This window comes from Ascaphus truei, chromosome 7, assembly GCF_040206685.1.
Source record: "Ascaphus truei isolate aAscTru1 chromosome 7, aAscTru1.hap1, whole genome shotgun sequence".
NCBI lineage: Eukaryota > Metazoa > Chordata > Amphibia > Anura > Ascaphidae > Ascaphus > Ascaphus truei.
This window is the reverse complement of record NC_134489.1, coordinates 90,327,129-90,471,307: the sequence shown is the minus strand read 5'-3', so window position 1 is coordinate 90,471,307 and position 144,179 is coordinate 90,327,129. Positions and strand designations below refer to the sequence as shown.

General features: G+C 41.5%; 1 protein-coding gene across 1 annotated transcript; it reads right to left on the bottom strand.

Annotated features, from left to right (window-relative positions):
- Nucleotides 1-40,313: 40,313 nt before the first annotated feature.
- On the bottom strand, nucleotides 40,314-136,876 carry LOC142500009 (uncharacterized). The gene is made up of 4 exons (XM_075610064.1): nucleotides 136,774-136,876; nucleotides 41,383-41,460; nucleotides 40,370-41,022; nucleotides 40,314-40,325 (listed from the first exon to the last, which is right to left on the bottom strand). The coding sequence occupies exons 1-4, from the start codon at nucleotides 136,874-136,876 to the stop codon at nucleotides 40,314-40,316; spliced, it is 846 nt and encodes a 281-aa protein (XP_075466179.1).
- Between the last annotated feature and the right edge of the window lie 7,303 nt (nucleotides 136,877-144,179).

The following is a 144,179-nucleotide window of genomic DNA, read 5'->3' as shown; positions in this document are numbered from 1 at the left end:
TACTGACGAGTAAATTTTTCCGTTAAGTGGATATATAGTAATTAAATAGTCTTAGCATAGCACTTTTCACTAAAGAAAATTAACTAATTCATTATAGCTTATAATTTGCTGAGGCATTGCTGCCATATTTGTAAAATCAGCAGGTTCTGAAAAAAAAAAGTCTTCAAATGAATGTTCATTTTCATTTTTCTAAATTCATTGAAATTACGATTACTTAGCTCCCTCTAGTGCTGTATACAAAAATAACCCTAATTGAAAAAGCAATACATCAATAAAACTAGTACGGTATATATGTAACCACTAGCAGTTAAAAAAAGAAACAATAATTGACAACTAAGAAAATGGGGGGAAATATTAATAATGTTGTGCCTAACTCCTACGTGTTCCATAGAAAGCTTTGCAGGTAACAGAATGGGTTTAACTAAATAACCAAGAAAATATTATTATTAAAGTATTTAACTTTATACTTATTACTATATATGTTTTGTCAATTGGATGTAGCATTGGGCACCCCTGTCTTTTGTTGTATACATTTGCCACCTCAATAGCACACACACACATTATATATATATATATATATATATGATGTGATGGGTGTTGGGGTTTGAGCTTGCTGGGGATGTGTGTGTTAATCAATTTCTAACAGTTGTTTGGAGGTAGGTGGCCCCTCCTCCCAGAGCTCACCCCTTCTCACCTTTTTAACTTGGGAGGTTTTTTTCTTTCATTTTGCTGAGTGGACAGGACTCACTGTGGTTGTTGCCCCTCATACAGAGGGAAAAGGGAAGGTTCACAGTGTAGTGTTAGGACCTGAATATTTGGTTATGCCTTGACGTTGGCATGCAGGCTCATGACGCTTTGGCAAAAGGGTTTAACTAAATAACCAAGAAAATATTATAATTGAAGTATTTAACTTATGTTTATTACCATATGTTTTGTCAAATGGATGTAGCATTGGGCTCCACTGTCTTTTGAGGGAACATAATTAACATACACCTAAGCCTAACAATTCTACAAAATAAAAAATACATTATTTCAATTAATGTATGTTTATCTATATTTATATAGCACCCACAGTTTACTCAGCCCTTTACAAAAGAGGCAATACAGTTCAGGCAATTATAATACAATAAGTGCAACAAAGTCAGACAGTAGGAAAGGAAATACTTGCCCTGGAGAGCTTACAATCGATGTGGTTTATTATTTTCAAAACAGTGCCGATTTAATCTGGTATATGATACAATTAACCATTAAAAACGTATTCATCATAAAGTCATAAAGTCATAGCAGACAAGATCAGAGACCCCCAAATCAGTAAATGTTTGTGGTTTTGGACAAAAAGTTTCAATTTAGTGGAAATATTATGCTTTGAAACAAAAGAGTGAGACTCATTTAAGGCTAAGGCCACTGATACTAGTATAGAGCACGACTGACTCCTGATGGAGGACTCATTCCAAATGAGTTAGACTTGACAGGTCTGCAAATTCATTCTCTATTTATAGTTCACTCTTTTTCTCATTTTGAGCTACTGCGGTTATGAATTACAATGATGATCTGGAATTTACTACTGAAGCTTTCGTAATTTGAAAGAGCATTTCAGTGATATATACATTTTATATTAATAAATCAAGGGGTACACATGGGGAAATGCAAAAATAAATTTAGATAATATAAATAATGTATAAATAGGGGATAAAAGACAATGGATGCAGGAAATCAGAAGAGGGCAGAAAATTGCGAAGGGTAAAATAATGTATTCATCTACATTTTTATTTTCTTTATAAATAACATAACTTATTTCTAATGTTCTCATCTTTCTTAATCAACCACAATACATCAACACTGATTAGAATGATTACTTGATTTGCACTACAGTATTCTGGGTCCTCCCTGTCCCTTAGTCACTGACATTTTATGATCTTGGGAATCCTGTTGAAATAATAAGACTTCCATGATTGTTTTTATTCACATGCTGACATTGCTACATTGCTGTTATTAGGATGCTATAATATCTGTCATATCTTTTCATATGAGTCCAATATATCTGAAGCTGACACTCTTGCTAAATACAGAGCTGAATCAAGATGTTTAGTATGCAATATAAGTTTGGACAGTTGTTTGATATATTTACAATGTCTGATATAAATGGATCAGTTGTACATGTTCCATATACTGTATTTCCTAATCAGAATTTGTGGTATAGTGTATCCACTTTTTTTTGGGGGGGGGGGGACACTTAAAACAACTTAAAAATAAATTAAAAGCATGATTTTACCTTTATAGTACTTATTAGAAATCAAAATATACAGCCCACCATATTGTACCTTCTATTGTCTCGCTCCAGCTGACTATTGTTCACGTTTAAAATGACAGCAACGCAAAGTGAATAAGACTGTACTGTATAAAAGAAAGTATTTCTTTGGAAAGTGGTAAGACGTTTTCCCACCTACAAGTAGATTACTTTGGAGTGATATTGCATCGAAACAAATCATTGCAGAAAGCAGGAAAGTACAGCAAGAGATAGAAGTGGGACGGCCTATTTAAGCAGAACGCCATTTCTTTAGATAGTATTGTATTGTATTGTATTGTATGTATTTATTTATATAGCGCCATTAATGTACATAGCGCTTCACAGCAGTAATACACGTGGTAATCAAATAAATAACAGATGATATAAATAACAGATCATGGGAATAAGTGCTTTAGACATAAAAGTAACATTTCGGAAGAGGAGTCCCTGCCCCGAGGAGATTACAGTCTAATTGGTAGATAGGATCCTTTACAACAGGGGTGCGCAAACCTCTTGCCTTGCACCCCCTCTGCCGGCTTTCCCACCCTGCTTGTGCCCTCTTTACCTGCTCTGAATCGTCAAATAACGCCGCTGAGTCCTGTGATGTCCCGTCCCCGGCATTTAATTTAAATGCCTTAGGGAAGAGCGCTGGGCTTCTGCAACAGCCGCGCCCCACCAAAAAAATCTCGTGCCCCCCAGTTTGCACAGCCTTGCTTTAAAGGAGCGTTCATAGACATTAGCTTCAGATGAATATACTGTGAAGTAGGCTTCCTCTTGCTCGGGAAAATGTAAGCTTTATTCCAATCTTCCTACATAAAAGGAAGACTATGTAACGCACTTTCCCCCACTCCCTGGGAGATGTGTGGTTGCGTTGTGTGTGATGCGATACCTGTGGCTCACAGGAAACCTGAGCCTCTGCTGCTGGGAAGCTGGGGTGTACCTGAGTTGGTGCTCGGTAGCGCCTCCACCTGTAATGGGATTCTACTATGTGGAATGACCCCGTTAAAGGACAACAAAGAATACACACGTGTAAAGCATCAGTTTACTATACACCTCATAGAACCAATAATAAAGCTAAGATTTCCCACTCACCGTGTCCACACCCCAGTGGGGTTTACCCCAATGTACTTAGGCACAACACCGTCCCAGTGTCCACAGGATCAATCACCCACCCAAGTGTGTGAGACAGCGCTGCCCCACTAGCCCATGTATAATTGGTGCATTTGGTGAGATGAGGTACCTGCTGGGTGTGTCCACACCGGGCACTCAGTGATGCTGATGGGATCCACGGATCCAGTGATGGTAATCGCGAAGCCTCCGCCTCTATGTTGGGTGGGTCCCGCAGGTATTGTACCACCATATGCAATGTTTCTTTATTGCAGATGTCTGGTCCCAAAACACCTGAGGTCAGGATGCAGCCGTGTCCTAGCTGTGTCCCTCACTCTGGTACTACAGGGCAGTGTCCCTATCTATGGGCCTGTCCCTGCAGCAACCACAAACTGAGGGGAGTCAGGGCCTAGCTGGGGCCTAATGGGGGTCTCTGGCCTAGTGCAGGTGCCACAGACACCTGCACACATACACCCTACCCTGATGGCATCCCAGCTCCGACTAACGTGGCTGCAGCAAGCAAAATGTATCTATATTCCCCTTGCAGGGAAAGCTGCAGCCCTATTCCCTGATACACACCATGTGACTTGTCCCTGAGGCTCATGGAATATGTAGTCCCAACTCGGAGCCTCTTCCTATTGGCCGCCATTCGCACGCTTGTCCTGCTCATGCGCAGTATCTCGCGCATGCGCAATGGCCTCTAAGATGGTGGCGTCCTGCAAAGGGAGCCGCCGGCGACGCGATTGCCATCACAACCTTCCCGGCACTTCAGCTCCCGCCTGCAGCCCTCCCCAACATCTGCTGTTGGTCGCAGCTGCGGCGGCAGGTAAGGGAATGAAGGGAAACCCGGGAGAAAGCAACGGGACCAAGGGGAGCCCAGAGGGAGACCCATGCTATAACTACTTGAAAGTATATTCAACAGGTACCTTTGAATGCCACACATGAACTAATTAGTGCTGTTGTGAAGCTGCAGCCCTGTCCTAGAGAAGATTTAGCCCCATTCATATGAATGGAAGTGAACTATTCTCCAGTACTGTGAAGCATCTTCACATCATCTTTGGTTGTGGGCTCTAGAGTCCATCTTACATAAAATGCTCGGTCTTATTTGAACTTATTCAGCATATCCCTGTACACATTTAATTCTAAAAAGATATCCAATCAAGAGACATGCTCTGAGTGAGTGGTACAGTGAGTAAAGACACTGACTCTGATCAACAACTAACACTGAGTTTGAAGCAGGCGAGCCTGGTTCAAATCCTGGTACCAGTGCCTTGTGAACTTGGCACGTCACTCTACCTCCCTGTGCCTCAGGAACCAAAAAATAGATTGAAGGTTCTCTGGGGCAGGAACTCGGGCCTGCAAAAATTCTATGCACAGTGCTGTGCACATTGTCAGTGGTATACAAGAGAGAGAAAAAAACATATCTACTCTATTTGTTGTACCTGGCTTCAATGTAGTAATTACCATGATACTTTTACAGCCATTGGGGCGAAACGTTTCCTGTCTGTTCCTTTTACTGATCTAATATGTTTGTAAATAATAGTATGCTCCCCTAGACACCACATTTCCACACAGAAAAATCACGAGGAAAGACTATGCTGATTATTTCGGACCTTCCGATAATTCCTTTGACATCTGTATCCAGTGGTAATTCCCCAAATATGGCTGCGTGTTTTGTCTTTGAATATATTTTCCCAACTATTTTGCTAGGATCTAGTGTTACTTGTATGATAGAAATAACAAGTCTATCATGTACATTCAGTAGGTCCTGTTACATTTAGCAAAAACGCAATTGGTAAGAATGGAAACATGCTGGGGATTTAATACATCGAATCTAATTATTTACTGACATTGTAATCAGAGATTGACCTGACAACAATTGTTGTAGTTATTCACATGAGAATGCCTTCAATCTCAAGGTAAGGAAGAGATTGCTCTAAAACAGGGCTGGCCAACTCCAGTCCTCAAGAGCCACCAACAGGTCAGGTTTTCAGGATATCCCTGCTTCCGCACAGGTGGCTCAATCAGTGGCTCAGTCTAGCTCAGACTGCACCACCTGTGCTGAGGCAGGGATAGCAATAGGGGAGCCCCTGCTTCTGCCACTGACAAGTAAATGGAGAACGGTGCTTTGGGTATATGCACAGAAGAAGGAGGGGTAGAGATAGAACCCAAATAGAGCACTCAAGTTCACACTCTGGTGATGTGCTTTGGGTATATGCACAGAAGAAGGTGGGTAGAGATAGAACCCAAATATAGCACTCAAGTTCACACTCTGGTGATGTGCTTTGGGTATATACACAGAAGAAGGTGGGGTAGAGATAGAACCCAAATATAGCACTCAAGTTCACACTCTGGTGATGTTTGCTTTGGGTATATGCACAGAAGAAGGTGGGGTAGAGATAGAACCCAAATATAGCACTCAAGTTCACACTCTGGTGATGTTTGCTTTGGGTATATGCACAGAAGAAGGTGGGGTAGAGATAGAACCCAAATATAGCACTCAAGTTCACACTCTGTGCCCCGATGGACATTTTGAGCCTCGTTGATAAGATCTGATACAGACAAATTGTTGCTCTATATATGGTTTTAGTACTTAGTTTAGTTTGGTTCCCCTGCTGTATTGCAACTCTTTGAAGTTGCGCTGGATATTGCTGTTACCCAGGGATCTCCCTGACAGCAGTCCAGGGGTTACTTCACTTTACCATATACTCCACTGTACTCAGCCTCCTTGTCTGAGACCTACCCGTGTGTCGGGATTCCTCTGAGAAGGACTATCACAATCCTGTGTTAGTCTATGACACAATATACATTGTCCTCAACATCTGGGTATACTTACCCTGTCACTGCAAACTAAATCAGGTCACTTTAGGTTAACCTGACACAGCACTGTATATACTATACATATCACAGAAAGAATGAGCTGAGAGCTTACTATACGCAGGAATCATTATTGGCTCCCTTATACCTCATGTACCAGTCCTACTATCTCTACACATACAGTATACTGTATATATATATATTCACGATTTGGTTCAGATAGTCTCAGCTATAAGTGACTGTTCATACAACCTCTTCATCCGTGAATTCACCTGAGAAAGAGTTTCACTATTCCGTGTCAGTTTGCCAAACTGAGCAAACAGCCTTTAAACTGCTGCTACAAAGGTTATTAGAGGGTATACTCACCCCATCACTGCAAACCGAATTAGGTTACTTCAGGTCAACCTGACACAGCACAGTATATACCATACTTACCACAAAAGAATTAAGCTGAGACTTACTGCACGCTGGAATTATTCTGGCTTCTTTCAAACCTCAATGTACCAGTCATTATAAGCCCTATTACGTATATATATATATTTTTACTATTTGGTTCAATCAGTTTTTGCCATTAGTGATTTGCAGCTATCAGTACTTACCTAAGAGCACACCCTGTAAGATTTGTTCCTTACCTCAGATCCTTATAAGGACTGTTGTTTAGTGTGTTACTTGAATCTCATAGAACACACTACTACTCTAGACCCTGAACCTATACGGTTCCAGTATTGAAGGTCAGTACACCTTCAGGTCGTTGTTTTTAATACCCAATATTTTACATACTTGTCGCAGTTAATAAAGTTATGTTTTAAACCATTCATTCATCACCAGAGTGTGAACTTGAGTGCTATATTTGGGTTCTATCTCTACCCCACCTTCTTCTGAGGCAGGGATATCCTGAACACCTGACCTGTTGGTGGCCCTTGAAGACTGGAGTTGGCCAGCCCTGCTCTAAAAGCTAACAGGATTATTCTGCATCGTTAAATCAAAAGGTGGAGCATTTGTGTCTACTGACTGACTGCTGAATTTGTGACATCTATCATAACCTTTATGCCCCAAAGCCAACCTGTTAAGTCTTACACAGTATTAGTGATTGTCAATAAAGTCAGGAACTTAAGTTTTATATAACACAGTTAACAACCCAATCAACCATAATACACAAATTCACAAGAAATCAAGCTTCATTAGTGTTTGTTTGCCTCAAGGAACGACATGTTTGTCCCTTGCAATTATAAGTCCCTTCTACATACTGTATCTCACATAAAAAGGGTATTAAGTAAGGCATGTCAGTCTATTGCATATAGTATTGTTATTTAAATAGAATTATTTTATTTGAAACACAATGCACATTGCATTAGTCAAGGTTAAGTAGTATATTACTTTACGCCATTTCAACATTCTGCGTATAAAGATTGCTTACTGGAAAGAGAGTTAACTATCTGCTTGATTAATTGATTTAGTCCCATTTTAAAAACTTTTGCTTTGTATCCCATTAAAAGTAGCACTAATGAGCAATGGTAGTGACCTTGAATGAGAGAGCCACATGTGCCACAACCCTTCAGTATTTACCACCCGAATGTAATCTTTATAATGGACACCTTAAAAGGCATCTCATAGGAAAGAACTAAAAGCTGCTCCAAAACTGAAACACTTAGGAAGCTTTTGATTAATGACGCAATGATTAATCAATTGATTAATATAGTTTTCAATACAGATGTGAGGACACTGTCTACTTTAATCAACCACTTTGGGAAAACGGAAAGATAGACGCTCAGTTTTTCTTTCAATATTTCTCAAAAAAAAGCTCTTCTTAGTTGTCACGTTAACCGTATTTTAGACCTTAAAATCTCTCTGCTGTCTCTTGTTTTGATACTTTAAACATTTCAACATTCAATTAGATAAAAGAAATTTTACGCTCTTGGCAATTATATGTAAAAAAAAGGATTCATACATCTAACTACCAACATATTCTGTTTTATCTGAGAAATGTATTTACGGTTATTCAATAATTCATGAATGAAACCCCTTTTTGTTATGGCATTTTGTAATTTGTGACTATATTGCTATTATATTCACACTGGATTTTTTTTTTTTCATCCAAAAATAATCACCCCATAATTACAGTGACAAACTGCATTTGCTGTATTATTGCAGCGATTTTAACTAATGATATTGTCTGAGAATTTTTTGCATTACAATTTAAATGGAAAACACAATTAAGTGTATTAGTTTGTCTGAGCATTTATAACATCACATATCCATCAGGTTTCAGGTTTAATAAAATAGCCCATAAATCACTGCCAATTGCAGTTGGTGTAATGAAAATGTGCCATTATAAATTGAATCATATAATCTTGTCCTAAAGTAGACCGATATCAAAGTGTACTAGAAATATTAAGAAAAAAATAATCTTTTTATATATATTTTATATATATTATATATATATATATATATATATATATATATATATATATATATATATATATAAAAAAATATATATATATATACAGGCATACCCCGCATTAACATACGCAATGGGACCGGAGCATGTATGTAAAGCGAAAATGTACTTAAAGTGAAGCACTACCTTTTCCCCACTTATCGATGCATGTACTGTACTGCAATCGTCCTATACGTGCATAACTGATGTAAATAACGCATGTGTAACAGGCTCTATAGTCTCCCTGCTTGCGCACAGCTTCGGTACAGGTAGGGAGCCGGTATTGCTGTTCAGGACGTTATGACAGGCGCATGCGTGAGCTGCAGTTTGCCTATTGGGCGATATGTACTTACTCGCGAGTGTACTTAAAGTGAGTGTACTTAAAGCGGGGTATACCTGTATATATATATTTATATATATATATATATATATATATATATATATATATATATATATATATATATATTCAAATCATTTACGCCTAAATACAGCTCTTACTTTTACTGCTTAATAAAGTAGAAACGACATCAAGTTTTGAGTTATATACATTGTACGATAAAACAGGGCTGTGCAGGGTCTTATATCCAACCGTACCTCATTAACCAGAGTAAACAGTTTTTGGGTTATTTTAGATTAAAGTAAAATATCTCTGGCCAATGTTTGAGTGAAAATGAACTTCTCAGCAGAAGAAGTTGGTTGCCCAAGGTCTTCAAAAGATACAAAATCTCAGAGATTGCAGCATGGCTTTTTTAATGAGTTGTTTTGCAATGGCAGACAGGCACTTTGCCAAATGTGTTCACGGGATTTATAATCCGAGTGATGATTCCAAGTCATGTACTGAAAATAATTCAGTGCCACATTCCCATTTTAGGCTATGGTTGACACCATTTGAGACAATCTGTGACTCTGGCAAGTGTGTCTCCAGTAGAGGTCATCCACCAAGACACCTTGACAAAGCAAAAGACCTAACACTGCAAGAATAACATAATGATGAAAGAGGTAACAATCATGTCTAACACATCTTTCTTAGGCCTCGGCCATGTTACTTGCTTGCTGGCGGAAGCGCGCTGAGGCGCGCTCCCGCTCAGCACTGAGCCCCTACAGCCGCAATTAGAGCGGCTTTAGTAGGGGCTCACCTGCGCTTACGCGCGCTTGCGGAAGCGCAGGTCTTGGGGGAATTTAAAATTCCCCCGCTTGCCGGCGAGACAGGCCGGTCACGTGAGCGGTTCGCCCAATGAGGGCGAACCAGCTCCGTGACGTCACTGGCCCGCCCCCGGCCAGTGACGCGCCCGCCCCCGGACCGCCCCCTGACGGCTGCTGAGAGCGCTTGCGGTAAGCAACCGCAAGGCCAGGGAAAGCACCCGCTTTCCCTGCGCCTCAGCGCGCCTCAGCACGCCAGCAGGGACCGTGGACTCGGCCTTAGTCTTTTTTTAAGATTATAACTACTATGGATGGATATGGCACAACACTGTAAATATGGTCTTTCATTATTTGTAGTTATTTCTTGAAAGGCTGTGGGTTTAGGGGTAAATTATTTATACCTTATATATAAACATTTAAAAATGGAAATATACTGTATACTTTATATGTTTTGTCAATTGGATGTAGCATTGGGCACCCCTGTATTTTGTTTGTGTGTGTGTATATATATAGATATATATATATATAGAATATATATATATATATATATATATATATATATATATATGTAACGGGTATTCCACCCCACGCAATCGGAACTTAGTGTTACCAGGTGTGGTGCTTTACCTGTTAGGCTCACACGAGGGCTGAGCTTCCGCCACGGAGAGCCTGGGGCAATTATATTAGGAGTAACCCTGTACTCGGTGCAGCGCCTCCACCTGCGATGGTTCCCAGCAAAGCGGGAATTGGTCCTCGCAGGACACATACAAATAACCAGCACACCGTATGTAAACAATCAATGACTTTACTTGTGCACATGGAACGTACTTGCATTTAATAACCATAAGCAGATGCACGTATATCAACAGGTGTCCCTCCCTAGAGGAGACACTAACAACCGCGTCACGCAGGATGCTACCTTCCCTCACAAACCCCACCAGATGATCCCACCCAGTGTCCAGTAGCCCCGCACAGTATTACCCCCACCCTTCAAGTGACATGTGTATGTGTGACTGCGCAGCCACTAGGTCCCGTGGGAATGTGAGAGAACTTGTTGGTGCACTTGTGGATTACCTGCCAAGGGACTTCACAAAGGATCTGAAGGCTGATGTCGGCTGAATGCAGGAGCTACCGTCCGGGGCGATCCCACCCGGATGGCTACTGCAACGACAGCGATGGTCTGAGCCCAAACCTCTGGATGGACGCGCAGCTTCTGCTGTGTCCCTAACTGGCTCTAGAAAGTAAGTGGCAGGGTCTCTAACCTGAGGGCTGTCCCTGATACAACTCACACCACTGGGTGTCTCAGGGCTAGCTGGGGCCTTGGGGGCTGCTGGCCTAGTGCAGGGAGTCACTGACTCCTGCACCTTACCTCCTTCCCTTGGCTGCTCCTGGCTCTGACTAACTAGCGTGGGCTCAGCACGCAAAATGTATCTCTTCTCTCCCTCTAGGGAGATCCTAGGCCCTATTGGCTCCCTGGCATCACGTGGGGTGTGCAGAGGCTCATGGGACTCGTAGTCCCTGCTCAGAGCCTTCCCTGGTAGGCTAGGGTTTCTCGGGCTCCTACCTGCACATGCGCAAGCTATCTGGAGTCCTTCCAGTGCCTGGCTCTCACTGCGCATGCGCGACACAGGACCCTGACCGCCCTCACACTTGCGATCGGCTGGCGGGGCCGCCATTGGACTCGGCGGCACCCGCGATTGTCAGCAAGGTGAGGGAGGGGCTGACAGGCAGGGGGGACCTGGCTATATATATATATATATATATATATATAATGGAAATATTACTGTATGCTCATTTGCATGCTTTAGACAGGTCTGCAACCCTGTCTTTCACCATTATCACCCAGCACACAGTGCTTCGCTTCCACTGCAGCAAGGGATTCTGGGAAATTACATGCAAATGAGCACACAGTGCCACCTTTTGCTTCATTGTGGCCCATACAGTGTTTATTGCACAGTTCTATGCTATAAGACAGAGTTTACTCAACTCCAGTCCTGAAGACCTCCAAAAGATCAGGTTTAAAGTATATCCCAGCTTCAGCACAGGTGGCTCAATCAGTGGTTCAGTCTTCGCCTGAGCCACTGATTGAGCCATCTGTGCTAAAGCTGGGATGTCCTTAAAAACATACCTGTTGAGGGTTTTTTTGGACTGGAGTTGAGCATCACTGCTATAAGATACCTTGCTGTACTCGAATGGGTCAGAAGGTGCCATGGCATAGCACTGCTTGGCTGATATGGCGCGGTAGGCCATTAAACTAAGAAGGAAAGAACACAATCATAGTAATCAATAATGATTGATGTGGTAATAGTAAAGAATAATAATGAAAATAAGATAAAACACAATTCACTTGAAACATGGTCTTTGATGCTTTAGGAATATTTTGTAAGGACTTATTTGAAGAGGTCTACATTTTATTATGACCAGCTTCACCTATAGTATTGTACTATTCCTCAGTAAGTGCCCTCAGGCTTTCTATTCAGTTTTACGCACTTATATTAAGCCACAGAACATGCACATTATTATCTCACATATTCTCACTTGCCCCTTTCACCTTCATTCGCACAGAAACAATTTGATTGAACTTGATATGAAAGTTCAGTGTTTTGCTTGATCCAATGTAGTAGCGAGGGAGATAAATATTACACAGTGATTGTTTAAATATTAATGTTGAAGTATAAATTAGAAGGACACCAACCCATCAGTAAAGGCTGTGCCAGGAGATTAGTCCCAGGTTATTAAAAGCCTCACTTGGTCAACTCATTTTGGTGTCTAAAGGAAAGCATAACAAGTATTGTAGCATATTGTATTAGGGTAATTAGATTACATCAACACAAAACATTGAGCATATCACAGCATGACACTGAAACTAACTGGGCACATGCTTCCATCATTAGAATTTCTGTTTTAAGTTAGTTCTATCCAAAAAAAAGAGTATTCAGGAAGCCAAACATTTAGTAGGTTTTACACTGATCGCTACTTTTCATTCTACAAGCATTAGTTGAAGACTGAGAAAGACAGATCAGTAGCCTAAGGCATGTCATTCTCTGCACTACACCACCTGATACCAAAACATACTCACCATCATCCATATTCCAAAAGCCTAAGGTAAAGTAATAGCAGTTCCTAATGCCTTATTCAGTGGTCATCTCTCAATGCAATAGAAGAGAGATCAAGCCGAGTAAATGTCAATGACAATACTGAACATCAGCACATACTAAGACTGTCCTGTCAGCCTGAATTTATTCTTAATACTGATGATCGTATAGATTTTTTTTCTTTTTCCATGTTTTCTGGATCTCGCTATTAAATAATATAACAACACACATTTCACAAAGAAGGAACTGGAGTAAATGGACCACAGCATTTGCATTTTCTACAACAAAGCCCTAATGTGGACTTGTTTTCTCGACTGGAGAGCCATGAGCGATCAGGCCGCTATAATTTAGATGGACCATACATTTCAATAGTTATTTTTTACCTGAATCTTATATTGCATGTGCACAAGCAAGAAATACATACATGGAAAACAAAATACAAATATCATAATTAAATTGGAGATATTCAGTGAACATGATGTTTATTTGGTAATATCCTCTGAGATGAAAATAGTTTTTCCTTAAGTAACGAATACACTAAGGCTCATTTTTTTTACAGTATGCTCCTTACATTAACTAAACCGGCAGTAGTTGAAGAATTCAAGCAAACAAATGTGCTTGTAATACGTGTTACTTTTATACTTTTTTCTCATAAAGCTCTCCGCTCATTTTTGGGTTATTTTTTCCCCCTTGCGTGATTTATTCTCCATTTTGATTTCCATGCACTTGATGTGACAGAAAAACAATGCATATTAAAGCAATCCAATGGCTTGATTAGCTGAGCACCTCTTTGCTGGCCCCCCATGAGCATGACATTAAGATATCAGAAACAGAATGGGGATGCTACAGGGCTAATCTGACATTAGATGTCTGATGGACAATTCAATCAGTTCTAGTGAGACCTTTATGCTGTGACAAAGTTAAGACAGTGAACTGATGTAAAAGATTAACATAAGCGTGTTCCAGTAATAATAAATATCTACCTTATATCTTTGCTACAGGAATTAAAATGTGTTCCATGGCTTGCAATCAATTTTTTGTTTTAAGGAACATTACATATTGCTACCATAGCCACCAACAGATGTAGCAGACTAGTCAAATATGCTTATATTTTAGTTCCAAAACCTACAGTATATGCCATAAAATTTAACAAAGCCAAATTAGAGCTACACTGGGACAAAGAAAGCCATGAAATGCCCACATTTCGAGATGGTCACCTCTAGAGATTGCCGAAAACATTTTTTGTGGATCTGCCTCAGATTGGTTGGTTGTTTTGGTCCACGGATTTTCACGGATCAGTTTCAAAAAGGGTGATCCGCCTTTTCAGAATGTTTTTCGATCACTGATAATCCACAATGGTAGATTAATAATCCATGGATTGTTAAAAATCCGCACTCAAATTAAATCTGTGGGGGGAGAAAGAGAGAGAGAGCAGATTTTTAACAATCAGAGTGCGGATTCTTAAAAATTCACCCGGATTGTATCCAATGGCAGATTCAGATGAATCCGCTCTTATGTTTTACGCAGATGGATTTTGGTACGGAAAGGCAGATTTGGTCTAAAAAACGTGAAATTTTGGGAAACGGATTTGAATTGGTTCGCCCATCCCTAGTCAAATCCCCATAAAACCTGAATAATGCTACTGGACAAAACGGGGAGTGAAACCTGTCACAGCTTTATTAACATTGCCTACAATACCTTTAACACATCTGACATGAACAAAATCCAGGGGACCCACCATCTTGCTCCACCCTATTTTAACACAAGAGCCCACAGAAAACCTGAGAGTCAAAACCCATATTGCACCAGAAAAAATACCCGCTCCGCTACAGATGTTTGAATGTGACAAAAAGTTCCCACTGACAATGCGCGGGTACACCAAATTTTCTTTTCTTTTAAGGCCAGACCCTGAAAAGGGGATTTTGCTGAAGAGTGAGAAAGAGGGAGTGGGAAAGAAAAATGGAGAGAAGGAGGTAGAAAGAGAAAGGGGGAGAGATGGGGAGGGGTATGGACAGAAAGAGAGAGAAGGACTAGTAGAGAGAGAAAGAGAGAGAGAGAGCCCTATTTAGTAGAGTCAATGGGCTCCCTCTTAAATTATCCCTCTCACCTTTACTCCAAAAGTCCTATCTCAGGGTCTGAATGAAAAAGGTTTGGTGAATTGCTTGCAAAGTCTGACAAAAAAAAGAGTTAATCTCTACTCTTCCTAGACATAACTACCCCCAATTTAACCCCTAAATACTAGGAGAGGGCCCTTGGCATGTGGTCATGTGGCGCCTTTCCTAGTCAGTCCAGGATTTGACTACCCAAGTCCACACCACAAAACCTAAATAAATACGTAGCACATGAACAAATATAAACAGATAACAAGAACATAAAGAAACACTAGGCCATCCTACTGCACGAAGGCCTAATACAATTCGTAAGGGGGGCTGCCTGCAGACCACCTACCCTTATTCTTTATGATCTTGACACCCAGGTCCAACCGCACCATTTCAGATGCTGCCACAATCTGAAACAAATGAGAGTTGATCTTCAACCCCTTTAAACTTAGACACTGCACACAATGACCTAACCCCCTTATAAACTGAAGCCTCAGCAAAACCAAAATGTCCAGATGGACCAAGAAAGGGTCTGAGACCCGCAGCCGGACATGTAAGGAGTCCTTGACCAGTTTAACTGGGCAGATCAAACTCCCCTCCAGATCACCGCGCGAGACCAACTTGCCCTTATTGGTCCAATTTGACTGAAAGCGTCTAATTAAAAAAAAGCTCATTCCGGACTAAAATTCCTTTATTTTCACCATTTTGAAAAAGGATGTATGTGTCAAAATCTGATACACATGGTTCAATTTGCGACCTCTAACCCCCCCAAAAAAGCTTACCAATATGGTAAACACCTGCAACCAGTACCCCAAAACCTGCCACTCCTTCCTCTTTATTTCCCCATCACTTCCATTTCTATTCAGATTTCAATGACTCCTTAATTATAACCTGAAAATATTCATGCACTCACCCTTCCAGTAGCACTCTTTAACTGCTACTGAAAGTTGCAGCCCCAGGAGGCTGGCTACACAAAAATATGCACCCCCACATCCTCAAACACACTCAGCATATCTAGGCAGACTGGACCAGCACTCTCTGGATTCACAGCCTCTGTGTGACCAGTTAAGTGGCTGCCTTACACCTGCTCTGGATGTGAGGCAATTTCCTGGTGAGACGAATAGAACATCCTTGCTCTCCACCCTAACTCCACTCTTTCCCCAACTTTCCATGGAGGGACTGACACCACCCTGATCAGACTCTCCACAAACCACAAACCCCTACCACTAGTCAAAATCCCCACATCATTTCTAACTTTCTCCCCTCCTTTGGTCCCCTATCGAAACACTCTGGCCCAGATGTCCTCCTCACTTCTCCATGGCTCCAAGGCCAGGCTCCTTCCCGTCCCTCCAGTGCAGCTCCTCTGGGCAGACAACTGTTTTTCCCAGGTCCCTTGCTCATCAGATGGGTCTCTATTTTGAGTGCGAGGGACTGCACCCCACATAACCGCGCTTCCATTCAGAGCCAGGAGCTGCATCCATCCTGGTGCCTCAACCTGCAGCATACTATAAACGATGAAGTTTTGACTAATGCCACATCTACACTCCCCTAGTGAGTCTGGGGCTCTCTTTTTCATCTTCATATTACACCTCTGTGCATCAATGTACTGTATTAAGGTACAGCTCAACCCCCTTATAACACTGTGCTTGGGATCCAAAGAATCACATTGCGTTATAAGCGGATCGCGTTAGAAATAATGTACAATTGTATGCATTGTACAATAAAGTATTTAAGATACCAATAATCGTGTTGTAAATATTCATAAATACGAAAATTGGGAGTCACGCTTACATCGCGATATAAGCGGATTCGCGTTGTAACGGTTCGCGTTATAACGGGGTTGAGCTGTACGTGGCTCCAACTGCATAAATGACCCTATAGTTCCAGTACTTTTCATAGTAGGTACAGTTTCAAGATTGCTTTATCTTGGACATTCAGCACTTTGTCTGTAGTCCTAATAGTCAGAAGTGTCTTACCCAATCAGTCTTCATTAATCAAATAGATTTTCTAAGTAAACTTCCTCATAACTTAATGACTTTATCTCTTAAAGGATTTGTGGATACTTGTGAGCTGACCTTCCCTGTTCAAATGCAGAACAAGATTAAGGCACACTATGCCACTGCATTTAAATGTATTTGCAGTATACTTGGCTGGAGCTTGATTAGCAATGCACTCAAATCAGAGCGTCCATGTAAGAGCAGCAGAAAGAGTTTTGACTACATTACTTGGGCTCTACACTTTAATCATTAAGGTACTTCAAATTAATTGAGAACTGAGGGGGGGAAAAAGTACATAGTTTATTTTTTATTTTTATGCATTTGTAATATTCACAAAAGACAAGAAGCCCAGTGCCAAACCATGCATTGGTAGCCCCTCTTTTGCAAGTCCTAGCATTATCTGAAAATGTTTTCTTCACCTCTCTGAGGGTGAAAGAATTCTTAAAAGACGGGTCATTCACAGGTGCACCACAAGACCTGCCATTTAAAAGTGGTCTAGGGGAGCTTAAAACCAGGGATGAGGGGTCACAAACCTCCAAACAATTGTTACCAATTGACATTTACAAAACACACACAGCCGCTGAAAGCTCAGAACACAAACCCACCACGCCATACATATTTGTGTCAAAAGGACTGCTCCTGGGATTGTGATCTCATGTACAGATGCAGCGGCCGTTATCCGAACATTTCACAGAGCCGTTTTCGTGAACTCTGCTGTATTCCACGCGGCATTCGCTCGTTATTCTTCCGTGAACGCTGCCGTGAATGCGCACCGGCACTAGTAAAAACACTAGCAAACACCCGTCTTAATGCTGGAAAGTTTGAAGAAATCATGCAGCACGACCTCGGTATGCCCAGGAATACAAATCGTGAAATGTTCGGATAACGGCCGCTGCATCTGTACTGTATATAACAAAAGACGAGAATCCCCTGTGTTGCATCCAATATGACAAATTATATAGTTAAATATTAATATTCACTGCAGACAATATGAATCAAATAATCTCAATGTACGGGATCTTTGATTAAATAAGAAGGAACTCTATGCATTTCTACAAATAAAGGTTAATTACACAAGATCAGTGGAACATACGTCTATATTGGAGGCCACTGCTACTTTACATCATGAATTAGTGAGTTGTAAACACTTGTGAAAGCATATACAAAGTATATTGATTGAATTAATGGGATCATCCATTATTATATAAATTCACTTGCATTACAAGTCCCCAACGACCTCAGATAAATCAAGAATAGAATAGCGAATGATCCCATTGTGTCATTAAATAACATGAGCAGATTTTTTCATCACCTTTCCCTTTAATTGTATGATAATGTTCTATTAGGGTAATATATTTTTGGAATATGATTTGTGCATATTGTTAGCTGCATTTCTCTGAGTGGTGTATGGATAATATACAGTATAGAGTAATAGGGTATGTAGTGTAATATAATTTATACTGTAATAGAACGTATAGTGCAATAGAATATATTGTGTAATAGAATGTATAGTGTAATAGAAATAGTGCAGTAGGCGTTGAACAAATGAAACGCACAATACTTGTTTTCAACCACCTATATTCAAGTAGTTATTTAACAACTTAACCTTTCCAATGCCAGAGGCATCATTATTGTACTTACAGTATATTGATCCAGAGGAAAGCAAACACAAAAAACCCAGTGAAATATCATCTAATGATATCTCATAAGGGGAAAAATAAATTTCTTCCTGACTCCAAATATTGGCAATCAGATTACTCCCTGGATCAACAACCTTCTCATGTTTACTTATTTGGTATATCCCTGTATACCTTTCCTTTCTAAAAATATGTCCAACCTTTTTTTGAACATATCTATTGTATCTGCCATCACAGTCTCCATGGGTAATGAATTCCACATTTTAACTGTCCTTACTGTAAAGAACCCTTTCCTTTGTTGCTGGTGAACTTTCCTTTCCACCAACCTTAAGGGATGACCCTGTGGCATTTGTATTGCCCATGGGACGAATAGTTCTTTTGAAAGCTCCTTGTGTTGTCCCCAAATATATTTGTATAGTTATCACATTCCCTCTTAGACATCTCTTTTCTAATGTAAATACATCTAATTTAGCTAGCCTCTCCTCATATGTCAAATTATCTATCCCCTTTATTAAATTGGTGGCTCTTCTCTGCACTTTCTCTAGTTCCATAATGTCTTTTCTTAGGAGTGGTGCCCAGAATCTCTACTCCATATTTAAGGCGTGGTCTTACTAATGCTTAATTAAGGGGCATAATTATGTTTGCTTCATTTCCATTCATTCCCCGTTTAATACAAGATAAGATCTTGTTTGCATTTGCAGCTTTGACTTTGGGAACTATTGCTAAGCCTGCTGTCTACAAGCACTCCTAAATCCTTCTCCATCAAGGATTCTCCTAATTTATCCCCATTTAATGTGTAAGTTGCCTGTTTATTCTTGTTTCCCAAAAGCATAACCTTACATGTATCTGTGTTAAACCTCACCTGCCATTTACCTGCCCAAGTTTCCAGTCTATCCAAGTCCTTCTAAAGAGAAATTACATCCTGCTCTGATTCTACTGCCTTCACAATTTTGTATCTTCAGAAAATATGGAGACTTTGCTTTCTATGCCAACCTCAAGATCCTTAATAAACAAGTTAAAAAGCAGGGGTCCAGTACCGATCCTTGAGGTACTCCATTCACAACTTTAGCCCAACCTGAAAAAGTTCCATTTATTACAACTCTCTATTGTCTATCCTTCAACCAGTTTTCAATCCAGGTGCAAATATTTTTACAGAGACCAATTTTCTTTATTTTGTACACTAACCTCGTGTGTGAAACCGTATCAAAAGCCTTCTCAGGTACAGGGTCGTGCCTTGGACGTGGAGCAGGGCAGACGCAGGTCTGGTGAGCTACGTCAAGGCAGAGGATCGGAAGGGCTATCCTACCCCCTAGACGCCCGGGCGCCAACGGGGAAGAGCGGCGGCACCTCTCCCCCCAACCATCCGAAGGGAGAGGACGAGGAGAATGGGCGGTTTGCGGCTGTGTTGGAGGCTATGCCGCCAGGAGACATCGAGCGGCGGACATCTTGGTTTTTGCCACCGAGTCCTCCCGGAGCGCTGGGGATCCAGACCAGATCCATGTCTTTACAAGCACCCCACTATTGGCTCTGTACTACAGTATGCACATGGGATGACATTTCTAAAGATGAGAGAATTTCCACGTTCTCATCCCCACTAAGATGTGTTTTTAGTTTTAAAATGTTTTTATATTTTGTCTTTGTCTCAAGTCCATTGAGTTTGTTTTTTGATTCTGATTTTGGATTATGAGGAATTTTATGAAAAAAAAACAATAACATCATATAATCTGGAGCAGTTTTTTTGCTTCCTATGTAAGTATTTATCCCATTTGCAAACCAGTTAGCAAAATTATTTGGTACTTTATACTGTATTAATGATATAATATAATAATAATAATAATAATAGCATGTTCTTGTATAGCGCTGTTAGTTTTACATAGCGCTTTACAGAGACATTTTGCAGTCCCTGCCCCGTGGAGCTTACAATCTATGTTTTTGGTGCCTGTGGTTTATGTCTGTTTCCAAGTCTGGCAAAGAATAGGATGATGTAAACATAGACAGTACAAAACTAGTTAGAAGGATGAGACCATTTAAAAAGACTATGACAGAGTGGATGAAGAATGTGCTTTCCAAGACAGGACAAAACTATTAGTGGTAGATGGAGAATTTTAGAAAGACCATTCAAAAAATCAAGTTACAGATGTAGCAGATTTCATTGCTCCTGCTGATAACACAACACATCCTGTTATAACACAAAATATCACAGTTTCCATAGTATTAATTGGCAGTTATAATAATGCAGACTATCTCAAAATATCCCACATAACACACGAGAGGGAGCAATAAAGACTGCTACATCTGTATGTTGGAGATGGTGTGCATGAAGGATGCTCTTTCCAAGACAGAGCAAGACTACCAGTTAGAGATGATTAGAAAGACAATTCAATTGAATCAAGTATGTTACTGTATGTTTGAATACAAAGTGCATTAAAGATTCTGTTTCCATCTGATTGACTGGTATATTACTGGTAGAGAGTAGAGTTTAAATAATAACAATCAAGTAATCAAACCTAACTGCAATTGAGAACCTGAGACAGGTCAGATGATGGTGGTATGTCTCTACCTAATACTTATACTTGTAGTATATATTATTTATAAATATATAATACGGCATATAGAAGCTCAATGAGAAGTGCACTCATGTAGACTTAGCTACAACTGCGTGAGTGCCCAGCTACGGAAGGTCATTATAGGATACCAAGAGTCTGGAGCGACCTCACTGTGATTCAATGACAACCCAGCTTCTGTACTACTTAATACTCTTTCAGCTAGATTGCACTAGTCGAGAGGACGAATTCACACCACACTTGAGGGAGACTGAAGGTGATTAATGTAAGCAGTTGTGGGGACCTCACATTCAGGTCGCTAGTGTCAGCAGAAGCCTTCTGCTTCAAGCCTTCTCCTTCTGTGTCCATATGTAGTTTCTTTTTGGGACTGAAATGGAGTGCTGGCTACCCATCCCATTGCCCATTAAACCCATGCCAGGATCGGCGGGTTTCCACAGCTTTTTTCTGTTTACTTTTTATACAGATGCTAGTGATAGTAGGGGCCTGTGTTTCTTTATTTCCAACAAAATGTAGAACTCATGCTTGTAAGAATTTGGCATATTATATAGACTAAGCATGCTAAGCCAATAAGGAACATCACTTCATTTTTGTATTACATGCTTCAATACCATGTTTTTTCTTGTTGCCCTACTTTGCAGCATTTTTGTAGCAGAGGTATAAATATGCAACAAGGAATTTGTTTCTATATGTGTAGTGTGCAGGATATTTATTGACATTGGAGGTAGCTATGTTTTATTTTGGGTATGATTTTGTACCATAGAGTTGTCCAATGCTGCTTGTATATGCAACTTTGTACCCACACCTGATAGTAAAATCCTGTATCTTTGAATAAAATGCTGACATTGTGTGCTTGAACTTTTCTTTCGTAGCCTCTTTTACTTGGGATAGACTTGCTTGTTACATTTTCACATCTAGTTGTAGTTCACTTTCATGTGATTCCTCCACTTGTCATGTTTGCAATGTAGAAAAGAGTGCAGCGCACCGCGATCCAAATGAAGAACAGGTCTGGCAAAAGGTGTCTTTAATGAGGAATCATAAAAGCAATGGATGCAACGCGTAGAAGGGTTGCATCCCTTGCTTTTATGATTCCTCATTAAAGACACCTTTTGCCAGACCTGTTCTTCATTTGGATCGCGGTGCGCTGCACTCTTTTCTACATTGCTGGACCCCATTTCATTTCAGCAGCACGCGGTGGAGGGGAGACTCTGGTGACCAGTCAATACTGTGAGTATCTAGGGCCAAACCCAATGAGGTGGGGGGTGGGCTGTCTCTGGACTGCCTACCCCAACCTTCAGGGTATCTGGCGCCCCATTGCTCTATACTCAGTGTCACATTAATCAATGTTTTATTACCCAGAGTGTATCTCCCCTCCTTCCTATGCATAGTACACTTTAAGAGCACCTTATTTCACCAAACCACGTTTGTCATGTTTGCAACCTGTTTCCTGGCAACAGCTAACCGTATCTAGAGAAAGGTCCCAAGGAGGGAACAGATTTTTGAAATAAAACTTGTTCAAGCATCCTGTGAGTGCCGACCTCCTGGTATATATTTACTAGAAATGAGCGAGTCCAGAGTCTTAGAAAATGACACACCCGAACCTCAGGAATCCAAGCAAATCTTTGCCTAAGGCTTGAATCTCCGTGCTGAGCCCGAGGAGAAATTGGGCCAAACCCTCATTCGGTCTCCCACTCACCTTATATTTTACCGTATTTAATCCCCCTTAATCCCACTTCCCATAACACCATTTGGTAGCGGCATCGGCAAGGAAGGGAATGTGGGAGATGGAGAGAGGAATAAAATAAATAATAATAATTTATGATTTTATATAATTTGATTTTTTAAACAACTTAGACTGATGGCGGCTGAGAGTTTCAGGTAAATTGTTCCAGTTGTGGGGTGCACGGTAAGAGAAAGAGGAGTGGACGGATACTTTGTTGAACCTTGGGACCATGAACAGTCTTTTGGTGTCAGATCTCAGATGATAAGTGCTCATGTGGTAGGGGAGATTGTGCAGATAGACGGGTAGCTTGCCCAGAAAGTATTTGAAGGCAAGACATGAAAGACATAACTTTGCGCCTAGACTCGAGTGATGACCAATCTACTTCTTTGAGCATTTCGCAGTGATGTGTGTTGTAGTTGCATTGGAGGACAAAGCGGCATAGTGAGTTATAGAGGGAATCAAGGTTGCATATGTGCGTTTGGGGTGCTATCCCATATACTATCAGACCATCAGACTTAGGGAAGATTTGTTCTCATATAGTACACCTAGTTTGGCATTGGCTTTGGATATCAGGGTATCAATGTGCACTTACCCTCAGTAGGCAGTAATGCTGGAGATATTTATACATATTCACACAAGTGTTCAAGCAGTTATTCTCTTACTCACTCCACTTAAGGGAAGGAAGGTACATATAGATATTTGCATTAAGAGACGTCATTATACAAGTGCAACTTTTTAGTTGCAATCCCCACCCGCATTAGTATAAGATTATCTGAGGATTTACCGGACACAAGACCAAGTATTACTTTTCTCTGAAGCACTGAGGAGTGACTGCGGTATCACATTTATTTATATGTTACCCATATTCCAAAACCTTTTGATGAGTTTTGGCAAAACCAAACCCAAAATCTGATTTATTGTGTGTACTACAGTATGTGTTCGTCATCACACAAGTGAGAGAGTCATTGTACTCGAAGGAACTTTGGTACTGTTTGCTACAAACTTCAGCTACAGTGTTTCATTGCCATCGTTTGCTGGTTCGTCTCCCCCTCCGGCTGTGGGCCACTGTTTCTACACCATAGATCCTTGCACTGGGTGCTTGGAGGATATCGGGGCTGTTCCAACTGTATGTGAGCACACCGTGAGAGGACCGTAAACTGCTACACATCGTGAGATTTACAGTATCTCCCAAATGCGCAAATCCTCACTATGTTTGTGTGTATCTTTATAAGAGGTTTTTATTACCACATTAAATTGTACGGAATTACGCTATATGGCACGCGCTTCTCTCTCTCTCTCTCTTCTACTTCTACACCTTGGATGTGGTTCATCCTTTTTAGAAGCTGCAGAATCTGCCACTATTTTTCATCATATTGAAATCACCAGTATTCATGGACCCTCTCATTACATGGACTTTATCATTGGTTTGATGCATTTTTAGTTTACTTCTTTATTTGCACTTATTTACTTGATTCATTATTATTTGCCAACATTCTATTTTGGTTTATAACTTTGTATGTTTCACTTCACTTTATATTGATTTACATTCATCCATTTATATGTAGGGATACCTGAATAGCGCTATTCTTCTCCTTGCACATACTGTATATGGACTGTATGTGTATGTATATATATATATATACTATAATTTTAAGTTGGATTCCGTTTTCCGTTTGTTTGTATGTCCAAAGCAAATGATATCTCACAAACGGCACCACATAGCACAACGAAACTTGGACTGGACATTCTGTGGCGGATTTGTAGGTCAACGCAACTATTTTGAGGTTCCAATGTGACTCACCTCCCAAATTATGGACATTCTAAGTTTCCCTCGACTAATATTAGAGCAGGAGCGGGGGGCGTGGCTACTAAGGGAGGGGGCGTGTCCTTGCCTAGATCGGGGCTGTGTGTGTGTGCAAATGTGAGATGTGTGGGGGAGATGTGCTAGCGGGGGGGAAGGAGGGGAGATGTGCCAGCTAGCGGGGGGAGATGTACCAGCGGGGGGGGAGATGTGCCAGCTAGCGGGGGGGAAAGCGGCGCGGGGGGGACATGTGCAGCGAGGGGAGATGTACCAACGGAGGGCGGGGAGATGTGCCAGCAGCGAGGGGACATGCCACAGCGGCGCGGGGAGATGTGACGCCAGTGGGGGGTGGGGGGGCAAAGACATGTTCCAGCAGCGGGGGGAGACACACACTCAGACACAGAGACACACACACATATACTGACACACAGACAGACAGACACAGACAGAGAAAAATCTCACCCCACACTACATCCAGCAGCGGGGGGGGGAGGCGGGGAGATGTAATAAATATTACATTCCACGGGCGAAGCCGGGCACAAAAGCTAGTGTATATATATATATATATATATATATATATATATATATATATACCAGAATCCCTTGCTGCAGTGGGAGCACTGTATGCGAGGTGATAATGGTTGAAAGGCAGGTTGCAGACCTGTCTAAGACATGTGAATGTGCTCACAAGTGATATTCTTTATTGGCTATATTCTAACGGTGGAGGTTTTCTGTGCCTTTTTCACCCACCATAACTTTAAATTTATGGTAAACCTACCCAGCCTAGAAATATTTCAAAGCAAATATAAACCAACCTCACACTGATGATGGAGAAAAGAAGGGGAAGCACAGGTTGAGAAACTCTACTATGGTGTATATGACCTCTAATAGATGGTGGTGAGTGTAATAATAAATATATAAAAACACTTACACGGCCTTGTGTAAATGCTATCACAGCAAGGTATCTTTGCGGTTTTCTTTTCTTTGTCTCTGCTGGAATGATTTTTTCTCTCCTCAGGTCCAGATCTCTTCTTAGATTCGCCGACAGCTCTCAGTTGGAATATCCCCCTCAGAGCAAATAGACATAAAAACAAATATGTAAGGGGAAATACACGTAATACTGATGAATCTCAGACTGTGGTAAATAAAAAGCAGCAAAAGCTGCAGTCACTCACACGGGCAAGTGTGAGTGCAATCTTGGGGGAATGTATCTTGCCTTGCTTATAGGATCTCAATGTTTTAGTGACATGGGGGTAATATATAAAATATAAATGGGTGTACAGGGTAATACTCACACGGCCTCGTGTGAGCAAGCACACATAAAAATGTCCTTTTGTTCTTTTTAGGTTTTCAGTGCTAACTTCCCAGTATGGGAAGTATAGCTGATAGCCCCTCCTTGATCGTGGTGTGGAAATGAAAAAAGTCTGATTTGGAACAGACTACAGGTTATTTTATTCGACCGTTTGTAACACTAAAATACACTTGATACAAAATACATATAAAAACAATGAAAAAAAAAAAAAAAGTACAGCCAGTCTTTAGGATATAGATTGTGAGTCCGTGGGGTGCAGTTAACTGGGTCCGCAAAATCTATGACAGTAATGGGCCTGGAACACATTTCTCCTTGTGCTCTAGGGGATGATCGGTTTAAGATCTTGTGCCGACTGGAAACTTTTTGGATCCACCAGTTGGGGACTTTAACCACTGGTGTACTCAATGAGTGTCTGGATGTTAGTACACTGCTTTGATTTCTTTTTTCTTGGACTCTCCATGCTCTACTGTAGGGTAGTAATTTCCTCAGTCCCCATCCCCCTTCCCCTTCCATTCCTTCCCTTTTCCACCTCAACAGGTTTTCCCCCTTCCCCTTTTCCCCTCCCTCCCCTTCCCCTTTCTCCCTTCCCTCCCCCTTTTTCTCCCCCTCCCCTTTCCCATCCCCGGTTCCCCTTCCCTATTCCCTTAACCATCTTTCCCCCTCCCCCTTTTTCCTTCCCATTAGAATTTCAGTTCACATTTATCAATTTTATTATTATTAAATATATATATATATTTTCATTTACTTCCTTAATTAACAATTCTTATTTCATATATATTCCCATTCTCCAGATTTATTTAATAGTCATAGTCCTTGGTTCAATTGCTTCTCTTTTTCTCTCTCTTTCTCTTGTTTTAGGCCTCTTTGATATATTGTACCTATTAGGGGTACTTTTTACATTTTTACCTATGTATTTAATTTTTCTAATTAATTTTTCTGATTGAATTGTCTAGGATTATATGTATGCATATGTATGAGTGTATATGCGTGCACATTTCAGGTCATTATATTTTTATACATATTTTTGTTTTTTTATATATATACAAAAATGTTTTATTTTTATTTTTACTTTTATTTTTATCTCCATTCTAAATGTATATATATATATTATATATATTTTTTATTTTTAAATTAATTTTTAAAAATATGAATAGTGATGTGTGCGCGTGTATGCGGTATATGTGTGTATTCATGTGACTCATGAGAATTAATTGGTTGTTAGGTTTGAATATTGTTTGCCATATGATTAGTTATTCATTCATTTTTTATGGGTTCATTTGAGGATTATATGCAGTGTCCTATTTGTATATATGTGGTTATATTCATCTCATATAATTATTTCTTTTTTATATATATGGTATTCCTTATGACTTATTATTTGTAAATTAATACTAGGTATTTGCATTGATTGGTTCAAATGTTATTATATACCCTGAAAATGTTTCCTTATTACATATCTCTATATGTCTGATGACATAGGTATTATCAGTCATGTTTATTGATGGTCCTATTTTTATCAGTTCTAGTGTTTTTCTTATTTTTATTTTTATTTCTATGGCCCTTTTAAGGTTGTATGTTTATGATTATTTTTTTCCCTATGTGCTCCCCTTTTCCTAACCTTATTGTTCATTTCCTCATCTTTATTGTTTATTTCTGTGCCAGTTAATATCATTTAAATCTATTTCCTTATGGGACTTCCTGTCTTGTTTAGCAATTAACAGGTTAAAACATTTATGTCAATCCTATCACGGGTTGCTAAGCAACAACTAGCTATAAATACGAGGAGCTCTGTACATTCAGTATCAGCCCTTTGAGAAAGTCGCCCTCTGGTGACGAAACTCGTCAGGGAATCCTATTGCACAATTGCATCATTACGATGTTGCGCACGCGCACGAGGCAGCATGGAAGCGCGAGATTCACTCTGTAGACATCCAAGTGGAAGAGGCGATCCACGGAATCATAAGGACTGCAATTCTCGGCGAATTACACCACTGGCCTCCTGTGAACATTACCATCTCCACGCAGCCCTGAGGGAGCAAAGATCTGTGGACATTTGCAGTGTAAAGACTGGATGTTGGTGAATTATTCACACAATGTTTTAATTGAATTTTACTCTTGTGAGTGTATTTCTTCCCCCCCCCCCCTTTCCTTCCCCTTTTAATATTAAATCAACAGTATTATACTATGGGGCGTGCGCTCTTCTTTCTTTTTTCTAGGTATCTTGAATGTGGTTCATCCAATTTGAGAGCAGCCGAAGACCCCCACACCAGCATCAATTATCTACAATTGTTCATGGACTGACTTTAAAAGGACTGGTTGGACTATTTTCCTTTTCTTTTTACACTTTTTTGCACTTTTTCACATCTTTTTTATATATATTCTGTGGTATATTGTGTTATGTATTTTTGTTGACAATTTATATATATATATATATATATCTTTTAGAAATAGTTACACCTGCACTTATTACACAGCTCAGTTTATTCAATTAATTAACACTTTAGTCACTATTAAGTTTATCACTATCAATACTTTGGCGCTACATTCTTTGTTTATATATATATATTGTGACAAACGCCCCTCTTTTGTAGCGCTGACGTCTGTCTGGGTTCTTCCCGACACAGTCTTCTAGGGTTATTTATACAAAAAAACAGGATCGTGCAAAGTATTACATTGCTAAACTCAGGCTTCTGCCTGCTTTATTTTCATCCCGGTAAGGGACTGCAGCTTTAACATGTGTAGGTTAGGGGCACTCAGATATTTTCATTCACCGGTTTACTCATATCAGTGTTACTGCACCGACACACTTTATTCGAGCAAATACCCAGTATGTACCTGGCAGATACCTGGAATGCGCCGCTCCTCACCTCTGACAAGCCCCGTTGCGTTTGCCTTCCCAGCCTGGGTTCATGCCTGGCTGACGGGCGGCTGATCTGTTAAATGATAATGATTAGGATTTAATAGGCTGCAATGCTTGGCGTGTCTACCAGATGGCATAAATTCATGAATTGTAATGCAGTATATATATATATACTGTGCAGTATTGCAGCCAGCGGGAATAAAATGCTTCAATCCCTGCCTGGAAAATAACCCAATGCACTCGGGCAGAAAACAGTCACAAACCTCAATACACCCGGGTATACCCGAATTCGTGGGACTAGCCGAGCTCGAATAAAGTGTGTCGCCAGTGTATAACATTTCACACAGTGTCACTTTAAGAAATAAAACCAAATCATATAAAGAAATCCTATCCCTTTCAGGGATCTAACTACACATCAGAATCAGCCTCTCTAACTGCTGCTGGGCCAACTAACCTGGTTCCCCAGCTTAAAACAATGCCCTCTCATTTAGGGTCACTAGATACAGCATAGTCTTTTAGCAACAGCAATAAACATTTGTTTTGTCTTATCTGTTCGTGGTGGGAACTCGGTCCCAAGTGTCCAGGCAAATTCTCTGGTACTGTGATACTTGGAGGGGCCGTCCACCCCGAAACTGGATGCAGGGGAGCAGCGATACCCCCAGCCTCCAGGCTCTAAAGAGAGAGACTGAAAAGCAAACATCTCTGCTCTAAATACCTGTTCTAGTGATTAGGAGAGCAGGTGAGGGAGAACTAGACACATTGTAAACTGTGGTCTGGATTTTCCATCCACCAGCCTGAGTAAATGTGAAGCTGTGGAATGAATCATTAACTATTCCTACACTTTCTGACCTAAACAATGGGGCAGAAAGCTGCCTAACATCTTTGGACTATGTCACAATATATATATTGTATGCCAATCTGTTCTGCGCAAAACTTGAAAGTGACTTTCTGTCCACCTGTCACTTGAAACCCCTTACATACCTTCGCTACATCGATGACATCCTCCTGATTTGGACCTCTGGCGAACAGGACCTCCTACAGTTCTATGACAACTTCAATACTTTCCACCCGACCATCAACCTCAAACTCACCCATTCCCCGGATGAAGTACATTTCCTAGACACCACCATTACTATAAAGAACAACCAACTACAGACCTCTGTATACCGCAAACCTACAGACAGAGCCAGCTATTTGAGGGACAACAGCTTCCACCCGACACACACCAAACATGCAACCATCTACAGTCAAGCCATACGATACAACCGGATATGCTCCGACACAGCAGACAGAGACCAGCAGATTAAAGCCTTGAGATCAGACTTTATAAACCGTGGATATAACCACAGAATTGTAGACCAGCAAATTCACAAAGCCACCAGAATACCAAGAAGTGATCTCCTTGAATACAAACAGAAGGAGACAAGCGACAGGGTACCTTTGGTGGTCACATATAACCCATACCTAGGAGCCCTACGCAAGATCGCCAGGAAACTACAACCCATCCTCCAGGAAGATACAAGACTGCAACAGGTCTTCCCTGAAGCACCCTTATTATCATACAGACAACCCCATAATCTCAAGAATATTATGGTGAGGAGTAAAGTATTCAGCAGTACAACTGAATGCGGGACAAAACCATGCCAGGACCCAAGATGCAAAACCTGCGCAATGCTCTACACAGCGGACACAATTCAAATACCACACAGGAATCGGGAAAACAAAATCAGAGGAAGGTTCACCTGTTCTTCCAGCAATGTCGTGTACCTCATCATGTGCATGAAATGCCCAGGGGACTGCTACTACATAGGTGAGACAGGGCAGGGGCTAAACAAGAGAATGAACCTGCATCGCCACAGCATCACACGCGGTACAAGAGACAGTCCTGTTGGCGAACATTTCTCTGACTCTGGCCATAAGATGAACGATCTGAGGGTTGCCATACTCAAAGTTAATCTTAAAACCCCGAAAGAGAAACGGTTGCATGAATACAAATTTATGCAACTGTTCGGGACACTTAGCAGTGGCCTAAACAGAGATCGAAATTTTATGAATCATTACTGACAGTAGTGAACTCTCGTCCCATGGGCCTCATGCAGTAAGCGTTGATAAGGGAATTATCACCATTTTATAGCCAAAATTGGGTTTGAGATTCAGTAAGCGCCGATAAGTGCTTGATTTCGCCAGGTTTCGGAGCCGATTATTTTGTTATGGCCAGTCGGCTGCCGATAAGCCTGTTTTCGCCACTGATCGCCATTTTTTTAAATCGGCTGGATTCAACAAAAAAAAACAGCTTATCGGGGCTGATCGGCACTACGAAATTGAGATGTTATGGCCGATTTCTCCCGCCAACTAAAGTTGGCAGTTTGGACGGGAGAACGATCGCTAAGGCTGCCGGAACGGCACTTAGAAAAAAAAAATCTTCTGTACATCAATGGAGTCAATGGAGCGGGGACGTATAACAGTATAGTACTGTTTACGTTTCATTGCTCACAATACAAAGGGGATTTGCATTACAGTGTGGGGGCATTCCCTGCATTGTGTCACAGCTGACGTGTATTATTTGCATAACATTATACTTTTACATGTTTTCAGCATTTGCGGGTCACATTACTCATCATGTGATGATGTGTCAAGGGAAAATACTATACTCAACTCTTAAAGGAGAACCTCACATCATAGCACACATTTTACTGAATTGAGCGACAATTGTTTACATGATGTCACACATGTCACACATACACCGTATATTCATGTTCCTTAACATTACACAATGCTTGTAATGTGTGACGCATCTTTAAACGTTCATGTACATCTTTATGCTCATGTTTACATCTAGGTTTGGTCCTCCCTATTTTCATGATGTCACTTATTGGACGCGCAATCACATTGCATGTTTACATTATAACCGTTGAATTACAAGCACTTCAACCTAACTTATACACACATCTACAGTAATTCATCATTGGGACACCTTGTAAACTCATTCTATAGCAACTATCCTCATTACAGAAATGCATGCATATGCACACGACTATTCATTGTTGGCAACATGTCACAATAACATGGCTAATTACACATGTTACACAAAACTTTTCCCACATCAATCTCAGCCTTTTTGTCTCATTACATGACTGACTCTTGCGTTCAGAAGTTTTACATGCATTGCACATGCAACTATTTATTTGCAAGCAATGTTTGTACAAAGCATCACGTCACATCATTGGCAAATATCATCATTCCCTGCAGAATACACACAACAAATACTTATAACAACAACTGCACACAGCTTGCCACACAAGTACTTTATTATGTTAATGTAACACCTTGCATTTTACTATGTCACCTGACATCATCACATACCTATTTAAAGGACGCCCATTACCTGCTCATTCACAGCTACTCATTTCAAAATGTTGAGATTGTTTAGGAGACGGAGGAACATTCTTTTCTATGACATGCTTGCTGATGAAGAGAATGACTTAGGGCAAGGGAGGGACACACCGAGGGACAGTGACAGGGACAGTCACGCGGATACGACAGGGACAGGGAGAGGGACAGGCCGAGGGACAGGAGATCAGAGGAGAAGACAGAGGAGACAAGTTGTGCCTCGTCCGCGTCTGTACAGGGAGAGAACCCTGTTAGATGGGATGAGTGAGGAGGAGATTGTAAGTCGCTATCGTTTGAGTTCAGCAGCAATCTTATCTCTTTATCAGGATATAAGGGGAGATTTAGATTTTTTCACAGCCAGAGGTCGTGCAGTCCCTGGGCTTGTTAAAATGCTGTGCTCATTACATTATCTTGCTTCCGCGTCATACCAGACAACTGTGGGTATAGTGGGCGGGGTCTCGCAATCTACATTCTCGCGGGCCTTGACCCAGTTTCTCTAGGCACTCAATAGACGCGCTAGGAATTATATTCATTTTCCTACAGAGGCGACAGAGTGGCTGGAAGTCAGGACTGGCTTTTATAATATAGCAGGGATACCATGTGTGCTGGGTGCAATCGATTGCACACATGTTGCTTTGATTGCACCTAGTCAGAGTGAGCATGTGTACCGCAATCGTAAGCACTACCATTCACTCAATGTACAGGTGGTATGTGATGCGACGATGAGGATAATGCATGTGGTACCCAAATTCCCTGGTTCCAGTCACGATTCCTCTATCCTGAGGAACTCTTCAGTCTTCCATGCGTTCGAAGAGGGACATTTTGAACATGGTTGGCTGCTGGGTGAGTACACATTTACATGTTATAACACAAAACACATTTTTATTTAGGAATGTTGGCATTGTACAATTTGATCACTAATGTCAGCTTATGTGTGCTCCATTCATTATAGGTGACTCAGGATACGGAATTAGGCCGTGGCTCTTGACTCCGGTGCTAAACCCTCAAACTGAAGCAGAGGAGAGGTACAATGCAGCCCATATATCTACAAGATCTGTTATAGAGAGGACATTTGGCCTACTCAAGACCAGATTTAGGTGTCTGGACAGAACTGGTGGGGCTCTTCTATACAAGCCTCAAAAAGTGTCTGATATTATCCTTGCCTGTTGCATTTTGCACAATGTTGCACTCAGGCACAATGTACAATCAGACCTAGCTGAGCCTTTGGTAGACGAGCATCCCACCCATGTAGCTGCTGAAAATGAACAAACAGCCAGTGGTGGCCAGACACGCCAGAATCTCATCAATTCATTTTTTTCTTGTAAGTAAAAACTGATATGTTCCAAGTTCTACTTTTATATTTTTATTATGTTATATTAACATTAATGTTTTTTTATATAACCTTCTGTTAGGACACAGATGAATATGGGTTGCACACCTTTCTTTTCTCTGCTGTGTGCACAAAGGGATGTGGCACCGGTATGTTATTGTTGCACAGGTTATATAATCCCTCTTCAATTGTACTTTAGTTGTGTGTATGTGAATACAACTGGGGTAACAAAGCACTAATATTTTAGCATTGTGTTGTTCCTTATGCTAACACAATACACATATTATGCCCATACTCATTCATGCTTCTAGTATGCTTACATACAATGTTATTGGTTCAGTGTAACATGTACATCCATATGATGTGTACACCAGGCTCATTTACATTTTGAATGTCATTAAATATACATGGTGTTGCACATTTAACACCAAATACACACTTTGCTGTGTTGTTTACGGTACTGAAGATGGCATGTCAATGTTTGCAATTTATATATTGTTCCTTTGCATTATAGGTATATCTCCAGTATGACTGATCATGGTATGTATATTTGCTGACATCTCTCATAAGATGTGCCTACCTCAATCTTCCTATAATTATTTTAAGTAAAAACCCAACATATTGGTTTAAAGACAAATGTAACATACATGTACTTTCTGTATCATGTGTATGCATTTAGCTACTCTTGAGCTTTCATGTGCATTGTATTAGAAAATGATTACTCCCATTTCATCACATTTTATGTATGTTTCATTATAAATTCCATTCATGTAATATAGAGGTGTTTGGAGAAAAGGGGATAACTGTACTTATTTGTTTACTTACGGGAGCTCATTCATCACGGATGAAATTGACTGATCATAACACTCCATGCATGAATGCCTGTAATCACAACAATGCGTACTACATCTTATATTTAGCAAAGTTGGTGTTTTTTTAATGCTAGGAATTAATAGTCAACATTAATTAAAATTTGTGACATGTGTATGTATAAGTCACACGTGTGTGGATGTGTCCTACATGTACCAAGTGTAAAACTGTTAACAGAAAACACAATTTTGTTGCAAATGTTACTGTCATTTAGCATTTCTAATTTACCTATATGACAATGTTGGTAATATTTTTGCAATATAAATCACGTCACTTCATCATTATCATGATGATAATTATCAAGTATTCTCACAATTGTAACGTCAATCACGTGCACATTAGCATAGACACACTTTTTAAGACAACTGTTTGTGTCTGTATCAATTTGTGTAGGATCCATGTATAACACCGACAAATGATAACACCAGCTTTATTATGGTAGCTTATATCATCATATTGACTATACGATGTATTTTTAGAAAGTTTAATAAACACAGTAAACTATAGTTAGTTATGTTAATGAAATATACACAGAAACGTACTTCATTACATGATGTTGATGTCATATTCAGAACATCATGCATTGTAGGGGACCACAACATCTGGCCAATAACATTAATTGCTACAGTCCCAAACCATTTTATCAACATACCCATGTAACAAGAGATTTTTAACAATAAAGGGCTAGTTGGTTATAAGTGTCCTTTACATTGGGAGAAGGAGTGGCTCAGTGAGTAAAGACACACACTGGCACTGAGAGTTTGAAGCAGGGGAGTCTGGTTCAATTCCCGGTGTCGGCTCCTTGTGATCTTGGCCAAAGCACTTTATCTCCCTGTGCCTCAGGCGGCCAAAAATAAATTGTAAGTTCCACGGGCCAGGGACCTGAGCCTGAAAAATGTGTCTGTAAAGCGCTGTGTACAACTAGCAGCGCTATACATGAACATGCTCATATTATTATTATTATTATTCTTATTATTATTCTTATTATTATTGTTACATAGTTTCGACAGTCATACGTTCCATTACACAATAGAATACACAAATGTGTTAGCAGAGTGGGAATGGTTGTTATATATAAAACACACCATGCCATAAAATGATAGTAGTCATTAAAGAACACTCAATAAAAATTCATGAGGCACTATTTTGCAACATCATTATGTTAATTAAGTGCTTATGCAATATAGGCATAAGTGTATCACATTTTTAATTGTTTGTTAATAAGCGCTGCAAGCAATATAAAATTAGTTCCATATGTAGTATAGTAGTCGGTGGCTCCTCCTCACAATCATCTCATATAAAGGTAGACTCTTCAGAAATCATACATTGATCTGATTGTATCTTCCCCGACATCTCTGAAATACAGCAAACACATGATGGTCAAAGATGGCACCTTACTATATATGTATCCATGACAACGCGTTACACACCTCTATATGATTGTGTACATACACACGTCACTCACTTATATGTTAGAAGTACAAGTGTACATCAGTATGTAATGTTTCTTTAAATTTGTAGCAGGCATAACTATGTATATGATGTGAACGTTGCCTGTATACTGAAAAATGTGCGCGCACATCTTAGTGTGCGCACGCACTTCACGCTTGGCTGCACTAACTGTTTGCACATGCGCAAAACAAAGCGTACGTTGTGCGTTCAATACAGCTTGAAAATATGATTAAACATAAAATCTTTATTTCAAATACAATGAATACGAAACTACATTCGTTCTAAACGAGGATGGCCGATAACACAATGCGCAAATGCAATACGTGTGACGTCATGTTAAACCAGCGTGAAACGCACGCTAACACTCCTCCCACTCAATTAACATTCGGCTAACGCCCAGTTGACGCCTACAAACACTGAGCCGCACACATGACACACTGCAGTTACCGTTACTATAACAAAACATGACAGCCAATAGGCTTTGAGGCGCGCACGTCGCTTGGGGGCGGGACTTACATCCGTAATCCTTTTTAAGGACGCCTTGGGCCATGACAAGGGTCCCACGTCATACGTGGTGGACCCACTTTTAAATGTTGTAGATGTAGCATGATAACAAAACAGGTATGTGTTAGAGTTATGGTAAAATGTTGCTAATATGTTTAAAGTGATAGGAAAGTACGTATATTTATTCCGTCAGCAATGTGTACTACTCTTTCAGGTTCTACTATATTGTATTCGGAAACAATTTGTTTGTGATCGCTACATGTTATGCAGTCTGCTATGTTACGCTGTATCCACGCATTGAAAGGGAAAATGGTGGTTAGAAAAAAAAAAAAAATTTAAACGCAGAGTCAACTCATAACGGTTGTTATATTTACCATTCTTCTAGAATTAACTCTTCGTCTGGCTGCAACTGGTCGCTCCAGAAATGCAAGGCTTTTTCATCCACGCTTGACCCACCCGCTGAATCCAGTATGACACTGTAAGGAATCCACTACTGGCTTTGACTTTTGCCTTGCAGACCTGTGCAGTTGCAGGCTTCCTCTGGCAATCTATGGCACAGGTGCTGCCTCTCATTGCAGCTTCTGCCCTGTGCTACTTCATTGGAGGAATTCTCACACACCCTCCTCCTGTGATTGGATCTCCGCCCTTTATATTCTAGGCGTTGGCTCTGAACCAGCGCCGAGCATAACTATTCCTACCTCTATGTTACTGTCTCTGCCACAAACCACCCCAGGCCTCTCTCCTAGCGTTCTTACCTTCCAAGTTCCTGAGTATCCAGAGGCCTGGTCCTGGACGTCTGTGCTGAAGCGTTGATGCCAGCACTGGTACTGCTGCATTCCCTCCTAGCAGTAGCTACCCTTCCTGTCCTGTGGCCTGCCGCTATTCTCCTGTAGTGGCCTATCCTGGACGTCTGTGCTGAAGCGTTGATGCCAGCACTGGTACAGCTGCATTCCCTCCTAGCAGTGGCTACCCTTCCTTTCCTGCGGCCTGCTGCTATCTCCTTGCAGTGGCCTGCCCTGGACGTCTGTGCTGAAGCGTTGATGCCAGCACTGGCCTGCTGCTATTCTCCTGCAGTGGCCTACCCGGGACGTCTGTGCTGAAGCGTGTTGCCAGCACCGGTACCTGCTGCATTCCCTCCTAGCAGTGGCTACCCTTCCTTTCCTGCGGCTTGCTGCGATCCTCTTGCAGTGACCTGCCTTGGACTTCTGCGCTGAAGCGTTGGTTCTACCCGACGCTGCCCTGCGGTGAACTTCGGCCAGCCTGCTGTCTCCTCCTGCTGAGATCGGCGTCATGGGCCGAGGCCGCTCCTCGCGCAGAAGCCACCCCCGCGCTCACGCTCCTAAGCTGAAGCGGGGAAATCCTGACTACCTGTTGCCGAACTCCTGCTTCCATAACGACGATGCTGCCTTCTCCAATCCTGACCCTGCGATGTACGACTACGAACTGCGCACTCCGGATCAGTCTGCGTGGACTCAGGTCAGTGATTATATAACCCCACCTCAGCCCCGCGGTCCGGTCCCGGTTTGTGGCGAGCATCGGCGTAACAGACACACATCTCCTCCATGAAGCGCTCATAGGAATCGCCACTGCTTTCTTCAAACAATTGGTCGGGAGGTATGTTCATTTCTTCGGGTACCCATTCCAATGCATTTTCAGCTGAAAGGCTTGGTACATAATCATAGTAGTTATGTTCTTGTACAATGTGGGTTTCAGGAATGGAGGGTGCAGATATTGCAGCAGGTATCGATTCACACGGAACAGTAGTAGCGGATCCATTGCTATTGGCATTAGGAATAAATATGCCTTTAACCACAATATATGTGCCTTCTTTCACGGTGAAATGTTTTTCTTTGGCAATCTTCCAGAAACCATAGTTGTGTTCTAGCTTATCCTGCACACGTTCAAAAAAGTCATTAGTTGATAAAGTGAATCTTATTGAGGAATTAAAATTGCGCGCATGCCGACGGTTTTGGTAATAAGGATATTTTGCTCGAATCAAATCATAGATTTGGCGTGTGCTTGCTTGGTGTCCGCAAGTTGATAAAATTGCTTCTGATACCATGTATTTATAACCTAAATTCGGATTCATAATTTTCACCAATTCATCAGCCATTGCAGAGTAGCACAAAAGATGTGTGCAGGTATCTGTTGTTCTTTGCTCATCAAAATGAAACTGCTCAATGGCTAACAAATTGCTGTGTTTCCTTTTCAAGGTCAACAAAAGTATAAACTGTAACTCCTTATTTCAAACGCCAATTGGATTTCTAGTTTTAATTGCTTGAACATTTGTGGTTTGTGATAGCCGCATGTGGGACAAACATGTATCCTTTTTTTATCTCGTTTCTGAAAACATTACTACACTTTTCATTCAGTAACATTGAGTTTTCTTGCAAAATAACAAAGAGCACTGTGTGAAAATAGTGCTTAGACAGCCATATCAGTAAATACACACACCTGCAAAATGAAATGTTTTTTTCCCACATACATTTCTGTGTGTATTTGAAAGTCTGGTTAACTCCCTGTCTGCATGAGTTTAAATACGTGTGTATCTATATATATAAATATATCTCTCTCATAAATATATATATATATATATATAAAGTGTATATTGTACTATATGTATATTGTGTGTATGTGTATGTGTATGTGTATGTGTATATATATATATATATATATATTATATATAAAAAAAAAATTTTTTTTTTTTTTATATATATATATATTATATATATATATAAAAAATAATTTTTTTTTTTTTTTTTTTAAATATTGCTGGAGTACACACAACATATTGATGGCAGTAAGTAGGCCTTGTATGAAACCTATTTAAATGGTGATAAACATGAGTGAATTAAGTAATAAACATTTGTTTGCGCCCAATAATGTTAGCGGCTCACACTTAGTATAGTTCTCAAACATTAGCCCTGTATTATTTAAATACTGTGTTTTCACAAGGAAGCATGAAGTGTATGTTTTTTGTAAATACATCTATACCAGTTTAGATAGTACTATATATACATACACACACACACACACACACAGTGTGTGTGTGTGTGTGCATATATGCATACATACTACATATATATTAGTATAAATTCAGAGATGTTCTTGAAACAAGAACACATAAATGATTAAAGGACAACATTACAATGGGCAGCAAAGGTAAGTAATATTTAACACAAAATCCTGCTGTACACGTACAAGAAAGATGTTTGCAGTTAAATAGGTACTTTTATAATTGCATGTGAATAATATGCAGATGCAATGATTACATCAAGTAACACACCCAAATGCAATGTTTTGCTGCAAAGTCAATGGCAGCTTCTCTAAACTTAGCAACTGGCTCCTGGTGGACCATTACTGAACAGACGATTAAAACATAATTATTTATAACACTATTCATTAATTAGGAGTGTTAACATTTCCAAAACTTCACGTGTACAAGAACATATTTGAAAGTTTGGAAACAACACACTCTTCAGCATACATACAATATTAATTAGATAATCTGAAGTCAACAAAACAAGGCCAAAGACATATTTTGTGAATTAGAACATTTATTTTTTTTGTTCCTTTTGAGACCGAGTAACAGGCCTGCTTGTTGTCTCTTGAATTTTCCTTTTTCGTTTGCCACCAACTTTAGCTACAACAGAGCCACTTTGAGTGGCCTCTGGCACTTCTCGGGCAGGGCTTGTGGCCAGTGATTCACCTACAGGGCTTGTGGCCAGTGACTCACCTACAGGGCTTTTGGGCAGTGATTCACCTACAGGGATTTTGGGCAGTGATTCACCTACAGGGCTTTTGGGCAGTGATTCACCTACAGGGCTTTTGGGCAGTGATTCCCCTACAGGGCTTTTGGGCAGTGATTCACCTACAGGGCTTGTGGCCAGTGACTCACCGACAGGGCTTGTGCCCACTGACACATGTGAGCAAGTTGGTAGACACTGCACAAGTGATGGTTGGTCTGTTTCATGTGTGTCTTTTGTTGTTTTTGACCAAAAACTGGTCAGTAGTAACTGCTTGTATTTTGTTTTTGTGGGCTCCTTTGTAGGTGTCAGCTGCTGATTTTGTACAGATGGCAGCGGTAGTATGTCGTCAGGAACCTGCACAGCAATGTCTGCTACTTGACCGGTAACATTTGGACCTGGTGAATGAAGATCAGAAGCATGTGGTGAAAACTGACCAGCATGAACAGATCCTGCCTGTGAGCTGTTCAAGTTGAATTGTGCTACATTCGTCATTCTCAAGTAATTAGCTTGTGTTTGCTGAACTACTAATGCTTCGAATGAGGTGTTGATTTTTTGCAACTGTTTCGGCACTTCAATGAAGACTCTGTGGAGATGTGCCAATTGTGAAACTGTTTCTTCCTGCAGTGCAATCATCCTTTCCAGCACTGTCATGAGGTCAGAATGGCGACGATTTTCTGCTTCCACAATTTTTCCCTCAGAAGCTACAATTGCATCGTATGTCGTATTTGCTGGACGATTTGGCGGTAAAACAGTTTCAATTGGAACGTCTTCATGGTCACTTGCTTCTATTTGTGTGTCTATGGCGGTGGCGTCATCATCATCATCATCATCATCATAATCCTCTTCATCATGTTCTACAAATAAATGTACACATTATTAAATGTAATGTTAATCTCTGCTGTGTTACTATGTAATTCTACTGTGTCATAAGTAACAACTAACATGTTTCCATAAGTTTTATAACCTCACATTAAAAACTACCTTGACTTAAGAATAATGTTTGGACTCAGTATGAAATATGAATGAATGAAAACTTGCTCTAAACTCTCAACTCCTACACGATAGTTAACATCAGTAACACATGTTGCCTTACACTTCATTTTCACATACACTAAGAAATCCTATTTAAAGAAGATGTGCTAAACAAATAATGAACATGACAACATAACATATAGAAGAGCACATATTATATGGCCACCAACTGATACACTCACCTTCTAGGTGTGTTGAGCTGGCTGACCCAGGTGAAGACACTTGTTCCGTCTCAGGTGACACATGTCCTCCAGGGGCAACTATATTTAACAATAACATTAGTTTTACAATTACATGTGTAAATATTGAACAAACACTTATTGTATGTTCTGTATTTATGAGTACCTAACAGCATCAGTTCCTTTACCCAAAATGTGTGTGTGAAAGTGAACATAAATAGTTGTAATAACAATGTACATGCCTGTGTAGTTAGAAGTTTTGAGTTCCCTAACATACAACATACTATGTTTCTGCAGTAATGCGTGAGGATAAATAGATTAAATTTGTACATAAAAATCATATGTTGTGTAGTGATATCAGTATCATAATGTACATAACTATCATGAGATGACCATTCACAATGGTTATCATGAAGGTGGTCATATTGGAAAAAGTTTTGTTTTTGGTAGAGGATATGTGTGGTACATTAATATAAGATGTGGCACACCTGAATGTGGCTGTGACTCAACAAGACAAGACATGCAGTGTGTGATAATGTGTCGTTGATAGTAGTTCAACTATAGATATGAGTGAACTAATGTGGGACGTACGCTTTGATAAGTAATGAGTTGTTGGGGCATTTAGTAGCTAAAGTGAAGCTTTCAAATGAGTGTGATTAACTTCAGTTGTGCTAGTCAGGTTGTAAGAACGGTATTCCCTTCCCCAAAAAGCCTAATCAGCCACACCTTTCAATTACTTGAAACAGGTGAAAATGGTGTGAACTAAGTTGACCCTAAAATGAGGCTGTAATTAGTGTGTGTGCTGAACCCCACCCCCTCTGTTGAAGTGTATGCTGTGATGAGATATTAATTGCAGCTGCTTTAACACAATGGTAGATGAGCTAAATAGTCGTGTGCAGTTTTTAAGTTATGAAAACAATGACATAACATATGATACGTGTGCCTCATTATGCTGTCTGTATATGACTTAAATCAAAAATGGACCTTTTCATTAACAACTATAGATGTGTTAGTGCAAGTGATGTTTGTAGGCCGTTGCATGCAATATATTTGATGCATGCTTAAAATAGGCAGTAATGTCATGTTTGTCGGAGTAAAATAAATAAAATACACAATAATATTCTACATATTACTGTAGCTAGTAATAATTTCTCATTAACATGTGTTACACATGTGTACTACCCTGTTGTTCCCCATCTTCGCCCACCATCAATTGCTTCCACTGCAGCAATGCATTTTGGGAATTCACATGTAAATGAGCACGCAATGGCACGTGCTATATTAGTTACTGCTTTTAGTAGGACTACAACATATATGTCTATTTAGATATATATATATATACAGAATCAGACATATACATATATAGATGCAGGTATGCTTATATTGTGAAGACAGTATAAAAAGCAGTGTAAATATCAAAATAACTGTAAGCAACGACACGCCTAGTACATTAATATTTCTCACCTGGTGGAAATTGTGAGGGATAAATTCCAATATCACGGTCACCAGGTAAGCCTTCCACGACGACGGGAAGTAATTTTGCCCGAAGCAGCTCCTCCAATGGACTTAATATGAGACGTTGTGGTGTGGGCCCACCTCCAGTGCCAGTAGCATGCACGCGTTGGTGTTGTATTTTCTTTTTCAATTTGGACCTAATATCATCAAATCTCTTGTGACAACTCCGCTTGTCCCTCACATGATTCCCACACGCATTGACACCAATGACTATTGTGTCCCACATTTCTTTTCTGCTTGCTGAACTTGTCCGCCCTTGAAAAACATATAAAATATATGAGGTAAATTAATAATAATAGAAGCACCAGTTTCCTACACTGCTAGCTGTTCCAAGAGATAGCAAACATGCTGTTTTAGGTGTAATATGTGAAGCACATGAGCATTCACTACTAAACCTATACATGTAAGCAAGCTTGCATTCATATTGTATGCAGTTATGGCAAATTGACCACCTGTGTTTAGTTGTCCTTGTAACGCATGATAAAAAGCTGTGTTTCCACACTAATTAACATAGAAAGATATTGTGAACCCATATTTGCATATGAACAAAACTCAGATGACCTAGGATCACATGTATTTGAATAATAAATGTAAAGGTACACTTACCTAGTAAATGTCCATATATACTGTCATAGTGCTCCAGAATGCCAGTGACAAGAGCTGTATTTTCCTGGTCATTGAAGCGAGGATTACGTGGCTTCTCCACACGTTTCTTCCGAGCAGGTTTAGGGTCAGAGCTTGGCTGGTGCTGACTGGACTCTCCTTCTTCCAATGGAAGAGCCTCCAAAAGCTGCCCACCAGCAAGCACGCCACCACCATCCACCCCATCAGCAACTGCGCCACCAGCAGCACTCCCAGCACCAGCACTCCCACTCCTAGCACCAGCACTCCCACTCCTAGCACCAGCACTCCCACTCCTAGAACAGCACTCACACTCCTAGCACCAGCACTCACACTCCTAGCACCAGCACTCCCAGCACCAGCACTCCCACTCCCAGCAACAGCACTCCCACTCCCAGCAACAGCACTCCCACTCCCAGCAACAGCACTCCCACTCCCAGCAACAGCACTCCCACTCCCAGCAACACCACTCGCAGCACCAGCACTCCCACTCCCTGCAACACCACTCTCACTCTCAGCAACATCACTCCCCTGAACAGTACGTTCACTCCGACGCGTACTCGCACGAGTAGCACTCCCACTCCCACCAGCATCACTCTTCCCACGCTTTGCGGGCATACTTCCAGCACTCACAAAAAACAGACAAGAAATGTACAGCCAATCACACGAAACACTTCCACATATAAAACAAGACAAAGATGTAAACAAAACAACAATGGACAAAGCTCACCCAATACACAACAAGTCTCTCAGTCAATATGCAAATGTTCAAACAGCCAGCTCTGTGCGTCTCTCTCTCTCTCACTCCCAACAACACAGAGAATGATTAGCAGTACACGTTGCCTTTAAATATGGCGCGCAATCCAAAACATGCTTGTTTCGCCTGATTCAGCAAGATTTGTGATTGGGCAACCTAACAGCACCGCGCCACGCACGCCGATACACCTGTGTGTGATCGGCTAATCATCGTGAGAGTGGGCGGATTTGTTTTCGGCTTGATTTTGAATGTATTCGGCACTTACTGCATACGGAGAGGAAAAATCGCCAATAACATGACTAATCGGTAAGATTGCCGATTTCACATAATCGACGCGTACTGCATGAGGCCCCATGAGCGCTAAAGGCCATGTCTGTACAAACTGTGCTATATGTATGGACACACAGCTGTCTCTCACACATACTATTAATCCTTGTTTTTCCATTCCTATACACCAATAGGGACCACTTAGTATCCACACACACTTTTAGTTGTGCTACAAACTCTCACATTTCCACACCCACCCACACCATTTATATCCACTCCCACTCCACACACACCTTGTGTAAAGCACTGTATATACTGTGGGCTCTCCATTCATTTTTATTCACACTGATACACATACACACTCTTTTTTCACTTGCTTTCACAGTAACCTTTTGACACCTCTAGCCATAAAACACATCCACACCGGGGGAAGGAACAGCACAGATAACATTCCAAGAGACACTGTTTTTAAGTATACCTTTTGCTTCATTCATTGTAACATCGCCGGAAGAAGAGATCAGTGTATCTCGAAAGCTCGCACAAATAAAAGCATTTCGTTAGCCACAGAACGGTATCATCTATTTATTTTTTGATTATTGAAGCTCGGCTAACACGGTACTGATACCTCTACATATATATATATATATATATATATATATATATATATATATATATATATATATATATATATATAGTAGCGCTAGTGAGTGATTGATAAGTGATATAGTGAGTGTTCAAATAAGTGAATGAATAGTGTATAGATGAAATGCTAGTGTTAGCATAGGAACAGTCTATACGGACTAGGCAAATCTTCTATATGGTCCAGCCTGACCAATAGCTTAAACCAAAAACAAAACAGAAAGAAGCGCCATTTCCGTATATAAAATGTAGAGTGGATTTTATTATTTAATAACTAGAGTAGTCTTAAAGACTAATGTTAGACCGGTGTGATTAAAAAGCAATCAATATGCAGTATAAATAATCATCAGCAGCATTAAGCAATTGACATATATAAATCTGTGGAACAGATAGAGCGAGGAAACGAAATAGAGGATAAACACTGAGTATAATAATGGTTGGTGCCAGTCCATATGGCTAATAACAGCTGGGAATCAAAAAGTCCCCAATTATAGAGCAATTCTTGTCAGATGTATAATCTATGCAATATTGACAGCCCTAGTGGAGCACGGGATAGTTCTCCCCAACGTGCGGTCTGATTCCGCTGTGAAACAATATTCAATGGAAGAAACAAAGTCCCTCCTATAGCATAAACATACCTGACTGTATACCAAACCTCATGAAGAGGTGATGTCTCCCTCTATATCAGACCTCGCTCAGGTACCGAGTGTGTGTCTCCAAAGTATGCTTGTATCCCCGGATCCAGACTAGCGATCTGTACTCAGTGATCCTCCGTGTTAAACCTCGTTTGGGCACCTCGCTTGGGCGTTTGGGCAATTGCGTGTTTCCAACGCTTCCCTCTGTACCCGGATATGGAGCAGCAATCTGTATTCGATGTTCCTCAGAATGCGTAACCGCGTCACTGCGTAGCTGCGTGATGATGTAACGACGTTCCAACGCGTTTCGTCACTGAAAGTGACTTTCTCAAGGATAAAATTGTAGTTGCTGAACTGACTTATTATAGCTGCAGTAATTGCCTCTAATGGTAGAAACAGCTGAATACAATATTTGTCGTGGCTGACATATATATAAAGTTAATGAATACATAATGAAACTAAGATGAATATGATGAAATCAACATGTGAAGACACCAAACTCTCTGTACTATTCCATCAAACCAAAAAGGAATTTTTAAAAACCTTAAAAACCTTTATAAAATTTGTAAATAATTAAAATATTAAATCAGTTTTTAAAAAATATGCTTAGGAGATGAGCTCCCGACACCCTCCCCACGAAGAGACATAGCAGCACACCCCAAACACCGCAGAGACCCCCCAAAAGTGTCCAGAACCCCCCCAAAACCTCAGGCATGGCGGGGAAACAGCAGAAGAAGGCTCAGAATCCCGTGTCTAAATTTTTCCAACCAAACCCGCGCCCGCTGGATCCATCCTTGGACTCACAAGATGGCGCCGAGGAGCAGGAACATGCCGCGGAGGCCGCAACTCTGGGCCAAGCGGCCCCGGCCCCCCAGGAATTCAGCAAGGAGTTCTTTGAGGAGCTGCTCCAGCGCATGTGACGGGGGTTCATAGAGGACCTAGAGAAAGTCCTGAGGGACATACGGGCGGACCTGAGCACCCTCGCCACGAGGACAGATGCAGTGGAGGCCCAAATCACCACCATCTCAGACGCTCATTCCAACATGGAAGACGACATGGCCCAAATGGGGCACGAGATTGCTGCTCTTAAAAGCTCTATTGAAGACCAGGAAAATAGAGACCGGAGGCAGAACCTACGTTTCAGGGGGATTCCAGAGTCAGTCACACCAGAATCCCTCAAGCCCTATCTGAAGAGTCTCTTTCTGAGCCTGGTCCCTGACCTACAGTAACAGAGCATGAGCTTCAGCTCGACAGAGCACATAGAGCCCTGGGCCTGAAATCCCCCGATCCCAAACGCCCCCGAGACGTGATCGTTCGGTATCACGTATATTCGACCAAAGAAAAGCTTGCGGCGGCAGCGAGAAACGCGAGAAATCTTAAAATGGCCGACCACGCTGTCCAAGTCTACAGTGACTTATCCCGGTCTACGGTCCTGAAACGCATGGACATGAAACCCCTTACAGCCCTCCTCCGTGATCAAGGGATCTCCTACCGATGAGGATTCCCTTTTAAACTTATCGTAACGAGAAACGGACCTTTCTACACCATTTCGGATCCCGCTGATACGAACGACTTCCTTAAAGTCATCGGCATCTCCCCCCCACGAGGAGAAGAGAGGGCCCCCCGAGGAACAAGACCTGGCCCCTCCGAGACTCCCCGGGCATCCGAAAGACTCGCCAACCAACGGATCCAGTGAACCGGAGCCTGAGACTTGAAAGACCAGCTGGCCTCACCAAATACCCAACTCACCTACGCTATCTCCCTTCTGCCTCAAACCTCTGACCATCTAAGAGGCAACGCAGCTGCCCGTATCCTGCTTCCCCCTCCCTCTATCGCCCCCCTCACCACCCTCCCCCCCTCCCTCACCCCCCCACACCCCCCTCTCACCTTCCCCCTCTCCCCTTCCCTCTGCCTCCCCCCTCCACAACCCCCCCCCTCCATACCCAATTGGTCTCCCCCTCCACACGCATCCCTCCCTCCCCTCCTTACCTCCCCCTTCTCCCCTCTCCACGCTGGACGACACCGCGATCCAGACGACGTCCACCCATCACCGCTGATGAGCCGCTCCCGAGGATCTGTTACAAGATGGCGCCGAGAGCTGATCGATCCATCCACAGAACCGCACCAGCAGGGATAGCGGGCGCTGCCCATACGACCCGCGTGATTCGACAGCGAAGACCTTAAAGTCCCAAAGCTGAGGAAAAACTCTCAACAAGGCCAAACGCCCCCACTTTGAGGAAAAGTCCAGGACCTTACAAAAAACTTCCCAGGCCCCCCCCCCTCTCCCTGGACCCCCAATGGCGGACCCTCAGACAACCCAAGACCCTGGACTCCTGGGCACGGACAATGGACGCTCTTCCGCTGGTAACCATGGAAATCAGGTCATATGCGCGGAGCCCCCCCCTACATACCCCTCCCCCCCGTCAGGTAGATATGGGCGACAGATGCCCCCCGGCCTCTCCCATTGGGTACTCTCTCCCTCCAGCAAACCCCTGCCATCCTAGGGGAACAAGACTGTGCCCCATGATGTCCCTTCCCCATCCCCCTCCCCCCTCCACCCCAACCACCCCTCCCCCCCCAGCCATCCTTCCCCTACACCCCCCCACCCTCTCCCTCCCCCTCCCCCCCCATCTTCCCCCCCCCACTCTGATGGCAATCAGCTCCCTGAGTCTGCCAAAGCGATAGAAACAGTAGCACTACCCGTTGGCTAACCCGGCACAACCAAGAGGGAGAAGTATCCTCCCCCCCCCACCCCCACCCCATCTCTTCCCCCCCCCCACTCCCCTCCTCCCCTCCCCCCCCACCCACCTCCCCCCCTCCCTCGTCCACCCTCCCCCCTACCCCCCCCCCGAAAGCCCCCTGTCCCTGACTAATCTGAAAATGACTCAGGGATAAGGTGTCGAAGCCGAGTGACCACAGCCTCTTGACTTAAAAGCGTGAGGGCTTTGCTGAAAAGGATGACAAGGGATAAAGGGGCACTGTGCATAACCACAGGGTCATAAGTAGTATTGACCTCATGACCTAAACATGAGATGCTACAGGGGTGACAGAAAAGCACAGCCTGATGCTCAGCAACTCTCACCCTGCTGTCAGTCCCCCAGGAGGCCTCCCCCCCCTCTCCCCCCCTCTCCCTCAATACTGGTGAAGTCATCGCGCCATGCGGATCGTGTGTAATCCAGGAAGCAAGGCATGCAGGAGCACTGAATCGGATCCCCCGGCAGCAGAGACCACCACAGCACCAGGCGAACGGCGATATCAACAGCAAAGACCATAAAACCAAGTGCTTATTTCCTATTCACTTCTGGTGAGTAGGATTTCAATTTTAGACCAGACGGAGCAAAGAAGAAGAATTGTTGGACCAAGCACCGTAGTGCAAGAGAGTGCTAAGGCACATGTCCACCATCTAATTAGTTTAATTTGCATTTTATATGTATTTTATATGTATGTTTATTAATTGTCACCCATGGTTATTTTAACCTTGTCATTTTAATGTAATAAATTGCTCCTTCATTGCATAATCCTGTCATCCCTTGGGTAATACACCATTGCAGGTTCCCTGCATGTTTTGTCTTTTTTCTCTCCTTTTCCTGAGGTCACTGCTCAACAGAAGAGATTGCAAGTACATTCTTCAAACACCTCACCTCAGCGCCAGAAAAGATAATTTCCAGCCAGCAATATGTAGATGTTGATAATTGGTTTAGCTTCACTTATGCAAACGTGAAGCTCATGAAGTTGTAGACCACATAACCAAATAAGAAGGGTCACAACCCCTGCCCCCCAGCTCAACTGCACGGGGAGGGTGTCGGACCTCCCATCCTGGAATTGCCCCGCGATTGGCACTCCAGACGGACCTCCAGGGGACGTATTCCCCAACTCCCTGACACAAAGGTGCCAAGGAGAACAACAATTGGGCTCTTCAAAAGCCCACCTCTTTCTTTCCCTATGTGTGTGGCCTACCCCCCCCCCCCCACCCGGTCCTTCCCATCCCCCTCCCACCCCACCCCTCTCTCGCTCCCCACAGCACCCTGCTTCATAGATCAGCCAACATACCTACCAACCCCTCCCAGAACAAAAAAACAATCCTCCCCCATCATGGGAATAATACGGGACCCAGGCCCCACAACCCTGGGAAAAACATCCCCCCATAATGCCGTCAATTAAAATTATCTCCCTCAATGTTAAGGGCCTCAACTCAGTCAGGAAACGCAAGCTAGCGCTACAAGAACTCAAAAAAACCAAGACCGATATAGTCTGTATACAAGAGACTCACTTTAATTCCAATGACCCTCCTAACACATTTAAACAAACCTTCCCTCAGGCCTTCTACGCCTCGTCCCCCGTAAAGAAAAGGAGTAGCCATTCTAATTAAAAATAACGTTCCATTTGTTCCCACCAATATATCCCGAGATCCAGAGGGACGTTACCTACTCCTACAAGGAGCCCTGTCGGGAAACCCCCTTTCCATACTAAATATCTACGCACCCAACGAAAATCAAGCACAATTTCTTCAGGGCCTTTTAGAACCCCTGGATCAAACAGTGCTCACCTCGCTATTGGTAGTCGGGGACTTTAATATGGTACTGTCGCCAGAGCAGCACAAATCCTCCTTGCCCTCTGCCCAAAACACATCCCAGAACCAGCAAAAGGCGAAAAGGTTCAGGGAAATCCTGCAGAATTTTTCCCTTACGGATATTTGGAGGGCTCAGCACGTGGGCCAGAGGGACTACACGTTCTTCTCGCACCTCATCAGTCTTACTCGCGGATCGATTACTTACAAGGTTCCATGAATGTTCTCCAGGCGTCCTCCCAGTCCAATATAGGGCCAATAACATGGTCGGACCATGCCCCGGTCGATTTGACCCTCTCTCTCCCTTTTGTAAAGAACACCTTCTACAATTGGAAATTGAATGACTCCCTACTTAACGACCTGCAAATTGTAGATACATTTCGGCACAAATTAACCTCATTTTTTGCATCAAATAAAGAGTCAGTCTCCGCAGCGTCAACGCTGTGGGAAGCCCACAAGGCAACGATCAGAGGCGACCTAATCTCATTGGCATCCTATAAGAAAAAATCTAAACTAAAAGCACAAAAAGAGCAGACTGACAAAATAATTTCCCTCGAACAACAACACAAAAAACACTCAGAACGCTTGACAAAGCAAGAACTGAGCTTAAGCACTCCCAACTAGAAGAAGTGGAGAGAGCGCTCAAATGGACCAATCAGAGGTTCTATGACAAAGGTAATAAGGCCGACAAACTACTAGCATCAAAACTACGAGGCATAAAAGCAAGAGCCCAAATCACACGAATCCGTACTAAGGAGGGTCGCACTACATATATAGATAATGAAATTGCCCAAGAATTCGCAAATTACTATACGGAGCTGTATAACCTCCACCCCCACAACCAAGCCCCAGCAGAGGTGGATTCGGCCTCACGATTCCTAGAGAAGTGCAAGCTCCCCTCTCTTACCGATGAGGAACTCAATGCCCTGAACGCTACAATCACCCAGGAAGAACTGGCGCAAGCCATAAGCACCCTTAAGATTGCCAAAACTCCTGGCCCCAACGGCTTTTCAAACGTCTATTATAAAAAATTTAGATTGTCACTCTCCCCATATCTCCTGGATATGTTCAACTCCTTTCTAGAAGGAGCCCCAATCCCAGGCACAATTTCGGCTGCCAATTTAGCTATCATTCATAAGGAAGGAAGGGACCCGCTGCAATGCGGTAACTACAGACCAATCTCCCTGCTCAATACAGATCTGAAACTCTATAGCAAGATCCTCGCAAACAGGTTAAACCCTATTCTCCCCCGACTAATTCATATAGACCAAGTGGGTTTTGTGTCAGGAAGACAGGCCTCTGACAACACCCGCAAAATTATCAACATCATTGACCACGTGCATCTCAATAAACTCCAGGCCATGATTCTGAGCCTAGACGCCGAAAAGGCCTTTGACCGTATCAAATGGTCCTTCCTTGATCGAACAATGATCAAATTCGGTTTCTCAGGGCCTTTCCTAGAGGGGGTTCTGGCACTATACCAGAACCCCACTGCGTATCTAAAGCTGCCAGGAGGACAAACCAGCCCGATTCACATACGAAACGGAACCAGACAGGGTTGCCCCTTATCTCCACTGCTTTTCGCACTCTCAATAGAACCACTGGCGGCACAAGTCAGAGCGAACCCAGATATCTCAGGCATAACCATAGCCGACAAAGACTATAAAGTATCCCTTTTCGCGGACGATGTTATTCTGACCTTAGCTAACCCACATATCTCCCTTCCCAATCTACAAAAGCTGCTCGATCAGTTTAGTCTCGCTTCAGACTACAAAATAAACATGGACAAATCTGAAGCACTAAATATATCCCTCCCCGAGCCCACATGGAAACTCCTCCAAGCGAACCACAAATATAAAAGGAATTCCTCTCACATAAAATACCTAGGAATAAAAATTACTAGAATGTATTCCTCGCTATATAAAACTAACTATCCTCCCCATTTTAGCCAGATCAACAAAGATCTAGAAGCTTGGAATACATACCAGATATCCTGGTTTGGCAGAATCATCTCCGCTAAAATGAATATTCTCCCCCGACTCCTGTACTACTTCCAGACCATCCCAGTACCAATCCCTCTAGCTGACCTTAGGAATATACAGACGCAAATTATATGCTTTATTTGGAAACAACGAAAACCCAGAGTCCCGCGGTCGGTACTCATGGCTGCAAGATCAAGAGGTGGACTGGGAGTGCCGGACGTGATCAGGTACTACCACGCAGCCCATCTTAGACAGGCGGTAGTGTGGAACTGCCCCCCGGACTCCGCCTGCTGGCTGGAAATAGAGACCAGTCATGTTGCCCCTGTCCCTCTCCCCGTATTGCTTTGGTCCCTGGACCGCAAGGAAAAACTCCCCCAGAGGCTTGGACTGGGGGCGATGAAATGCACGTGGTCTACTTGGTCCAAAAACCGAGGGAAATACGGCCTAACTTCACCCCCCTCTCAACTCACCCCCATACTTGGGAACCCTGCCTTCCCTCCGGGGTGCTCCCAAGTTCAGATCGGTCAACTCCAGGACCTAGACATTAGCATGGTTGCGGATCTGTTAGAGGATGATGAAGCTCTGTCCTTCCAGGAGCTCAAAATCAAACTATCAGCCCCCCACCTCCCCATTTTCACATTTCTACAAATAAGGCATTTCCATGGAGCTCTATCCCCGACCTCAAAATTCCCCCCCCCCTGACCAAATTTGAGTCCCTCTGTCGTGTGAGAGAATACCAGAAAGGACTAATCACAGTAATTTATAACATATTGGAGAACTCCCTTCCCACACCCACTCATACTTATATGCAAAAATGGTGCACAGATCTCGGCATACCGCTAGACCTCGAGGACTGGGAGGACATCTGGGACGCAGCCCCTAAAACCTCAATTTGCTCGGTTACAAAAGAAAATATATACAAAATACTATTTCAATGGTACCTGACCCCGAGTAGACTGAGCCAGATCTTCCCCGGCGCAACAGACCTGTGCTGGAGAGGATGTGGATAAAAGGGCGACATGTCTCACATATGGTGGACATGTCCCGAGATTCAGCGGTTCTGGACCAGAGTTCAAGGGCTGCTGGATGAAACCCTGGGCCTGGAGGTGCCCCTGGACCCTCTGACATACGTGCTGGGTAAACCAATAGAGGATCTCCCAGCCCCCGCGGCCAGGCTGACATCCGCCATACTTACAGCGGCAAGATGCTCGGTGGCGGCGGCCTGGAAGCAAATAAAAGCACCCTCAAGAAGGACTCTGGTCAATAGAATAAATGTAGTAATGAATATGGAAAAGCTGACAGCCATGTTAAAACAGAAAATGCCACAATTCTATAATACCTGGGAGCCCTGGACTGGCTCCGGATTCCTACCCCCCGGCTAAGTCCTAACGCCAAAGAGCCTACACGATAGGGAAGCGAAAAGAGAGAGAGAGAGGGGTTAACCTGCCCCCACCCCCTCCCCCTTCTTCCCCCTCTCCTGTCGTTCCCATCTATCACCCCCCCTCAGACTCCCCCCCCCCTGCTTTCCGTACCAAAAAATCAACAAAACACTTTATTGAGACTATACGCTCACCTCACAATCTAAGAACCATTATCCCATGACTGTTATGTATCCCATTGATTGTACCCTCTGTATGTAATTTCTGTATGCATCTCCAATAAAGGAAAAAAGATTTAAAAAAAAAAATGTGCTTATAAATATATATATATATATATGCAGACCTGCCTAAGACATGCAGATGAGCATACAGTTGTATTTGCATATATATATATATATATATATATATATATATATATATATATATATATATAATAGATATAGATTAAATGAATCCAATGGAAAAGCAGGGGGTGTGGTGAGGCAGGGTGAAAACAATTAATAAAAATAATTACTTAGATAAATGATAATAGTAATAAAAAACGGCTGATGAATAATATCTAAAGGTGAAGATGTATCAAATAAACCTACATCAATGTAACTAATAGACAGATGCAGAAAGATACTAAGTCTAAATGCGGCATGAAAGAGAACAGAGACACTAGAAGGAAAATATATAGTGTAATCAAAACAGATTTTAAAGTATATACTGTACATAAATACATATAGATGCATGCTCTATGCAAAAATGTGCATCAGAAATGTATATTAATATATGTATGTGCAGTGTACACAGAAATATATACCTAGAAAAAACCTGGTTCAAAATAATAAGATAAATGAGGAAGGAACGGATCAGTAACTGAAATTGTGATGAAAAAAGAGGAAAGAGGTGAGGTACATTGGAAGGGGGGGGGGGTGCAGAGGATGTTGGACAATGATACTAGTATCAATGCATTCAAAAACATACTGTACACCTAACAAGCTCCTATTGAACCCCCAAAATAACCACAACATATATATAAGCATATGAGTGTCACAGAGGAGTGCTACTGAGCATGGCAATATATATTTAAAACCAGAGACAGAACATAAAACACAGACAGAGCTCAGTGCACATCCAGTGAAAATCATACACGGTACAGTGCCTAAATATATATGTATACATATCTATTAAATAAAATGGTCTTTTAGTTTAACATTTTTGGCCACAATTGTTAAGCTAAAGACCATTTTATTTAATAGATATGTATACATATATATTTAGGCACTGTACCGTGTATGATTTTCACTGGATGTGCACTGAGCTCTGTCTGTGTTTTATGTTCTGTCTCTGGTTTTAAATATATATTGCCATGCTCAGTAGCACTCCTCTGTGACACTCATATGCTTATATATATGTTGTGGTTATTTTGGGGGTTCAATAGGAGCTTGTTAGGTGTACAGTATGTTTTACAATTCTTGTTCAGCTAGTCTTAGCTGATTGGAGGGTGGCAACCTCCTACCTAATTGAAGCTTACCCCCTCCCACATTTAAATGGTTAAAAGCTCACTCCATAGCATCTCCCAATCAGGGGAACTTGCTTGCTTGCAGTATGGTTAACAAATCGAATACAGAGTGCTTTTCCTGGTAATGTACAGGTTATTAAAAGCTTCAATCAGACTTAGAACTTTGCAACTAATATTGACAGATTTATTATAAATCATTCTTCCTGGTATTGCACAGGTTATTAAGAATTTATATTAGTGTTAGGGACCCCTGAAATTGTGGTCTGCCGTGCAGTGGCTCAGGGGCTTACAACAATTTTGGCCAAAAATGTTAAACTAAAAGACCATTTTATTTAATAGATATGTATACATATATATTTAGGCACTGTACCGTGTATGATTTTCACTGGATGTGCACTGAGCTCTGTCTGTGTTTTATGTTCTGTCTCTGGTTTTAAATATCAATGCATTCAAACAGAGCTCTACAGAGCACGAGGAGCAGAGGACAGAGGGTTTGCTCATTTTCATTAACTGTTTGATATCTGATATCTGCATATGTACTTTGTCCTATTTACAACTCATGATTGATAGATTTTGTTAGCATAGTGTGGGATTATCTGACAGTGGGGAGGGAAGGCTTAGGGAAGTACCTCTGGGACCCTTTGGGACCAGGGGGAATGGGCCAGATGAAGAGGTCACCCATCGAAACGTCGCCCCCCTAGTTTGCTTTCCTTTTTCCATATTGTGTTTTTTTCCTTTTGTTTCATGTGTTTTTTTCCCCCTTCTCCTTCTTCCCCTCTACCCCCTATACTTTGACCTTTCCCATGGTGATATTAATTTTCACATTGGCTATTGTTGCTATAATTTCAGTTTATTGCTAGTGCCTTTAAAATTTTTCATTTTCACTACACTGGTATTCTTCCGTATCTTTAGCTGTGAGACAGAGTGCTGGTACTGCCTTTGGTTAATTAAAATAATTGCACACACCTGCAGTGATGACATCATGTGTTGACCATACTTATGTAACCCTTCTATGGTACCCCACCCGACATGAGATTGGGGGGTACACTCCTTCTGGTCACTCTGAGTGGTCTGGGTGCTGTGACCTGCTGGTAAACAGGAGGGCTGAGGGCTCCGCGGTGTTGTGGGGAGAACCAGGACAGGAGGTGGTGTGGGACAGGGTACCTTGCTCTCTCTGGGTGGTGCAGTGCCTCCAGCCAGTAGGGATCCCCTGGGGTCTCCAGAGGAGAGACCCCCACTGACACTCCATTCTCCTCACACCAGGAACAGTGATACACACACACAGCAGCTTCTTTCTGTGGTTCTTTATTCAGAGCAGCATACACAGCATACAGCAGAACATCATAGGCCTGATCTTGCTCTCTGCATTTCTGCTCATGGCAGCTTAACTTCCCCTCCCTCCTCACCCAGGTGGGGCAGGAGGGAGAGAACTCTTCTTGGCTTGCTCTCTCTCTGAAGACTCCTGATCACCAACTGAATTTGGGAATATGTCTCAATTTGAATATCCTCAGGGAGTGTTTCTAGCTTTGAATCATTACAACTCAAAGCTGGATACCGATTGGCTCACACACACATCAGGGGGTGTTCCAACCCATATCCACCCTTTGGATTAACATGCTCACAGGTTGCTTAGGCCCGCCTCTGAATATTGCTACAATACTTCAGAGCTGAAACTCACAAACAGGCCAACTGAAGGAATTAACCTTTCCACTGCCTGTTCTAACAGGACTGACAGAGGAAAGGCCCAGAATTAGCAATAGCTGCCGAAGGCCAGGCTATACTTACATAAGGCCCCTCCCTGTTGCCTACATCATCAAACACCCTGCTGTGTGTGGTGTCCATGACAACCACACTGTTGCAAATCATGCAAGAACAGCTAACAAGTACCTGGAGGGGTCAGAATATATACAGTATAGACATAAGGGAACTGTTCTAAACCAATATGGTCCTAGAAACAGCGGCCTCTGCAATAAAGAAAATAAAATAAAGGAGTACTGATAAGTAACAGAGTGCCAGCTATATGAGACCACTATAAGAATAGTAGGCAGTCCTATCATGCAAACTGACATCCATTCTGCTAAAGGCCAAAGGAGCAGACAATAGGGGTCACATGACTACATAACAAAAGGAACCACAAAGAAAATGCATAACTGTGGCCCCAAATGATGTCCACAAATAACTCGGGACATCACGCAACTTGATGCACAGCATTCCAAGGGCACTCAGCAATATATCCCAATGTCCATATGGCCCACCAGAACATATTGCTTTACCAGACCTTGGAACGGTAACGTGTATATATATATATATATATATATATATATATATATATATATATGCTCTTTCTGATCCAATAAGGGATGAAGGCCTCCTCAATAATCTTCCAGGTACTGCAATTACTCCAACACATGACGACCATCTTACTTTTTGTCATCATTTTGATATCACTTGGATTCCAGTCGAGTACCATCTTTATGCAATGATGGTCATGTCTTGTGATGTGTCCGACCCACTGCGATTTTAGGTTCTTCACCTTTGTGATGAAGTCACAGACTTTTGTTTACTTTCAAACCCATTCATTCTGTTTCCTGTCCCATATTTCTTTGAGTCTGAAGCTTCTGAATTGTCTTTTTAAAGTTTCACATCCATACATGGGCACACGCAGAATACACTGGTCAAAAATATTCTTCTTGAGGCACAGTGGAAGGTTCCCTTAAATATTGTCTTGTTTCTTCCAAATGTGCTCCATCCATCTTCAGTCTCCTATTGGTTTCATTTAAAGGTTCCCATCCAAAGGTTGCCAGCCAAAGTAGACATAGTTTTATTACATTTATTTTGATCTTAGCAGAATTGACACATTTGTTGAACATCCCTTTGGTCTTGCTGAGATTCATATGGAGACCCACTTTCTTACTTACTTTAGCAAGTTCTCTGGTTTGTTGCTGGAAATCTTCTGGATTTGTTTAAAAAAATAACAATGTCATCTGCAAATTGCAGATGACTCAAGTATTCCCTATTGATTTTGATTCCTTTTTCTTCCCAATGCAATGTCATGAATACTTGTTCAAGTTGTTGCTGTAAAAAAGGTTTGGTGACTTGGTGTCTCCATTTCGCACTCCTTTGCTGTTCCTATCTTGCTTGCTTGCTTGCTTGCATGTAAGCTAATAGGTGATGTGGCATTCTCTTAAACGTTCTTTATGATATCAATGTACGCTTATACAGATGTAGCAGCTGTTATTGCTCCCGCTGGTGCATTGCAGTGGGACGGACTCACGACAAGCCAGTGGGAGCAACTACCATTATAAATGCATTGGTTGCGTGTAAAAAAGAGGGGTGGGTCTAGCGTGCCAGCAAGTGCAATAATGCCTGCTACATCTGTATATACTGTACATAGAAAAAACTGTTCAAAATGTTAAATGCAAGATATCTATAACGTGAAAGACCCCATGAATATGGCTGAATAGATCTGCTAAAGTGTCTCTCATAAAACTATTTTAAATACATCATCTGAAAATCTTGACAACCATGAACTGCAGTTATAAATAATCTAGGAAGAAATATCCATTACAATTGTTCTTTGGGAACATTAAATAATTAACTGCACGTAAACCCAAGCTTCCTATACAATTTACTGTGTTAACCAATTCTTTCCTGTCAACAAGCAATTTTTTGCAGATCCCTTCTGCATGATTCATGAAGGACCAGTAAAAGGCTAATTGTTCAAATTAATTTGCGTAAATGACTAAGCAAGAGATAACAAAATTACATCTGCCCTTGTTTGGCAAAGATTCAATAGCAACGGCCCTGTACTGCCAGCTGCTTCCAGACAACACACTTGCAAAAATTAAAAGCTACAAATATTAATTAATACACTTTTTTGGTACGTTAATTTGCACTGAAAGGTTCTGGAGTGCAAAACTGCAGAGAAGATGAACCATGATAATTAGAATTAATGGGATTGATGCATGTTTTTCCAGCTGAAGTTTTAAAAACCCATGAATGGAACTGGGAACATGAAACTGACATTCTCATAAATCTCTATGATAATGTAGCTATTAGTATTAGAAGGATTAAGTACTATGGCTCCAGTGTTATCCATCACATGATACATTGTATCCCATCTGTCATTGCAGTAGCTAAGACATGATGGCTGTCCTTGTGGAATCCATATGAAAAGCTTTGGGAATTTAAGGAATCATAGTGATGACTGTCAGCAGCAAAAATAAATGGTTCAAACCTCTGGCTTCCAAACAGAAGTAATAGCTGGTACTCTATACTTGTCAGCTTAGGTCTTGGATAATGGTAGATAGCAGTTAAATACAATCCCTTAAAGAGAATTAATGTATGTGTACGTAGTAAAAAGCAAATAAATTGAATTGGTTTGGCTTCTCTCATATCTCATTTCCATCGATACAATTATTCTAAGAGAAAATAGACTACGGTGAGAGAGGACCATTCAATGAAAGGGAGAAGCGAGGAAGGATAAAGAAGATGTACATAAACACGTGGGTGGTAAGGTGTACACTTCATTGCAATCTATGAAATTGTGTGGAGATATAACACCAGACAACACACAGAACCCCAGCAAGCTCTTTTTGGGAACCCCTGAGCCCCACATAATATATATTTACATGTGTCAAAAAGGAGAGCTATTGAGCGTGGCAATTGTACACAACAAGCGACAGAGAAGCCCAATGCAACATCCAATATGACAAAAATACACAGTAAAATACTTATATATTCTCTTGAAAAAGGGTCATTTAATTTAACCCTTTGGCCAAAGCATTGTAAGCCTGCGAGCCACGACAAGGCAGACCCTGCTCACAAGTCCTAACACTACCAGATAAAATACTAATATACCTCTATTAGGATTAAATTCTTATTTACCTCTATAAGGTGGGAGAAAGACAAACATTGGATCTATATCCAGTAAAATTAAAGGAACCTGCTGACTGGGGAAGTGGGGAGGGGTGGGCTTGAGACAGCTGAAAATAAGTTAACATAACATATTTGATGTAGCATTGGGCTTCTCTGTCGCTTGAAATATAACACCACTAAGAAATCTCAGCTTCATATAACTGCTAGAATGTCAGATTTTGTTGTCTCTGTCACATGAAATTGTGAGTTGCTAGTTTATTTTTCACTTGTGTATACAGATGATTTACTTTAAGAGTTAGGCCACGTCCCCAGTGGCTGCACAAAGCGCAATGATGGGAACGCTGGCAGGGAAGACAAGAATTTTGTCTTCCGTGCTACAACGCGATCACGTGGTCGGCAGGCAGCCAATAGAAGGGCTGATATGCCCCATCATGGCTGCTCCCACCGTCATGCTCCCCCTCTCCCCATGCATCACACCGCTCCCTGACAGACTGCAGATTGTGGCTTTTATCTGTGCATGCACCACCAGGTTGCCAGGCGCACGTGCAGCAGTAAATACGGGCCGTAGCCTAAGGATGCGTTTATAGTACTGGCTACAGAGACTGTGACATTGCAAGTACATGCAGTCCGTGGCGGGTGTCCATAGGGCATATGACCCGCCGTGTCATTTGACATGCATTGCCTAGGCGATGCGTGTCATCACATGACCCCGTTGCGTCATTTGACGCTGTGGTGCCAAGGTGACACGTCGCCGAAGAACTGCAGAGAGTAGGTAAGTGAGTTACAGAGGCCTCACGCCTCCCCTGGCATTTAATTTAAATGCTTTGGTTATGAGCACGTGGCCTCTGTAACCCTCTGCACCCCCCCTACAAATTCTCATGCCCCCCCATTTGCGCACCGCTGGCTTATGGTACTTCACTGCAAAGGAAAGACAAATAAACTCTCAAACATGAGCCACGGCCATCGTGTAGGGAGGGAGTGCTACCAGGCTACTATTCCTATATTGTGGGCCATGTGCTTACTATCAATGTGTTGTTATGCTTTTCGAAAATATGAGTGTTGTGATGTGCATTGGCTCATGTTGGAGATTTTATGTGCCTTTCCTCTGCAGGGAAGTACCATAAGTTATTTGTTTGTGAGCACAGCCCAGAAGAAGGCCCACACACGCTCAAAAACGTTTGCCCCCTGAACTATATTCAGAGGAATTCTCATAGAAACATTTTTTGGATATTCCCTTTTCTGAACAACTATATAGATAAGAAACTAATAAGAGTAAATACCTTATGTGCTCGGTGGACCAGATAATGGGATGTATATGTTTTATTTCCAATCACCTACACTAAGAATTGTATTACAACCAATAACTATCCTATACTGTATATGCAGCTCTGTACTTGGTATATAGTGTATGTCTGCTCTAGGCGTAGGCTTCTTGTTTCTAGTCACTGTTACCAGGGGACATACAGTATACAACTGTTAGTCACTCAGCAATTGCATTGAATGTACAGTACCATACATAGTGCACATACTAAATACCTACCCCTATATATGTTTTCTTTACATATGGTTTTCTTTGCATTATCTACATATATAGGATTTGTTTTCCCAGACTCATATGGAATGTGATCCATACTGGGGATAAGTTTGCATTGCATGTGACACTGTGTTACACTAAATATACAACCTGATCCGAAGTTAAAAAGACCATGATAAAGGTGACATGACATGATCAGTGCAAGGAAGTCATATCACATTATAGCAATTATAAAAGAACCTGATTGGAAGGAAGGCTTCAGGATATGGAAGAGGGTACTACTGCAAGCAAATCCAACCCTTAGAGTATTTATCACTGAAAGCATCATTTTAAGGTAAGAAAAAACCTGGGCTTTTTCAGTGAAGCATAACAGTAGTAATACCATTTCACTATGTTCTTCCTACTGTGTATTATTTCATGAAATCTGTCCACATAAAAAATGTCTTATGTCTCACTCGATCAGCTTTTATATTTTCGATGTTAAGAAAATCCTAATTTTATTGCTATGGCTATTTTCCTAACCTGGCGTTGTCATGTAACACTTGTGTGTCATTCACCCTCATAGTGGCTAGTCAACCAATTTGACAATAACCTCTTCTGATTGTATTCATTTCAGGTGATAACTTCAAGGGGCCTTTTGTAAACAGTGTCACTAAAGGCATTGTTGGACATGTCTGATGTCTTTCGTTGACCTACTTATTACCCTGTTATTTTGTCAGCCAATACCAAAGACACTGATTTAATCAAATGTATGTCAGTCAATGCTGTACAACTTGTCTGTTCAAATATACATATATATATATATATATATATATATATATATATATATATATATATATATATATATACATACAACATTGATAATACTGGGTGCATACCATCCAAATGGGTAAAGGAAAAAGCAAAAAGGGCAGGCACTCCAAAGTAAAAAAAAAAAGGGTGATATTTGTTGACTCACATTTCGGCTCATGCAAGCTTGAGAAAGGCTCTTGTATGAGCCGAAACGTTGAGTCAACAGTTTGCTAATAGGAGCAACAGGGAAAATGTGGTGTTAATTTGTTATGAAATACACTAGGTAGTGAAAGCTTTCTATATATATCCAACATAAAAAAAATATGTCAATGCATTATCGAATTTCGCATTTCACCAAGAGTTACCAAATTGCAAACTCTTGAAAAAACATAAATGATAAATAATGTTTTATAACAGTTGGGAAAATACCTGCAATCCTAGTGGTGAAATTGCAGGTGGGGGGGGGGGGGAATTTTATGTATCCATTCTTGGGGGATTCTATATAATTTGGACAATATAGAATAAGGCTCATAAGCCTTTAAGTAAGATTTTGGCATGTGTTTATTCTTAGAGAAGTTTGACATTTAGTTTCACCTACAGTACCTCTCTTTACTACCAAATTATGTTAAACCCAGTGAATAGAAACTGTCCAATATTACCTGATGAACAACCATTGGGAAAATTATAGATTATAGATTAAGGGGCCTATGCAGAGAGCAGCGAATTTTAAAATTGGCGAGTTTAATAAAAAGTAGCTTTTTTGGAGAGTTTTATTCTCCATATGCAGAAATGTGCGAATTCTGCTATGTTTAACATGAATGCGTGTGGCGAGTTTAAATTGGCGAGATGCGCGCTGCAGAAATGTGTTAAAAAAAAATTGCGCCTTTTTTTTTCCTTTCCTATGGCCGCGAGCGGCAGCTTCTTGCCAACTTTTCCTGGCGAGGCAAAAAGGAGACAATCGCGCCATTTTATTGGCGCGAACAGCCGCTAGATGCCGTTCGCGCCTCTCTGCATTAGGATATTTTGAAAACTGGCGAGATGGAGGTTCTCGCCAGCCGCGAGGCGAGTTTTAGAAATAAAAAAAAAAAATTGGCGCGTTTTTCGTAACTCGCCATTTTCTGCTGTTTTCTGCGTGAATTTCTCCAAAAAATGGTGAGTTTTGAAATAGCGCTGCTCTCTGCATAGGCCCCTAAAGGTGAAGCCATGGGACTTCCGGTATGGCTAGTGTGACCAGATTTACAAAAGTAAAAACCGGGACACATAAAAAAAAAAAAAATATATATATATATATATAAAACAAATGACATCACCAACTGCGCCCCTTCTCCTTTATGTCTCACCCCCCCTCTCTGTCCCCCCTTCTCTCACACACCCCATTCTCTCCCTCCCCATGTCTCCATTCTCTCTCCCCCCCATTTTTTCCCCCATCTCTCCATTCTCTCACCCCCGCATTCTTTCCCTCCCCCCCCCATTCTTTCCCTGCCCCATCCCTCCATTCTCTCTCCCCCCATCCCTCCATTCTCTCTTCCCATCCTTCCATTCTCTCTCTCCCCCATCCCTCCAATCTCTCTCTCCCCCCATCCCTCCATTCTCTCTCTCCCCCACATCCCTCATTCTCTCTCTCCCCCATTCCTCCAATCTCTCTCTCCCCATCCCTCCATTCTCTCTCTCCCCATCCCTCCATTCTCTCTCCCCCATCCCTCCATTCTCCCCCCTCATCCCTACATTCTCGTTCTACCCTTCCCATTCTGTCTCTCTCCCCGTTCTCTGTGTCTCTCTCCCCATTCTCTGTCTCTCTCCCCCATTATCTGTGTGTGTCTCTCTCTCTCCCCCCATTCTCTGTGTGTGTCTCTCCCCCCATTCTCTGTATGTCTCTCTCTCCCCCATTCTCTGTGTTTCTCTCTCCCCCATTCTCTGTGTGTCTCTCTCCCCCCCCCCATTCTCTGTGTGTCTCTAACCCCCGATTCTCTGTGTCTATCTCTCTCCCCCCCCCCATTCTCTGTCTCTCTCTCCCCCCGTTCTCTGTCTCTCTCCCCATTCTCTGTGTCTCTCTCCCCATTCTCTGTGTCTCTTTCCCCATTCTCTATGTTTCTCTTCCCCATTCTCTCTCTCTCTTCCATTCTCTGTCTCTCTCTCCCCCATTCTCTGTCTCTCTCCCTCCTCCAATTCTCTGTGTCTCTCTCTCCCACCCCCATTCTCTGTGTGTCTCTCTCTCCTCATTCTGTGTCTCTCTCCTCATTCTGTGTCTCGCTCTCTCTCCCCCCCCCATTCTGTGTATGTGTCTCTCTCTCCCCCCCCCCCCCATTCTGTCTGTCTCCCTATAGAGATAGAGAGAGAGTGTGTGAGTGTGTGTGTGTGTGTGTTTTCTCTCTCCCCATTCTTCACCCTACTTGTCACTGTGGTGGAGCATGTGTGAGGGGGGGAAGCCATCTTGAGCCCTGGCAGCAGACACGGACTCACTTCCGGGTCTCAATGCTGGGGCTCCACGCTCTCCTCCTGCTCTCCTCCCTGTATTCTTTGCTCTCTGCTGCCCCTTCCCCCCGCTCTCCTCCCAGCATTCTCTGCTCTCTGCTGCCCCTCCCCCCCTGCTCTCCTCCCTACATTCTCTGCTCTGCTGACCCCCCCGCTCTCCTCTCTGCCAGCATTCTCTGCTCTCTGCTGCCCCTCCCCCCCTGCTCTCCTCCCTGCATTCTCTGCTCTGCTGCCCCCCCCCGCTCTCCCCTCTACCAGCATTATTTGCTCTCTGCTGCCCCCCCCTCCCTGCTCTCCTCTCTGCCAGCATTCTCTGCTCTCTGCTGCCTCCCTGCTCTCCTCCTGCTCTCCTCAATGCCGTCTCTGCTCTCTGCTGCCCCCCCCCCCCACCCCCCTCTCTGATGGTCAATACAGCCACAAAAAAACGGGACATTTTAATGAATGTCGGGCAGCCGGGACAGACCTTAAAAAAACAGCTAAACTGGGACATCACTGTAGGTATGGCACCAGACAGAGCAGCAGCAGAAGACTGAGCTCTGTGAAGGCTCCACCAGATCGCAGCCAAAAAGGCAATAATCTGCACACTAAAAAAAAAAAAGCACCAGAGGAGTAGGGAAGCTAGAGGAGAGGTTCCTTAGCATTTTAAAGTCAGATTATCCCCCAAAAATCGAGGGGGGTTCTGTTTTGGTGCTAAGCAAAGTGACAGCAGAGTGCTGAGCTCTGCAGAAACGGAGATCACCCAAAACAGCACTAACCTGAACAAAAAGTGCCAGACAAGGAGAGAGCAAAGGGTCCCAAGTGAGCTGGATGATAAAATATCTCTCAAAAAAATCCATGAAGACTCCAAAGCAGAAGCAATGTCCTGAGAAGGCAGAGAATATAAAGGAACAATCCAAGATGGCTGCTGACCTCATGGAGCAGCATGCAGAGAATCAGCAGGATGTCTGTGACCCACAGGGAGCAGAGAGAGCATGTTGAGATGGCCAGAGCTGTGGGAAGGGAAATCATGCCAACTCTGACAAAAAGCTTTGAAAAGCTGCAGTGAGCCATAGAGGATCTTATAGGGGAACTCACCTCCCAGAGCACCAGAATAGGGTAGGCTGAAAATAGAGTGAGTGACCTGGAGGAAAACTCTGCAGAACTGCAATTAGAAATGCAGACTTTAAAAAGAAAGAATCAGTCCTAGAGGAAAAAATGGATGATCTGGAAAATAGATCACAGAGAAATAGTGTGCACATTTTGGGATCCCTGAGTCTGTGAAACCAATACAATTAATGGACTTTTGCTCCAAATGGATACCAGAGACACTGGGAATTAGTCATGGTGGAGCCCAGTTCAAGATGGAGAGGGCCCACAGACTATGTCAGATCAGACCACAGCAAAAAAACAGACCCAGGGCAGTAATTGCAAGAGTCCTAGATTTTCCAGAAAAAGTGAACATGCTAAGGGCATATACATGTGCTGGCGCCTGGCACCCTAATATTTGAGGGACATAGGATGCGGTTATTCCAAGACTATTCAGCAGCGGTGTCAGCTAAAAGGAGAGAATTTAGCAAGGTGTGCAGCGCTCTCTTTAAGGGCAACAAAAAATTACACTAAGCTACCCTGCCATGCTGAGAGTCTTCACAGAGTCAGGAACAAGAGTGTTCAACACAGCAGAGAAAGCTGAAAAGTTCTTACAGAGACCTGAAGCAAAGGCACAAGATAAAGGCTCTAGGGATCGAATCAAGGAGCAAAGGAAGAAACGACGAAAGCCCCAAAAGGAGCGAGGCCAGCAAGAGAGCAAAACAACGCAGAGGAAGAGAGCGCCGGGACTTTAAAAGTATCTTGAGAACTTGGAATGGTGCAAAGGACTAAAAGTACTTCTTGGTGAATCATGAGATAAAAGATTGAAAGAGGGACAAAGTTTGTGGTGTAGAGGGGAATAGAAGAATTGCCTTGTTAATAGTTATTGGGGAAGACCGAAGTTCAAGGCCAAGCTAGGTGCGTTAAGTAACTAAGTAGTTAAAAAAAAAGTTATGCTTCTACAAGCAGCAGTTAAATATATTTATATAAGGAAGCGGTAAGGGGTATAACAGGTTAATAAGGCCTAACAAGTAGTTAGAAAAGCCAAAAGCTTATACGTCTGGCATAAATTGAAGGATATTTATTATATGGCGGAGCACGAGGAGTGAAGTATCACAATAGTATGGGAGGCAGGAGCTGCACCTGGAAAAAAGGAGCCAATACAAGTGATGTTTATGTTAATGTTTTTTTCTTTTTCAGTCTTATGTTATAGTATTGTCACATGTGTTTCAGTTCATGGAATTAAGGTGATCAGCAGCAAAAGTAATTACAGGACTGCATGCATGGGGTGCTGTAGAAGAGGGAGTAAGATCCCCACAAAGGAAACAGGAGAACCGCAAGTATATACTCACAAACACACAGTAAAATGTACATGAAAATAGTCTCTTGGAACCTAAAGGGCATAAATGCTCCAATAAAAAGAACCACAATTCTTAGACACCTGAAAAAATTAAGGACAGATATTGCACTAGTTCAGGAAACCCACCTGAATGAAGACGAAAGTAAAAAACTTCAGCGGGACTGGGTGGGAGAATGTATTTATTCCCCAGCAGTGGGGAAAAAAGGGAGGTGTCGCAATTCTAATTAATAAAGCACTGCCCCTGGAAATAATAACTTCCTCTGGGGAACTGGTGCAATGCAGAGTAACAATACACAAAACAGAATAAAACATTTACAGTATAATCTATATGGCCCCAATGAGAATAGCCAGAGTTTCTTCCAGAGCACGGTGGAAACAATATTGAAAGACAAAAGTATCAATACTATAGTGGGCGGAGATTTTAATGTAGCTCAAGATGCATTGTTAGACAAATCAGGGCAAAATATACAACAGAGGGGACTAAATCCAGGACAGAAGAGTATTAAGACTGTGGGAAGCGCTAGGGGTGACGGACTGCTGGAGGTTACTAAATCCCATAGAGAGGGAGTACTCCTTTTACTCCCGTCCTCATAATACCGTCTCAAGAATCGATTATTTTTCAATAAGTGACCATCTAATCCCTAACCTGGGTATGGCTTCCTTTGAAAACATCTTGATTTCTGACCATGCTCCAGTATGGATAGGGCTAAATATTGGGCAGAAAGAGCACAAAGATAGGATATGGAGGTTCCCTTCACACTTATAGCACAATGAGGAGTTTAAAGCCTTCTTACTAAACAAATGGTACTAATTCAAGGACAATAACAATGCACACAAAAAAGAAGGAAAATTGTATTGGAAAACAGCAAAGTTGGTGCTAAGGGGGAGATATAATGGCCTTTTCAAATACAAAAAGGAAGGAAATAGACACGGAATTCAGGAAAGCTAGTGACGAGCTGAGGGAAGTGTACAGGAGCTTTAAACTAAAACCATCTTTGGCCACAAAAAAAGAATATTTTTTTAAAAAAAGGACATATGCGAGATATGGCTGCAGAGAAAGGAAGTAAAAAAATGCAATATAGAGACTTTAATCTATATATATATATGGGAATAAAGCTGGCAAACTAATGGGGAATTTAGTCAGGAACTACACATCATCTAAACATATAACGAAAATGCAGAAAGCTAATGGGGAAATCTCAACTGAACCCAAAGAAATATCTTTAGCATTTCAAGAATACTATCAAAAATGATGAAGAATGAGGAAAATGCAGAGGTAATGGAGGGTTTCATGGGAAAATTACAATTGCCTAAATTAACAGGGGAAGAGCAACAAAGATTAAATGAGCCAATTTCCATAGAAGAATTATTAGAGTCAATTAAAAATCTTAAAAATGGCAAAGCACCAGCGCCCGACGTGTTTGGGGCCGAATTCTCTAAAACTTTAAATACGGAAATAGGTCTACCGCTTAAGGAAGCATTCAAATATATATTAAAAACTGGAGAATACTTAGAAACGGACAAGATGGCTTTCATACGGATTTTTAACAAGGAAGGGAAAACCCACTAAATCCAGAATCATATAGATTAATTTCATTATTAAATCAAGACGTCAAGATCCTCTCAAAATTTTTAGCAGAGAAGCTAGCATCAATCCTACCAAAATTGATCCATCCAGATCAATCTGGATTTGTAAAAGAGAGACATCCAGTAAAGAATATTAGAAAAGTTATAGCTGCCGTAAACTGAACTAAATCTAATATAAAAAATAACAAAAATAATATTATAATATCAATAGACACCAAAAAGGCTTTTGATAATGTAAGCTGGAAGTATCTGTTCCATATACTGCAAAAAGTGGGGATTGAGGGACCTTTCCTTAGGATAATAAAATCAATGTACGCAGATCCAAAAGCTAAATTAATGGCAGCGGGGTTACTGTCTCCCGAGTTTAAATTATACAGAGGTACGAGACAGGGGTGCCCTCTGTCACCTTTTATTTTAAATTTAGCTATGGAGCCTTTGGCCGAATATCTGAGACGTATGGAAAGTTTCAAGGGAATCAACATAGGGAAGTTTGAGGCTAAATTAGCTCTATTTGCTGCTCCTAGTGTCTAATCTGGAGGAGGCGTTGCCCAACATATTTATAGCTATTTATAGCTATTGGGGAATTTGCTAAATTCTCAGGGTTCAAAGTTAATGTTACAAAAACAGAAATATTAATCCTCACAAATAAGAATGATGTAACATGGGATGAGAAGTTACCCTTTAAAAGGACAAGGAAATCTATAAAATATCTATGTATTAATATTGCAGCGAACCTGGGAAAACTATATGTAGAGAATTTTAAGAGTAGATTTCAGACGGTAACAAAGGAACTGGAAGGGTGGCAGAACCTCCCTCTGAACCCGTCAGGGAGATGCCAACTGATCAAAATGGTCAGCTTTGCCAGAATTCTCTACCCCTTACAAATGTTACCATTACTAACAAAACTACCTTTTGACTAATAAAACATACAGATACCAAAGAATTAAATAGAGCATTTAGTAGGTTCATTTGGAGAGGTGGGCGACCTAGAATAGCATTAAAAAATCTACAACTCTGCAGAGAATCGAGGGGACTAAATTTCCCCGATATCAGAAAGTACCATTTTGCATGTGTTATAAGGCTTGCGGGTGATTGGATATTGGAGAAAAGTTTCCACTCAAATTTAGAGATAGAGCAGGAGCAAGTATGGCCTATGAATCTAAGAGATATACTACATACAAAGTGGGGAGCATTGCCGCGAGAGATCAAAGATAATATATTGGTTAGAGATACTTAAGCAGCATGGAAGACAATAAGGTTGAATATGGGATTATCATACACAATCTGTACATTTCTGCCTATTAAGGGAAATGCAAACTTCCTCCCAGGCCAAAATCAGACATCCTTTCAATTGTGGGAAGGCAAGGGCTTAAGGTGTATATGACATTTGATAAAGGAAGACTAGGAAAGACTCCTTACCTTTGGGGAATTAGAGGAAAAGTGGGAGATACCTAGTTCACATGGTTATTCGTATACACAGGTGACACTATTGTAAATCACTGGAGAACTATAAAAAGGAAGTATTGTCAAATAATTATTTTGATAGAAAATGTTAGTCATTCCATAGAGAATAGATACACTATATCAGATATATATTATTTAGTAAGAGACAAAGAATTATGAGAGGATTTTGCAAAAGGTTTTTGTGGCCTGGAACAAAGATGTCAAGGAAATAATGGAACTTGATGTAATACTTACTGGTTTAGATAGAACTAGAAAACTTATCATATCAGAAACATGGAGAGAGATGCAATGAAAACTGACACACAGGGCATATTGTGCTTTTAACATAAGTTACAAGAATACAGACAAATCCAGGAATAGATGTTCAAAGTGCCATCAACCTAAAGCAGACCTAAAACACTGCTTATGGAACTGCCTCAAAATTGCAAATTTTTGGGACCAACTGCTGGATTGTATACAGCAGAATGTTAAATTAAATGTGGTTAAAGAATCAGTTTCTTTGATATTTGGCAACATGGAGGAATGGAAGATCATGAATAACGGGATGAGAATACCTACATTCGTAGAAATTACATTATAGCAGCCAGAAAAACCATAATGTCACAATGGATAAAGGATATACCTCTAACATGGAGACACTAAACAAATATTTAACACAATTATTCATGTTAGATAAAATGGGAAGCCAAAACCAATAAAGAGCTAAAAACCGAAACACAATTTAAAAAATGGGATCACTTTATTAAAATGTTACCAGACGGGGACAAAGAGGTTGTGATGCGGACGTTTGACCAAACCTTGTGGCATCTACGAAGAAGTCTGGTACGTGAGAGGCACAGAAGGTGATGAGGGGGTAAAAAAATAAAATATCTAATGTCTGTTATCTCTAGGTAAGGTTAGGACCTATAGCACAGAAACAACAAAAGGAACTGTGGGTACGGGGGGGAAAGGTACAGAGGGAAATGATGCAATGCAGATAGAACTGACTCATCGATTTAAAATTTAATTTCATCTTTTGTTTGTCATTGTCTAAAGTATAGGGGATTTTAATATATTATTTACTGGTTTAGTGCACTGTTAAATGTAAAAGAATATTGTAATCACTGTAAACTGGTATTTTGTGGTCTTGTTGAAATGTAATATGTTTTGTTATGAAAAACACAATAAAAAATTTCAACGATAAAAAAAAAAAGTTGAAGCCTTTTCCCAGTTGGCAAAAAAAAAAATAGATATTAAAACGTCATTCATTTTATTTGGGATTATGTAAATAAGGAAGATATTTTACATTTCCCAAATAATATTATTGAGCGGCAATATGGTACAAGCAGCAATATTATTACAGTTTTTCTAATTTAAGACAAATGTCTCACTAAAAAAGAAGAAACACCCCAAATATTTAAAATTATAGAAACCCTTTGGCTTGTTAGACTAGTTAATAGCTAAATTGGTACCCAACTGTAAAAAAATATTCAGCAATTCCAAAGTTGTACTATCTAGAAATGTGCAAAACAATTGTGCACATTCACAACCAATTTGGCCATTTGTAGCTAGTGAAAAAGTGGAGAAACTAAAGATTTGAGTGACCCCAATGTTTCAAAAAAGTAAAAAAATTTCTTGTGTGCAAAATTTGTAAAGTTTAGCAAATATTCACATAAAAAGCAGGGGGGGTGCAGTAGAGTTGGCATTTTTTTGATACCGTTAATCAGCAAATTGTATTTTCAGAACCTTTCCAAACGTTTGCCCAATTCTTAAACAATTCAAAGTAACATTCAGAAACCAAGTGATTACGTTTGTTTTTGTTATTTAAACACAAAATGTCCTAGTGATCCCCATTTTTAGGAATCTGTGCACAAAATAAAAAATATCACTTGTGAGCACATTCACATGTCTCAGACAGGTCGTAAGGCAATTATCTCCCACTACAGTTAGGTATTCTGGGTAATGACATGACATGCAGTATTCTGGGTAATGACATGAGCACAGTGTCACCTTTTGCTTCAAATCCCTTTTAACATGGACCCCTGTAAACTTATGCCTGCCGTATTACACAGCTTTTCAGCACAGCCTGCGTTAAAGAAGTGCATAGCCAGCTATACGGTGGATGGGTTTTTGTCCCTTTTTTACCCATCATAACTTATTTAATGTGTGGTCACTAAATATAATACACCGATCTCTCACCAAAGAAGAAGATTAGTGAGATATGTGATCAGGTTGAAAAGGTAATGCAATTTGTTCACACTGCAGGAAAAAGTTGGCAAAACAGTACTTTTCAGCATTATCCAACCTTCAGCTTTCAGTAAATCTCGTTCCCTCATTGGATCTACATTGTATGGTAATGACAGAACAACGTATAGTTTATTAAACATCTGATTTACCCTACAGATATAGTGCTGATCTTCCTTTAAGAATGCTGTTTTGTGGAAACTTGCTATTTCTTTGTCGCAGCAGAACTGTGAAGCAATAAAACAAACTCTTCTCTCAAGAGATCAAAGACGTTAGTTATTTATGCAAGCATCTCAGACTTTATATCTTACATGTTTCAAGACTTCAGTGGTTGCCTTCTTGTAATATTTCAGCTTTTAAGCTGTTTTCTTGCCTCAGTGGGTTCATATAAGATACATCTGAAAGCTTTAGTACAAATTTACCTCGAATAAAGTCTTCAATTCATTTTCATGGCACCAAAAAGACAGCTTTAATAACTGCAATGACAAATAAACTGGAAATCATTCCAGGCCTTTTCACTTAACTGACAAGTAGAACACTCTCATAATGAGCTGCAGGTTTTACGTTTTCTCTTTGACCATAATAGCTTCATTTAAGAGCGTCAGACCCTGACACTTCATCATTTATCTACATTATTTCTCATCTTCTTTCAAATAAATTATGGAATACTAGACTGAACACATAAAAACAAAGTGACTTGTTATCTGTAAACAGCAAGATAAATTGTCCTGAAGTTCCTCATTTGGTTCCTTTTTTTTTTTTAAATATAAGGGCAAGTTATTAGATGCACCTTTCTTCTCCCAATCTTTTGCATTTTTTTACAGCCATCTTATTTCTGTTGCCAGTGGCTTTTGTGTATTCATGCAAAGAAATGATAAAGTAAAGAAGGCAGAAAGTAATTCTATTATCCTAAGATTGGCCAACATACTGTAGTACAGTACAACAAAAGGGAAAAACAAATCAAGTAAATAACTTATCTAGATATTTCCCTCCATCTGCAATGTTACTCTTCCGCAATGTGTCATGTCAAGCTAGCAAATGTGACACATCCAAAGTAATGAACAATGGATCTGCAGCATTTCTATCCTTCTTCAGAGAGTTTTCCCTTTCAGAACAGCAGCTGGCTACTTCTTACTCATATAATCATTTTCCAAGGAAGTTTGATAATACGGCAATATTTTAATGGGATTTCAGAATCATTTTAGATAATCTATTTAGAATGGCGTATTAATTCATGCTTCTGATGTGGATATTGCCGTATTTGTCAATACAACTCGGAGCATTTTTTACAGTGCTCGAAGCAGTGACAAATATGAATATTCTCTATGTAGATGCGCGATTGCTCCTTGTATGTAGAAAGGAATCAATGTAAAAATTAAAGGTGGGCACATCTACTGTACATCTGGGGCATTACGTAATTGGAAGATAACGCAAACTTATGCTGCTATAACATGAAGTTAAGCGTATACAAATGAGATCTAGAACGGCCGTTGGTTTTTAATATAATTAGCTTTGAGGAGACGCGTTGACCTCAAGGAGACGAGCGTCTGGAACGGTTTTTGGTAACACCACGTTATCAGCCACCGGACCTAACGGAGCTTTATGAAGTTAGACCTGAGTGAAATAAATCACTGCAGAGTGAGGGCATCTGCAGCAACTATGTACCTCATCGTCGCAAACACTATACAGGTAGTCCTCGTTATCCAACACTTCACTTTACAACGAATGGCATATCCAACGCTTTACAATGCAACTCTAAGGGCCATTTTTCGACGCCGGAATGCGTTATCCGATGCCGGAATGCGTTATCCAACGCTCACCGCCACTGATTAACATGTGACTCACTTTACAATGGTTTCCATATCCTACTCTACTTCCCGGAAGCGTTCCGTTTGATAACCGAGGACTGCCTGTACTGTATGTAGGGGGAAAAAGATCAAACTCTCTGCTCTAAACCTCACGAGAAGCAATAAGCACAACATCTCCTGCTCCTGTAAGGTTGAACAACTCTGAACACCAGAGATAATCTGCAGTGCAAGATATGGCTAGAAATAATGTCACATAGTTTTCCCAAGAAACCTTTGAGTGCCTTGATATGAATATTTGCATACAGGCAGTGTCTCTGAACTCAGGCCTGAGGCAGGCTCATTAGAATATTTTCCACAACCTGAAATCATAACTGTTAATTTAATGCAGTACTTCTGGAGACTACATTTATTATGTTATGGTGCTCTATTGTAATTCTAAATGAATTTGTTTTTTTCCTAATTGTATTTTTTTGCATTAAAGCTTCCGAGCTCTGGACTAATTTTCTTGCTTGTAGAGTTGAATTAGCATATTTGCTTTATTAGATTTTTTTTTTCTTACCGTTTCCAGTCCAGACATCTAGTTTTGTTCTTTCTTTTTCCAAGTTCAAATTCTTTATTTATGCATGTATTTATTTATGTGTCTAACACTTGGTTTAAGAGAGAAATTTACATTCATATAGGTAAAAGACAGTGAATACTCTTCCATTTATCTCAAACAAACAAACTAAATATGTTTCTTTGGACTCAAATGGTTAATGCCCAGGACAAAATAAAACCTAGAAACACATATACTGTAATTCAGACTTAAAGTAAATTACCAAATTAAAAAATGAAGTCTATTAATTCCTGCAATTCATTAGCAGTGGTAATTATCTGGAAAGATAGGCTCTCTAGTTTCATATTTTAGTCAAATAAAGAAAACTTTGCCAAGGTACTGTAAATTCCATTAACTAGCCAGAACAGGTGATAAAAGAACCGGTCCTGTGACTCCGTTTAACATTGGCAGTTCCCACATATTTCTTAATAGAGATGTGGAAACTGTTCAGGTTTCGGTTCGCAATCTTTTTTTGTCGGAATATGCTGACATTTTGCAATCTCTCGTAAATTACACGGGGATCCTTATTATAATAAATGGTGCAAAATGTTGCCCTTTAAAAATACAAATGGCGAATTTTTGCCGTGTACTAAAAAAAAAATTAAAAAAATGAGGTTGCATTTTTTTTCCACTCAAAACTGCACATTTTGTAGAGTTTGCAAACTCGTGCGAACAAAGTTTCCCCATCTCTGTTTCTTAAGTGTTTTCAGCTTTCGTACAGAAAATTGTAAAGTATTTAGAAATAAGAACTATTTATATTGAATTACAGACTTTTATACAACATTAAATTAACATAACACGGATGTATTAGTAGAATGTGTGTTGGTATTATGTTTGACATTGTTGTGGTTCAGTATAAACCAAGAACCATGTGAATACAAATGGATCTTCCACCTCTTATTTGCAACAATAGACATTCAGGATGAAAGCGGTTGGGAAAACTGTCAGTGATATGGTATGCTAATTGTTCAGATGGATTTCTATGTTCACAAAGAAAGCTTTTCATTTGTTTCCAGGAAATACACATTTTCTTTTGGGAGTTTCTAGCCTGTCAACCATCGCCCTTTCTACAAGTCTTTACGTAGCACAGACATACAGAACAAGTCCAGGGGTGGCCAACTCCAGCCCTCAAGGGCCAGGTCAGGTTTTAAGGATTTTCCTGCTTCAGCACAGGTGGCTCAATCAGTGGCGCCGTTAACGACTGTGCTGAAGCAGGGATAACCCTAATACCAGGGCTGTTGTTGGCCCCTGTGGACTGGTGTTGACCACCCCTGTACTAGTCCAACATTTTGAATGAAGTTCTTCTTTTAATCTTTGTATATCTAACTGTATATATTATCCATGTTATTCTTTATATTTTAAAAAAAGGCTGTTTGACCAGTGGGTAAATACTTTTGACTTTATTGTTTTTCCACATAAATATTTGTCAGGCCACACAATTTAGAAAACTCACATGACAAATGATATTGCCACATGTAGAATCCTCTATGTTTTGACACTGAATACGTTGCTAAAATATGAACACATCAGTATTTCAGACATTAAACTTTGATGAACACAAGAAGATGTCCATGCTGTCATCTACTGTGCTCTACTGCAGCTGCAGTATGCTGTGCTTTAAAAGTTCTAGAGCATTTGTATGTTTTCAGAGAAATTGGAAGCTCACAAAAAGTCTGTCTTCTGAAGTGATGAGTTGCTGAATGCTGCAAGAGTACTTGTCAAATCATACCACCATTATTAATTCAAGCATGATGAAATTGTTCATTTTAACTATAATCATGTAATTCATCAAAATACTACTAGAGCATATCATTCTGTGTTATGGCACTGATATAGCACCTTATTCCACCTAGTACAAACGCAAGGAATGTATTGTGAGATGGGTATCTACAGAACAGTAATTTGTTTAGGGAGCTCTGGAAGTGTTGGCTTGTGCTACCAGGAAATAAACTGCACTATATTTTTCTTGTGCTTCTATTTTCCAATAAGCATATGAATGGATATTTCAAGCTGCCTTCAAGAAAACTAAAGCAGTTTGCTTACTTTTGGTTGAAGAAAAATCAACATACTGCCATTTTACTTTTCATTCCATGTGGCAAAAAGAAAGGGTTATTTAAGTATGTATGTGTGTATATATATATATATATATATATATATATATATATATATATATATATATATATATATATATATATATATATATTGCAGCCGAAGAGTTTTTTTTTTTCCAGGAGTGCTGACATTTTGAAACCTCTATCTATACAGTATAGATTTCAGACTATATTTTTACTAGATTAAGCTGTTGAAAGCAAGTGTCCAATGTAGGAAAATATGGACTATTTTATCAAAGCACAGTAGATTAAATGTTCTTATCAAGAAGGGATAACTGATAAAAATATTAAATAATAACATGTTGTATTATATATAGCACTGGCAGTGTACACAGTGTTGTACATGGAATTTTGCAGGCACAGTTAATCCCTGCTCCATTGGAGTTTATAATCTAATTTTGGTGCCCGAGGCACAGGGAAATAAAGGGATTTGGCCAAGGTCTTACACGCTTCAAAGGATACTTCCTTCAATATTCCACCTACACATACGTATTGCCTGTCACATTATCATATTGGTAACATGCATCAATGTGAATCCAAACATTCACTGTCATTTTTCATCAAATCTCATGGATGTGTATTTATCTAGCACATGTGCCAAATATTTACATATACACAGATTGAGCTGTGGCCACTAGAGTTAGCCCCAGTATTTTGTAATTATACATATTATAATATTTGAACTCTTCTGACTCCACAGATTGTGATAGAAGGCATATTACCATCATTTCAAAATGCCCATTGTTTATATGTTCAGTGGTATACATCCAGCATCACAGCAAACTGTAGTTGTTGGACGAGTACAGTCTGATGCCCCAGGAAAGGTCGTAGCATGATATTCAATTAGGTTATAATGTTGCTTTCATGTGGGATTGATAAGATTAGAATAGCATCTATCGGAGGCCACATATGGTCACCTACCCAGGCCCTATGAGGAAGGTCACTTACTTACCTCCTGTGAGGAACCAGGGTGATGGGTGATAGTGAGGATCCTTGACCTTACATGTAGAGTATGGCTGTCCTGTACCACTGTGTTATCACAGCATTGCAATCTTGCTGTGGCAGTGTAGCTATTGCTTGATCCTAGTGGCGTGTCTCCAAACACATGGTAGAGTCGACAATGAAACAAAGGTGTCGGGAGTCACAACCCGCTACAGATATCTCAGAAACCCAATTGATTGAAAAAATATAAATATGACTTTATTCAGGACATGTTAGAATATAAAAAATACGAGAAGAATCCTCCCACGCGTTTCGCACCAAGCAGCGCTTTCACAAGGAGTTAAAACATTAAAGCAGCAATCCCCCCCCCCTCCCACACCCTTTTTTATTTACAGGATTGGAATCAGGGGCTACCCCACATGACGTGGGATATTTGAACCACCATTGTGTCTCCCTTGGAGGGGCAGAGATACCAGAAGCCACCAGTAAAGTATCTCTGGAATGAGACGGTCCCCAGAGCTTTCATTAACATGTTCATAATCAGCTCCAGTGGACTCCTTGGTTCCCAAATTAAAAAAGAAAGGGAGGGGGGGGGTAAAAAGAAAGAAAAGAAATACAAACCAGGAAAGAAACAAGAAATAAATCCTCCAACAGCATAAAAACCAGCACCAAATTCCAAAGTAGAGCCAGTTGGTTTTATATTCCTATTCTTTTGGGAAAATAAGCTACTCAAGCCAGATGAATATTTATTTTTGCTAAACACAGCTACTGTAGTCTTTCAGATGTGAGCACAGATCATTTTGCATGTGAAAGTCAGTCATTACTGCATAGTTTTTTTAGGATTATACTCATAATAACAAAATACAGGTCATTGCCAAAGTAGTCCCACTCTTGAGTCACCTGTTACTGTTCACTTTAGATCAGACGTTAACCTCAATCAAAACTGATCATTACTCATTTCAACCAAGACCACCTAATTTTAGGCTCCCTGTCAACGGCAAGCAGTAGAGGTAATTTATCATCATAAGTGTAGAGCTGCTTAATCATAGGATTGTTTGGGTTTATCTAAAGCAAAAATATATGATGCTTCCAACGTGCAGGAGACATTCAAGACAAGTCTGATGAAATAGATTTATCACTTTTGGCAAATTACATTGCAAAAATTGATTTCTTGTGGCACTAGAAATCACATCATCAAATTCAACAGGAATGTCACCTGTGATCCACGGTTTCTAAGGTTTTACTCTTACGGTTAAAAAAAAATAGTTTTCACACGGCGATACACTACTTAGTCTGCAAGTTAGTTACAAGAGTAATTGCTTGAATAAAAGAAACCTGTAGTCCTTTAAATCAAACTAAGTAGTGTTTTATTAAAGTGCCTAGCAAATCAATCTAAATCCAAGGATAATAAAGCTCTAATCAGGTGGTAGCAAAAATAATAGGTTGTCATGCATGAGGAAAAATAGGCAATCATGAAATGTTTTCTTTAATTAGGTCATATAAAGTGGAAGAACTGAGTAGGAACTAGCAAGACATTCATCATCAGCAAGGTGGGAAATTATTTAGATTACTGAGAAAGGAAAACTCTGTACTAGCGTTTGACTGGACAGAAAATGAAAGCTTTCTGCCTTTTGTGACACCTATTTTGGTTGACAAGTGTGAAGCTAAGATATACAAATGAGTTAATTTATTTTCATAGACCCTATAATCTGCTTTGTGTACTTGTCACACTCTTGCTGAAAGATTATATTACATGCATTTCCTGTTGTGGTTCACCTCTATAGAAAATGTACCTGTTAAATTATGTTGCTATTTCTCTTTTAAGAAAAAGATGAATAATTAAAATGTCAGGTTTTATGCAATAAATCACAGTGTGCTTTGTGCACTTACATATGAAGTGTTTTAGCTTTAATTAATACATTATCATATGATTTCCCTGATTTACCTAAATGGTTTATGAAATAATGTGTTCTTCTGCTAATGAATTACACTACGGTTAGATTGACTTCTTACAAGATATCATGCTATGCCAACCCTGTAAAGTATTTTAAATTTACATTTCAATCTATTAAAAAAGATCCACCAATATGTATCCATTTAATAATATATACAAACTATAGGTGCAGCACTGTCCCAAAAAGCGGGTATGGAATTGGAAACTGAATGGGACTGCAAGAACCCCCGTTGTGTTAATCGCTGTGTAAATCCGATGGGCCATTAGTCTGTCTGCAGAAATGTCACAGAAATGTTGCAGCATTACTGGGAGATTGCCCCAGATTTTCCAATGCAAGTGTTCAGATACTCGTGACTGCATCTGTAGTCAATTAACAGACATTTCATGGACACATAGAGTTGGAAAATTGGCTACAGGGCATAAAGGGGCTGGTGAGTTTCAGATTGAAATAAACAAGCTTTAACATACCAAAGATTAGGGAACGGCAGCAAACGGCTTACACCCTTTAGCGACCCTTCGGCTTTACCAAAGGCTGTCCGCCTTTGGGGGGATGCAGATGTACACTGAAGGCGTCCAGATTGAATGCAGCTGTGAATTCAAAGTCCTCTGGCCTCTTGGCTCATTAACATTCAAGTGGATGGGGTTCGCGGTCCACAAAGTACAAGCAAATGTTAACCCTTAGCACACTGGTCCTGTTTAGAGGGGAGCAGCTCTTGTGAAAACCCATCAGGTGTCCACCTTTGGGGCAATGCAAATGTACACTGAGGTGTTCAGATTGAATGCAGCTGTGAATTTAAAGTCCTTTCTCCTCTTGGCTCAATATTTGGATGTATTATATGGGCAATTTCTTAAGGTATTTGAATATATTTTGCAATTACTTATTTCTATATATAGAATTGTTGTTTACATACCAATTTTAGAGTTGATGAGGTTTTTTTGAGCTTACCTTATAGTAAAATGTCTTAAAAGAAAGCCCAATTGTCACATATTTGGCAAAATTGCATCCTACACCTTAAATCTATTCAGTGAATGGTATCATAAGATGTTATTAGTTAAGCAAAACTGTCACCAGTGAGTAAAATGTCATAATTAACTTGTGACAGTTACACTACCAGCAAAAGAATGAAAAATATATTACATAAAGTTACAAAGCATGCTCTCAACTCTCAAGACTTACATCTAGGCAATAATATTTATTTTAATTAGATAACTAACTAACATTCGTTACAGAGATGCACAAAAATATACAGTATACAGAGAGCACACACAAATGTGGTTTATGTCCAATTCTTCTAACTTCAAGTGGTACTACAGAAATAGTACTGTACATTTGTTTCTATTGTTGTGAGACAAATATATTCTGCAATTAAGACCATCACAATCATTGTTTTAACAGTCATTGTTATCATGACGCAAGTTAAAAGTTTGTATAGCAACAAATACTTTGACATTATTATGCCAGGGTTTAACCACTATCATAAATTGGTCATGTAAGCCATGAGCATGCTTCTTACATGCAAAGATCTCCCATAGCGCCCAGTGGCTGCCTGAATTGGAAATGGCAGACTTGCTTGATTTAGTGGTTCAAAGATCCTAGCAGAAGACTCGCTGCTACCTTTCCTCCCACCACCACTCATGAAGAACAAGCCTACAAATCAATTGTCATGAGCTTAGGGCTACCTTGTTTCAGGTGGTTTCCTCTCTGTCTATTATTTCTGCTAAGAGACCCGTGAATATTAAATACAGACCTTGTCAATGCTTCAGCGACCTGGTTCTCCATCAGATCTGTGATAATAGCAATAAATCATTTCAACTTTAATCTATTGTTATTGATGAATGTACAATTATTTGTCATCTAATATGCTGAAAACAATGGCCAGGGAAATAGATCAACTTTTTTTCCCTCTTCCAAGCATAGCATTGATGGATTGTGTCGCTATTTGTTATTACACATATAATGCACTCTTCAACAATGACAGCGTAGCAATTTTTTTTTTATTCATATCATACTGTAGTAGTCGACTTGAAACAACCCAGAAAGACTCATAACTCATGTTCTTTTCATTTTTGGCAGTGATGTTAAATGAATTTGTTTTTCATACTTTTGAAAAAATTCCTTACCTGACCAAGCTGAAGATTGTTTCAAAATTGTTAATAAATAGTTGTTTAGTGAGGTGGAAAGGAAAAGTGACATGTTAAAATGTTTCATTCTTTTGAAATAAAATCTAAGCCTGGCTGCTGCAGCTGTTAGTAACAATATATAGATATATAGATTTTCTTGTAAAGCTTGAGTGCTTCTAATGAAAATGCTATAGTGTTTTTAAAATAGAAAGAACAACAATGACGATTGCGGCTTCGAGGTTATCAAAAGATAATTAAATGTTTTGTAAATGCTTGGCTTAATTAAGAAAAAAAACGTTAAAATGGAGCATTTATTTACAGCATTACCTAATGTATTTGAAAGTTATTTTGGTTGATCTTTAAGGTCAAAATAAATGTGTACTTCTAGGATAACAATGCAAAATGATAATTGTAAGATCTTAGGTTAATTATTTAGGCAAAGAGATAACATTGCAGAATCATCTGTTACGTGATGTATTAGCTCATCTAACCTTTCGCTACTAAATAAACTGACTTAATGGCTGCAAGGCTCCAAGTGATGCCACATTTGTGCACTGTTTTAGGCAACCTTGTTTACATGTATAATAGATATCGAGATATTATATATATATATATATATATATATATATATATATATATATATATAAAAATAAACAGATGGCACACACATATGTGGTAAAAAGGTGCTTGTCCCATACAGGTAATGTATAGATAGGTTCCTTACCGAGTAGATCCAGGATCCCAAGATCACGAGGCAAGGAGACAGCACACACAAAGGTACAAAAAGCAGCGTGTATTCAGTAGAAAAACCGGCACATAAACCCGACGTTTCGGTCCTTGACACAGGACCTTTCTCAAGGGAGCACTCCCTTGAGAAAGGTCCTGTGTCAAGGACCGAAACGTCGGGTTTATGTGCCGGTTTTTCTACTGAATACACGCTGCTTTTTGTACTGTACCTTTGAGTGTGCTGTCTCCTTCTTGCCTCGTGATCTTGGGATCCTGGATCTACTCGGTAAGGAACCTATCTATATATATATATATATATATATATATATATATATATATTACTTAGGTTGAAATCATTGTTACTGGAAACAAAACTGGTCATGAATATAATAGTCCTCTACTGCAATTTTGGTGGCAGACTACTGTATAGAGTTAGAGTTGTACACAGTGTACACATTTTGTAATTACTTTCATGATTAATTTCAATGCTAACATCATCAAACCTTATGTATTATTTCTACACATTATTTCCAATATACTGTACTATGTATCTCTTTGAATTACAAACAAAAAATGGTTCAGCATCAATAATAATATTCCTTGATAGTTACATTATAGCTTGAACATCTTTATAGATAACCCATTAATTGCCATGCTATAATAGACTATTCCCAGTTAATTAAATTGCAGAAGGCCGTGTACTCTCGCAGGTTTATGCTGAGCACTTTAAAGCTGTTTAAGCCTTAATATTAAGCATCTCTAAAACACCTTTAAAGTATTAAGGTGGGAAATGTGCAGAATGCTAAAACAATATACTCTTTATAGATAATGTTCATGCAAGAGCATCACTTACAATAAGAAACAACATCATTATCATAGATGATTCTTACTCAATGTAACTGTCTACACACCATAGTTATATTCTGTGCAACATGTACAAATCTTGCTGTAATCCAAATAAATACAGTAACTCAGAAATGTATTCTAATTTTAAATTGCAAATGTTTTCAGTCTGGTGTATTACAATAAAGATCACTGCCACACAGTGTTGTTTTTTGTGAAACTGTATAAAAATGCATTACCTGCTTACAAATTGTGTTTTTCTTCTTCTTCTAGTATTAATGTTTTTCTCTGCATAAGAAAAGAAAGTTTAACAGTACACTCAAATATATATACACTGTAGCTCCCAGCCATCTCAGAATTATGGAATCACTCTTTACTGGCATGTATGAGACTATATGAAGCTTTAGTACATTCACACAAGAGTAGGAATGTCAGTCCTCGGACTACCAGTAGAGGGTATATGTTGGTCTGAAATATGCAGGTCATGTTCAATTCCCCATGCAAGCAATTATTAATTTTTTTTTTGAGGGGGGGGGGTTAGCAATGTTAATTACCATTGAACAAACGCTAAAGATAATAGCACTACTTTATTTGCAATGACACCATATTATTTTCTACTTAGGGGGCTATGTATCAGTCTTCTGACTGCAAAACCAGAATGAAAACTAGAGCAACTGCATCATGTTTATCAAAGCACAAAATGCCACAGTATTGTATGTGACATTATTCTCTGATAAATCTACTGCTGTTGTTTTGCCCTAATTTTGCCACTCGGAGAATGACACACATCCCCCTGGTGTTTATTAAAATGCTTCACTCACTTTTTACTACTGCAAATTAATTTTTAATATGTTATGTTTATAACCTGCCTAATTTTTAACCCACACCACCAGTGAATAATTAAGAATTAATTTCACTTGAGTTTAGCGCACAGTTAATAAGACCTTATAAGAATTCAGATACCCAAAAGGGTCATGTGCATTTTATCATTTTTATATAATAGATACCAGCAACTTTCGAGGTTGTCAAATTACTCCTATATTTGAATATTTGATTGCAAGAAACTACACTTGTGTTGTAAACATTTAGTATACCTTTGGTTCATTAGCATTCTTCTGTTATTGCCCATAATAAACATTATAAAAATTGGATATATCATTAGGAAATAGCAACACAGATGATTCTCAGTTTCTAGTAAGAAGAAGAATCGCATGGATTTGTGCATATGCTGAAGAACATTTTGAGCATTGGGAGGTTGTCTTAAAACAAAAAATAAAAAATGTAAGATATAGCATTAAAATGCCGATAGAATTTCAAAGAACACTCAATGAAAATGGTTTAGAAAAATCAGAATATTGCAGCAGCATTCAGCTATAATCTATATTGTACTGTACTAAGGGAATTTATTCTAATAAGTAAACCTTTCAGCTGTCTTTTTACATATAAAATGTAATTGAGCCCTTTCCATTTACTCATTCATTTTAAGAAGTATTCCTCTTGTGCAATAGAATTCTTTATCAGTTTAATGTATTACAATAACTTTGCGAGGAATCTCATGACCAATTTGATATTTCAAAAAACAGCAACATTAATTTTAATTTGTCACATTGTGACATATAAATTGACTAAATGTTAATGGCATTCTTCTCGAGTAATCAGTTCTACATGATGAACTTAAAAATGGCCAAAATGTTGTTTACTGTTCATTTATAACAGGAGATAAAAAGCACGATGAGTCAGATAGGGCCGGGTTAATTTACTTTCTGATCTGTATTTAAAACGTGCCACAATGATTCATAATCATTGTTTTTGATATCTGTCTTGACAAAAACATCTTAATGTTTAGGGCCGCTTACAGAAGAGTAATGCCATGCCAAAGTCAATTTTATTCATCACTGTCAGGATTTATTTTTATTGAAAATATTTTCCAGGTTTATATTAATATTAGGTAAAAAAAAAAAAGTGTGTGTGCAGCTGTAATGATAAAATACAGTTGTTGCAAGGACTGTGGCTAGTGTCGGTAACTGCTACCATCTAGTGTAAAAGACAAAGCACAGCAAACTGTTGTACAATTTGAGAATATTTTCTTTTCTCAGTATAAATATTACCTGTATTTTTGTCTTTTGTAGTATACATTTGTCCACGCTCAGTAGCACTCCTTTTGACACACACATACACACACACACACACACACACACACACACACACACACACACACACACACACACACACATATATGATGTGGTGGGTTCTGGGGTTAGAGCTTGCTTGGATTGTGTGTTTATTAACTGTTTTTATACTCATTTTAAGGATTACTTTTACGTTGGACTTTATCATGATGCAAATCATAAAGCAAATGGGATTTTCTGCACAAAGTAAAGTCCATATTTTTATTAACTGTTTAGGACTTGGAAAAAAACAAAATATTGAGAAAGACTCCAATTTTCACATGAACGTTCTTTGTACTGTACTTGTTATACATGAGCTTTTGCTATCAAAGGCACTGTCACGCCATACTATATTGTTTCCTGTTTATATGTGGGTACTAGTTCAAAGCTTTAACTGCAGCATGCTGAAGAAATTCCTCCCCAGCTGACATTTTGTACTTCAGCTTAAATCACTAGGATTTCTTATATCCTCACGCCCTCTGCTACATATGAAAACTCCAAGCCTGAGAGAATCCATTATTAGGTTAGGCTGTTGCTCCTGCCAAGCAAAGCTACCAGATGCGCCCATGCTGCTCCTGTCGCTGCTGCTTGTTAAGGAGTTGGAAGGAAAACCATCAGTTAGTCCTCATATATTTTAGTCTCTGGTTTCCATAATTTTCGTAAATATCTATTATCTTCATTAAATTGCACATTTGAAATGGATTCACTTTTAGGACATTGCACTCTGTACCACTGCACCCCTCATACCCAATACTTTCATCTAAGCTCTCTTAAGGCCCCGGCTCCAGTCCTCCCTGGCGGTATGGCAGCGCGTGCAGAGACTACAGCCGCGATCAGCAGTCTGTAGGGGAGATATAGGGAGATTGCGTGGGCGGGGCCATGACGGGGCGCAGCCATGATGGGGCAAATCTGCCCTGCCATTGGCTGCGTGTGGCCACATGATCGCGTGACGGCACGACAAAATTCGTGTCTTCCCTGCCGGGGTTCATGTCACAGCCACACACACTCAGCCACTGGGGCCTGCCCCATAGAGGGCTGTGCTGTGGTGTGTGGCGCGGACGCCGTAGCCCGCGCCGCCATGACCACTGGGGATTCAGCCTAGCTCGGTAAGGGCTGCTTCAGCCTCCACCCACATACATCTTAAATATTAATATACTCACAGAATGTCTTGAAATTCCTATACAAAAAAGAATCATTTCCCCACTTCTCTCTTTCCTTACTTCTTTAAGCAAAAAAAGTGACATTTTATATGGGGTTTTTTTGTTTTGTTTTTTAAATAAATCAATTCACTAGTATTGGATAATAGTGACTGTTTTTAATGCCATTTTTAATGTGTTTTAAAGCATTCTTTGATTTCTATAACAGGTTGTAGCCCAACTCCCAATCAGTGCAGGATCTTTGCAACACTTTCCTGTTTGGGATAGTTTGTTGCAAATGTTCCCAGCAGTTTGAGCTGCAAACTGTAACAATAGATACTGTTACCTTAGTAATTTATGGATACATTGTAGCTGCTGTGTTACACCGACTGAAGCAGACATTATTTTAGGCACACAATCAGGATTTTGACAGATTTATAACAGGAGCATCAAACGATTGCTAGCTTCAGTAAGAATGCAAAATTATACATTGTTACATGCTTTACCTATCAAAATACGGAAAAAAAGACAACAACAAAAAGTTGGAAAGTAGTATTGCTGCTTTAATTAAGAAAATTGGTAGCAACAACTTTACAATTAAATCAACATGGTCCTCTTTACATGTAATCTTCTCTATCTTATCTGCCACAGAAACAAATGTTAATGTTTTTGGTAGAGTGAATACCTTATCATAATGTGAAGAGAATCTGACATCTCCATTATTACCCTTATATTGCCTTTGTTCTGCTGTTTGGACATTTGTAAAACACTATCGATTAACCCATCTAATGAAAAGCATTTAAACATCCATTTGTTCATATATTTCTCTGTATGTGTAATTGAACAGAAGGCTTATCTAAACAGCTAACTAAGAACATACAAATCGAACATTAAAAAAAAAACTGTGTGCGTGATAAAGTTTTCAAAGATTGAAGCTTAAGTACATTTTACATTTGCTTTCCTATTTTATTTTTTTAAATGCAAGTTTTCAAGTGATTTGATTATTTTATGTGCACATAGACCTGTCGGAGATTGCAGTGTTGTATGTATTAGAGCATAGGAACATATATATCTCTGATCAGAAACTACTGACCTGAGACGTTCACATTCTAACTTTGATAAATTAAATACAGGGATGTATTGATTAATTGCCAAGACATCAAACATGAGTATGTGACCCTAGGATTAGAACTTCTAGAAATGTTTCACTCCTAGCCCTAGACTTTCTACACTGCACAGAACATTGCTCTGACAGGGAACAATACAAAACAAAATGCACATACTGTACTGTAGAGGATTACTAAATGTATACATTTTTGTGGATTAATTCTTTGGGAGTTAACTAACATAGAAAAGTAAAGCCACAGTGTTATGAAGAGGTCAGATGTTTGCGTGCCATATGTGTAGCAGACGATCAAAACAATACAAATGTAACGGTCATTATAAATTATTTATGTGGGTCAATGCAACAAAGTTTGCCACAGTATTCCATTCTCTCCAAATATAGTTAGCTAACAAAAATGTCCGGCTTGCACATACTTGCTTTGTATGAAGGACTTGGTTTGGGAAACCAATAGGTAAATTGCAGCCTGGTTTAGCTTAAACAATCATCCAGCCGTACATATATTTTTCCTGGAGGGACTTTTGTTTTGCACCTAATTAGACAGTAAGTAAGGGTAAAAGTTACGCACTTTATGACTCATTGATTTGGTTGAATGACTGAAAATTTCCACCGGGTAAAGTTCAATTTACTTCTGTGCCCCAATTAACAATGCTAATTGGGGCACAAAATCTGTGCAATACTCATTGCATATTTTTGGCCATCATTGAGGGAATGGCAGGCAGCCAGTAAAGCACTCAGGAAAAAAATCTGTGATCCTCCTTCTATCCATCCATAGCTTAAATAGTTGATAAATAGTATGACTTTGAAAAGTAAACTGCTGTAGGATACTGATGAGAGGTAATGCCTGTTCTGGGGTAGTTAAACAGTAATTAAAATACCTGCGAAAATGATGTGCAATAATTTAGTACTGTATAAGAACTTACTTCAAACATTTCATTTACAGTACAAATAATATGTATTTTTTATTGCCTGTTAAGGTTTCGTTGTTAATTTTCTCTGTATATTATTGCTGCAGAACTGTTTGTTTATTTGAAATGAACAAAAATCACTTAATTTTACATATTGCTCTATCAAAGAATTGTTTCCCTAACTGGACTGTTATCTATATTAAGATTTAGTTTCCCGTACCAGTATCCATTGTTGTTTAGTATAACAACTATATCATCATTGTTTAAGATGTATTGTAATTACTTCCTTTAAGATAATAGACACACATGCTACGAATAGTTTGGTAAGTATACCATAGTGGGAAATAAAATGCCTCCAGCTTTTCATTACGCACATTACAAATATTGTGAATGTGTTATTGAAAATGTATTATTACAGCAGAGGATGCCCAATGTTTGTAGGAAATATTTACGTTATGTTTACATAATCTTGCCTTAACTATTTGATCCTGATTTCTTATTTGCTTAACTGGCCTAATCAGCTTTGCTCAGACTGCTGAAGACATTAACTAAAGGTGTATTAAGTGAAAAGTTGGAATAATTAAAAGGCTGTCCATCAGGGTTTTGAACATGCAATATTGCTTGGTATTACATTAGCCTCAATATTACTGCATTTTTTGCTAACTGTGTGATAATAAGCTGGTAAAAGGATCTTACTTCATTAACCATTAACACAATATACTGTTCTGTAGTGATTAGTGTTGCTCTCTTCTGGATATTCCTTACTTTTATAGCAGGGATAGATGTAGCAAAAGGCTCACTGTTCTCAGTATCGTGGACAAATAAGCAAAACTCTGCGGCACTGGTGGACACTATCTGCCACGATAGGGCTGGGTGGGGGGTCCATGCTTCTGAATAGAACCCCCCGCAGCATTAAACCATTGGTGCCGCGACTACCACGGTAGTGGACATTAAGTCTTACTACATCTGTACAGTATTAAAACAGGATGTCCGTATAATATGAAACTATTGTGTCAATAATGAGTATGCCAACGTAAGCATGATTATCATACAGTACATATACTGTATAAGAAACAAAGATCAGGAACGGACAAATAATCGAGATTGAACCAGCCAATATATCTCTAATGGGGGTTTATTGAGTTTCTTGCTCTTATATTAACCACACATTGATATAAAAAAATACAGTAATTTCTATTGGCAACTGCTAATAAAAGGAAACATATACAGTATATGTGTATGTAACTGTAAATATTTCTGTATATTCATTTGCCTGTCTTAGACAGGTCTGTAACCCTGTCTTTCACCATTATCACCCAGCAAACAGCACTTCCACTGCAGCAAGGGATTCTGGGAAATGACATGCAAATGAGCACACAATGCCACTTTTTATCTCATGCTCACATTACATGAGCGAACCTTAGTCAATGCATGCTGCTTTAAACACAGCTTTTAAGCAAGGACTTGGGAGATGCAAAGTCAGTTAACCCACTCACAGACATGTTTCAACCTTGATGGGTATCATCAGTGTGAGGTTGGCTTGCTGACATTTGCTCAAATGAGATAAGAGTAGGTAATCACCACAACTATTAAGGTTATGGTGGGTAAAAAAGTGACTAAAACCCTCCACAGTAAAGCATAAAGCAACTGTAAATATTCCTGTATATTCATTTGCATGTCTTAGACAGGTCTGCAACCCTGTCTTTCACCATTATCACCCAGCAAACATCACTTCCACTGCAGCAAGGGATTCTGGGAAATGACATGCAAATGAGCACACAGTGCCACTTTTTATCTCATGCTCACATTACATGAGCGACCCTTAGTCAATGCATGCTGCTTTAAACACAGCTTTTAAGCAAGGACTTGGGAGATGCAAAGTCAGTTAAGCCACTCACAGACATGTTTCAACCTTGATGGGTATCATGTGTATGTATATATATATATATATATATATATATATATATATATATATATATATAAAAAATATATCTATATACATATATACAGTGTTCGACAAACCTATACATTTGCTCGCCCCGGGCGAGTGGATTTAACCCCCGGGCGAGTAAATATTGGCCCAAGCAGCACACGTTTGGTACTAGGTGGCGAGTAGATTTTTTTGTGTGGCGAGTAGATTTTTTGGTGATTTGTCAACCACTGCATATATATATACAGTATGTGTGTGTGTGTGTGTCCTTTAATCAGCAGTTGTAATATATATACATATAATACATATATATTCTACAACTGCTGATCCTTTTTCCCATTCCACTAGGGGAGTAACATTGTATAGGTCTTTTGAATAATATATTACTATAAGATACATTTATTGCAATATAATCTTGTGTGTTGCCTTTATGAGAATTATTCATTTTGGGATTTTTAAGGAGACAAAGTATCAATCAACTGCCCTCACCTCTGAGAGACATTGTTTTTTTTCTGTATGCTGTGATATTGCCAATTTGGTGCTATCACACGGAAAAGCCTATTGACTTCAATGGGTTTCCTGTGCACAATCGCCAGATTAGCGATATTGCAGTTTACAGAATAAGCCCCATTAGTTCAAATATAATGACACATTTGAAAGTAATCAAAATGCTGCAGTACCTTGGACAGCAGCAAAACTTCCAGATTTTATTTCAGTTCATGGTGCTAAAACAAGATTAGTTCTCCCTACTGACTCATATATACATACATTCAGGTAGTAGCACAGTATTTATTCATTTATAGTGCAAACTTGTTGCAGTATTCAGCCTCATCTAAAGATAAGCAAATTCCATGTAACTCAGGTATTTAACCCAGCATTTCAAGTTTAACCCTAGTATTCATCCTAACTTCCATCCTTCCATAGTTACATAGTAGATGAGGTTGAAAAAGACATACAGTACGTCCATCAAGTTCAACCTATTCTACATTTAGACCAGTGGTGCACAAACTGGGAGGCGTGAGGTTTACAGAGATTAACTGCGGGGGGACGCGAGGTTTACAGGGGCCCCGCGCGCTTCCCGAATGCACTTCAATTAAGTGCAGGGGAAGCGGCGAAGGCCTCTGTAAACCTTACTTACCGTGGTTCAGCCGGCATCTGGAGACGCGTCGACATGGCATACCATGACATGGCGTTGCTATGTCAACGTGACGTCATGACGCCCAGACGCTGGGAACCACAGTAAGGATGAGGGAGGGGGCGCGCGGAGACCAGAACTGCTGGCAGGGGGGCACAGGGAAAAAAGATTGCACACTTCTGATTTAAACAACAGATACTTTATCCTTTATCTATGGAAAAAGAGAGGAAGGTAGCGCTAAATTTCAAAATATAAATACGTTCTAATCTATGATACAGTGTATACAAAGTGAATGAAATTGGCGGCTGCCTGTGATATAACACTGACCCCCAGGTCAGAGAAACAACATGTGAAAGTGAATATTATATCTCTGGCACCCCGCACATAGCCCTAATACAAAAAGGATCTATACAACCAGGACCAGTAGCTGTGTCAGATCCAGGGATGTGCTCCAATCGATGATGAATCATATATGAATAAAAACAAATAAAGACATATAGCGTAATATTGTTGGGTCAATGCAATGCATATAACAATAGTATTAGCAATTGATAATCAATAACACGAAACAGGGCTAGACAAATGGCTGAGAGAAACAACAGGTACTGATAAAAAATGACATTTAATATTCAAAACAATTAGTGAACATACACATATAAAATGAGAGAAAAGGGTCCGCTGGTAATACTGCTGCTAAAGCTGACATGACCACTTACCAGACATAAAGTGGTAATGCGCAGTGGATATTTTGAGAGTATCCCCTCTCATACAGGCTGATCGGCTCGTGGCGTCTCTCCCATGCAGCGGTGTGCTGTCCCTCAGGCTTCACTTCCGGATGGAACTCCCCTCCAGGTCCCGTGTACACAGACCTCAGTGTGTAATTGGGTCGGGGATGGGAAGGACTGCAAACGCAGATTCGCCAGGGGTAGCCAAGCCGGGCATGCAGATGGTAATGGCAGATTCGCCGCGCTCTGATCTCCGGATGGAGTGAACAATTATATATGTGCAAATCAATTACTAGTGATTCAACTATATATTTTGCATGTTGTACATTTCGGACGGAGCCCTGACCATTTCTACTCCGATTTTCAATTAATTACCTTTTACTTGTTTCCAATATGCCTCTAATATGCTTCCTTGTAGTATTTTGTTATTTTATTCAACACATTATTTTACACAATAGCTATCAGATTTAATAGCACCTCACACCATATATTTTTATATACTTATTTATACACTTTGCACAATTTAGAGATAGTTAAACACATACAACATTTGTCATTGTTTTGTTTTATTTATTGTCGCTGGCGCTTCGCACATGCAACGTCTTTGTGAGAGTTGATCTCTTTGATACATGGTCCGTTAGGGTCTATGTACAGTTTACCATTGTCAATTCACTAATATCTATATATGTAATAATGTCTGATATTTGTTTTGTTTTTGTCTTTGTTTTATTTGTCTGTGCTGAGACATCAAACAGCGCTTGAATTTCTCACTGCGCATGTCTGAAACAACCAACAGGTGTACTGTACCTTTTAATTTGGACTACAAATGTACGAACTCACAGGGATCATTAACTTTTTACCCCTGAGGAAGGAAGTTCTACTTCCGAAACGCGTAGGGTGGGATCTGCTGGCCCTGCTGCTTACTATTGTGACTACAGCCGACGACGGAATTACATTGTTCACTCCATCCGGAGATCAGAGCGCGGCGAATCTGCCATTACCATCTGCATGCCCGGCTGGGCTACCCCTGGCGAATCTGCGTTTGCAGTCCTTCCCATCCCCGACCCAATTACACACTGAGGTCTGTGTACACGGGACCTGGAGGGGAGTTCCATCCGGAAGTGAAGCCTGAGGGACAGCACACCGCTGCATGGGAGAGACGCCACGAGCCGAACAGCCTGTATGAGAGGGGATACTCTCAAAATATCCACTGCGCATTACCACTTTACGTCTGGTAAGTGGTCATTTCAGCTTTAGCAGCAGTATTACCAGCGGACCCTTTTCTCTCATTTTATATGTGTATGTTCACTAATTGTTTTGAATATTAAATGTGTCATTTTTTATCAGTACCTGTTGTTTCTCTCAGCCATTTGTCTAGTCCTGTTTTGTATTATTGAGTATCTATTGCTAATACTATTGTTATATGCATTGCATTGACCCAACAATATTACGCTATATGTCTTTATTTGTTTTTATTCATATATGATTCATCATCGATTGGAGCACATCCCTGGATCTGACACAGCTACTGGTCCTGGTTGTATATATCCTTTTGTTTTAGGGCTATGTGCGGGGCGCCAGAGATATAATATTCACTTTCACATGTTATCCTATATCTATACTTACTTATTGATCCACAGGAAAGCAAACAAAAAAAAACCAGTGTCATATCATCCAATGAAATCTAATAAGGGGAAAAATAAATTCCTTCCTGACTCCAAGAATTGGTAATCGCATTATTCCCTGGATCAATATTCTTCCCGTGTTTACTTATTTGGTATATGCCTGTATACAGTACCTTTCCTTTCTAAAAAGATGTCCAACCTGTTTTTGAACATATCTATTGTATCTGCCATCACAGTCTCCATGGGTAATGAATTCAACATTTTAACTACTCTTACTGTAAAGAACCCTTTCCTTTGTTGCTGGTGAAATCTCCTTTTCTCCAACCTTAAGGGATGCCCCAGAGTCCTTTGTACTTCCCTTGGGATGAATAGTTCTTTTGAAAGCTCCCTGTATTGTCCCCGAATATATTTGTATATAGTTATCATATCCCCTCTTAGACACCTCTTTTCTAATTTAAATAAATCTAATTTAGCTAGCGTCTCCTCATAAGTTAGATTGTCCATCCCCTTTATTAATTTGGTGGCTCTTCTCTACACTCTCTCTAGTTCAATAATGTATTTCTAAGGAGTGGTGCCCAAAATTGTACTCCATATGAATATGGAGTATAATTTTGGGCACCACGCCTTAGAAAAGGTCCTCCATTAGGTGTGGTCTTACCAATGCTTTGTAAAGGGGCATAATTATGTTTACTTCCCTTCCATCCATTGCCTGTTTAATGCCAGATAAGATCTTGTTCGCCTTTGCAACTACAGCATGACTTTGGGCACTATTGCTAAGCCTGTTGTCTACAAGCACTCCTAAACTATTCTCCATCAAGGATTCCCCCAATTTATCCCCAATTAATTTGTAAGTCACCTGTTTAATTTTGCTTCCCAAATGCATAACCTTACATTTATCTGTATTAAACCTCATCTGCCATTTACCTGCCCAAGTTTCCAGTCTCTCCAAGTCCTTCTGGTGAGAAATTACATCCTGCTCTGATTCTACTACCTTACACAATTTAGTATCATCAGCAAAGATGGAGACTTTGCTCTCGATGCCAACCTCAAGGTCATTAATAAACAAGTTAAAAAGCAGGGATCCAAGTACCGATACCTGAGGTACTCCACTCACAACCTTAAACCAACCAAACAAAGTTCCATTTATGAAAACCCTCTGTTGTCTATCGTTCAACCAGTTTTTAATCCAGGTGCATATATTTTTAATGAGTCCAATTTGCTTTATTTTGTACACCAACCTCTTGTGTGGAACCGTATCAAAAGCCTTTGCAAAATCTAAGTATACCACATTAACTGCATTACCCTGGTCTAAATTCCTACTTACCTCCTCAAAGAAACAAATAAGGTTAGTTTGGCATGATCTATGCTTCATAAATCCATGCTGACTATTACTAATAATTTTATTTTCCATTAGGTATTTCTGAATATTATCCCGTATTAAACCTTCAAGTAGTTTCCCCACTATTGAAGTCAGGCTTACAGGTCTGCAATTCCCCGGTTGTGATCTAGCTCCCTTTTAAAATATAGGCACCACATCTGCTTTACGCCAGTCTTGTGGTGCTGAGCCTGTGGAAATGGAGTCCTTGAATATTAAATATAATGGTTTGGCTATTACTGAGCTTAACTCCTTGAGAACTCTTGGATGTATGCCATCGGGGCCAGGTGCCTTATTTACTTTAATTTTTTCAAGTCGCTATGAGCTTCTTCCTCAGTTAACCAATTGTTTATTAATATGGAGGTTTTGGCTTTCTCCTGCGGCACTACTATTGAACTTGATTCTTCCCTGGTAAACACAGAGGCAAAAAATGTGTTTAATACCTCTGCTTTTTCCTTATCTCCAATAATCTGTCTACCCAACTGAAAGGGTCCTATATTTTCTTTTCTAATTTTTTTGTTATTAAGGTACTTAAAGACCTTTTAAGGGTTGATCTTACTTTCTACTGCAATCCTTTTTTCATTATCCATTTTTGCTCATTTGGTTGCCCTTTTGCAATTTTTGTTATATTTCTTATAATTCTGATATGATGCCTCTGTCCCTGGTGACTTAAAGAATCTAAACGCCTGAATCTTCTTTTCCATTTCCTCCCCTACCTGTTTATTTAGCCACATTGGTTTTGACTTATTTCTTTTATACTTATTTCCCAAGGGTATTCACTGATGAGTGTGCTTTTCTAACAATGTTTTAAAGACTGCCCATATACTGTATCTTCTACATTTTCTCTGCAAAAACATCATCCCAATGATGGGGTGTAGATTAGTCCTCAGCTTAGTCCTCACTTGTAGATTAGTCCTCAGTTTATTAAAATCTGCCTTTCTAAAGTTCAAGGTCTTTGTTGAACCCACGAAATCTGTTTTTTGATCATTTATTTCAAATGAGACCATGTTATGATCACTGTTACCCAAATGTTCCAGGCCTTGAATATTTGCTATTACTTCTACATTGTTTCATATTACCAATTCCAGTATTGCCCCTCTCCTGGTTGGTTCCTCAATAATTTGGGTCATATAATTATCTCTAAGCACCCCGAAAAAACCTTCTCCCCTTTGTTGTAATGCTAATCTCATTGCCCTGTCTATGTCTGGATAATTAAAATCACCCATTATGCAAACATGACCTACTTTTGATGCCTTCTCCACTTGCAAAAGTATTTTAGCTTCCTCAATCTCACAGATATTTGGTGGTTTATAGCATATCCCTACAAACATTTTTTTTATAATTTTACTTCCACTGCTAATTTCTAGACGCAACAGAATCATTAGTTGAACCCACACAACCTCTGTTAGTCAGAACAACAGCTCTAGCAGTGTGAGCTAGACTGACTGATGGATAGCATCACTGTCACAGTATACTTAGTTTTGAGCTCTACTTCTCATTGAGTGCTCATACCTGTACAAGCACGTTACCCTCTTCAGGGATACAGAAGCAGAATGACCCCCTTTGTCTTAAATAGAAGTGAAAGTGTTGGAGAACCATGAGAGTGCATAGCCATTTGAATATCTTGCGGTTTTAAGTAATTTAAAAATGTCAGATGGGCTGAGTACTTATGTTCTAGCACTAATAACATTTGATAAACACTATGAGGGCACTGTAAGTGTTAATAAGAAAATCCATCCTACATGCGTAATTGCAATAGCACAACACAGAGAGGTAAACTGTGAGGTTGATGAGGCAGAATGTAAATGAAAATGCATTATTCATGTGTATATATAATGCATAGATTATAAGTATAGAGACACGTATACATATATTGTTGTTACAGTAGGTGGTGCAAGTGGAGAAATGATGGTTGCAACAGTCCAGATAAAGCTTGCAGTAGGTTTATTTAGCCACACTGGCTTAGAAAGAATGTGGAACACCATTGCTTTAATAAAATGAAGTCAGAAGAACCTACTCCTCTTAGGAGACATTACTAACATCCCAATTCCCCATCTAGCGGTTTACTAGCCATATAAGTTTTTGTCCAGTCTAACAGCAGCACAATTTCAGTACATAAGTTTTACAGAGGTTCTTAGCAACCTCTGGCAAAATATAAGTAATTTAGTTGCCAGCTTCTGCCCTGTGGCCTCAGAGCCATTGTGCAGACATCTTGCTAGCAGGCTACCTAGAGAAGAAATGAGCAATTTGAGGCAGTATTTAAACCTTTACTGCATAAGATAAATTGAGAGCAGCTGTGCCTCTCAACAGAGATGATGCTATCCCTTTCCTTACAATGTCCTTTCTAATCTGATTACATAAAAGCTCTCGCTCACCTTATCACATACCCTCATCTCCAGCATAGCACTGAGGTGTGGGGGTGGCCATCACTGAAAGATTGTGTACCCTGTGAAACATGTCACCAACCCTCAGAGGGCCTATAATGTCACCAAATGTGTAAGCTTTCAGCAGAAATTCCACAGACAGTGAGTGAGAAGATGTGTGGGCCCCTTTTAGTGGGGGGTTTTAGAAAATATCGCAAGTGAATCAAGCGATTTTTGTGAATTTAGAAAATTTGTATTAAATTAAATTGCAATGCCCTTTGACATAACGCTTCACACATCCTCTGCAAGCCCTGACTGTGCCGCGGATCTTTCAACAACTAAAAATGAGTTCATTTCACATGTTTCACGGCCTTGTGCAAAAGATTTGCACATTTCCATGAATGCTCCACTTCACTGTTGCAGAGTTCGTGATTTGATGAGGTCAGTGAGTGAAGCTGTATGTGAGGGGAGCTGCGTGGGAGCGGAGCTGAGAGTGAGTGGAGCTGTGAGTGGAGCTGTGAGTGGAGATGTGAGTGGAGCTTCATGAGCAGCAAAATAGGGGGACAAACCTGCAGTAGTAATAACTGACTATCCCCAGGAATACACTAAACTGTTTTAGGTGTCTCAGCCACTTCAGCGCCTCTACTTTTATTTATTGTGGTTTACACATCCCACTCCACAACATAGCCCATGTGTCTGGCCTCTGGCAGCCCTATTGCACTTTTAGTAGAATTCCGTGCCATACAGTACCTGCTTTTCTAAATGTGTCTAGAACTGGCTTTAGTGAAAAAGAAGGAAAGCTGTCACAGCTGTCACAGTGACAGTGACAGTGACCCGACGTCGAGCTCTGCGTGGCTCGAAACATTGTTTCTTTGATCAACATAATTCTACTGTCAACCGCATGAGAATTTGCCACTGAGTACCTTTCCTTGAAATATGTTATCCTAGGATCATCATCCAGGTACTTTTTAGTTGTGTTACCTTTATTTCTTCTATTTGGCAATTGCATTGAGTGTGTCCACATCCTTTACTAATTTTACCCTTTTCAGCCTAAAATATTCCTCTTTTTGTGATATATATATAGTATAGCATCATTCCTCTTGGTGTCCCAGTCCTGGCTATAAAAAAAACCCCAAAACATCTAAGTAAGCAGATGCATACCCTTCATGAGCATGGGATATTCATGGCTTATTCAATATACTCAAACAAGCACGGGTTGCAAATGCAGTTTTCTCTTTGGCTGTTTCTTTTAAAGGAATTTGCCAGCAGCCTTTATTGTGATCTAATGAAGATAATAGCATCCCTTTTGCTTCAAGGATACTGGAAGGGTTTAGCTTGACTGTCACCCATGGTCCAGTGAATATGTCATGGCTAATTTCATGGGTTCTGCCTGGTTTTTCTGTGAACACATCCTTTGTTGATTTCAACCATTTGTCTTGCCTTTTTGCAACTTGTATTAAATCCATATAATTCTCAAATGTTTCTGTCTCTTCTGACATCAAGCATCTAAATGCCTGCCTCTTCCTTTCTATGCCTTGCCTTTCCTGTTTATGTAGCAACATTAGTTTGGATTTGTTTATTTTATATGTATTAGTATACATAGTTTAAGTAGTACTGATAAGTCATTTTGATAAGTTCATCTAACTGTTTTAAAGATTGCCCATTTATCTTCCGATGTATTCCCAATGTATTCATCATTAAATGACTAAAATCTGACTTTCTAAAATGAAGTCTTTGTTTATCACATATAATACTGATAAATTATTTCAAATGAGATCATTTGTGATCACTGTTTCCCAAATGTTCCCTCACTTGAATATTTGTTAGTGTTTCTACATTGTTTACTATAGCTAGACAAGAAAAAACACAAAAGCGCACCAAGATGAGAGATAGATATTGTATTAGCAACAAATAATAAAATTAGTAACTTACATATAAAATTTCTTTAATAATCCCCGATTCTGGTGTCTATCACAGGAGTAGGGCATCACATAGGAAGTATGAAGGGTAATCTCAGTTCTGAGAGATCAGACCCGCGCGCTGGGGCTGTCTCTGTTCACTCTCCTGTCCTCCACGTGTGGTAGCGTGGTGCAGAGTGTAGCACACATGTGCAGGAACCGGGCGCCTGAAGAAGTTTACTTTGTTAAACGAAACGCGTCGCGACTGTTGTGGCTGGCGGTTTTACTACCCACCACCAGTACACACTCAAGTGTACCGTTCCTGCTTATTTCCGATCGTTTCTATGCTATCAAAAACGGACAGGCATCCTAAGGACACCTATTGAAGGCCCCGGTTCCTGCACATGTGTGCTACACTCTGCACCACGCTACCACACGTGGAGGACAGGAGAGTGAACAGAGACAGCCCCAGCGCGCGGGTCTGATCTCTCAGAACTGAGATTACCCTTCATACTTCCTATGTGATGCCCTACTCCTGTGATAGACACCAGAATCGGGGATTATTAAAGAAATTTTATATGTAAGTTACTAATTTTATTATTTGTTGCTAATACAATATCTATCTCTCATCTTGGTGCGCTTTTGTGTTTTTTCTTGTTTTGCTGATATTGGTATCACCATCGGGGTTCCGGTGGAGACCACATTTGGAGGTGGGGGAGACACCTCATAAACACAGAAGCAGCAAGAGAACTGAGAGGGACCAACACTCCAAGTTTAAAGAGCCAGAGCGCGGACTGAACTTTTCTTTACTATAGCTAGGTCTAGTAATGCCCCTCTTTCAGTTGATTCCTCAATAATTTGGGTCATGGAACACCAAAAAAAACTGTTTCCTTCAGCTGTACTACCATCATCGATGTGTGCATAATTAAAATCCCCCATAATTACAACAGGACCTAGTTTTACTGCCTTTTCCATTTGCAAAAGTAGTTTGGCTTCCTCAATCTCACAAATATTTGGTGGTTTAGATCAGGTCCTTACCAACATTTATTTTGTACTTTAACCTAAGCTTCCAATTTCAGTCCACACAGACTCTGCTCCACCACTTCTATTTGTCTGATCCCTCATAAAAATGGAATAACCCTCTAAATCAGAAGTGTCCAACTCCAGTCCTCAAGTGCCACCAACAGGTCAGGGTTAAAGGATATCACTGCTTCAGCACAGGTGACTCAGGCAACGACTGACTTTGGTTCCACCATGTTCCAGTAATGCCTATCATGTTGTATTGCTCCTTTCTGGCTATTATTTCAAGCTTCCCCATTTTATCTGACAGGTTTCTTGCATTGCTATTATTTTGGATGTTCTACTATGTGTTAGCTTACCTGCTAATGCCTTTCTTCTCTCATTTTCTTCTTAGAATTCATAGATTTTCTAGTATCTGTTTTTAAACCTGGGTGCCTTCCTGCTACCTATAACTGGTTATCTGACTTGTTGGTCTCCCTGTTTGAACAAGGGAACTGCTGCTGCCATAAAGATTAGATCAGTTCCATTGAGCATCCTGGCAGGTGAAAATTATGTAATCATCCCTGAAGATTACACTGTCAAGGGAGACCAGGTGTTTACACCACTTTACGGGGATCATTTACTGAGCAAAACAAGATAGTAAAACAAATAGTCATTTATTCCATAGAAACAGACGTACACGCAGTGGATTACAAAATACAGAAGAAAACCCACTTACTGTGGGTCTGGGCTACAAAACTGGACTTTCCAAGGTGAAATGGCACATAAAATAAAGTCTTTAGGTTGACCAGGACTTGTCCCGAAATGTCCTGGAACTTAAATCGGCATGAAGTTCCTGAAGCCATGGCTATATCCGCTCCGGAGATGCCGAAATCCCTTGACCGGGAGATAGTACAAAACGTCCTGGTACTCTTTTCGGCTTGCAATCCGAGCCGCGTCCGCTACGTTCTATTCTCAGAACTTGGCCCCAAAAAATGGGAAATTTCTGAAGCCGGCTCGCTGCTATTTCTCCAAGAGCATCTTTTGGTGATTTCGAATTTGCCGCTGCTGTCTTCTCTCGTCTGGACTGGCTGAGGGTTTCTTATAGTATTTCAGAGTTCATTTATGAAATACGGCAGTCAATCCGAGCGAGGTAAGAATCCTACCAGCCTATCAGAGCACTGCCAGTCTGTCAAAGCTGGGCAAGCTCAGATTCGGAATCTGACAGGGGCATGTGCCAACCTGGCACCTCTGTCACTTGTCAGTCAGAAGCCACCCACGGAGTTAGGCTCCTCAAAGTCTGATTTGGGGCAAATGGTGGTCCGATGACTTCCATAAATCCCAGGACGTGAGTACTTGAGGCTGACTCTGCTGCCCAAATGGCTTTAACACATTGGCAACCTCTGAGGCTTTCATGTCTGGGACCCGTGCAAATTTGATGGCACCAAGTTTGTTAGCCACATGGTCTCTCGGAACCATGGACTGGAAGTCCCCAGCTCATATACCGTGCACAAGCATATGTACTTTTATACACTTAAATAAAATGTACCTTTTTCTAAGTCAATGAAAAAGCATGCAGGTTCATTTTCACCTGCCTTATCCCCACACACTGAAAACAGGACATAGACTTGTAAAAACCCTTGCAACCTTCTCTCTGTTGGGGAATCCCTACCAGGTTCAGGGTGATCAGGGTATTAATTGGCACCACCCCTCCCCCCCTTATACTTGGAACCCCTTTACCGTTTCAGGGATGCAACACATCCCTATGCCTCATTTACCTTTCTGGTCTGTGCTGAAGCAGGGAATCCTAGCGGTGAGTCGCGCAAGCGTTTTCAAGGGGAGATTTTGCCGGAGCAATGTGTCCCAATGTATCCGAGGATCTGACTTGCTTCTCGGGTACATTTTTGGGCTATCCAGCAACTCTGAAACCCCGCTACCTAGACCCATTCTGACAAGACTTTCTCCGTAAACCCCCCCTTGAAACTCATAGCCTAGCAATCTCTGCTTGCTGGCACACCTGGAAAGGTAAAACACAGCAAATTATTTATTGTCACATAATTACATATTTGCAGATGCTGTACAATAAACAGGTTCAAGAGCTGACACTCTAAAAAACAAATATATGGATAAGGGGTAACCAGACGGGTTTAAAACCTTTACTGAGAACCTGTTTACCCCCTCGCTGTCACAGACACAATGCCAGATACTGGCACATGATCGTAGCATGTGTGGCACTATAACCAGTATGGCAATATCAGAATGGAAACTGAATAGTGACATAAAAATCTACAGTAGTTCCTTAAGCTTATATTTTATATAAATGTAGATATGTTTATCTGGTTCTTTTCTACTTAACAACCATTGGTGCTTTTAATGAAAGGTTTATTGTAATCACTAATGCACACCACAGGCCCCAAACAATTATTTCTTAACATGAGATATTATACTAATGCAATGCGTACTAGATTTTGCCAAATGGCAGTGATGTAATGTAGATAATCTGTTTTAGCAAATGACATTAAGAAAACATTAATACTGATCTAGAGCTGTACAGTAGATATAGGCACTTATGCCACTATTATCAACGAAAAGTGTTTTTAAATCCGCTAGAACCTCATCTGGAAGTAAAATTAATACCAGTCTCACTATACGAGCACATAAGATATAATCAAAGTAGCCACAGGAATCTTCATAATCTTACGTTACTATGCCAGCTTGTTAATCAAGCTGTATCCAGTGTGGTTTAGATGTCAGCCGTTAAAATAATCTGCACCTACACTATTCCAACAATAGCTTCAAAAATCATTTTATCAGCTCAATCAGATCTGCTCGGGTCCTGTAGCTTTTTCTACTTGGAACACCCCTTGAAGAAAATAAAACTATAGTAATCTTCATATTAATGAGAGAATTCATGCGGTTTTGCCTCCCTGGGGAATTGCAAATGCATTAGTATTTGTGTGTGTCACTCCTACAACAATATATTGAAAGTGGTAGAGCTAATCAATGTCAATATGTTATGTTGAACAGCCTTCAAAATGATTAAAGGTTTAACAAACTGCCAACTTTGAAGGAAAAAAAACCCCACTATGTTCATGATATTATGTCTAAAAACACATCAGTCAATTCAAAGATTTCCATGTTGTATAATACAATACATGTATATAGCTATACATGTTCTCATAAATAGGGGCTTATAGTACATCGTTTGTAGTGGTAATCTGGTATTTCAGAAGCAACGTATGTAAAATTCATGCATCAGCATGAGTGTACATGAGTGTTCATGCATTGTATGCACAGTGGTTGAAGTTGCTGGAAAACGTAGTGTTACTGACATAAAAGGTAAGATTGGGGGGAATAATTTTGACTACTTTTTAGAAATATGTATACAAAGTGTATGCTTTTAAAGGCAGAGAGGCTTTCTAAAATAAATAATATTCCATTGATAAGGTATAGAAAGTGGAATCATTAGCGTGTCAATAAAAAGCAGTGGTAATCCTGGGTTGTACATTAAGATGTACAGTAGTGATACTCCATATTACCTAGTAAAATCACATTTTGACCACTGAGTACAGGGTATGAGAACAACTTTCATTACAGGGCGGTAAGGCGTACATGTCAAACAGATTCTAGATTGAAACCCAAAGCAGTAGTAATCAAGGCAATGTTATTATAGTCCACTTGTGAAAGGTAAACCAACATTTCATAGTGGTTTATGACGGTGAATTTGTTCTATATAGATAAGTTATGAAAGTCAGTTCAGACCTGATGGTTTATTCCATATATAACATTGATATATACCATGAACACAAGTGCAGAACCTCGCCCTTAAATGTTAATTCCACCCTCTACATCCAGTCTCCATGTCACTTACTGATGCAAAGGGGGGGGGGAAAAGGACATTATTGTTATGACATGCACTTTCAAAGTCTAAACTGGAACACAAGTCATAAGAGAAACACCACATCATGTAACACATTGAATAACCCATGAAGAGTACGTATACAGATGCAGCAGACGTTATTCGAACAAATCACGGAGCCGTTTTCGTGTGCTCTGCTGTATTCCATGCTGCATTAATGCGGCCAATCACACCAGGTACACGTGTTTATCGCAGTTGCTTTGTTTGAATTTCATGGATTATGTGCAATTAAATGCAATGAAATAATGAATTGTAATAGTACAGTACTGTGATACTGTGTCAATTTCATGTGTTTAAAAACCAGACCGCTAAAATGCCATTTTATGCACTCGCCTGCACTCGTGTCTTAAGGCCGTATGGTTGGAAGAAATCCTGCGCCATGACATGGGTATTCCGAGGTATACAACGCGTGAAGTGTTTCAATAACGGCCACTGCATCTGTATTTTCTGATCAAATGTATAAATGGCAAATTATGAAAAACAACTACAGATCTATGTGTGATTCAGTGCCCTTATAAGTACATTCAAGTTAAAAAAAAAAAATCAGGACTAGTATGAACTATTTTCAACATGATCAAAATTGTATTTAATTGTATTTAATCATCTTACTTGTTAATCAAAATACTGATTTTTCTATACTTTTCAAGTTCAGGAACATCAATCATTATTCATTAAATTTATATTAACTTTATAATAAAAACCTTTGGAGACTAAGACATTAAGATGCACTTCTTTTGTATTTTTATGTTTTAAAGAATACTTATGAGAATTGTAACAAATTATCAATGACTAACTAATATGTGATGAATGATTTTATGTGTCGAGTTTAATTAAACATTGCAGCTGTTTTTCTAGGTGTTTATTAAAATCTTCTATGTAAATTACATTTATTAGAATCCCAATACTTATGTAAATGTCACTTGCCTTGATGTTCTCTGTTTACTGTTATTAAAATCTAGCCCTCAGCTTGTAATCTTCATTATTTAACTTTATTGCAACCCTTGTTCTAGTTTGCAGGAGCTGTTCATAATTGGTACCAATTTCAAACAGATAAAATGAATTAAGCCAATGAAGACCAAGATTGGTTTTATGTTAAGAAAGATCATCATATATTTAGCAACTTGGGGAACATCTGCGAGACAAGAGTTTGCACTCTAGACTGTTGTTCGTACTGCACTCTTATTGTTGACCAACCATAACTGGTATTTTAATTGTACAGTATACAACCTGTCGCCAAATTCATGCTGATGAGTCTGAAAAGGAGAAAACCCTTGTATTAGTGGGATGCTATCTCCAAATTCCCTTATCCCAGGCATGGCTGTGGAATAAGCTTACACAACAGATTAAAGCGTCAGGGAAATACCTGCTAAAAAAAAGGATGGAAGTTAAAATACATCACAGTGTGAGGAATCGGGGAACACGTCCTTTGCTACGTGTTTCCTCCTTGCCTAGTGCTGCTGCTGCCGCTGCTCCACTCCCAGCTCATGCGCGCAACCCCGCTCTGATTACAGAGCGCGCGCGCACCCGCAGCTCTTCAGCCCCTGCCACGGAGCTTGGTGCTGCTCTTGTGCGCGGCCCGCGCACGTGACGACGCGCAACGATCCCCAGCTTGCGTTTTTTAAGCATCATTTGTGCCTCTTGTCTCCTGCAGCCTATCCCAGCTTCCGCTGGGGCCGTGCCCCCGCTCCACCCCCTGTCTGTCTACCTACTTATACCCTGTTCCGGCTCTCAGTCAGTGCTCAGCATAATTCGGTGTAGCCTCGCTGCTGCCTACAGTTGTGCCTTGCCTTGTTCCAGTCTTGTCTTTCAGATTAACCTCTTGTGTACCAACCCGGATTGTAAATTAACCCCTCTGGATATTGACCTCGGCTTACCCTCGACTACGGCGACTTCTCCAAACCCTGATCACGGCTAAACGGACCTGGACTATCCTACCATCTATAATCCCAGGCCACAGCTAACAGACTTCTACGATTCTACTCTCTCCAATTCCAGGACCTGCAAGTAAACCGATTAACCCTCCCTCTCCAACCCAGACCCGGCAACGCTAGACAATCCACCTTCCAGGCACGCTTCCGCTGCTGTGCGTCCGTGGCTTTGTACCTTCCCACCTCAGTACCGAGGTCCTGCCTTGTATTTGGGTAGCGCAAGCGTTACATATAGTAAGTCAGTACATGCGCTTGGTCAAAATAGTTACATCTATAGCTTTATAATGTTTAAAACAGCACTCAGTTAGTATTGCTCAATATAATTTCTATAATAATAAAAAAAAGTCTGTGTGTCTGTGTTTCAGACCCAAAGCTCCAAGCTCCCTAGAGACCTGAAACTTTTTTTTATTTAAATGCATTAATTGTATTGATTCTATGAGTAGGATTGAACATTATTCAAACATCAATATGGCTACCTAAAAGTGCCGGACTATCTCCAGTGAAGCAGCACAGTGCTACAGTAACTGGAAAAAAAGCTTAAAAAGCTTAAATGTAATGTAAACCTCCCTGGCCAGCTCATAGTGAGTTTACATCAATGTCTCTATTATTGGATATTTCTTCAAAACCCAGGGGGAGCATAGGAGAGATGCTAAAAAGGAAAATACACAACTAAGTGTAGCTGTTTAAATCAAGTGATTACGTATGAAGTCTGGGCTCCTTTGTGGTGCCTACTCACAATGTGGCAGGTTATTATGGGCACATCAAAAATCCTGGCAGTCTGTTCTTTGGGATCAGATGGTTGGTACCTTAGTATACAAAAGAAATTATTGGCTACGCAGAAGGCATTACCTTATTCAGGGTTCATGCTTGTAGTACAAACAACACTCTTTATGTGTGTCCTCTTTGTACAAAGGCTCTTCTCATTCATTCTCAGTATACATTGACATAGATGTTATCCATTTCATTGCACAGTGTGTACTCTTCAGAATTTGCATCCCCAGGCACCCAATCTTAACACACTGAGGAGGTGCAAACACTTCTCTTAACATCTGTTACGCTCTGTCACTCTGGACCCCTTCTTGGGCCCTGGCCGACTCACTATAAGGGATCTACCCCCCATTCCTGTCTCTGAACTGCCACTTCTAGACAGACTGGGATTTGAGGCATGTGTGGATCTGCCTGTAGAGATGATCCTATGGCACCCGGGGGCCCTCCTCGTAGGGACCTATGTGGTGTGCCTACCTCCTCTTCTGTGAAAACTTTGATTCACCTTAGCAATATCTCCGGACCCTATTTTGACGGTGCACTGTCCCTATATAGAACATAATAAACAGGGACTGGTCTATCCTTTACACTCAGGAACATACTTTTATGTATGTATGTATGTATCTATGTATGTATGTATGTATGTATGTATGTATGTATGTCTTTATTTATATAGCGCCATTAATGTACATAGCGCTTCACAGAAGTAACACACGTGACAATTATATAAATAACAAATAATACAATAAACAGATCATGGGAATAAGTGCTTCAAACATAAAAGTAACATTTAGGAAGAGGAGTCCCTGTTCTGAAGAGCTTACAATCTAATTGGTAGGAGGAACATACAGATAGAGTATGAGGGCATACTGGTAAGTGTGTCTGCAAGGGGCCAAGCTTTATTTTTCAGGTGTATAGTGTTAGCCATGGAGCTACTCATTTGCTTCGTTAAGCAGCTGTGTTTTAAGATGGATAGAGAGGGTGCTATTCGGGTATTGAGGGGAAGGGCATTCCAGTGGTGTGGGGCAGTCAGTGAGAAAGGTTTAAGGTGAGAGAGGGCTTTAGATACAAAGGGAGTAGAGAGAAGACATCCTTGAGGGAACGCAAGAGTCGGGAAGGTGCATAGCGAGAAATTAGGACTGAGATGTAAGGAGGGGCAGAAGAGTAAAAGCTTTAAAAGTGAAGAGGAGAATTGAATGTGTGATACAGGATTTGATAGGAAGCCAGGAGAGGGATTTCAGCAGGGGAGGTGTTGAGACAGATTTAGGAAAGAGTAGAGTGTTTCTGGCAGCAGCATTAGGATAGATTGTTGGGGAGACAGGTGAGAGGCAAGAAGGCCAGACAGCAGGAGGTTACAGTAATCGAGATGGGAGAGAATGAGGGCCTGTTACAGAGTTTTACCAGTCGAGCAACAGAGGAAAGGGAATATCTTTGTGATATTCCGGAGGAAAAAGCAACAGGTTTTAGATACGTTTTGAATGTGGGAGGTGAAAGTGAGAGAGGACTCGAGTGTGACCCCTAGGCAGTGTGCTTGCGCTGACTTCCAACAGTAATGTGGAAGGAGGTAGTGGGGCCAGGTTTAGGATGAAGCATGAGGAGCTCTGTTTTTGCCATGTTAAGTTTAAGTCAGCGGAGGCCCATCCAGAATGATATCGCAGAGAGACAATTAGAAACTTTAATCTGTACAGCAGATGTAAGGTCAGGGGTCGAAAAGTAAATTTGTGTGTCGTCAGCATAGAGGTGATATTTCAACCCAAGATGTGATTAGGTCACCTAGAGAGAGTGTGTACAGAAAAAAGAGGAGAGGTCACAGGACAGAGCCCTGGGGTACCCCCACAGAGAGGTTGATAGAGGAGGTGTTAGCAGAAGAGACACTGAAAGTACGATGGGAGAGGTAAGAGGAGATCCAGGATATAGCTTTGTTACGAATACCAAGAGTATGGAGGATGTGAAGGAGAAGAGGGTGATCCACAGTATCAAATGCTGCAGAGAGGTCGAGTAATATGAGCAGAGTGTAATGACCTCTGTCTTTGGCAGCATGGAGGTCATTAGTTAGTTTAGGGAGGGCTGTTTCAGTGGAGTGAGCAGTGCAGAAGCCAGATTGTAGATGGTCTAGGAGAGAATAGGTGTTGAGAAAATTGAGCAGGCAAGAGAATACAAGGCGTTCAAGGAGTTTAGAAGCAAAAGGCAGGAGGGATAAGGCAGATAGTTAGAAAGACAGGTAGGGTCAAGCTTGCTATTTTTGAGTAATGTATGACTGTTGCATGTTTGAAAGAGGATGGATAGGTACCAGAGTAGAGGGAGGAGTTAAAAATGTGTGCGAGCACATGGATTATATTAGGAGATAAAGGTTTTAGGAGATGGAGGGGAATGGGGTCAAGAGGGCCAGTTAGATTGAGAAGAGGAGAGCAGCAATGCCACATCCTCCTCTGTGACAGCGGAAAAAGAGTCAAGGAAGGCAGGAGGAGAGTTAGAAAGAGGTGTAGGGTGGGAGGAGAAACAGAGGGGATGTCCTGACGTATGGATTCCACCTTTTCATTGAAATAGTCAGAATAGTCCTAAGGTGAGATGGAGGAGGAAGAAGAGGCAGGTGATGTTGGTCTGTGTAGGGAGTCAAAAACAGAGAAAAGTTGGTGTGGTTTAGACTTCTGCATGTTGATTAGTGAAGAAAAGTAGGTTTGTTTAGCCTGAGAGAGGCAGAGTTGAAACAGGATAGCATAAATTTGTAGGGAAGGAAGTCTGCGACAGTGTGAGATTTCCTCCAGAGGCGTTCAGAGGAACGAGTGCAGGAATGCAGCATGCATGTGTGGGAATTTAGCCAGGGTCTGGGGTTAGAAGGGTGAAAACAGCAGAGAGAAAGCAGGGCATGTAGATCAAGAGAGGAGGATAGGTCAAAGTTGTAGTTCTTGATCAGGTAGTCAGGGTCTGGAGCAGGGCTGAGAGAGGAGAGTAAAGTGGAAACAAAAGCTGATAGGTTAATAGAGCAAATATCTCTGCAGAAGCGAGGGGTAGATGGAGGTGGAGAAAGGGAGAAGCGAGAGAGAGAGAAAATGAAGTTTAATGATGGTCAGAGAGAGGAAGGGGGAAATGGAGAAATCAGAGAGAGACACGTTTTTAGTGAAAACCAGGTCTAGGTAGTGGCCTTCCTTGTGGGTGCTGGCTGCAGTCCACTGTTGAAGGCCAAAAGAAGAGGTTAGAGAGAGAAAGCGGGAGGCCCAAGTGAAAGAGGGGTCATCAATATGTCAGTTGAAGTCCCCATGGAGAAGAACAGGGAGTAAGAGGAGAGAAAGAAGGAGAGCCAGGATTCAAAGTGAAAGAGAAAGACAGAAAGGGGATGAGTAGATGTAGGCGGGCGATAGATGACTGCCACTGATGCTCCTCTCCTCTTATCCTCCAGAAACCTAACAACTACAATCTGCTCCTCTGTCTATCTACTCCCTGTGATGTCATTGTTCCCCAGGAACTACAGGGTGTCCCCTAGTTAGGTGACCTCACCTAAAGTAACTACAAGGAAATTTGTTACGAAGGGTTCTTTTAAATGCGGAGGATGCAAAATATGTCAATACATGCAACCCTCAGCTCATTTTATGGGCTCCTCCTCTAATAAAATATTTCCGATTAAATCTTTTATAAAATTGAGACACACAATACTGTATGTCATATATCTTTTGACATTTGGATGTGGAGCTAATTACGTAGGGAGGACTACGAGATCTTTAAAAATCAGGGTACTAGAACATGTAAGGCTAATTAAAAAACAAGACTGTTTACATCCAGTCTCTAAACATTTCTCACAATGTGAGAAAGGAGGGACAAAAGGACTAAAAAACAGTCAGAGGGAATGAAAAAGTGTTCGTTCATGAGAGAGGGGGAGATATGCTCAATTATTTAGACCGCAGGGAAGCATATTGGATATTTATGCTACAAACCAGGGCTCATTTTCTAAATCGGTAATTTGTATTATATCCAGGATTATGTTGAGTCAGGATTTATTTAGTTTTGTTGTGTTATGTCTGCTGTTCTTTTTCGTCTATTCCCTGCACTTCTTTCCTTTACGTCCTCCCTTCCCCTTTCCCCTCCCCCTTCCCTTTCCCCCACCCCCACCACCCCTTTTTCCTCATTTTTCTGGTCCTGATGCTGACAATCTAATAATTGAAAAATTAACATCCATTACCAAAAATTTATGTAACTAGTGCATGGTCCTTGGTCTGCATAAGGTTTATTTATCTTAATATTAACAAATGTTTGGGTTTTTATTATATAAACATACCTGACTTTTGAAGAAAAAGAGAAAGTGATCACAATAGATACATTGTCGTGTTACCTGTTCATCACTCTGGGAGGATGAACACATCTATTATACTGCACCGACACACTTTATTCGAGCAAATGCCCAGTTTGTACCTGGCAGATACCTGGAATGCGCCGCTCCTCACCTCTGACAAGCCCCGTTGTGTTTGCCTTCCCAGCCTGGGTTCATGCCTGGCTGACGGGCGGCTGATCTGTTAAATGATAATGATTAGGATTTAATAGGCTGCAATGCTTCGCGTGTCTACCAGATGGCATAAATTCATGAATTGTAATGCAGTATATAGATATATACTGTGCAGTATTGCAGCCAGTGGGAATAAAATGCTTCAATCCCTGCCTAGAAAATACCTCAATGCACTCGGGCAGAAAACAGTCACAAACCTCAATACACCCGGGTATACCCGAATTCGTGGGACTAGCCGAGCTCGAATAAAGTGTGTCGCCAGTGTAGAGCAGAACTATATTTTCATTGAGTGATGCTGATAGAATGTTATGTCCATTTTGGATCATGTACTGCTTTTAATATACCTCCCCTGTCGTTTATGTATTTGTAATTGGAACAGGGGATTGGCATAATATGTACTGTTTAACTTTGTATGTGTGGGGCCTGGGGCAACAGAGGTTAGTCACCAGTGGTGACGTCACCCTGTGTTTACATACACAGTTATGGGGGGATTGCATTCCTTTTACGACTGCTAGGTGTGTGTATCCACAGAGTGGCCATGGCTGATATCATAGTGTGGTCCCTGAGGTACCCCGGGCCGTTCGCGGAGGCATTGATGGGTCGGTGTGGAGCATTCTTTAGCCAGAGTGTCTATTGGCTGAGGTGCAGCACCCAGACCAATCAGCCGCCGGAAGGTACATCCTGGAGGGCTGGAAGTCACGGCGAATTGCCAGGCCAATGGTGAGACATGGAGTAAGTACAGCCCTCTGGAGGGCATGCTCTGGCAGAGATGGGGGGCGTGTTCACTTGTCGGCATTCTGACTGACACAGTGGCGCCTCGCATGACGTCATGCGCATGCGCATTAGAGGGTTGTGTTGATTTTCAATCATCCTTCATTCTTTAGGGTTATGAGAGGGATATATAAGTAATCTAGGTTGCCCCAGGCTCTATACTCCTTGATAAAGGACCTACCCATCCGAAACGCGTAGGAGGTTTTTGTTCCCCTCCTGGGGTGATGTTTTTACTGGCCTTGTGCTGAATAAATAGGACTTTATTTTTCACCACCTGACTCCCTGGCAGTGCGCTGTTTTTCTTCTTTCTGTTGCTCTGCATCTCTACCCCTACGGCTGGCACGCCACAGTGGACTACCAGAGACTGCAGGAGTGGGTAAGAATATTCTGATTATTCTTTATGGCCAACCACAGATGAGTACATTTACCTTGATCATCCCCATGAAGTGTATGTGAGGTGACTTAAGCATTATTACGCTTCCTCCAGTATTGTTGAACCTGGTATAAATTGGTGACTCACAGGCCATTTGGAAACATACCCACTCCGTTATAGTCTATTTGGAGTCCTTCAAGATTTATGGATTGATTGATAAGTTTTCTAGCGGTTGGAGCACCATCTTCCCCTTACCAACACAGGGCGGGGTTTAGCATCTGCTGACTCACACCTAATCCTGTGTGAAAGGAAATGATCACTCTTTATGTGGCTCCGCACCATTAACCTACAGTATCTCCAGTAATGTTATGGATCAGGTCGAATGGGTTTAATAACCAGACAGTTTCACCGTATGTGAAGCATAGAACCTTTCTCTCCACATCCTCTCCAACACAAATCAGAGGCACCAACAAAAGAAATGGCTTAATCTAAAGGAAGTGTACTGTAATACAACATATAAAATCTTCTAACAAGGTTCTAGGACACTAATTGATACAGAGGAAGAAGCTTTAATTTCCCACATTTAGTGCCAGTCCTCAATAGGAATCAACTCATTCAGTTTTTCTCCCATGTGGTAGCAAATTTAGTCTTTCTTGCAAGATTAGAGGTTAGTAGGAATTTATAGATCAGGACAAATTTATTTTTTATTTATAAAAATGTTTTTCCAGGAAGTAATACATTGAGAGATACCTCTCGTTTTCAAGTATGTCCTGGGCACAGAGTTATAAAAAATACATGGTTACGATAAAAGAACAGGGTTATACAGGGAATTCACAGACATTTCATGGGCAGATAAAGTTGGAAAATTGGGTACAGGGGATAAAGGGCTTATGTGTGTTCAGATAGAAATAGAGCAGCTTTAACATCCCTTTAACATCAGCGAACGGCAGCAAACAGCTCACGCCCTTTGGCTGCCCTTCGGCTGCGCCAAAGGCTGTGCGCCTTTGGAGCAACGCAGATGTACACTGGGTAGATGAGGTTGAATCTGGTGCATCTTTTCTTTGTCCCCTTGGCTCATTAACATTCCAGTGGGTGGGGTTGCCGATTCAACAAAGAATGAGCACATGTTAACCCTTAGCACGCTGGTCCTGTGCAGAGGGGAGCAGTTCTTGGGGGGCCCTCATCAGGCTGTGCGCCTTTGGAGCAACGCAGATGTACGCTGGGTAGGTACCAGGGCCGGCTGGGATGTTTGTGAGGCTCGGTGCAGGGAAATGTGTGGGGCCTCGGCTCTTACCTTCTCTGGCGGCATCTCCTTATTGTGCTGTCATCATGGCTCCTGGTGTCATGGCAACGTGGCGCCGCATGGCATCGTGATGTCACACGACGTCCCGTTGTCAAGGCAGTGCGACATCATTTGACATCGTGGATCCATGATGACGGGACCCTACATGAGGAGATGCTGCCAGAGAAGGTAAGAGAGACACAGAGGCCCCATGCTCTCCCCCAGCAATCAGTTTAATTGTTGTGGGTGAGAACGCAGGGCCTCTGTAAGTGCGGGGCTCGGTGCAATGGCACCGACAGCACCACCATCAAGCCGGCCCTACCCAAGGCACACAAATTCATGGAAAAAACTTGCCGTTTAAGGAATAGGATCCTTAATTTACATTCAAGTAATCTATCAAAGGAAAAGAAATCAGAGGTTGCTAAATGTACCAAGTGTATCTTAGTTGAAACCTCTGCTGATAACAGTTCTAAATCAACATAAACAGCTATGAAAAAGTTTTCCTCACTGTTATTTGAATGTTAAATGCAGTTTTCGAAGATGCTATTCCTTTTTTCTGCGCGACGGCTAAAATCGGCTTTAAATCTGGATTTAAGGATGGGGAAATAAGATGGTACTTTTACGTTAATGTATTTCTATGGAATAAGGACAAGTTCAAAATCTCTCTGATGCAGAGGCTTCGTTAAGCCAGGGGTTTTCAAAGTGAAGCCCCCTGAAAAGGGTCTTTACATTCTTCAGAAGAAGCTTAGATTTTTGATAAACACATAAAAAGCATTCGCTTCGCAGCTCCGCCAAAGAAAATGGGTACAAGAAAGGATACAAACACAAGGAAACATGAAACAGCAGTCGCAAATGATAAAGGAAGTCTAGAAGTTAAAAACAAACTCTCACAGCTTACAGCACAAAAAAGTGGAATTGTTCCATTGGTACTTTAAACAACACTGTTATTAAATAACGCACAAAATGAAGAATACACTGTAAAACCGTATGAATGGATGATTGTAAAAGCAAACAAACTTTATTGCTCAAAGAAATATGATACTACAGTAGCAATGATTTACATATTTTATTAATTGTTTTCCTTAGTACCAATGATTTAAAGGTGTACTCTATGTAAAGACAATTTTGAGAGCTGAACAGGAAAGCATTATTTAATATATTAAGCATCTGCATAGAAGTAATGTTATACACATATAGTTTTAATCTAATAAACATGGGGATAATGCTGAATTACAGTGCACTGTCAACACATGCTATACATGTTCTCATGCCCACATTTTTGTAAGTGTTATATTCTATCTATCTATCTATCTATCTATCTATACATACATATACATATAAAGAAGAAAATATCCGTGTTAGTCCAGTTGCGATAGTGCAGAATAAATGAGTTCTTCAGTATTAGGTGATACATTTTTATTGGACTAACAATTTACTGCTGCGGCTCATTTTATTCTAACACATCGCCGCTTTTTTCCTGGCTTTTTTCTCGAATGCGACGCACTTCACCGGGAGCATGCCGCATTCATTTTGCGTTCTCAGCCGCGGCTCATGCGCGGTTGATGCATTTATTGAGAATGGTTCGGATTTAATAGGTTGCAATTCTTCGCGTGTCCGCCAGATATTCATGAATTGTAATGCGCATGCGCTTCAGTAATGTGTCGACTTGCAGGTGTTTCGTTTAAAAAAGATACCACTGTGTGCTATTGTAAATTGGCCTTGAGACTGAAGGAAGAGGTTGCAATAATGTATCAATTTAGGCTTTTCATATTAAAGAAAGACAAAGACCAGTTTCTGTTATTCTCCAGAGACCCGCCGCCATGAGTGTTCAAGTGCAGCCCGTTTTCCAAAAACCCGACAGAAGTTACGCGTATTTGATATGGACCGCGATTAATGCAACAGATGATAAGATGGCAACAGTTGCTCAAATTTATTAGTATTTTATCAAAAACTATGACTTTTACAAATTTTCGCCAGCTCCTCATACATGGAAGCGTGCAATAAGGAAAAGGTTATGTAGTGATCCATGTTTTTATCGTATTGAGCCACAATTTATTGGAGGGTATTGGTGTGTATCGCCGGCTTTTTCCTGTATCTATGATCATGCAGACGGAAAAAGGCGAAAGGTCGTGTTAAAACCAACTAAGAAATGGCAGTCGCTGCCAAGCAATGCGCCAGCACAGCACCGGCTTCCAATAATGGTCCCACCGTCAGTGACAACCCTTGCTGTCTGTCCAGCAAGCCTGAGCCAGATTTCGCGTGCAGTTTCGATCAAGCTTGCATGTACCCAAATGATTTCCAGCTTCATCAGCTGACTGATGTAGTAGTCCCGCTGCCAAATATCAACGTGTATGATCAAGAACGCTGGACTGGCAGTGGCCCGACGCCGGCGCCAGCTGAATGGGAAATTCCATGGTGAGTATTGTTGCCATATTATTTTCTGTGTTTTTTTTAGTTTGACAATACAGTATCAATATCGGTGCAATTCAAAAGTCAAGCGATTCTCCTTTAAGCAATATCATTGGCTGAGCGGCTTCTACAGTACTGCAGATACTGAACAATTGGTGGAACGCTAGGCGCATGCGCATTGGAGCTTTCTTTAAACGCATATGCGTTTCATCACATCGACGGTAGGCGCATGCACATGCGAACATGAGACGCCCCCCGAGAAAAATTATTGGTGGGACTGGTTGGGAACTTCTTTAGGGGACTGACCATTACAGTAAAACTTTTCTTTTTGTTTTTCCTCAGAAAAGAAAACGGCTAATGGAGGGATTTCGATGGATAATATCGCTTTGTGTAACAATGCCTGCACATTGATGAATCGGATTTAAAAAAACACGTACCGGAGTCTACAGTTTAGTGGCCGTTATTGATTAGGATAGAATACTGTACCTGAAACAGTATGCTGATGTTTTCCGGCCGTACAGTATACAATACTTTTTTATATACAGTATACTTTGTAATAAACCCGAAAAAATAAAAACTATGCATTTATTCTACATGTATTACAGTACATACAGTGTGTCTTCTATACATTGCCAGTACAGTACAGTACGTGTCTTCTATTTCTTTTAATACTCTTGTACTGAGCTACAGTATACAGCACAGTATGCCTGGACAGTAGTGTACATTCTAGAAACACTGTATTTTGTTACAGTAGCAAAGGAGCCAATGGAACAATGTAAAACAAATCAACATGTTCTTTTATTGGTGGAGAAAGTACAAAAACATTTATTTACAAATACTGTACAATGTAGAAACATTATAAGTGCACAGCAATTCAAAACATCAACAGGTGAATGGTTTACTGCTACAGTAGTGAAAACATTTATGTATAGAAAGTAAAATCATTTACAGTCAGTCAGTATGGTTTAGAGTCACATGTTATATAAACAAATTCTTTATTCATAAAATATACAAAACGCGCCATCTCCTTTATTAAAGAACGACAAGTCAAAACATATACAGTGGGATGGTGTGCAAAACAGTCTGCACCAGTACACTCGTCGAGGGCAGCAAACAGGCCCGGTTTTCAGGGTAACCTTTGAAAACCGTGCCTGTTTGCGGCGCTCAGGGACAGGAATTGTGCAGGTCTTGTGTACAGTAAATACAAACATTTTTTTTATTAATACAAGTTAAAACACACAACATCTCCTTTATTTAAATACAGCAGGTCAAAATATGTACAGTACAGTACAGTTCAGCACAACAGTATGGTCTTACCTGTGATTTAAAAAAAAATCTTTATTCATAACATACAGTATACAAAACGCAACATCTCCTTTATTAAAGAAACATATACAGTACAGTGGGATGGTGTGCAAAACAGTCAATTAGGCCTACCACTACAGTCCTCGAGGGCAGCAAACAGGCCTGGTTTTCAGGACAACCTTGAAAACCGGGTCTGTTTGCGGCCCTCCGGGATTGGAATTGTGCAGGTCCTGTGTGTGTGTACCGCAAGTTAAAACATTTCTGTATAAATACAAGTAAAAACACACAACAACATCTCCTTTATTTAAGTACAGCGGGTCAAAACATGTACAGTACAGTTCAGCACAACAGTATGGTCTTACAGTACCTGTGATTAAAAAAAATCTTTATTCATAAAATATACTAAACGGAACATCTCCTTTACATAAGAACAGCAAGTCAAAACATTTGCAGTGGGATGGTGTGCAGAAAAGTCAGGCCTGCACCACTACAGTCCTAGAGGGTAGCAAACAGGCCCGGTTTTCAGGACAACCTTGAAAACCGGGCGTGTTTGCGGCCCTCCGGGACTGGAACAAAACATTTACCAAACATTTTCAACAGCTGAACACTCACTCAAATGCGTACCCCACCAGATTGTCCTTCCATGGTGCAAAACACCATTAATGCAGTCTCGAACGCCTTTCATTACAGGATCTAATTGAATAAAAGCGCCGCCATTCCTCCAGAATGGTCTTCCTTAAATTGTCAGGAAGCACCTTTTTTACGTGATTTCCTTCGTAGTTCACTCTGAAGGCCCAGTCGCAGTACAACGAGCAGGGCACATGGTGCTTAAAAATGTGCAAGGCATACTTGTGGGGTGCACCAGCACTCATCACCCTATACTTCTCCCTGAGCGCCGGTGGCAGATCGCACAGGGTGATGTTGGGCACCGTATCGATGCTAGCGAATGTAGGTCTTCTGTGAGCGGGTGTGCTTGAGGTGACGGGCGAGGGTAGGTTGTCTGGGAGGAAGCTTTCCTCCTGTCTTGGTCGCCGTGTTGTCTCCTGGCGTGGTCTTGACGGGGTTGTCATGTCCTCCTCAACGGCATACATGTACACTACATCTTCTGGTTGAGGGGGTGCGCTTGGTGATGGAAGGGTGTCGATGCTCCCATTCATCACATCCATGCCACCCTCCTGCTCCGGCATCGAGTAAACAGGGGCATGAACACCGAGCAAATTATATATACCCGCTATGTCAGCCTCTATCTTCTCCATCCATTTATCCATATGTTGCGTCCGTTGCTCCATATTTAGCATGGTCTCCAGAAGCAGATCTATCTTTGTCAGCATAATGGAGTCCACGGGGATATCCACACTTATCATATTCAGCATCCGGTCTAACGAGCTGCTTCTTGTGCATGGCGTGTGGACAGCTGGGTGGATGGGTGCTACAGAGGATGAGATGGGGGTTCCATGGAGAGAAGCGGCAGCGTCGTCGAAGAAGGGTGGAGGAGGTGACCTGTGGATATCCAGTTGAGGAGAAGCGGCAGCGTCGTCGAAGAGGGATGGAGAAAGTGACCTCTGGATTTCCGGGCGAGAATCAGAGTCGTCTAAGCGCAAAGGAGAAAGTGACCCGTGGATTTCAGAGGCACCAGCGGCAGCATAGTCAGATACAACTGAAGAAGATGGCCTGTGGGTTTCCGGGAGGGCAGCAGCAGCGTTGAGGACGAGGAGTGGAGAAGACGGGCTGAAGATTTCCGAGACAGCGGCGGCAGAGTCGTCGAAGCGTATGGGAGGAAGTGGTCTGCGGGTTCGATGGGTTGGCTCCCATTCGTTTTGCGTTGAGAGTACATCTCCGTATTTCTTCTTGACATAATAAGGCTGACGTCTATTAAAACCCTTAGCCTTTGGGGTCAGCAGAAGGTTTTCATTATTGGTCTTAGCCTATTGCTTTGGCGTTGGCTTGGAAATGGCTCCCGCCTTTCGCTTTTTCTGCATGACAGGCACGGCAGAGGCGAGTGGGTTCCTGCGTCCGTAGAATCGGGGTTGCTCCATGGAAGCAGATGGCACAATGCAGTATTTGGACAAGGGCAAGTTCAGATAAAGATCGAGTGGTGGGCTATGCAAAGTGTGTAACCTTTTATGCATGGCGGCGAGGTAAAGTGGGCGTACTCTAATGTTAGTCATTACCGTATAAATACACCATCCATTTTGTGGATTCACTGCACTTTGAATACACATCGACTAAACATTGAATATACATTCTTGTGTTTGTATTTCTTTCTACTCGCAGCAATGCCTATTAAAAAGATTTCCAAGGATCTCAGCCTGCGAATTAAGGAGATGAACACGAGCGGACACCGAATTGCTGCTATCCAACGCTGGTTAGCTTTTTCTGGCCTCGTTGTGCCAGCAACCACTGTGAGCTATCATGCACACAGAAAAAACAGAGAACTCAAAAGGGCACCAAGGGTAACTAACGCGTAAGTATATTTATACAACTTAAAAAAAATTATATTAAATATTGTACTGTACAGTAGATCTACAGTACTGTATCTAATATTTTTGTTATTTCTGTAGCTTTATATTACAACAGTATATATATTTTGTATATTTATATTTATATTACAACAGTATATATATTTTGTATATTTATATTTATATTACAACAATATATATATATTGTATATTTATATTTATATTACAACAGTATATATATTTTGTATATTTATTTTACAACAGTATATATATTTTGTATATTTATATTTATATTACAACAGTATATATATTTTTTATATTGCTGCATATTGATACTGTAGAACTGTGCTTGTGGCCTACTGCACTGTAACTCACCGGATTGTGTTTCTTTACTTTGTAGGGAGACAACTCTTCTGGTGGACAAAATAAGTGAGGAGAATGATGAGAATAGTGCATTAAGGGTCAAATACACTCTACAGGAAAATCACAATCTCACTGTATCCGAGACCAGCATAAAGAAGATGAGATGCAGCATTGGATGGAAATATGGACGTGTGAGGTTAGTACTGGACAGTACAGGAGGTAAAAGTGTTGTTTAGGAAACTGTACTGTACCGCTAAAATTATTTATTCCTTGTCATTACAGAGCGTACCCCATGATACGGGACGTAAACAAAATAAAAAGAGTGGTCCAGGCCCAGGCATGGATCGACAGTGGAGAAACTTTCCAGGATTGCATCTTCACTGACGAGTCTACTGTGTCGCTGGAGAGATTTGCAACCTTTGCATTCCACAAAAAAGGTCGCATATCTATGAAGCCGCGGCCAAAACACCCCGTGAAGCTGCATATGTGGGGTGCCATCTCTAGGCGTGGACCAGGATGCATTGTCATCTTTGAAGGTAAAATATATAAAATATAATGTAGCCTTATGCACTGTACTAGTGTAGCCTTACTGTATGCACTGTACTGTACAACTGTATTGTGCAGTTTTTTTAGCACTTTTCTTTTCTTGTTATAGGAATCATGAATAAAGCTTTCTTCCAAGACAAAATTGTCCCTGAGATAATGCAATACATCACACGCGAGTTCCCGGATGGTCACCGTTTCTACCAGGACAACGATCCGAAGCACACGCGTCAACAGCGCATATCCTTGAGCGCGGTATCAACTGGGTGAAGACGCCAGCGGAGTAAGTGCGGTAACCGTGTCTCGTTTTTTTACCACTGTATCTCTTAAACTAATTGTCCTTTTTTTCCAATTACAGATCGCCAGACTTCAATCCGATCAAAATGGTCTGGCATCAGCTGAAGGACCATATCCGGATTTGGGCGAAACCCTCCAAAAAGGACGAGTTGGCGAAAGGCATAATGAGTTTTTGGAACGATGTACTCACCGTGGAACACTGCAATAAATATATAGACCATATTGCGACTGTGTTGCCCATTGTGATCGCGCGTAATGGGCAAGCATCAGGAAAGTAGTACTGTACTGTAGTATTGTAAGTACAGTATGATACAGGTAAGTATGGCACAGATTTTTTCTTTCCTAATAGTCAGAGTATACAGTAGTTACGTTTTTTTCTTTCCAGAGAGAGCAGCACCAGCCATCTGGTTACATAGTACATAACAGTAGTCAGAGTATACAGTAGTTCCAGTATAGACTAGTTTGATAGTACTACAGTAACTGCCTACTAACTGCTCAATTTTTTTCTTTCCAGAGAAAGCAGCACCAGCCATCCACAGTAGTACTACACATCACACAATGCCATAATACAGTACGCACATAACTGCACTAATTTTTTGTTTTCTTGTCGTTTCAGGAAAAAAAGGGTGGCTTAGGGGGTGGTGGGGTGTTGTGTCCAGTCTAATCTGTTTGTACAGTCAAATGTACAGTATATAAACAGCAGTATTGATGTAGACAAAACTTCTCCTCTCAATGAACTACTGTACTGTACACAGAATGAGGAACAAGATAAAGATGGAAAAAATAATATTACTATATATAAATATATATATATATATATATATATATATATATATATATATATATATATATATATATATATATATACACATTACAGTATATATTATTAAATAATATTCTTATAAATGTGCATTACTTATGTTTATCCATGTTTTAAAAATGTTTTCTAAATGTTTATCCAATTTCAATCTGCCAGAAGAACTTCATAAAGACTGCATTATGTATTATTCATGATTATTTTTATATTTGTATTTTTTTGGTTCCTGATAAAATAAAATAAATATTTATTTACATTCCTGCTAATCATAATCATTAACAACACCTCCCCCCACACACACACACACACACACCTACAGTACACCAATGAATAAGAATGAATGACAAAACATGAATCAGTTAATGGGTTTTTTTAACTCTCAATTCTCACAATCAGATTTACATTTCAAATTCGAGAAGGGATTTTCCAAAGCGTTACTGTAAACAAAGCCTCAAAGGGTCGGGGGAGTTGGGTGAGTCATGCGTTAGCTCCCATCTCAAAGAGGATTACATGCAGGCGCAGTGAGGTGATTGACGCTCGGCTAGGGACGGATTAAAAACACAATGACTACAGTAGCTTCAGAAAAGTAATGACTCTGTGGGGGGGGAGGGAGTTGGGTGAGTCATGCGCAGTAAGCAGCTAGCTCCCATCTCAAAGAGGATTCCATTCAGAAAATTAATGACTCTGTGGAGTGTCTGTCGATAAGAGTTTGTGTGTGCTTGGGGGAGGGATGAAGGATTAGTTATGCAGCAGTTGAAAGAAATTACATAGAGTAGAGTACAGTAATTTCAAAAGGCAGTTCATCATAATAATTTGATCCCTACACCCCCAAATACAGTACATAAAAACTACACAAATCAACCATGTGCACTCAAACGCACAGATTGAATATCGTAATATCAAGATTGTTTTCGCAGGCTTTTGGATAAAATAACAGTTAAAAAATATAATTTAAAAAAAAATTGTTTGGGGCACTCAAGCAAGCAGTGGTGGGTGAAGTTACAGGTGCATGAGCAGTAATCAATTAGCTCCCATCCGAAAGAGGATTACACACAGGCGCATAGAGAGGTGATGCTCTGTGCAAATCAAATTCGAGAAGGGATTTTCCAAAGCGTTACCGTAAACAAAGCCTCAAAGGGTTGGGGGTTGGGTGAGTCATGCGTAGTAAGCAGCTAGCTCCCATCTCAAAGAGGATTACACGCAGGCGCAGTGAGGCTTTGTAGCTCGGCTCTGGACGGATTAAGAACACAATGTCAAAATTCAGAAAATTAATGACTCTGTGGAATTTCAAATCCTTGAGCGAGCCTTGTGTGTGTGCGTGGGGGAGGGGGATACAGGGTACAGCTGCATGAAGTTCAAAGATAATGACATACTTTAATTTCAAAAGGCAGTTCAACATAATAATACACCCCCAAATACAGTACGTAAAAAGCACACAAATCAACCATGTGCAGTCAAACGCACAGGGTTGCAGTCAAAAGCTACAGCACAGATTGAATATCGTAATAAAGTATCAAGATGGTTTTTGCAGGCTTGTGGAGAAAAAAAAATTAGAATAAATTTTTTTTTTTTTTTTTTTTTTTGGTCACTCACTCAAGCAAGCAAGCAGTGGTGGGTGAAGTAACAGGCGCATGCATAGTAATCACCTGCTGTCAAGCAGGAATGTGATTGAAACCAGACACATGTTCAAAGGAATGGTATGGGAGAGAAGTACTGCATTGTAGAGAAGATAAGAAGTTGAAATACCCTGCAGTGCAGTTAATTATCCTGAGCAAGGGGAGAGCGCTGTATATGCCGAAATGTGACACTGTTACAGTACTGTACACGCCTATGCGTTTCAACAATTTTCAAATGAGACATACTGTACAGTACAGCACTGCAAATGCATGTATACTTTAAATATGCAAATTTACAATTACTGCGCGCGCACACACAGACGGTGTACTGACGTAGGTTGAACCGCGAAGGTATTAGACTTCCAAGACAACAGCTCGCAAACGCCCCCCTGAGTTTTTACACGGCATTGCAGTATTGCAGACAGCGAGAATAAAATGCTAATATCACGAGCGCTAAAATAACGCAATTCACACCGGGCGAAAAAAAACAAAAACCGCACCTGACTGGGATTATCTGAGAGCCGTGGATCTAGCCGACTTAGACTCAGGTCGGCCACCACTGCAAACTCTGCAAACATATTTGCCAAGATTCCACAGCCAGTCACAACCATAGAACATTCAATGTTAAAGGATCATACAGCTGCACATCCAGGAATATAGTGTATATGATTCAGTGCAACAAATGTGACCAAGGTTGCTACATTGGGGAAACCAGCCAAAAACTACAAGGAAGAATGAATATGCACAGACACTCTATACTCCATCACAAAGAAGGAAGATACTGCTCACCTGTGGGATATCACTTCTCACAACCAGATCATTCCATAAATGATCTAAAAATCAAAATCCTCAATGGAATGTTTAAAAGCACCCAAGAACGGAAAACATTTGAACTCAGAATGATAAGACTCTTTGACACCAAAACCAGAGGACTTAATGCGGACATGGGTTTTCTCACACCCTATCAAAATTGTTTGTAATCATACTTATTGCCTCTATTCTTATCCACTCTCTCTCCCCCCCCCCCCAGCATCCCTCCCCCTCCCCACCTTTCTTTGACACTGTCCCCTGGCTTCAAACACTTTTAACATCCTACAGTAAACTTCTATGATTTTTTTTTCCCCTCTCTCTACGCTGTTTTAGCCATTGAAACCTTTGTATATCAGTATTGCTTGACCTGAAGGAGAGGATAACTCTCGAAAGCTTGTCCTATGATAAATTGTTAGTCCAATAAAAAAGGTATCACCTAATACTGAAGAACACACACACACACACACACACACACACACACATCTTTAATATATAAAATATGACTACAGCTCAAATGCTATCTGTCAAAGACTTTTGATAAAGGGCACTTTCACTAGCCAGAAATGTTGAGTCTCTTATACTAACTAGGGTGCCAGTCTACTATTTTTCCTGCTATTTAATGGTACGTTTTTTTGTATTACATTAGTACTATTTCATATGCAAACTTTTGCTATTCACATTGTATATATTTTGTATGATCTTTACAGTACTGTTGACTGATCTTTTGTACAATTGAATTTCTATACTGAATATATTTCGTTATATTTGAACATCAGTGTTGGCGACTTATTTTTTTTCTTGACTATTTAGCTTCTTTTTTTTTCTAATAGAAATTTGAAAAGTACACACAAGCCCCTCAGATGACAATTACTGGATGCCCCATCAATTTGAGTATTTCCCTAGTAATTACATATTTATTTTATCATTATCACAACAGCATTTCTAAAAGCCAAAAATAATCCTTGTTGCTTTATGGGATTACCTCCAATATCTTTATTCGTGATCATTACTGCAATGGTATATGATGGTGACCGCTAATATCAAGAGTAAGTACATGCCCACCCTACCTTTGGATTTGTGAGAGCCAAGTACCCACCACCGCCAATAAATATTCTGTGTGTGTGATATGTTTAGGGTTTCTGTGAGATGCATATTCTCAGTGACACTAAACTGCAATAGAAAAGCATAGGAAAGAAGTAGCTGCATTCTCATGGAAATCAGAGATCTACAGTAACTTTCACACTTATACAGTAGCTCAATTTCCAGCTACATTGATTAAGGCCATAATGGGCACAGCAGACTATTATTTCTGATTACAGTACAATTATTGTTATGATCTCTATGGCGAACAATATTAAAAAATAGATTGCAATATATTTCTAACTTCTGGTCATATATCTTAACTTATGCTTTCATTGTCGATTAATATTCATTTGTTCCACAGTCAATTGTTTAATGTTATTTAATGCGAAAAATAAAAGTTTGCAAATGAGTTCCAATGTAATAGTAAAATATAATTGAGTTCTGTTGGAATTTTCCACAGTTAACATTTTAGACCTGACAGGTGTCTGTGTCACCAGCATTTATGAAAAGGGTGCAAAATTGACAACAGTTCTTTGTCATCCTCTTCATCTACAGGAGGTCTGTGGAAGAGGTGTTAAATGCAAAGTGTTGCCAGCACTACTTCCTGCTCTTGATATTGCAGGTCTTTATTACTTAATGTTGCTGAATAATAAAACAATAACATTATTTCCTGTAGTGCATTTCTCCAATTGGGATTCAAAGCGCTTCACAATTACAGTATAGCGCGCAGTTCGCAGCACATAGAAATTTTACAGACACAGTCCCTGCCCAGATGAGATTACAATCTATGTTTTTTTGGAGCCTGAGGAACAGGGAGACTTGCCCAAAGTCACAAGGAGCTGATCCCAGGAATTGAACCCCTGATTCAAACTCAGTGTTGGTATTTACAGTCAGTCATGATCTCATTTTTGTACAGTCTATTACAATGTGGCAGGACGGCCTGTAGCCAAGGTCAGGGAACAGTCCACACGTGTAGTTTCAGGATAAATTAAAACGTTCAGTGGCTTTATTTCTCCACAGCAACATAACATGCGGGTACACTGTCGCTTTAAGCAAATAAATCCTGCTCCACGCTGGGAGAAAACTGACTAACACAGCAGTCTTAGCGAGCAGGCTGGCTGGCTAAACCATACCCAAACCGTAAAAGTCTTTTTAAGCAGTCATGCAAACAAATGAAAGAAATCTTACTTTGGCTGCAGTAAGTAGTGTGCTGTATCCTTCTGGCTAGCAGCACATCTATCCATGTGCTCTCATCTCAGACAGACAGTTACTGCTGGTAACAAGATCCTTATCTACCTTGCTGGCTCTCAGGTGTCAGCTTACATCCTGATTAGCTAGCTTCCACCTGAGTTGACCCTTATGAGTGCTGGATGAAGCACTCAGACATATGTTTCCCAGGCATAACAGAGGGGTTGACTTCACCCTGTCACATACAACAAATTATAATTACAACATACAGATTTAGCCAGATTTATTGTCCCCGGAGTCGTGGCATAAATAGCAAAACACTGCTGTTCCCGAGACTGTTGAAGCCATGGCTGCCTGCGGGGAGACCGTTCTTCTGAATGTGCCCTGCCAGAGATCTCCCACTGCTGGGGGGTTGCTGTTGTCACGATTCTGCGGGTTCCCCCGGCAGCATGAACAGTTAGTCTGGCTACATTTGTAGATGACTATTATTATAGTAGATTGAAGTCTAATAACAAAGCTCCATTAAATTTGAGCTCATAACGTGACGCTAACTAAAAAAGCTGTAACACCTCTACCCCCGGCAAATAGCAGAGCGGCCACACCAGATTGTCCCAATGTGTGTGCAGGTGATGCTCAGCGGTTGTTACCTTATTTCTCAGGTTCTCAGGGTGCTGGACTTCGTGCAGAGCTGGAATGGTGAGCAATAATAGAACAGGGCGCCAGGAACATTTCTTTAACTTTATTGTACAGGCATCTTTAGGTAGCAAGATGACTGGTTTTCAAGTAAAGTAGTTTCTTGTTACAAGCTTAGACACATGAACACAGGTTTCCTCAATCATAAGACTTGTAGGCAGGGTAACTCTTTCTCAAGTCTTTCCCCTGTTGCAGGAAACAGAACCAGAACTTCTCCAATAATTATCCAACAACTCCTTCAGGTCTGCATGACCTGTACGAATATCCCACTTTCTACTATGGCAGGCTACTTGTTCCTGAAGTGTCTATAAGGCCCATACACTGGGATACTTTCCCTAACTGGAAAACAAGAACAAATTGTGCTACCCTTAAGTACAGGACTATAAACCCTGGAGATCCTCTCCCCACAGATGGCCACTACCTAGACCTGGTTTTCACTAAAATCTTTTCTCTCTCTGATTTCTCCATTTCGCCCTTTCCTCTTTCTGACCATCACCTCATCCCATTTTATCTCTCTCACTTTACCCCTTCTCCACCTCCATCCACCCCTCGTTTCTGCAGAGACCTGCGCTTTATTAACCTACTAGCTTTTGATTCCACTTTACGCTCATCCCTCTCCTCTCTGAGCCCTGCTCCAGACCCTGACTAGCTGGTTAGGAACTACAACTCTGCCCTGTCCTCCTCTCTTGATCTACATGCCCCGCTTTCTCTCTGCTGTTCTCACCTTTCTAACCCCAGACCCTGGCTAAATTCCCACACGTGCATGCTGCGTTCCTGCACTCATTCCTCTAAACGCTTCTGGAGGAAATCTCACACTTCCTTCACTACAAATGTATGCTATCCTATTTCAATTTTGCTCTCTCTGGCTAAAAAAAACTACTTTTCTTCACTAATCAACACACACAAGTCTAACCAAAGACGACTCTTTTCTGTCTTTTACACCCTTCTCAGACCACCCTAAGCTGCCTCTTCTTCTTCCTCCATCTCACCTCAGGACTTTGCTGACTATTTTAAGGAAGAGGTGGAATCCATACATCAGAAAATCCCATGTGTCATTGTTGCCCTCCTCTTCTCCCTCTACCACTTTCCCTCTTGACCCCATTCCCACCATCTCCTAAAACCTCTTGCTCCTACTATAATCCCTACACTCACACACATTTTTAATGGCCCTGCTCCGACTTAGGGGGTCATGCAGTAAGCAGCGGAAAATTGCATTCGCCAGGGGTTTGAATTCGCCATGTTTTTGACGTGTTACCCTCGCTGTATGCAGGAAGGGCCGAATCCCTGGCGTATCACAGCGAGAGCAACATTACCAAACATGGCGAGTAGCCAGTGGCGAGACAGTCTGCCTGGCGAGAAGCTGCCGAGAAGCTGTCCCCTGCCGAGATGTGTCTGCAGCAGAGAGAGATCCGCCGCTCTCTCGGCGCAAACATCGGCAAAATAAAAAATCTTTTACATACAATTTTATTCATAGTGTACATGTGCAGGGGGTCTCCTGAGCTGAACCGCAGTGGTTTCAGGTCTGGGGACTCCCTGCTTCCCGAGATACAGGCCCCTTTATGAGGTGCCGGTATCCTTCTGCATTTAAAGGTCCCGATCACGTGACCGCGGAATGTTAACAAAGCAGAGGGATACCGGCACCCCATAAAGGGGCTGTATCTCGGGAAGCAGGGGGTCCCCGGACCTAAAACCAAAGCGGTTCAGCTCTGGAGACCCTCTGCACATCTACCCTATGAGTAAAACACACATATCAATAAAGAATAATTCCTTACCTTTGCGACTATCTGCTATGGTAACGAAGCAGCATGAATGTATTTTTAATAATAGTGTCTGTGAGCAGGGGGTCCCCTGAGCTGATCTTGTATAGGTACTCCCAGTTCCAAAAATAGCGATAAAGAGACTCTGAGAAATGATCTGAGAGACCCAAAAATGAAAAGTATATGACATATATGAAGTCCAAAAGATGGTTCTAAATTCACAGCAAATCAGGTTATAAGTTCTTGGGCAAATAACATCGCCTATTTTGTACAATAAAGGACTGAACTGACAGGGAAAGATGGACCCAATAAGAGAGTAGCTAGAGAAACTAGAGCCCGCCTTGAACCGAACCTTTAGTGACTCATTAGCATAAATATCTCGGTCCTAGCTTCTGCATCCCTTAATGTCCAAAGATATTGAGGTAAATACCTGTGTCCTTATGATAAAGCCTTGTAGGATCCCACGTGCTGAAGCTATGGTGATATCGAAGCCTCAGACCGTCCGGGAAAAACTTCAGGCTGCTCACATGGAGGTGCCCGTCTCCTCTCGGTGTTCTCCCATGAGGCGTAGCGAATTGCCAGAACCTGCGCTGCGCAAGTGCGTCACTCCAATCATGGGGCAGTAGAATTGAAAAAATTGGTGGAACAGCAGGAACCCAGAGAAAGCACCGATCAACTCACCAGAGGTAGCAAAAAATAAGAAAAGGTTTATTGAATTACATTGTTAAAAACAAACTAACATAAAAAACAAAATCTCCTACATGTTTCAGGCTCTCCACCCCTTTCTCAAGGAGTATGAGAGGGGTCTGATGGAATGATGTATATATAGCCCTCCTCTGAACTCTCCAACACCAGAAATGCATGACAGGTGATTAAGACATATAACAATTAACTCAAAAAGTGCGTCCATGTCTCTATATTAATAATGCACTAGGAAAATAATGAATCATAAATCAATATGGGAACATCAATAAACAGCTAGGCAGTGGACAGAGAAATCTACAATATAAGTAAACTCAATGTCATACAAAGAAATTGATACAGATTGTGTTGAATAAAGGTGTATCCCACTAATTGATTAATTAAGCTATCCCTATCACATAAGAGATGAGGACACACATAAACATGTTGATTGCATAAACATAAGAAAAGCTGGTATAACCTTCATGAAGTAATAGATATATTACTGAACAGAAAACATTTCACAAAGATATAAAAACTTCAATGTATATGAAAATAAACAAGGATATACATCCAATTGGTTTGACAAAAAAGTGTTTTAGAAGAAAAGAAGAATAAAAGAAAGATAAAACAAGTCCTGTTGGTATGATCTGTGAACTGTAAACGTAACCACGAGAGGATAAGGTATGCTCCAGGGTGAGGCTTGAACTTACAACCTCGGCATAGTTTAGTACTGACATATAAGTACCGCGCGCTAACCGATTGTGCCACTGGAGCACATACAAAATCATCTCATAGAAAACAAATAATATAAAATGATCATATCAATAGAATGTATTATTTGATCATTTGTATATGTTTTTATATGATGTGATTCCACAGGTCAAAGGTAACACTGAAAACTCAAAACAGACTTGTAATTTGAAAGATTAAATATAATAAAAGTGTTGGTGAGGAACCAATGCAATATAACATGAGAGAGTACCCACAAGAGAAATGGACATAAATCATAAAAAATACTTCAAATCCCAATGTGTATTGAACCCATTTGGGACAAGAGTATTTAAAGAGAAAATCCAATGGGCCTTTCTCCTGTACAGTGCATTGGTTCTGTCACCTCCACGGCTATGGATCGGAACAGTGTCAATGGCAACGCATTTAAAATTAACAAGAGAACCATTTACACTCACACACATTTTTAATGGCCCTGCTCCGACTTAGGGGGTCATGCAGTAAGCGGCGGAAAATTGTATTCGCCAGTGGTTTGAATTCGCCATGTTTTTGGCATGTTGCCCTCGCTGGATGCAGTAAGGGCCGAATCCCTGGCGAATCACAGCGAGGGCAACATTCCCAAACATTGCGAGTAGCCAGTGGCGAGACAGTCTGCCTGGCGAGAAGCTGCCGAGAAGTTGTCCCCTGCCGAGATGTGTCTGCATCAGAAAGAGATCCGCCGCTCTCTCGGCTCAAAATAAAAAATCTTTTAAATACAATTTTATTCATAGTGTACATGTGCAGGGGGTCTCCGGAGCTGGACCGCATTGGTTTCAGGTCCGGGGACCCCCTGCTTCCCAAGATACAGGCCCCTTAATGAGGTGCCGGTATCCCTCTGCATTTAAATGTCCCGATCACGTGACCGCGGAATGTAAACAAAGCAGAGGTATACCGGCACCCCATAAAGGGGCCTGTATCTCGGGAAGCAGGGGTCCCCGGACCTAACACCAAAGCGGTTCAGCTCCGGAGACCCTCTGCACATCTACCCTATGAGTAAAACCCACATATCAATAAAGAATAATTCCTTACCTTTGCGGCTATCTGTTATGGTAACGAAGCAGCATAAATGTATTTTTAATAATAGTGTACTGTGAGCAGGGGGTCCCCTGAGCTGAACCGCATTGATTTATGGATAAGGGACCCCCTGCTTCCCGAGTTACAGGCCCCGGTATGTGTCATCGGGTGCCAGTATCGCCGCCATCTTTATAGCATCCATACGCGACGTGCCCGCTATAAAGATGGTGGCGACACTGGCACTGATGCTCCAAACCAGGGCCTGTAACTCGGGAAGCAGGGGGTTCCTGAGCCACAGATCAATGCGGTTTTGCTCAGGAGACCCCCTGCTCCCGCACAATATTATTAAAATACATTAATGCTGCTTCATTACCATAGTGGATATCCGCTAAGGCAATGAAGGAATTAAGGCATAATAGCATGTTTATTGGGGACAATTGCGCCCAATAAACATTGCAATAAACAACATACACCCCCTGTGCCCCCAACAACCCCTATACCCCCAGAATATATATTACATTTTTGGGATGCACAGCAATTATACTATAGGCCGGCGGTGGCCCTCAGGTGTTCCCCGCAGGCCTGCAGTACCAATTATGGCTCCCCCCTCAAAAAATTAAACAACACATAAATACTTTTCAATAAATACACCCCCCTCCCCCTCTAACACATACAGTATAGTAATGTGCAAAATTACTATTATCCACATATTATCCACATATGAATTTGCCCATTTAAAATACATAAAGCACAATAAATACATATAGCACTCACCCATGTCCGGCTGGCACGATGAAGGCCATCCTCATCTTCATTCCCGTCCATGCCCCCTCCGATGCTGCAAAACATAAACAAGAATAACAAAAGCCAATGTAATGTCCCCTAACCCCTTAATCACCTTAGCGGTTATTAACCGCTACAGTCATTAAGGGGTTAACCCACCCTCACCCACCACTCGGGAGGCCTATACACCCTCCCCCACTACCCATCCCGTGAAGCCTAACCACCCTCACCCACTAACCCAGACGGGAGGCCTATCCACATACCCTTGGGGCCAATACCCCCTTCCCCCACCCCCAGTACCCACAATAAAAACAATACACAGTCCCACAATAAACATCATTATATTTATTAAATACATTACCCACCCCCTGTGCCCCCCCATAAATACATGATTTATTATTTTACATACAGGGTTAATACCCCAGACCCACGGGAGTCCCCGGTGGGCCTGACGGGTATCCGTAGACCTCACAGTAGCCCAGCACCAGGTTTCAAGGTCTGGAGGCCTATGGGTGGTCCCCGCCAGGCGCCATGGTCCACCAGGTGGTCTCCGCGGGTCACCGTGGGCCACAATGGGGTCTCCACAGGTAGGCTGGGCCTCACGTCTTATCTACTAATGCCCCCTGTATGGAGTCAGATGTACCAGCTGTCGGCTTTGAAGAATGCGTTACCTTAGCACCTACATTTTCTTTTTTGCTTAATTGCTAAAATATGTATTTTTCAATTTTGTATAACCAAGTAACCACAAGAAAAACCAGATAAAGAAAAGTAAGATGTCCATTGAAGTCATATTACCTGACATTGTGATATTAAATATGCCCACCCTTTTTTCTTGTATAAGATCGCTTACTTAGAGCCTATAGAGCAGTGTCTTTGTGTTAGGTCAGACAGCATGTCTTGAGTTAATGTGAATGTACTCCTTTAAGTGGCCGCTGCAATAAAGTTTCTCAACAGATTGCTTTTGTCTAAATAATAATAAGTGGGGACAGAGTTTTTTCCACGACACAACTGTAACACATGTACCACCACCCTCTGGGAGATACTGCTTCAGCTACAAGGTGTTGTGGTGTGGTGTACCTGTGAGGGTCCAGGAGAGCTGAGCTGCCTGCGATGGGATGGAGACCAGGACAGGCTTTTGGTGACCTCTGATGTTCATTCTGGTGTTCAGCGCCTCTAGCTTCAGTGGACTCCAGGGTTTTTGGAGGCAGTTCCCACTAAAGCAACTCTCATACCTCCCTGCCCACAGACTAGAATTAAGGCATGGGAATAAATGAAAAAGGGACTTTATTGCATCACTGCAGCAGGTGGACTTACAGCGGCTTCAGGGGTCTCAGAGAATCCCAGGTCTCTGGTTGGTGCGTACTCTGCATTGGAGAGCCTCAGATATTTCTGGCCCAGCCAACCCATGAGGGGTTGACTGGCCTCTCACTCCAAGCCTGGAGGAGATGTCACACACTTCCACTCCTTAAAAAGGGTGGAAGCAGACTCCTACAATTTGGTACTGCCTCCCTGAGGAACTAGAAGGGCAGTCTCAAGGTCTGTACCCTGATAGGCTGTACACACACCATGAGTCACCACCTCCTCTGTCACTCAGATGGTAGAATCAGGGGGGTCAATTGCCCACATAACTGCCTGTCACAGCCTAGACTGCTAAGGACTTATGTGACGGGGGGAAAGAGAGGCACTCTCCCCTGGGTGGAAATTTCCATGTCCCCACTGGACCAATTTGCTGCACCATCCATCCTCTGGAACCTGCAAGATAACAACAGGTCACATGAGATGCTACACATACCCACTATGCACACACAGTAGAACCTCAACCACCCACTTATGACAGTGATGGATAACTATCCTCTTCCAACATGAAGAGTCTAGGGAACTACATATAGTGTTTGGGATCTGGCTTTTTAATTACCCATCCCTCAAAATCCTTAACCCATACGAAGTATATCCTAGGGGCACCTGGTCACTGACGGATTTCTACTCTGTCAATAAATACACAGGTTCCCACTAACCATTCAGCCATAATGGAACATATGCGGGATTCGGTGATAAACTTCCTCATGCTGGTCTTTGACTTTAAATAAGCCAATGCTGCTTGCTTATGCCAATCATAAGAAAAAAGTGACAGTGCGCAGCTAATGACTAGTGAACAGCAAATATCGAGTGAACAGTGCACCGTGATTAAACAAACAATGTTGTGGACCTTAAATGTGGATCTTGCACTAATCATGGGTCTGCAGCCTTTCTTGGGGGTGGCTCGACACCCCAGGAACTAGACAAAAAACAAAAGAACAAGGCGCACAACGCACATAGTGTAGTAGAGTTAAAAATGTGACTTTATGATTAAAAGTAAATATATCTGCGTACATCAAGTGAGAATAAACAAGCAGTTGGTATATTGGTTTACCACACCAGGAGATGACACTGTGCGACGCCCTCGAATGGATCTCGGCATGCAATGGGTCAGGAGACGTCTCATCTGTCCCTTACAGCGTCCTCCGTTTAGGGGTAGTGTGGATAAGTCCCTTGTAGAGAAAGCCCCACAGCACACAGCTCACAGGATGGTAAAAGAGCCGCAGGAATCAGCGTCTGTGGATCACTGCACCGTTTGCCTCTACTCCTCGTTGTGCGCTCGGCGATGACGTCACGAGTCGCTCCGCAACTTCCGCGATGCTTCTCGTGGAACGCACAGCGTGCGTGTCAGTCCAATGGTGCTTGGCAGCGGGGAGGGATACTTGGCAGGCGGCTACTAAACAGTGTCCAGAATCACACAGGATGGGGGGAGAAGAGCATAGACACCTCTCTTCCAACGCGTTTTGTAACACTGGGTTACTTCTTCAGGGAGGCTCCGATCGAGGATACAGTGCCGTGGCATCCAGCCTGATGACCCAGGGAGGCGGTGAGCTGCTCGGGACATCTCCTACTCACAATTTGTGACCAATGCTTTTATTATATTAGCACATTGTAAGTGCGCATTTTTACCCATTCATTTTTTATAAAGTTTATATTATTGATCGCACTATGTAGTTTTTTCGCTCTTTATACATGCGGTATATGCTGACGGAGTATCGATTGGTGGTCCGGTGCCTTCAAGGGTGGCAACCCTATTTGCCAACTGCTTATATATACACTTTAGTCCTGTGAGTAGAATAGCTATATGAGCCAAGACACTGCCACATTTATTCACTTATTGTAATACGTCTGCACTTAAATTTGTGTATCTTGTTTTGTTTTCTCAACCCACTATATGCTCCCCCTGGATGTTCTGAGATACTTCTAAACTTTGTAACCCGTGAAACAGGTCCCACCAGTGAGGTTTGAGCTGGGGTTTTTTTTGGTCATCACATCTATTTAATTTCATCATTTATACTATTATTATTTATTCACTCCTTATTAAGCTGTTCGCGCCTCTTTGTTCACCTGTTTACACAAGTAGGGGCATAGCATAGTCCATGGCCTATCCATATGTGGCTGGTTTGCCCGGGCCCCACAGGGGTGACAATAGCGTGGTGTCATGGCTGCGGTGACCCTCTCTCATACTTTGGGCCATGTAGCTGGGAGAATCAGCGGGAATAAGTTCTGAGCTCTCCAACGTTGGAGCTATCGGTAGCTCAGTAGGTTCCGCGGGTGCCAGCAGCGCCATCTTGTCGACATCATCATGGATCGCCAGACTCCCGAGACCACCGGGAAGACTCAAGCCCAGCAGCAGCAATGACGTCACTTCCAGTTGGACCGGAAGTTCATTAACCCGCGGCGCACCGGACAAGGCCTCATCCGGCACCAATTACGAGTCGGCCGCCACTGGACCTTGTAAGACGGAAGGAGTGGGAACCTCACCAGTGATCAGGTAGGCGATGTCCCCGGATTCCTCCGCAGGCAGGTCCGGATCAAAGGCGTCATCTTCCTCGGTTGCAGAGCTCCTTCTGATGGACGACTCTGACCCAGAATTAGGGCGCGGGAAGCAGATAAAAGTCGTTTCCTTCTCCACAGGTCCCGAACAGCTGGGCACATCTTTCTCAGCCATGGGTGGGGACACCTCCACCAGGACGCGATGCCAGGGTGAGTCAGTCGCCCGAGCGACCAGTCTTATGGAGCTTCCCCACTCATGGTCGCCTGGGGACTCACACCTGACACCCCTGGGTCAGTCCACTCACCCTCAGGATCCTCAGTAAATAATGATCCCAGTCCTGGGACCATCAGCTGCAGGACGCACGGGCTCCATGGTAGACCCAGCGGTGTAGAGGTCAGGCAAGGCAGTATCACAGGCCATGAGGGCATGGCAGTAAGTGGGCTTTGACACCGGACCACGGGATCATCCAGGCGCGATGGTTAGGGCACACGGACCTACGTCGTCCACGACAGGAAGGCTGAAGGAAGCCACACCGGTTGGTGTGGAGGCTCTGGAAGAGGGCACGCAAACCTTTGCTGGCACAGGGCTGGCAGGCCATAGGTAAGCCTCCCGCTGCCCCCTGCCCTCCCCTCCCCCCATCATCAATCTGCAGCCAGTTACACATTGTTGTGATTTAGGGGAATTGTTTTTTTTTTTGTTTTTTTAAAGCTGCCTGGATATATAAAATGTCCAGTATCTTTATTCCTATAATACTTAGAAGAACGTCATTATTTCATCTGTATAATTAAAATTTGCATGACAAAGCAGATATCAGAGATATAACATAGACCAACCTATTGTTCTTAATATCAATTTAATCAGTTTAGTTCCCTGCTCATAAATACATATTTCACATCCTTGTGAACCGTATTCCAGATATCTCATATTTAGGGAATGGATAAGAAAATGTAAAATTAATGTTGTCACCTTTTCACATCCGGTTGGGGGACATTTCATGATTGTGAGGTCTCCTTTAAAACTGACCCCCACCAGGACCTCTGGTACATCTGGATACTATCACCAAACTTCATAATATAATTTCATTTTAGTGGGCCATCTATGATAACTCCAGGTTAAGCTCTGGTACCCTTTTCATGTCGCCCTCATATAAAACATCTCCTTGTTTTATGGGCCAATAAATTCCTTACTCCAATATGGCTTACAAATAATAAGAGTAGGTCTTTTTTAAAATGTCTGTTAATCTATTGGTGGCCCAGATTATTAAAATACAGAATATTTGATTGGTATTATCATGACACTGAGGATAATTATTTTCATCATTTTAATAAACCTCCCTTTCAGTTTAGTTCTGTTCATGCTATAAGCGATTGCAAAACACACATACATACATACATACATACATACATATGTAACGGGTTTTCTGGACTGGCCTGACCCACCCAATCTCATATTGGCCCCTGTGGTCTAACCAGTCCCCATTACAGTGTGATGTCTGGTGGTGAACCTGTTGGCAACAGGACTCCTGAGTCTCCCGCATGATGTTGTGTTGGGGATTGCCAACCCAGACAGGCAACTGAGGTAGTGTGTTGAGTCCTACCTATATCCAGTGCAGCGACTCCACCTCATCAGGATCCCAGCTTGAGCTTGTGGATGGTCCTGGTGAGGAACTCCTCTGTGGTGCTTCTCTCTGTGCAATTACTCCACACTTACACACGAGAGTATATTTCAACAGGGTCATCTTTATTGATGGATGTGGGCTAGCTGCCCCTTGCAGTGAGTGTTCTTTAGCCACACATAATTGTTCAGTGGCTTCCCTCTGAAAGGTATATTCCTCTTTGACTAGGGATTCCCTATCCCCGTAGGGGTATCTACCCTGTGCCAGGTCCCTGGTCACAGTCTCATAATTCAGCATCTTATAACATAATCACTCTTCGCTCCTTCCTGAACTGGGAAGAACCTATTACCTAATCCTAATCCTAACTTTTTGATCAGTGCTGTGCCTTATGTATCCTCTGGGGGCTGGAACAACTCTGACATCACTAACCATGGAGTCAGAGCCTGTGACCACTCCCATCCATACATAGGGCACCTCACCAGGATGTGAGGGCAAACCTCCATGATTACTGCTGGCATGCCCATAACTTACCAGGCCTTACTGTCAGCAGGAGAGATGACTGCAGCCATTTTACAGCATGGCTACATTCTCCCCCTGGTGAATCCCACCGACCCCGGCTGGGACCTAAATTTGAAATACCTTTCCTCAGGAAGCACTGTAAAATGGAACAAACACATTTTTTTATCAGAACATGAGATTTATGAAACAACAAACCACATCGCGCCAAGCACGCCCTGACCAGAAGCCACGAACTCGAGCAATGCTACCCAGTACCTCCTAATAATAGTGCCGGGGATCGGGTTTCTTAACCTCCCGACCCCCCATGTCCAGGACAGTCACGCTGTAACTGCGCGGCAAACCCCTTTCGGGCCGGTACACCACCTTGTGTTTATAAACACTTCGCCCTATGCTCCATACCCTTATTAGGTGTTCTATCCGTTCCTCCGCCTTACTGCCAGTAATGGCACCCCCCTTATTGACCATGTATTCCTCTATGGTCTCCCTTAACCATTGGTCCCTGTTATCCTCAATCTCCTGCATGAGGGGTTCTGGGACGTACGGATACTCCAAGCCGTGGGAGTACTTGTATTTTGCTGTAATGGCCCTTTCAGCCCGGCAACACCTAGTTAAATTGGCGTTCCCCGCTCTCCCTGGTAATACCCAGGACAAGGGCTCATCTGGGTCCACAGGGTCTGATAGCATCTCAGGACCCATTGGTTCAATCTCGTTCCGGCCTATTAGGAACCACCTGAACTGTAGCTCTTTCTTTCTCTCGGCGGGCGTGAACTCCCCTTTAGCCCACCAGTAGTCCACCACATCATCCCTTTCTAACAGAAACCGCGTGCGGTCCATCCACCCCACATATCCCTCAAATAATGGAGCCCACCAATGGGTTTCCTTAGGCCTCTCGAGCCCAGACTCTAGAGAGTCTCCCTCATCGGTACCCCCCCAAGAGCATACCCCGGAGGTCCCCGCTGAACGGGGTCTGGACCACCGTTCATGTTTCGGTGTCTCCTCCAATTGTACATCAGCCTCTTCAGGCACCATCGGGACTTCGACACGTGTCCCAATTGTCCTCCACCCCTTGAACCACCCTCGGAGGCAAAGCTGCCTAGTCTCTCCCCAGTCCATTCCTCACCAACCCCCAAGCTGGACGAGGATCCCCGGGAACAGGTGACTGGGGCAGGGGCATTATCTAGGGCGTGGGGTTGGGCATAGGGGTAGGCAGTTGGCAGCCGCGGGGTTCCGACCCGCTCTTCGTTATCGTACTGTCCCGTACCACTGAGCGGGGGTTCCGCTGGCTGAGCCTCACCCTTCTCGATCCGCCTCTCTGCCTGCCAGCTCTTTGTCTTCCGGGGTGATCGGGAACCTCTGCCCGATCACTGAGACGCGTGTAATCGACTTCCGCTTGCTCCGCCACCTCCGGTGGAGCCGACGTCATCGCCGGATTCGGATATGCCGCCATCTTGGGATGGACCCCCATGCGGGATATCTTCCTCCACGATGACATCCGGAAGTCCACCTGCTGCCACGTGCACCGTCTTGGCCTGGCACGGCCCCTCCTCTGCTAGCGTCAGCACCGGAGCCTGGCAAGAACAAGGACTATCCTTACCAGTCTGCAGGGTGGGCGTGGATCGCCCGTTGCCTCTGGACCCGCCGGTCCCCGGAATGGAAGGGCTCCATCTCTCAGGCTTCCGCTCCACCGGCGATGCCCGACTCCTTCCGCTGTCACTCCCGGTAAGTGGCCTTTTCACCCTGTTCCCTCCACAGGACACTGCCACCGGCCAGACCAGGGTACTGGATAGCTCTTTGGGTCCCTCGTCCGAGGAATCCACGTTAAGGGTACTTGGGGTCGCCGATCGTGGCGACCGCCTTCTCTTCTCCCGGTCAGTTGCCTGACCGATCGCTCCATTTTCTCCAGACCCAGCCGTATTAACCGGCTCCGATCCCCATTCTCCGGGATCTGCACCCTTGGTCCACAGTGCACCAGGGGACTCGGCGGACAGCCTAACCGTATCCCCCGGGGGGTCAATAGGTTGGATCGGTACAAAGGTTGGCATAGGCCACAGGTATTGCGTGCCACACTGTGGACAGCGCGCCGCTGTACCCATGGTACCGCCAGGCAGTCTGCATTGCAGGCATAGGCCCACCACTGTCTCAGTGCCCGCTACTCGTATCACCAGTACCCTCCCTGGGGCTGAGGCATGGGGCTGAGTAGACACCATCGTATTCACGTCTGGTGAGCAGGCCATCGTCCTGGTGGGAGCCACTTTCAACAATGGTTTGTTCTGGAAGCTGGTTCCGCGTGAGTGACCAACAGGGGTTGGATTGTCAGCCACTCATTTGTTCAACTCCGCCCTTATCTGACACAATTGGAACCCGCCTCCAGTAGTAGCGATTATGGGCGGGTCCCACAATGGGTTAAGATGTCCTTTAATTGAGGCCGCACCTCTTTCAGTCCTAGAGGGCGCGGTCATAGCTTTCGTGCCTTTATCCCCCACTGGGTGGGGTTCTTCCTTTGGTGCCAATCCCAGCCGTATTCTGGCAGCTGCCTTGCGTGCAAAATACCCTTCCTTTCCGCACACAACACCAGCTGCAGGGACTACTTTTGGTAGCAGCGCGGTCGCTTCACCAGCACTTTGCTCCGCTGGAGTCATACCCACGGGGCATAGTTGGAAACCACTCCCCCTGGTTGAGATTAGGGGAGGGTCCCACAGACTAATCGGTTGACTCAGCACTGGGGCTGAGGGAGTCACTGTCCATGAAGGCGCGGCCGCAGCTTTCGCGCCATACCCCCAATCAGGGCGGGGCTCTCCTGTTGGCGCCGCTCCTGGCCAACCCCTTGCAATTTTTGCATTTGCAGGATTCTCTGCAATCGGCCCACGCGGTCTCCCAGGGAAGCGGGAGCCGCCATTTTGGGTTACACTGTCAGTTTGGTCAATAAATGAGGTAGCGTTCATCTGTTTGTATGCCGACTGACAGTCACTCTCACTATGTTCTCCTCCGGTTATAGCAATGTCCTCAACACAGTCCTCCAGGGTAGCGCCCCGGTGTCCTAGACAAGACCAAAACGGTGCGGTCACCGCTCTCACTCCACTCCATAGCAGACTCGTGACGGTCATATCAGTAACCATTTGCTCTTCAGCGGGGCGCACGCCAGGTGTGCTCTCCCCATCAGCCTCCGATCGCCAATTTGGACTATCCGCACCGCGCGGATCCTCCATTCTTGCGGTCGCCATTTTCTCGCTGTACTTAATAGTATTGTACATGGGGCTCCTCTCTGTGGGGCAGCCACCACACCGGCACAATAAAGATTTCCCTGATGCACCACCATGTGTACCTAATGTAGGCTGGACTCGTGTATGCACTACCTCAGGCTAGGCTCACTCTCTCAGTGTCTGCTGTATCTCCTTCCTCCCAGTCTGTGCTCCCTACAGTAAGTGGTCTGGAATGGTCTAGAGTACTCTGGGGCTTCCATGCAGTACTTGGGCGTCTACCTATCTTGGTTAGCCTAGCGCAGACCCTCTCCAGGATTCCTGACCACGTTAACAGGCTATCCCTTTAGACATCCTACCAACTAGCACTACCTCAAGGTGACTAGGACAGCTATAGCCCGGCTCCAAACCCCCCAACTCCTTTCAGGCCCCTAGGTCGTCCCTGCGAACTGACAAACTCCATCAGCCCCCTGACTACCCCTAGGTCCATCCCAACACAGCACAAAGTGGCAGCAGACACTCTCCCTGTTTCCAAGTGACCTAGCAAAATCCTGTCCTGTTGACAGGTCTATAGATCTCAGCAGCGCCTCCAAATGTAACGGGTTTTCTGGACTGGCCTGACCCACCCAATCTCATATTGGCCCCTGTGGTCTAACCAGTCCCCATTACAATGTGATGTCTGGTCGTGCACCTGTTGGCAACAGGACTCCTGAGTCTCCCGCATGATGGTGTGTGGGGATTTGCCAACCCAGACAGGCAACTGAGGTAGTGTGTTGAGTCCTACCTATATCCAGTGCAGTGCCTCCACCTCATCAGGATCCCAGCTTGAGCTCTTGGATGTCCTGGTGAGGAACTCCTCTGTGGTGCTTCTCTCTGTGCAATTACTCCACACTTACACACGAGAGTATCTTTCAACAGCGTCATCTTTATTGATGGATGTGGGCTAGCTGCCCCTTGCAGTGAGTGTTCTTTAGCCACACATAATTGTTCAGCGGCTTCCCTCTGAAAGGTATATTCCTCCTTGATTAGGGATTCCCTATCCCCGTAGGGGTATCTACCCTGTGCCAGGTCCCTGGTCACAGTCTCATAATTCAGCCCTAATTTCTCGCTATGCACCATCCCGACTCTTGTGTTCTGCTCAAGGATGTCTTCTTTCTACCCCCTTTTTATCTAAAGCCCTCTCCTGCCTTAAACCTTTTTCACTGACTGCCCCACACCTCTGGAATGCCCTTCCCCTCAGTACCCGACTAGCACCCTCTCTATCCACCTTTAAGACCCACCTTAAGACACACTTGCTTAAAGAAGCATATGAATAGCACTGTGAACATTCTGAACACATGATACATAAAGCTTGGCCCCCTGCAGACGCACTTACCAGAACTCCCTCCTCCTGTCTCTGTACGTTCTCCCTACCTACCAAATAGATTGTAAGCTCCTCGGGGCAGGAACTCCTCTTCCTTAATATTATGTTTGTCTAAAGCACTTATTCCCATGATCTGTTATTTATATTATCTGTTATTTATTCAATTACCACATGTATTACTACTGTGAAGCGCTATGTACATTAATGGCGCTATATAAATAAAGACATACAATACAATACAATACATAATCACTCTTCGCTCCTTCCTGAACTGGGAAGAACATATTACCTAATCCTAATCCTAACTTTTTGATCAGTGCTGTGCCTTATGTATCCTCTGGGGGCTGGCACAACTCTGACATCACTAACCATGGAGTCAGAGCCTGTGACCACTCCCATCCA

Coding starts and splice junctions, on each gene's coding strand:
- LOC142500009 (XM_075610064.1), bottom strand. CDS start 136,876: ATGGCGCTGCTGGCACCCGCGGAACCTACTGAGCTACCGATAGCTCCA. Junction 41,461..136,773: donor TCCCAGCTACATGGCCCAAA/GTATGAGAGAGG, acceptor TGTTAAATATAG/TTGCCCCTGGAGGACATGTG. Junction 41,023..41,382: donor CAGCTCAACACACCTAGAAG/GTGAGTGTATCA, acceptor ATTTATTTGTAG/AACATGATGAAGAGGATTAT.